Below are 144,179 nucleotides of genomic sequence, written 5' to 3' on the forward strand. Positions count from 1 at the left end.
TTGGTCAACACCCTCTACTTAAGTTGTTCAAAACACACTCAGTGTTTCTGAAAGCATTGCCATATGTTATAAAATTAATTAAATTTTAAAACGCCTTATCATCTGGCATTTTTATCTTTGAGAGGATTTCCTACTTATTTCCCCATGCTACAGATGTGTTTCTGAATTGCAACATCTGGCACTTAGTAATTGGGTCTTTGCTTCAAGCAGTAGCCGTCTTTGGTCTAAAATTACAGTAAGTCTAAATTTAGAATCCTCATACTCCTGCTATTTTGTACCTCTCTCCACTCTGTTATGACACATATTTGGATAGATTAACAGATGAGACCATATCTGTCAGTTGCTCATTCTCTCTGCCAATTACCATTTCCTTCTGGAGAGACAAAAGATTCACAAGAGGAAGTAGATCCTGTGAAATTCTGGTCTCTTCGACAAAGCAAATATGGGCTTTCTCTGCCTCACTCTTGTAATTCCTTTCCTTTTACATTTCCTTTTCATTTTTCCCATGTTCCTTTTCATGTTTTTCTTTTTTTTTCTTTCCCTCGCTCTCTTTTTTTAAATTTCATATTCTCTCTTCTCTCAGTTCTTCTTCTTTAACTCATTATATTTTTTCCTTTCCTTTCCTTTCCTTTCCTTTCCTTTCCTTTCCTTTCCTTTCCTTTCCTTTCCTTTCCTTTCCTTTCCTTTCCTTTCCTTTCCTTTCCTTTCCTTTCCTTTCCTTTCCTTTCCTTTCCTTTCCTTTCCTTTCCTTTCCTTTCCGTTCCTTTTCCCCTACTACTCTTTTCTTATGAACAGAATGCTGCAGTTAGGCTTAAATGAGTTCTTTGGAATCATACACCATAATTTTGAAAGACTAAAATAAAAATTTTCATCTTGATCCCAAAGGAAACAAAAAGAGTAAGTGCCATATGGAACTCTCCAGCAGCTGATTAAGTGGTATGATTGTGCAACCAAATATGTAAAACACCTCCACCCAGGGTGGGTCAGCCTAATCATATAAGAGTTAAAAAGTACAACAGTTATGTCTTGTAGGAAGAAATGCAAATTTTCAAATTACAGACTAGAACATGTAAAAGTTAATTCATAAGGCTATTCTAAGAAAAAGAATGAGCAATTTGAAGTATTGAGTATATGTGATCTCTGCAGATATTGTATATTTAAAATTCAACTGCTTTCATAAAGACTTCAGTAAATAAATCATTATACTCTGCCTTACTGATTCAGCTTTAGTTATTGATGTCTAGATATTAAATCAGTGGAGCACTACAGAATCCTGGCTAAATGGCACTTGATCTCCAAGCTACTAATTGTAATTTTTCCCTAACTGCTACTTGCAGGGCTTGTCACCGTAGAATGAAACCAGCTCTCCACCCAAATTCCAACCTCAGAAAAAAAAAGCATTCTGATTCCTTGTACTGTGTCCATGTTCTCTGTAGACATTACGTGCCACTTTAACACTATGAGCCTTTGAATTTTTCAAGAAAATATTCAGTTCTGTGCCTTTTCTCTGTGTTTGCTAAAGCACACACCTGTCTCACTTCTGAAAGCAGTTAAGTGCATTATAAATATTTTCCTTACTCAATTTCCACCTAAAATAGTACAAGATAAGTATTGGCTGTAGGATTTCTACACATTTTCTGCTTGTCTCATCTCCCTAATCACATTTAGAAAAAACAGGGAAAACTGAGCATCTCACCTGAGATGCCTGTGGGACACCCTGGGTATATTTGTATTTGTAAACTGAATACTGTCAGTGTGTATCCTCTGGCAAACTTAGTCTGCATCCCAGCTTTCAAACTCTTTCATCCTCCAGTGTGGAGCAATGCAATTGGCTCCTTAGGAATAGTTGCTACAGGGGTGCAAGCTGGCACATGCTGTGTGGATCTCAGTGAGTATTTGAATGGAAAAAGAATTCACCTTCAGGGCCCATGTTTATTCCTTGACTCTATTTAATTTACAGGTATAAGCCTCCTTCTTTAAAGGCATGTCTTCAGTTTGTATGACTCATGCAAATAGGATTAGCCTTCAATTGACTTCTTTTTTTCTTTATGATTGAAATGTCTAGAATTGACAGAGTAATCAGAAATAATTGTGCCTCAGCTAAAACCCCTGTGCTATTTTAATGTCTTCCAAACTTAAAACATATACAGATTTCACTGCATGTTTTACCTAGGTTGTGACATTATAAGAAAAATATTCTAGTTCCTCTTCTTATTGAATTCTTACTCTCACTGTCCTAGGGTGACTTAACCAGGACACTCACCTAATATGATTTCAATTACTTTTTGTGGGTACAGGTAAAAGGATACATATATTGAAAAGCACCTGCTTTGATGAAAAAGTTATTTCAGAATAACTGTCCCTCTACAAAATGAGTTGCATTCTTTCATCACAAAGACTTCTTTTACATAAAATGTAATTCATCTTAACACTCTTCATCATGCTATTGGATACATATTTTCATATCTGTTTGTCTGAAACAAGAATATGTTCCATGCATCTCCTAACGCTGAAGGAAGGGCAAAGGGAACTGCAATAACCTAATTGCAGTAACCTAGCAAATCGTGACTTTATCCTGTCTGAGTTTCAAATTTATCCTTGCTGAGGAAGGGCATTGTCAGAATGCAAAGCTTGGGCTGTGGGCAGTCAGCAGCTGAGATAAAGACAGTCTGTCCTCTAACACTATTTTTATTGGGTACCTGCATAGCTAGGTAAAATTAAGCTGAGATATACAGTTTCTATAAGAAGTCCTAATCAATCTGTTGTTCAGACATCCTGGTTGACTTAGGAACCTGGAGATGATTCAACTTGTTTTTGTTCCAAGTGTTCACAGATTATGTGTTCTTATCCCTCCACAAAATTTTACCAGCTTTCTCTTTGATCCTGACAGTATATCCATTTACTTTAGGGGTTATTTTTCCATCTGAATTGCTATCTTCCCTCCTTCCCTCTTTCAGTCTGATTTAGGTATCTTTTTCACAGAATCTACCAAAGACTATGGATAAATATAGAAGGAGGATAAATGTGCCTGACACTTGCAGGCTACTGCTCTTGCCAGCAGAATATAGCTGCAGAAAGGATTTAGCAGGAGAGAATAAATAATGACTAGAAAGATCCAAAAGAGGGGAAGAAAGGGAGAGGGCTCCACTACAAGTGTATTTGGACTGTTCAAAAGCATTCAAGCAGTTTCATTGCCCCCACTTTTATCAAGGCAAAGAATATATTCAGAATGTGACATTTTAAATGTGAGACAGAAAATCTATTTTATGTTTCTGATTTTCTTTTTAAATGAATGGAGAATCTATGTTGAACAGCTTTTTCCAAATGAGGAACTGAAAGGCTTAATTTACCCATCAGTGCAGATCCCAATGATCACATGATAGCATTTCGGGATCAGAAGAGGTCAAGGTAGAATGCCATGAAAAAGGGACTGTACCAAAAGGGTCAACTTAAATTCAATCTAAAAATAGCAGCAATGTGTAGTAACGGCTTAGGTACAACTCTTTACCTGTACCAAATCTGAGCTATTTTCCCTTGTTTTCAATTTCATCTGTCTCTGGAGGCCTCTTTTGCAATTCTGATACTGGTTTTTAGCTGCCACTTGAACATGTCAATTGATCTTTATTTCATATTCATGGCTGAGTCTCAGTTTCCAAATTCCATCTTCTATGGATGTACTAGTCTTCGTGATGGAAACATTACTACCTAAATTCTCAGCTTTATAGAAGAACTAGGTCAGCCTCTTAAAAGAAAGGAAAATCAACCAAATGTTTCAAATTTTGAAAATGAGAGCTCATCTGTCATAAAGTGGTACAGATTTGGTATGGATTTAAAGGCATTTTGTCGCCTTCACTCACAGGACCTTCAACTTCTTATCTAGCATCCCAAGTAGCCCTTCTTTGGTTTCAGTGGCTTTCAGTCAAGTTTTATTATTCTCAGAAGTGTAGTCAGTCAAACCATCCTTACCTCTTTTTATTCATCCCCTGAAGTTTCTGAAAGATGTAGGCTTTAGAAAGAAATATATCTTATTATTAAAGACATACAAATAAATGCAGTCCTTCCCCCAGAATTTGTGTTCCAGTGAATTTTATACCATATGCATCACTGAAAATTTTCCTTCAGTCAGGTCTCATCAGTGCACTTAGTTTATTCATCTGGATCACTCATGTCTGCCACTCAATTTTACTGTCTTTAAAAGCTGCATAGATTAAGAGACAACTGTAGTACAATATAGACCTACATGGAATGAATTTGCTTTCAGCAGCTATTTTGGTGTGCTATATTTAATCTATTAATCATTAGATACATTTTATTTTCATTCTATGTTTTATAATTGTTAGAAGCTGCAAATATCTTAGAGTCCAATGAAGTAATGAGATACTGCTTATATTTAGACAAAAATTATGTTCAAGGATGTCTATTCAAACATGTGATTCAGTGTAAATTGGATGAACTAATATATTTACATTTTTAAATATGAATGAACTAGTATTTTTTTGATCTCCTTTTCCAGCAGAATTGTGTGTGTTGTCCATCAACAATTCTCTAAATAAGCACTAAAATAACAGGCTACTGACAAATAATAAGAAACACAGTGCTAGGTACCAAAAAAAGACTAAATTTTGAAATTTTGCACAGTAGTCACACATATCTTCCTACAGTGTCATTCAAAAGCAACCATAGGGCAAAGAATAGGGACTAAAGACACCTGGTTTTGAAAAGTATAATTTGCAACCAGATTTCTTTGTTACATTAGAAAACTACTTTAATTTTAATTTACCTTTCATCATAAGACAACATAAGACAATATAAATCAGGACAAAAAATATTGTAATACAGAATAATAATTATAGTTTATAATGCTCAAGTGTCAGGATAAAGATCTTTGTAGGAGAAGGAAAACATGAACATTTTTATGTATGCTACATATAATCTTCGTATACATAAATATATACAGATTATTTCTGAGGATTTTATAGTCTAGTAAAATGCATTAGCCACAATAGAACCAAATATTACTAGGGGCTACTGTCATAATAAATAATTCATTTGTATAGATAGGTTTCTGCAAGATTACTAAAAAAAGAGAAATTTTGGGGTGTTGTGCTATTAGCATTTAAAATAGTCAGATTAGATAGAAAAATGTTACTAATAGTGACAGAGAACTTACATGATAGCTAGTTGCTGGATGTAATAACCAAAATATTTTTTACCTAAAATCATCAGAATGGATATAATTTCAGACATAATTTAGTCAGTTTTAATTCACAGAAGAGATGGAATTGTAGCCAACACCTTACATAAAAAGTTTATGGACATTAGAGAAACACTTAAATAAAATTGGGCCATAACTAAGGTGGGGTGGGGATTGTAACAAACTCTAGGCTATAAAAGAGAATTATCTGCAGATATCAATAAAGTATACATGGCTAAGGAAAATAAAGGCTGAAGTGGGATCTCTTTGTGTCATCAGAATGTTTTCAGCCTTATAAGAAAATGGAAGCAGTTAATAAGAACTCTTCAGAGACATAAAGAAAAGAAAAAATGAATGTGGAAATATGATATAGAAATGGCTGAAGAACTTACCACAAGTTTTGTCTTAGTGTTCATGGATAAGTTTGTTTCCAGACCTTGGTGCACACCACTATGGTTTTGGAAGGAGATGGACAGCAGATGAGGACTATTGACAAAAGTCATATATATATGGAGGTATCTGAGGCCACGTGGATATTACCCAAAAATGGAAACTGTCATTCTCCAAGCAGAATCATGGCCATCAGGGGGCTTTCCCCATGACCAGCAAAAGAAATCTTCTACTCATTTTTTGAAAAGGTGGAAAGAGAGGTTTGTGAAATAATAGGTGGGTTAACTTCATCTTAGCCTTTAAACAAGTAGCATATCCGATTAGAAAGCATTTTCAAGCAAGGAAGGCAATCAGAGACAAGAAAAATGGATTTATGAGTGCCATATCATGTTTGATCAGCAAGATTGCTTTTTGAGATGAAATGACTGGGATGTGAATGAGGAAAATGGGTGTATGTAATCAAACTTGTCTTTAGCAAGGATTTTAGTAACATTTTTACAGCTGGTTCATTTGAAACTGAAGGAACTAAACACTAATCCTGTTAGATGAATTAAAAATTGACTAGACTGAACAGCTTAGAGGGTTGTAGCCAATGATTTGAAATTCAGTGAACGGCCAGTAACACATGGACTATCCTGGTGGCTGAAACTGAAGCCAGAATTGCTCAGTATTTTTGTCAATAAGCTGGATGATGAGACAGAACATATATTTAGCAAATTTATAATTCATACTAATATGAGTGGGATTGACATGCAGTTTAATGAAAATAGCTCAGTTCAAGATGAAAACAAGAAGTACAAAGATCAAGACCAAATTCCTCAGAACTCAAATGCAGAAAGAACTTGCATATGAAATCATGGGGGTTTGTCTTATGACTTTAAACAAACGTACCAAGTCTGTAGGATGCAAAAATAATAAGCAGGTTGAAAAGGAATAAAAAAGTACTCTAAGCAAGTGCAGGAACATTATTCAGACACATTATTCAATAGAATGTAAGATTAGAAAAAAAAAAAGTAGATGAAGAATTAGAAAAGAAAACCGATATATAATTAGCAGTTCATACAAATTTCACCAGTGATGGATTTCATCCAACTATATCTTTCTTTCTCAAGACAACTTATTTTAAAAGTCAAGAAATGTCATAAGCTTGCCCTGTCTGGAATTCAGAAAGTACTTTGAATGGGCTCAGGGGAAATTACTGAACTGAAGATGTTGAGGAAGGTGAGATTTAAAGAACTGAAGTTAGGCTAAAGGACAGACAGGAGTGTGCAGTGTAAAAATTGGACTTTTCAGGCAAGGGTTAAATATTTATAAATTACTTATGCTGGAAATGATCTTGTTAATATTTTCATTAACATTGTGAGCACAGAAATGGACATGCTATAGAAAACCAGATGTGACTAAGAGTTAAAAAAATTGCCAACACTACGCTGTAAAGTGAATATTTTGAGGAATAGATTAGTAGCATCATGTTAAGTTTTAAAACAAGTAGAAAATAGTATACATATCGAATAGAAGATAAAATTTTGGGTTACTTATCAGACAGAAGAGGAGAAAGATATGAAAACTACAAAGTTACACTAATGAGCAATGACATGTATTTAAGAGGACAAAGGAATTTGTGATATCAGTATATTTCTAGTGAGCATAGAAAATGAAATTATAAATGTTAAGGTAAAAGATCCTGGTGAGAAATGCTTTGTAGTGCTATATAAAGATCTGAACACACATGTTTAAGAAGATAGATTCAAGTGGGATTTGTAGAGCAGTACTGAAATCAGGCCGATCGAAGAAAAACTTACTTAAATTACTCTAGAAAAGAAAGTCTCTGCTTCTGTCTCATGAAGAGATCAAGGATGGCTGTGGTGTAACAAATGCCAAGAAAGGGGATATGATGAGAATGAATTATTATTATCTAGGAATATCTAAATTTATCCCAGGTTTTCAGATTAAAGTTTACAGTTAAAAAGAAGAATAAGAATCAACAGAGGGAGTTTCACACACAATCTGTGAATTTCAATGAGAGATACTTTTATATTTTTAATTTGCTTTTCACTATAGGTCTAAGTGGAATTTAAGGGAATTGTCTGCCCACAGGGACACAAACTGTAGAAATGAACTGCTAAAGCAAATTTCTGCCATCTGCTCTAACAGTATACAAGTACAAGAAAGAAGGAAAAGGTATAGGACATCCTTTCTGCTTTGAGTTGATTGGAAAAACATATTTTTGATGTGAGATTATATTTAATTTGCCAGCAAACTTGGGCAATCAGGAAATAGAGGTGCCATATAAGCTTTTGTGGATAGAGCTCTTTTGGGACTAGGATTATCTGTAAGAGTGGGGAGGAATTCAAGAACATTCTGCAGTAGTAAAAAAAACCATCAGTACTACTAGGGAATTTTTCAGTTGCATATATTCTGTTGATGAAAGATGCTGTTTTTTCAAATAATTGTTTATGGGAATTAGACATTTTTAACTCAGTAGGGAAAAATGTCAAATGGGCAGGAAAAGTATGAAATCTTTGTTATTGGGGAAATACCAGGAGAGTCAGAACTGTGTTACTTGGAGTCCAATTAAATTTTTTTATTTCCTTTGTCTATTTGACTCATCCCAGATGTTAAACTTACCACTGCTTAGGAGTGTTCTCTGACCTACTGAATGGGATATCAGCACTTATAAGTTTATGGACCTCTGAATATCTTCCAGATCAATCTATCAAAGCAATTCCCAAACAGGCAGAGGCTTGGACTGAAATTTCTCAGAACTCAAATGTGGGCCAAATCCATTCTTTGCAGTCTTGCTCTCACATTTTTTCACATTTTTAATGTGTCATGATTCTTCTGAAGGAGCACAGAAAACTGTTTTGATTCTCAAAACTTTAAGTGGAGAATGTGTTTTCTGCTAATTCCTATGGAAGTTCCAATAAAGAGCCCCACTGATGAATCATAAACCACAAATAAAAGTCTCACTCCTTAGTTCTTCATAGATGTTTTATGCTTCAAACATTTGCTGTCAGCCTTGTAGAACACCTGGTGTGCTGCTGTATCATTGAATAAGATTAGATATTTCATTTATATTGAGGAGATTGTGAACAGTTTTCCCACTGAGCGACAAGACATTGGGTTGAAAAGATTGAACTGTGGGTAGGTATTTGAATACACCAAAGTTAGATATATAACCTAGCTGACCAGTTTTCCCAGGTTTCCTATACAATGAATGAAGAAAAGGTTTAATTCAGAGCAGGACCTTGGTCTTTTAGGGGAGAAGCCCACCAAAGTGATACTGATTATCCTGCAGCAGATGAGTCTGGATGCTTATATTGGTATGTACATTGCCACTGCAGTATCTTAATTTTGACAAATCAATGTTTTCCATCAAAATTAGATTGCTGAAAAATTCCCCATCAGTGCCAACTGGCACGTTTACAGCCAGAGTGAGTCAGCCACATACATTGTCCACTGGCACACGCAGCTGTTGCTCAGACTGACACCAGGAGATGATGAGTATTTGGCAGGTTGGTCTGAGTGCAGCAGCAGAGAGATGCCTCTCTCATCTTCTGCTCCTGCAGCCCCAGTGGTGGCCCAGTAGAATGGCCAGAGAACAGGCTCTCTCCATGTAGCAGCAACTCTGGATGCAAATGACTGAAAGAAATCCCTGAAAGAAATGTTTTTCTCCCTATTTAGGTTTTATTAGACTGGAAAGGTTGTGCAATGGCTATGTCTTAGCTAACACAGTAAAAGTGATCACTTTTTTCAAGGAGAACAAGTAAAGAAACTAAAAAATATTTAATCTATGATGAACAATTTTTTCACTTTAAGTTGAAGTTCTTCCTTAAATTAATTGTGATAGTCTACAATAATTTTTGCCACAAGAAAAAATTGATTGTTTTGTCAAAAAGACAGATTGATATTTCTAAGTTTTCAATTTTCCTTCAGCCTGAGCTATTTGCCATATTTGACTTAACATCATGAATACATAATTACTTACTACAGACCACTCCCCACCTTCATAAAAAGACACTTCTGGACACTTGCATTCAAAATGAGGAGAAAAATCCTCACTGAGAAAAGATATAAGAAATAATATTCAGTTCTGTTTTCCTCCAATTCTTCAGAATGGAGGCGCACTGACTTCTGCAAAACATACTTGCAATAAATGGTTTGGTGTTCACCTCATGTAGTGCACCACTACTCAGCAGGATATAACTGGCATTTTGCTCTCTGATGCAAAAATATTTCACACAACAATACAAATATTGCCATCACTTACCTCAAGGCATTGATTCTCTTAAATAACAACTGCTTTCTTTTTTTTTCACACTCCTGTACCTTCCCCCTTGGTGTTAGCATAACACCAGGTGGCCTGAGCTGTCTTTCCTGTCAGAAAATTTTTTCTAAAATGACTGCATTGCTACATTCTCTATCCCAATCACTACTAGTGTCAGTGCTGCTCTTCCTCAATTTGTTGAATGCATCTTTGATAATTCTCCAAATACTGCCCTTATTTTTATTGCAACATTTTCATATGCATAATTTCACTTCTAATCCATCAATCTTAGGATTTCCACTGTTGTCCTGGCTTTTGCCCCTGGTTGGTAATGCATTCTTCCTACTATACTTTCAGGAAGGGCTTTTCCTCTCACTCTTCCCATACTGTTACGCCTTCCCATACCGTAATATTTCTGACTGTATTTTTGACTAGTTGTGTTGCTTCTTTGTGGGGAAAGATTTTCAAGCACACCACTTTTCATAAAGAAGGAATTGTCTAAACACCTCCTCTGGCATGCAATTCATGTATATATAGTTGCTAATCATAAAACCACAGAATCGTGGAATAAAGTTGGGTGGAAGGGATACCTGAAGGATAGCTGGTTCAGAATTTAAACACTCCTGTTGTTTATTGAAAACAGTAGAATCTATGATACTCCTGCTCACTCTGTGTTCTGTGATTATGATAATGAATAAAAGGGCAATTAAAACTATTTTCTAAATGTCATGCAATACACGTCTTGTTCTTTGATGATAAATGCAATCAACGTGAAAGAATTAAGCGTTTTGGATGTTCTAAGCTGTTTGATCTTGTTAAAAGGAGTGATTTTAGGAAGATTTATCACAGTTAGGAACCAAGTACCCTCACAGAGTATAAAGACAGCCTATTATAACAGAATTCTTCAAAAGAGGGCAAGTGTGAGCTGCATCATTTCAGAGCTATCCTTAGTTTAGTTCATTTCCGATAATCAGGAATGGACTTTCTTTGAGAGGCTCAACTGCCTTTTCCGTTTTTAAATGCTTGTAAGGAATGTATGATGTCTGATCTGGTTAATTGAAGGTCATGCCAATCATAAGGCTAATCTGAAAAAATATATATAAAAGAAAAGCTTAGCAGTTCCTCTTAAAATGTGAAGTGTCTGCAGTATGCCTAATTGTTAGTGTTTGAAAATTGAATCTCATTCTTTTTTTGAAGCAAATTTTTTATTTCTAAACCAAAAATAATGATACTCATTGATAGTCTTTTCTCATTGACTAAATTTGAAATATGCAGACTTGTTTGATCTTTGGCAGATTGCTGTGAGTTGGAGCTGGATTTGAGATATATGAGAGTGAGAACATAGCAAAGAGAACTGCAGGCTAATTGCATCCTTGTTCAGGCTGAGGGAGTTTTACAATTGACTTCACTTAGAACAGATATATTATGGTTCAGACTGAATTAAAGTCTGAATAGTCTGAAGTCTTGTGTATGAAATTGCTGGTGCATTTAAGGCATGTAACAATTCCAAAATAAAATAACATGATTTTAAAATTAAAACTACATGTTGCTTTTGTGGAAAAAATATTAGGAAAAGAAAATTTCCTTTTATGTTTCAATGAACTGCCTGCAATTGCTTATATCCCACCAGGAAGGACAAATTCTCAAGCTAGGTAGTATGTGTTATTGAGCTGCTGTGAAGAACTATCTCATTCTTTGGTAACTCTTCTCAGGTTTTTTGTGGGTGGAGACCATTTTTTATTTTGTGTGTGCATAGCTTTGGCCATTGTTAAGTCACAAAGCCCCTATATACACTATATGCCATGTAAAATTCTTATTACTATTTAAATAACAAAGTTCTTATGATACATTTGAATTTTATTAGGTCATCTTGTCTACCTCATAGTGTGTTGGTTTTGGCTGGGACAGGGTTAATATTGGTCCCAGTAGCTGTTATAGTGCTTTTTGATTTAAAATGACAATAATATTGACAACACACTGATGTTTTAATTTTTGCTGAGCAGGGCTTGCACAGCACCAAGGTCCTGTCTGCTTCTCACACCCCCCACCAGTGAAGACTGAGGATGTACGAGTTGTTGGTAGGGGACACAGTCAGAAAAAAATGACCTCACCATATAGCCTCATGCTCAGCATCCAAAGCTGGGGGAAGAAGGAGGAATGGGAGGGACATTCAGAATGATGATGTCTGTATTTCCAAGTAACATTATATGTGATGGAGCTCTGCTGCCCTGGAGGTGGCTGAACACCTGCCCAACCATGGGAAGTGATGAATGAATTCCTTGTTTTGCTTTGCTTGCATGCACAGATTTTGCTTTACTTGCTAAACTGTCTTTATCTCAACCCACTAGTTTTGTCACTTTTACTCTTCTGTTTCTCTCTCCGATCCCACTGGGAGGGACTGGGTGAGCTGCTGGGTGAGGCTGAGTTGCCAGCCAGGGTTAAAACCACAACACGTGGTTAATGAGGAATCATTTCCCCACTGCATTTCCAATTGCTTTGACCAAACTCCATTTAAATAATTCAAACCAAATATGCTCCTATTGTTCACACTGGGAGGCTTTCATTATTCTGTATAACACTGGATGTATGTGATGTGTATTAAAACAAGGGGCTGCACGTTAACTATTGCCAAGACTATGACTTTGTTTTGATTGTTCAGCTATTCTTATTCACATAATATTCAAATTCATAAGAAAGTAAGAAACACAAAGACTGCATTTTTTGGTTTTCAGTAGTAACAGAAGATACCTAACTCTCTTTTCAGGTGAAGAAGGTACCCTGATGCTCCTGGGCTTATGGGGACCAGGTTCAGAATTTGGTAACAAGTAACAGATATTTCTAGAGTCATTAAAAAAGTCTGTGACTTCCAAGTAATCCTTTTTTAAAATCCTACCGAGGAAGAGAGGATTTATTGAAACTTGTTTATATTAATCCAAGAGCACACTGTTCAAAAACATGCTCTTGCCAAGAAGCACAAGTCGTGGCACCTATGTGGTAGCTATGTATATTGTGAAACACTGCCAGAGAGCAGCCCTTACAGCAGGAGAATCACAGAGGGATCAGGCTCAGCTCCTCCTCAGTTTGTGATGTGCCTCAGGTAGCCCTTTGTGACCAGAAACTAAAGCATCAAACCACTTGGGTCTTCAGTGAAGCTGTTGGGGAAAAGGGTAAGAGAGAAAAATAAAGTCCAGAAGAATATGTAGGAAGATCTACATGTTTAATCTTGCAGAGCTTTTCATGTCAAGGGATAATACTATTCAAAAGATGAAGAATTCTGGTCCATAGCCTTTGATCAGTCTCAAAATTACATGAAACTCTAGGTAGATGTTGAAATACATTCCTCAGTGCTAATAAATTTCTAACAAGCTAGATATCTAATGATATCAATCATACATGTAGCCTTACTCTATAATAGAATAAAACAAAGATTGAATATAATTTTTAAGACAGTCTTAAGGAAAAGATTGTTCTTTGTAAGCTCACTTAGGGAGTCTGTTATGCATGAGTTCATTACTCCAGCTGACTGGTTCTCATGACTGAGCATATCCAATGGATTCAAGTGTCAGAGTAAAACAGTCTCACACCTAATGCTTACAGAGATTTCCAAAGCAACTGACATTTGCTATTTTAAAATCATTTCACAGTAGGTGAAGACTCAGACACAACATGGCCTTAAAAGATAATGGAAAGGTGAAGTATATTTCCATCCTATCCAAAGGCACCACTGTACACCGGGAAAGGGATCCTGCACTACATCTCTTTGGTGACCTCGTTTTGTGTCCAAACATGTACCACTGAGCCCAGGAATTTCCCAGCAGGGTGTCTTGCCTCTACCTTTGTGGTTTAACAGAAGGATGATGGCACCCTGCTGTTTTCTGTTCACCTTCAGGGAGGTCTTTTTTTCCCACACTCCTGTGCATGTACATATATGCTCGTGTGTGTGTATGTGTGTGTGTGTATATATATATATATGTATATATGTGTGTGTGTGTGTACATGATCAATGTATAACCCAGAAAATGAGACAGTTATGAAGACCTACCCTTTGCAAGGACCAGCAGAGAAAGAAAGAACGTCTACAGCATTAGCAGGTACAATGTCCAATCCCACTAGGCCAAGGTAATATTATAGGTAAGCGGTTAACCCAGAAAAGGTATTATTCTTCTAAAAATAAAGAGAGCAAAAGCTAATTAAAGTAAGTTGGAAAGGACTGTCTTTAGGAAGGAAAGCATTAGCAGTCAGAAATTTCTAATTTCTAAAAGGTAAGTCCCTTAACTAAAAATACATTCAATTAACAAAAACATTTTAAAATTACAGAATGTATCATATAAAAATGTTTAGACTTTATGATTCTTTCTCTTTCCTAATGGTGACGTTATTTCTTTTGTTCCTCTTTTCATTATCAAATCAGACTTCTGCTGCAGAACTTTATTAAAATGGCAGCTCCCACTGAGAGAAAAAAACTCTACTTGGTGAATGGATACCCTGACAGAGTGACTTTGTCCAAAAACTATATGGAATATTTTTGTCCTCTATGTGCATGATGCAAATGGACATGAGTACAGGGACACATTTATAAGTATGCATGTGTTGATATTTGTCAAGAAAATGTCTGTGTTTTAGTCTGTAAAGATATTAAAAATCACAGATACTTTGTTTTTTGCATGATTCCCCTTGTCATTAAAATCCCTACAGCACAGTCACATCCAATACTGAAACTAATTTCAAAGGGCTCAGATGTGTTGCTTTGACACAGACCAGCATTAGAGGCTATTCAGCAGCACCAGCAGCAGTTCCCCTGCTCTCACTGTAACACTGGTGACTCTCTGACTTCTTCCAACAAAGGGATAGGTAGGCAGCAGCACATCATGCACGGGTCTGTCAGAAAGAAAGAGCTTCAGAGTCCAGGAGGAGGTATCATTTTTAATTTTCAGCAACAAGGTCAGCATTTTTCAGTCCCTGGAAGGTTTATCAAGACATGCATGGACTTTCCCAGTTGATAGACCAGATCCTGGTACTCCCGTCCCAGGCAATGCACTGGGATGATGCACATTGCTTTGGCTGTCCCAGCTGCACCAGCTATAAGGGCTATATCCTCTAGTAGAGGAACAGAGAGATAACAGGGAAAGATCATGCTATGGCAGTCTTCTTCAGCTGCATCCAATCAGTTTATCATTGTTCATATTATGCTGCATCTGCACCAGAGGTTGCATCCAGCCCAGTCTTCTCCAGAGTTGTTTCTGAAATCTTGAACCAGACACGGGTACTTGCTGGTTTATATTTTTGTTAGTTTTAATATATTGGGTAGTTTTTGTGCCTTCTTGAATGTCCCTTTTTATTACATGAAGAAGTCTACATCACTTTTAGAACATGGCCAAAAAAAACAGTTTTCAGGAGATTTTGCGAGATATTTTACATCATGGACTGTTCACTAAAAACTTACCTTAAACTTGGGTAAAAATAAAGCTTGTGACATGAACTGCTATATATGAGGGAAGAATATGCAGCAATTTAACAGTTAGGTATGTCAGACACAGGGATGATATTACTAGATGTTATCATTCTTTTCTGTAGCAATATCTAAGAAGGAGGTCAGAAAAAAGTATATAATACCATTTGTATTCCTTTTTATTGGTACACTTTTAAGAGCTACTTGAACCTGTCACATAGGGCTTAATTTGCTGCTCCTTGAAGTTAATGGAAAACATTGGATTGACTTAAGGCCATAGTTCAGGCCTATAATTGATCTAAATGAGATGCTAATAAGATGCGTATATTAATATCTCTACTTTGCCTCCTCCAGGTACTGGCACTACCATTTCACTGTATCTTGTCTTAAGCTACATACATAAAAGTCTCTGAGAGAAATTATTATTTTCTTCAACTGCAGGGCTAACTAGAAAATGCATGAGTGAAATATGAAATTTGAGAAAAGGGGGAAAAGACAATTTAAAAGAATTAAAATTTGGTGTGATTTTTTTGTAAGTAGCAAAAGTAAAAATATCAGTTATGAAAATTTTGAACCCATTAACAAGGAATTCTGGAGACTTCCAAATATTTTTCTTTTTTGACCTTTCAAGCAGCAGAGACAAATAACATAAAACTGAATACCCTCCCACTACCAAATCCATTTTACCTAAGGTGACCTTCAAATATTTCTGAATATTCCTGATTATCTCCAGACAAAAAATGTCACACATCATTGTTAATTTTATATACCTGATTTTTTTTTTTTGGTCAGGACTTCATAACAATGCCAGAGAAACCAAGATCTGAATGTAACTAGTGGGACTGCATGTCATTGTTCAAAACAAAATTTTGATTCTTAGACTAAGATTTTTGGAATGGGATGAAAAAAATGGAAAATGTTAGATGTCTGTATGGATTGTCTCCACTAAATCCTGGACCAGAGTGACATGCAGATTCCTATAATTAATAAAAGTAAGCAATTGTCTAGCAGCAAGTCTTGGGGAGAGGAAATGACTAAGACAGCCAGTTTTTTTGCAAAAACAGAGCTTGTTTTGGTGAAAGAGGGGCTTGCTACATCCCTAGCCTGATGGTACGTCTGGATCTATTGCACAGGTGCAGGAAATCTATCTCTTCCCAGAAGATCAGTCCCTTTGTGCATACACAGCTAATGGAGCACTTCCACAGGAACACTGGACCTGTGTGACCTGTGCAGTTGCTCTGTCACCAGCCTGCTGCCGGGCTGGCAGAAGCGCAACCCAGGAAAATGGCAGCTGGTGCAGGATTATCAGGCTGAGTGCTCTTCAGAATGTAAGGGAAAGAAGTACATGGCAGAAGAGGTGCAAGAGAAGAAAGTCTTGTTAATAAATGTTTAAACTACTGTCTGTCTTTTCCATGGTACAGGTTTTGACTGCAGGACAATCCTAACATAGTGCAGCCATAATTTTCTACAACTTTGTCAGGTTTAATATCATCACAGCCTTATCAACCAAAGCTATGAAATTAGATAATGTTTAGAAAAAGCTTATAAATAGATACAAATAAAAAAACTATTTTTAAAAATAAAGCGGAAAACAATATAGTTAATTAGGCAGTAAATGATTCAAACCTCACATAGGTGTATTAGGAGCATCTGTTGTGCCTAAAATTAATAATGTAATGTCTAATATAGTCTGACTTTTAGTTACTATCTGTCTATATATTGATAGATATTAAACATGACTGGCCCAAATCCTGGGCCCTGTGGAACACACTTTTCAGGTGGATGTAACTCCATTCACCACCACTCTCTGTGCCCAACCCATCAGCAACCTTTTACACAATGAACAGTGCACCCATCCAAGCCGTGAGCAGTTTCCCCTGGAGAATGCTCTGGGAAATGGTGTCAAAGACTTTACTAATGTCTAGACTAATAACATCCATAGATGACTTTCAATTTCTGTAATAAGTATGTAATAATATAAGTCTTGAGAGTTTCTTTCTCAAGAATTACAGATCTGTTAGAAAAACAGTCAAGCTTGATGCAGAAACACAAAGCAATGGAGAGAGTGTCTACACTATTTAGTCATAAATAGTACTTTCCAGGGACAGATACAGTATTATTGCAGTCACAGTTATCTAACAGTATTTCATTTGAGAATAGAAAACAACTTATATCAGTAGACAGTGCCAAAACTCAGTTACCTTGAGTTTAAGTTGCTTAGATAGACACGGATTCAGGAAATGTGCAGAGAAAATGTGAATCTAATGTTATGGTCAAATTAATATTTGATCTTGTATCCTACATTGAATACATAACAGACTGATAGCTCAGTCATTCTTCTGCTCTATGAGATTGCAGTCTTTGTCTGCAAATAGTTAGAAAAGTATTTGAGTCTTATATTTATAGAACCAAGGTGAATAATTTGCTGACTGACAATTTCCGAATGTCTTTTGTTGTTTGATGCTTTGCTTGATGCTTTGCTGTTGTTTTTATTATGGGAGTTTTATTTACTTTAGAAGACAAAATGTTGCACAACATCCAAAATCACAAGAATGTGGAACATGGGAAGGAGTGGTGCTGAGGAAAAAAGAGTTCTTTCAGATAGTAAGGCAAATGCAGTCATTAGAGAAACAAAAAATATTTTCATCAAAGGCTCCAGTTACAGTGAATAATTTGTCTTACTCATCCATTGGGGATGTCTAGTAAAGGCATATCAGTGCACACATATCAGTGTCTGGAGTCTTGTAATTATACTGTATTTAGTTTCCTCTTTTAATGATTAATTTTGTTTGCACATTGGGATGGTGTTAGGGTGTTCTGTCTCTAAGTGGTTGCATTTGCATTCCCTTGTCTTGCGAATCCTTGAACAGGATGAATCTGGGATTTTCCCTGTTTACTCCTTTCATGACAAATTCTGCGACTGGTGACTTGCCCATTGTTTGACATTACAACGATAATCATGCCCTTTGTTTTAATACTCTAGAGAGTAGATAAAATTTGCACTACCTAATGCTAAGCCTTCTGATGTAGCAGGTCATGGAAATAAAGACGGTGGGACGTGTGGAATTCTGGAGTGTAAAAAAGAAGTTGCAAGTTTTTTTACATCCAAAGGAAACATCAAGTTTGTTACATACATTTATTACAGAGGAGAAGAGAGACCACAGAAGTTATTTTAAAAATTCTAGGCATATGAGAGTTTGATATTTTAAAATTATTTGTTGGTGAAGCTCAAAATTGTTTGTCTTTCACACAGAGAAAAAATAGCTTGGGGTTCTCAGAATATGTATCCTCTCTGTGCAGAAAAACAATCTTCCTATATGGCAGGTTTTTTTTTTTTTTTTTTTTTTTTTTTTTTTTTCCCAGAAGAATAGTATTTATTTCCCAATTCAATATAAATCCTGCATTGTATACAAGCAAAGTCCAGTCTTCTTAGATTGTTCTCCCTGCAGATCCCTCTTTTTTTCAAGGAAACATTTAGCTACTGAAACTCATCTAAAGAGATTCCTATTTTCGACAGAGGCTGCCTCTTGGGAATTATGCTGCATGGTCTTAAAAAATACATACTGTTTTGTAGACTGGCCTTCTGTTGAAGAAAAGGTTAAACGTGCCCATAGTGACAGTGAAACTTGGCCTGGTAATAAGCCTGGAAGCTGACCTGCATAAGCCTTTGGGAGAGTGCACTGCCCCCATCTGATTCAGTGCTTGCTGCTGCTTCAGGAGTGTGGCCAAAGCAGGACACCAGTGCCAGCTCTGCAGCGGCTTTTGTTTGCGTGTGGTGTCGGCACTCATCACCTGAGACCACCAAATTGTTTTCATAGGCCAATGAGCTCTAATTAGGAGTCATTCCAGCACAACTTCATTTTCAACAGAGAAACTTAAATTACCTGGAAGTACATATTACACATGCAGAAAGAAATTAGAGAAATATTTTTTCTTAAGTTACTGACCTGGGATATTTTTCTCTTTATTAGTTCCAGAAACTTCATATTTGTGCACATATTACATGTCACATCTCCTAAGGAAAAGGCGAAAAGAGCACCTGGGATGAGTCACAACATTTGCTGCAGAGGTCTTGATAATTTCAACAACTGTTAATTATTTATAACTAACAATTTTTACTTAAAAAATGGGTAACAAAAACAAATGAACAAAACCAAACCAAACAACAACCAAACCCTTCCCCCAAACCAACCAACCAACCAAAAAAAAAACCCAAAGACCCAACTCCCCAAAACAAACAACCCCCCCGCCCCAAAAAAATCACCAAAATATCTCCCCAAAACCAAAAATAAAAATGGAAAACTACCAGAAACTCAAAAATAGAATAGATTGGATGAATAAGAGATAGTAAATCTTTAAAAAGAGAAATTTTAACAGTTAAAACCAAGTCTGCCTCTTTATTATTTGGAAGCTTGGTGGGTGTATTTCCCTATCTAAATAATTTTGTATCCTAAGCCTTGGTTAAGTTACAGACTCATGATCTGTACTGTATGTTTGGATCTTTCTCCTTTTTAATTTTTTAGGAATAGATTTTCCATCTGGTTAAATATGAATTATTACCTATGAATGGTTATTTCCCCTTCATACATGCACAATAAGATCAAAACCTTCACCGTTTACTCATAACAGACATTTTGGCTTCACAGTAAAAATTTTTACACCTGCTTACAAAGCCTACCTGCAGCCTTCTAAAATACATGTTTAGATTTGTTCCCAGCTGTTCCTGTGGCTCCTGTGTTCTTGTTGGCTTGACTTCTTCATCGGATCTAAACACCCCCATAGACTGAACAATCCACAAAAGTGAGTATCCCTTTGAAAGCAGTGATTCATTTCTGCTGTTATTGCTTCATTTGTGCTCTGCAGGAAATGACAACTGAATGTCCACAAAGGTGCCTGTCAGCTCTTCCACACAATTTCAGCAAAGGCCATGGCTTTCTTTGGGAGCAGTGTGCAGTTCTAGTATTCAAAGTCAGCATTTGTTGAGTGTTAAATTTAGTAAATGTTTTACCTACCATACACCATCTCAGAAGTGAGAATAAGGACCTTAATTATCTTGCCAAATACCCACTTGCCTCATTTATCCAAATACTTATTTCAAAGGTGCAACTTGATCCTGAAACAGAGATCTGTTACTCAGAACTGACATTCTTTAAAGAAAAGCATTACATAAAGAAATAATTTGCCCAGCTCTGGAGCATTTATTTTACAGCTGTCATAGTCGAGAAACCATTTTCAGCACTGTGCCATGGAATGTGCTAACTGGCAAAATCAAGCTTAGAGGGCTGCAAGCTTCAATCCATTTTGGATCATAAGAAATCAATGTGTTCATTTGTCATCTCAAACAGCCATGCCTCTGTCCGTGAACAACATGCAAACCAATGTGCAGAACAACTTCAAAACATAAGTATCAGATGCAAGAGTAAGGTTCAGAATACTTGAAGTTAATGCTCAGGTGCCACGTTGATAAGCGTAGGACAGATCTTTGGAGAAAGACAAAGATAAATAACAGGAAACATCAAACATCCTTTCATCCTTCACAGTTCATTAACTTCTGAAAGATGATACTACCCATTTAAGTTTGGACTATGGTATGGTGATATCAGTGCAGTATCCTAGCAAGAAAGACACAAAAAACCAATCAACCAACCAAAAAACCTGACCAAAACCCCACAAAAAAACCCCAACCAAACAAAATACTTACAGAATCTTTTGAGTTGGAAAAGACCTTTAAGATCATTGAGTCCAACTGTTAACCCAGCACTACCAAGTCCAGCACTAAACCAAGTCTGTAAATGCTACATCTACATGTCTTTTAATATCTCTAAGGGTGTTGATGCAACCACTTCCCTGGACAACTTGCTCAAGGGCTCATTTTAATTGAATGTTTTCAGTTCCATTCTGGGAAAGGCCAGAAGTTTCTCTTCTGTAGCCCTTAGATCCTCATGTGTAAGGGCTGTCAGAAACTCTAGGTATCTTATCTTTCTCTCTGTCTTCTTAAGGATTTAAAGTCTATTAGTGGGTCCAAGCAAATGCCTATTGAAAAAACATTTCAAAAAGTTTCTGCCACATCTGTTAGAGGATGACAGATCATGACCCTCACCAGTTTAGTGTTTTAAGACTCTCATCCATAGTATGAGCGACTATGGTCTCCTTTCTTGAAAGGATTCAAGTTTCATTTCCTCTGCTCTCTAGAACATACCTCTCCCAGTGCAGATACCCTCAAAACCCCACCTGTTTATTTTGGTTCAATCATTGCATGGTGTAAGAGTTATCAAGTCAAAAATCTAAGGCAAACATGACTCTGTAAGCTGGTAGGAGAGTCCATTTTCTTAAGAGAAGGAAGGGAGTGGCAGAGTGAACAAATTGAGAACAGGCGCTGCACTGCACCCTGACAATGTTTTTAGTTTCTGCAGTTGTTGCAGTGTCTCAGGACCCTTGTCCCACTTCACCTGGCTGGCCCTGACACCGGCTGCAATGAGAGGTACGGTCCAGTATCCGGGGCTGCCTTCCCCATCCTGTGGAGTCTTTGCCGCGACTGCTGTGTGAGCGATGACGAGGAAAGAAGGAAGGACTCTGATGGGTGAACAGCAGCTGGGGTTTATTGAGGAACCACCTCACCACCAGACAGTCTGCCCAACAGAGCACAGATCATCTCTGTGCAGAATCTTAAATGCAGGGGAGGAACAAGGGGAAGGGTGCAATGTGGGACCAACCAGGGGAATGGAAGGAGTGACTCTGTACATAAAGGATAGACAGTAGAACAAATCAAGAAAGCAAAGGAGGGAATAACAGAGATCCTGACCAATCAGTCAAAGCTCTTCCTGGAACTTTCCAGACACAGGGAGAGGCCCCAAAGTGACTGACAGGACCTGGAGGTTACATAACAGGTGACTGACAGATAACAATGGGGGTAAACCACAAAGGAGTAAAAATGGGGTACAAGGAACAAACCACTACAACTTACATAAAACAGCATGAAAGCATGGGAAAAATGCATACATGGAACTAATAAAACTAAAAATGCATCACTACAAGTTTCTTTGTGTAATTGGCTGCAAGCCTTATTTACTTCTCTCCTGAATCTAAAAGAATCTGTTTATTCTTTCATGGATGTATGTCCATATATTCACATTATAGTACATGCTGAAACTCTTGGGAGTAAGAGAAAGAGGTGAAAAAAATAGTGCACAGGAAGGGTTGCATTTTCTTAATTTACTGATTTTCCTGTCAGGTCAGGAAATTCCCTTCCTGAGTTCACAAGTTTCTTTCTACCATGGTTTTCCACAAGCTCCAAACCAAGGAAGACAAGAAGAAAGTTCAAGGGTTCCCAAATGTGGACTCCAGAGAATCAACCCAAAAGCTTATATTAGACAGCTGATGATTTCTAATCAGAAACATGACTCTTGAAATGAGAGAATAAGACTTTCCTCTTTTAGCTTAAGTGCCTCAGCTTAGTTCCACTGCTATAGTTTTATAGATTAAGAACTATTGCTTTTTAATGTGATTAGTGTAGAATCATCATCTCTAACTTCTAAAGGGAATAAACAGGCCTCTGGATAATGGATAAATTTATTTATTGGGATGGAAACCCAGTAACATAAAAACAAACAAACAAACAAACAAAAAAAACCCCCACCAAACCAAAACAAACTTCAAGAATATATAGCTTAAGCTTCTGTTGGAAACTAAAAGTCTCAAACAGTATCATTGGCTTTCCAGAAGCTTTAGTCCATGATATGAATATCGGAAGGAGGCACAGGGAAAACTGTCAGATATTTGGATACTGATATGCTAGTGTGTGCCATCTTTTTCTTGTCTCTCATTTTGTAGAAGAAAATCCAAGGAAAGTGACAATTGCATTTTGCTCTTGAGATTAAGGCAGCTAAATGTAAGTGTCTTTGTATAGTTATCTGAATGACTACGTGGCTAACACTATAATCAATGGATATTTGATCTCCTTTTATTCAAATTTTTTTTTATTCAATTCAATGAAGCACTTTTGGCTTCAGCTTACAGCCTAGGGCATCCAAAAATGCCCATGATGCTCATATGTGGGTAGTGAAATTGAGCTACTAGTGACTGTCTATCTGACTCGTTCTCCAGGCTTCACAACACTTAATTGATCTATGACAATACCCAACTCTTCCTTGATGGGCCAATTTAACTCTCTTCTCGGTGAAGTTCTGATCCTCCCTTGCAGTGGCCTTTCTCATACTTGTACAAGATAGTTCCTATTCTTTAAATGACCACAGGTTCATCAGCATTGCCCAGATGGTTTGATGGAATATTGGTTGTAGAATTCATGTACTTCATTGAGTTCATGAAAGGAAATTTCTTTGATCCTTTTAAATCCAACAAGATGTGATCTTATTTTACATTGTATATACATATTCTTACACTGATTCCTTTCCCAAACTCTCAAAATGACTTTGTTAAAATCACTGGAATAATGTTACAATCCCAATCCTGAAATAATATTCCAGTCTAGTTATTAAAAGATATCTCTGCCCAAAGTAAGGTGCAAATTAGACTATATGCCAAAGTCAAAAGTGCAAATATTATTTAACAGTAAATGAGAGAGATGGTGGGAGGGGTGGGATGAAGGGGGGAAGAAATATGAAGAGGGCAAGGGGGGAGAAAGAGAGAGAGAGAGAGAGAGAGAGAGGGGAGAAACAGCATCATATGAGTTCTTTCATTGTCTCCCCTGGCCCTTTTCCTTATGGTCCTCTCAGTGTTGGGATCCTCAGAGTGTTCTTCTGGAGGTAACTCGTTTATACAGTCCAAGTCCCAGGTATCCAGAGGCAACGTGCCATTGCCCCAGCTTGGGGCAATGTGTGTAAGCAGATGCTTCCTTCCCCACAGTTTGTCCAAATATGTTACCCAGATCTGCCTCATCAGGCTTGGCTTCCTGTTGTTGTGTCCATGCTTTTCCCACAGTCTCACAGTGGAATATTGTCAGGTATGCTAATACAAAACCTTTCATCTCTGTATAGGCCTGAATTTAACGCCCTTCTGTTTGCCATGTGGGCCTGTTTTGGTGGCTTATGTTGTGAGGACTTCCTCGTTTGACGATGCTTTGAAACAAATTGTGCTCTTTAAGTCCTGACAGACTTTCAACATAAGCAAGGGGACTAACATCCCAGTTGTGCCTTTTCTCTTCATCTTCTGCTCCCGATACACTGTGTGCAGCTTTCATTTTAGTGAATATTGTTTTATTGTTTCCGTTGGTTATTTATCAGTTTTTTGGTGTTTTGTTGGTTGGTTGGTTGGTTTCTTTAAATGAAAATACTGTTAGGAATTTATATTGAAAATTACTGTCAAAGGAACACACCTGGTGATTTCAACAGCAGATAATGAGGTATGATACTGTTATTAATCTCTGGAAAATGTTTGTTCTATAATCCCACAGAAAGCATCTCCCTAGCAGACATGAGCTGTGACTAACAGTAGATAATCCACTGTTCCAGTGGAATGAAACTCTTGGCCACATTTTCCAGCCCATGGTTTAATAATTATTTTAGCTCTTCTGGGCCAGAAAAAAAAATTAGGCAGGACTTTGAACTTGACTCATTCTTCTAGAAAACAGGAAGGGCAGAGAGGAGAGTGTGTGAGGAAGGGCACAGGAGTGTGTGCGCAGGAACTGAGTATCAAGGGAATTGTGTGTGAATCCACAGTCAAAAATTTTAAGGCTAGATGTGGCGGCAGGTCTTGTAGTGTAAGTTCTTTCATAACAGAGGCCACATATTGTTCTTGTTGATCTCTAGTGAGTTAAGAAAATGTTGCTTGACAAAAACTTATTTCTAAAACCTCTTGCAATGAGGTTGAGGAATTACCCTGTTTTCCAGTGAATTATATTCTATTTGCTTCACTAAGATCCATTCTTTTTCTGGGTGTCTCTGCATTTCCTCTAATAAGTGTTGAATTTACTTGCTGCTGGAAGCTGAATTTAACTGGAAGGGGAAATTCTCAAAGATTAACATTAAAATTGGCCTCTGGGTAGAGCAACTGTTAATGCTTCTGCTGAAGGAAAGGGTACAACACAGACTCATCTTTTTAGATGGTCAAGATGGGGCCTAACCAGAGCTGAGTAGAGAGGCAGGATGACTTCTCCTGATGGGCTGGCAATGTGTTTCCTAATACACACCAGGATACCACTGGCCTTCTTGGCTACAAGGGCCCACTCCCACCTCATGGATCTCACTGTTTTCTCCTGTGCAAGCCCTGGCCATTAAAGGAAGGCAGACACACGATTTGGGTGAACTGAGTGTCCCTGTGAAGGTCTCTCAGGGGACTTGTTTCCTTCTGTTACCACTATAAGGAACACAGGGGATTACAGCATCTGAATTTTCCTCCCTCTTTGCTCCACAATGTTTTCAATGAAGTAAGGTCTAAACTGGGCATGAAAAATTGATGCATTAGATTTCAAACTGAGGAATGCACTCAGGAGAATTTCAACAGGACTTGCATTTTTTTAAATATCAAATTTATCAACAATAAGAGAACTGAAAATATGGTTTCTTTCCCTGTAAATTTAGTTTAGGTGCTCCTAATTATTTTCTTTTTAAATCAGAATAATGAGAGATTTTTGTGTTGATGTTTGAGAAGTGCTACACAAAAGCATTTCTTTTGCTACTGTATCTTTCCTGACTTAATTACAATCCTAATTTATTATTCAATATCTGTTCAGTGTTTAAAAAATGTGGCTGAATATACTGGAAAAAACCCAACATTCATCCACAATTTTATTATCTAGAGTGCTAGTGCTACAAAATACCCTTTTCTGGATATCATAAGGATTATACCAGGTAGCCAGAAAAGACTGAACTGACATATGCTGAGTAGAGATTTCCATTTATTTTTTGGAGTTGCATATTCAGATCTCAATGGAACCAGCTATTTCCATGGCAGCAAAGTTGTGCCTTGAGGTTAAATCTGGTCTTCTCTACTTAAGTTTTAGCCAATGCCACCTGGTGAAGTCTTGGAGCTGTAAGGCTGAGTTCTGTCAGTTGGATATATATCTGATTTGCCTATTAAGGAATTAGAAGTAGATATGACTCGGAGAAGTCAACCTTTGTTAATGAAACTCCTTAAATTTGTCTTTCAGACTTGGTCTTCATCATGTAGCAATATCTTCCTTGGGGGAAGCAATATCTTGGGGGAAGAGGGAATTAATCTGGTAAACTGATTCCAGTACTGTTTGAATATTCCTAGGTTGTTTGATTGAAAATGGCTTAGCAGTGTGCCTTGTAACACTGTGCACTGAACTTGATAATGGACAAAGATACATGACATTTCATAAAACACTGAAAAACTCCATAGGAAGTCACATTCAAATGATACAATTCCTGTTTCTGAAAAACCTGATCAAGGCCCATAGCACCAGCCAACAAGGCTTCTATGAGTACAGCTTTGCCATAAGAACTAGAGGTACACGTGTCACCAGCAGCAAAGTTCATGAGTGAGTAAAGGCCGCAGTGACATCCGTATGTCAGTGACATTCAGACCTGTGCCATCATTCATTCTTCCCTGGGCCTTTGAGAAGCTAAGTTAGTGTTTAGCAGAAACAGGACTATCAATGATACTTAGCTTTGTTAGGCACTGCCTAAAGGACAAAAACCAGCCTCTATATCTGAAAAATCTGCAACACCTAGCAAAGAAGTAATTGCTTCCAGTTGCCATTGCAAGGCAATATCTAGAGTATCTTTACTCCTGTGGCAGTGGTTAGCATTCAGCTTTAGCCCACTATTCATAAATAATGGCTAATACCAGGTAAGGGAAGGAGAATTAAGTATGACAAATATACAGAGGTAGTCATCCATAATAGTTGCTACACATAAGTTTTACCATCTATGTGTAGCATGAGCTTTTTTTTTTTTTTTTAATGTAGTCATTCAGATAATTATACAAAGGCACTTACATTTAGCTGCCTTAATCTCAAGAGCAAAATGTAATTGTCCCTTTCCTTGGATTTTCTTCTACAAAAGGAGAGACAAGAGAAAGATGGCACACACTAGCATATCAATATCCAAATATCTGACAATCTTCCCTGTGCCTTGTTCTTGGTACCATAGTATTTTGCAAATCATGGACTAAAGCCCCTGGAAGGCTAATGATACTGTTTGAGACTTTTAGTTTCCAACAGAAGCTTAAGCTGTATCTATCCTTCTGCTTTAAGGCTATTGCACTCAAAATAGTAACAGAACATTTCAGTTATATTCAGAACACTTTTTCCAAATTCTCAAGCACCATAACATATAGTAGCTCCCTTTTATGAAAAAAAATCAGACAAAACAACAAAAACCACACCAAAATACATTTTCTATTGATAAAGTGAGAAAGATATTATCACTGTAAATAAGAGGAGAACTCTGCTAGTTTCAGTAGGCTTTTGCCAGATTGTATTAAAATTCTTTTAGAACAAATACGATCTTCATGCTTTATTTGAAGGTCCAAAATCTTTGAAAGCACACGATGATAACAATAAAGGATCTTTCAGCAACTCAACCTGGTTTATTAAATCAACTGAGACCCAAACACTACTTCTCAGAAGGATCTAATTTCCAGCTCTGTGATGACATCCAAGTTGATGATGTTAATCACCTGGTATGGTACAAATTCACTTTGTTCCTAATGTTTGGCTTGAAGTTCTGAAATTCAAAAGACACTTTCAGACTCTGGACTCCAAGGATATTAGTCAATCTGCCAATTTCTAGGATCAGAGACAGATACCAAAATTACTTGGAAGGGTATTGCAGCAAAACTCTCAGGTAAGAATAGACAATTTTATTTTTTCCCAGTTTGCATAGGCTCACCCTATAAACAGAAGTAAGATTATATATGCTAAAAATAATAAATAATATTTCCTTTTGTATTTTTTCTCTAAATATGCTGAAAAGTTAGTTGTTGCCTTATTTTTGCACTTTACAGATAACACGTACATAGGATCACTATAGTATCCTATAGCATCATTGTAGTATATAATTATATATAGTATATAACATATATAGTACCATGACAGATAATACATATAATATCATACATTCTCATGCAGATGAGGTTCTGCATTCTGATATCTATATATCTATATATATCACTGTAAGCACTTTTAAGGTTATAATTCAAACCAAAACAGCTTCTGGGAACACCAGTATTTCTATTACCCTACACAGAAGTAATAAAACAGTGGAAGAATGCCTGCATTTTCCACCAATATCAAATACTGGAGGTATTTGCAGAAACAATCAATCCGCATTTTGGGAAAAATATTCATGCTTGAAGGTCTTCAAGTATGACCAATCCCTATTTATGTAGAGAATGCAAGAACAGCAGCCAAAGGCTGTATTTTCTGCTTCAGTTTACCATATTATTGTACTTACAGAAATAAATCTTGTTATTGCTGTGTGGGCCTTATTTCTCAGAGAAACAGACTCCCACAGAAACCAGAGCTCTGGAAGCCAAAGGCTGTAGCACTCACTCCAGAAAGAAGGAGTTCTACTGTAATTTTGATACTAAATAGTTTGTTGGCAAACAAAAAATCAGCATCAGCAATAGGAACAAAATTCAGTTCACTTTCTCTGGAGTGACCAAGAGAGGCCAAATAAAAGTTGAACAAGAAGGCAATTTCTTTCTCAGAACATTACACTGGAGTAAGACCTTACAGGTACATGGAATGCAGAAATTCATCAACAAGTTGTGTCTAAGTTGTGACTAAGGCTTGCTTTTTTTTGCAGAAAGTGAAATGCAGAATAACAGAAAGTACATATGCATTTCATGTTGACAGGTAAATTGGAAATGAAGGGGTTTTGAAATGTCCTTGGAACTGTTGCCATAGCTGCCTTCTCTCTGTGCCAGTAAAAATTTCCTTTTTTTTCTCAGCAACAGGCTGAGGTACATTATTTAAAAAATGACATGTTTTTTATGAATAACTGCATCAACAGAGACTTTTGTAGTCACTTTCTCAAGCCGCCAAGAGAGAGCACTTTTGACAGTGATAGGATTCCATGTGATATAGATCAGGTAACATCAGCCTCATACCTGCTATTTTCTTCTGCATTTGTGGACAGCTCTCTGTTATTCATAGAACTGCTCAAGCTTTCAGCATATGCCATAGAGTTCCAGTGACTTAGAACCATCTGCTTAAGGTTTTATTTTGACAAGCTGATCTGCTGCTGAAGTTCTCACAGTGGTGTTCAGCCTTTTACCAAATGACTAGTAAAAACCACTAAACACACTTGTGAGCTACCTTTGGTAAATATGTTTATTTCTTCAAAGATCGATGCTGATTAAAGTGACCATGTGATGGGAAAATTACCCCAAGCAGGTCAAAGTAATATGCTTTAACTGCTTCTCAGCTGTAATTTAGTTTAATGGAAATTTTTACCTTCATTTTTCAAATAGTTTAAAAAATAGCCTTTATCTTGTAGCACACTCTATCCCTTAGTATTCCAGTTAATGTGACTTAATAGTTTAATTTCATTTTGAATAAAATTGCTTTTATCTCTGGTAAAATTTTTTACTGGTTTTGAACCTGTGTCATGTATTTATGATGTACTTATCCATCTGTGGGTATGGATAGTATATGTACTTGTATTAATTTCAAAGGCTTTCTGTGCTGATTTACATTGAAATGGTACAATTTACATTGCCAGCTAAATAATACCCAGGAAGAGCTCATTGAACTACTCAGGTTGGATCACATCATTAACAGGACTGTCCTTCAGGGAGTTCCAGGGTCATTTTCAGACAGAGATACCCATCTGTGAAGTCATCTTTTCATCAGCACTCTTCAGTAACCCAAACACCATTTTCATTCAGCATGTCCTCTGGTCTAGGATGTTGGTACTGATAATATTCCTGCATTGTCCAGTGCAGGGAGCCGGTTATTTCCTTGTCATAGCAAACCTGGGTACTATTCAGCCAGCTGGAGGAGATCCGCCAGATCACTTCAGACACAGTACAAGGGGGTAAAATATTGCCATTTCAAAATGCCATGACAGGATTGTATTCTGGCAGGTTACCCCTTGATTTTCTTTGCCAGTGCTTCTCATTTGACAGCAATGTGCAGACTGTTGTGATCACTTGATCTACAATGGATATGATTTTCTCAGATGCTGAGTCAAAGCATGTTTTCCAGAAGGATAGCTAATCTCAGAGCCAGAGTGCATCTATTGCCTTTCCTGATAAATTGTTAATTACATTTACTGTCTCTGTTTCAAGGTTGAATGTACATACCCTGTTATACTTTCGTCTGTAAGACTGAAAGTTTACCTTTATTTCCCTTGACCAGATTTAATTTTAAAGTAGAAATAAGTATCTCTATATGGCCATCAAATCACCTTTTAACTTCTGCTTTGATTAGCTGAACAAATTGAGTCCACATGTTTCTTTTCATAATTTACTCTTTGAATGTGGTCAACAGACACTGTCCCAGTAGAATCATTAAATTATATTTGATTGGAAGGCGCCTTTTAGATCATCTCCTTCCACCCCTTGTGTCATGAGAAGGGACACCTTCCACTAGAACAGATTGCTCAAAGGCTCATCCAACCTGGCCTCAAACACTTCCAGTGATGGCCCATCTGTAACTTCTCTGGGCAACCTTTCCCCTGCCTCACCACCCTTATAGTGAAGAACTTATTACAAATATCCAGTCTAAATCTACACACTTTCAGTTTCAAACCACTCTCCTTTTCCTATCACTACATGTTCTTGCAAAAAAGTCCCTCATTTTTCTTGCAGCCCCCCTCTACCAACACTTTCAGCCTGTTATCAAAGAAGATATGTTTCATCCTTCTGATCATCTTACTGGCCTCCTCCGGACTATCTCCAACTGCCCCATGTCCTTCTTATGTTGGGGACTCTGGAGGTGGGTGCAGCAATCCAAATGGGGTCTCACAAGAGTGACGTAGAGGGAGATAATAACATCCTTTGGCACGCTTCCTTTGATTTCTAGCAATAATCTCACTAGCTGAGTACAAAGGAATATTCTTTTTTTACAGTCCCCTTTTTGTTTATCCAGAAGTTGTGCTAGTAGCATGTCAAGATATTCATATATTAGGTCTTCAGTGTACCTTCTGAATGACTGTTTTCCAAAACAGTGTTTTCATTTCTTACCTGGAACATTCATTCCTCGTTCTTGGATCAATTAACTTACCTTCAGCTGTTTGAAAGCATGCTTGGTTGGAGAGTATCAATTTAACTGAACAACACTGATCACTCTGTATTGGTAACTTCTCCTGTTATTTACTGTCCTGACCATCTTAATGCTAGTTATAAATTCATAGAGACAAGGTTTTATACTGCCTGCATTCTCGATAAAATTATTGAATAGCACTTGGCAAAGCACCTATACCTTGAGATAAGTGCCCAAAACCTGATGAATTTTCATGAACAACTATGTTTGGGAGAGCCTTAGTCTTTCTAATTTACATATAATGCAGATTATCATCAAGTGTAACTAGGTCAAATATTCTAACCAAAGTCAGATTTACAGCCTTTTCTTCTCAGTGGTTTGAACAAGAAGAAGAAGGTAAACATGTATGTGCAATATATTTTTTTTTGGCATTGACATTTTCAGTTTATTGTCCCTTCACATGATGACCAAAAAGGTAGCATAATGTGGTATTAACAGTTCTCAGGTCATTTGGATTAGAGCTGACTAGGGGATCTCAAAAGATATAAAGGAAAGTGTATACTTTGCTAAATAAGTGTGTTTCTAGTTGAGTTCTGGGTTGACCAGAAATGTTAACATCAATCAATATTCATCTAAATGAGCTAGAGTTAGATATGAAAAAATCAAAATATGGTAAGATCTGTGAGGGATTGAAAGATCAAAAGTATGAAGGATGAAGATTAAGCAAGACTAGTTACAGAATGCTGTCTAGATGACATGGTCCATGGTGAAGTGGTCCATTCAAAGGTTAATTTTAATGCTATCAAATGAAAATATAGTGGTGAGCTACATAGTGGAAGAACTTGCTGACTGGAAGAGTAGCAAAGCCTTTGGACACATTAAAAGGGGGTCAGTTAGCAGCATAAGTAACAAAGTAGTTGCTGTATCAACTGGGAGACTGAGGTTGGAACAAAGTTGTTCAGCCAGTATCTATGTATTTAAATATTTCTTAAAGCTTTAGAAACTTCATGGGGTACAAGAAATAAAAATGAGATGGAGGAAGATATTGTGACTTCTTTCATATAATGTATTAATCCATCAATCCATCAGTAAAACTTAGAAGAGTAGCTTGTGAAACTGGTGTTTTGTTGCACTTTCACCATCCTAACTTCTCTCCATTCCTCTGTCTGTCTTCCCACCTTCAGACAGAAGAATCAAGCATGGACTACTAGAAGGTAAGGAACGACCAAAGGATCTCTAATGTTGAATCCTGGCTCTTACTGGTTCTTGCAGATCATCTCTAAATATCTTTCCTGAATTAAAAGTTTTAAAGCAGGTGTCTTTATATTGCCATAACTGAGATCACTGACCAATTCCTAATTAATTGGGAGACAATGCTCAGGTATACAGAATGTCTTTTGCAACTCTTGTGTGATCTGTTAATTTCCTGAACTGATACTGATAGCTACTAGAAATGAAGTCTCCTAATCCAAATTTTCTGTATGCAGGTGATCTCATAGGAAAATACATCAAGCAGAACTGAATTCTTTTGCATCTCATGGTAGATGTGAGATGTATTTAGATAATTTAACATTTCCTTTTTAGTGTGCTTACTGCACTTTCATGGATTTAGTAAATGTATCTATAGACTCTAAATCTCTCATTTCTTTTCCATGTTATATTCTTATTAATTTAATAATAAAGTGGAAGGTTGATTAATTACACTGTAATTAATGTAACAATTCCGCTTTTGAAGTACTTTTGACAATTTCCATTTTACAGTTTTGAACCAAGTGTTTTAAAGAAGACAGTCTCTTATAAAAGTCTCATCCTCTGTTAATTTAGTTTATCATAGTTTATCATTAATTTAGTTTATCATATATGCAGCTGATCAGGTACTACCTCCGTAAATCTAATTAACTGTTTAGGCCTTTTTCTGTGTCAGTGCTTTTGTATTTACCTTCAAAAATTGTCCTGCCTGTCTCCAAATAGCTTTCTCAAAAAGACTTTTCTTTAAATGCCAGAAAAAGATTAACTTGCTCAATCTTGCTAAGCATCTCAAGATTTTCTCTCACCATTCAACTCCAAAAACTCATGACTTTGGGTTTTCTATCATTACCATTATGCAAAATCCATCAGAATTTAATTTTATGTAAAGTACAGAAACTAGTGTGGAATTAAAAAAAGTTGTCTGTTTCCTGCTGCATGGTAGCCTTAATCAAGAAGTGGGGTGTACTTAAATCAAGAAGTGGGGAAAAAATGAACCCTTAAGGTACAAAGGTCATTTTTTCTAGTACAGCAATTGCCATGTTAATTCCTATCACTTAAGTTGCTGCCTAATGGCTCATTGGTAGCTGCAGTTCATGCTGTAGAATTCATTTAATTCTGAGATGTGTTATTAGCAGCCCAGAAGCATAATGGCCAACTGCTAAAGAAAAGACTGGGGGCTCTATTCACACCACCTAATTTGTTTGCAATAACATTTCTCTAGGGATTTTAAATCTGCATAATCATGTGCTTGGGTTCAAAAAACCCATCTCCACACAAAAAAACACCCAGAACCTTATCAGGGCATGATTTACCCTATCCTAGCAGTAATGTGACAAGCTGCTGATGATCCAGATACAGGGTTTATAAAAAATGAAAGCTGACCACAAACACCTGAGAAAACCTTTATATTCCTGAGGATAAATTCATGTCATCAGACATAAATAACCACAATGCACCTGCCTGTTTCAGTCCACTTTGCAGTTTGCAGACCAAAATAAGCTCTTCAAGGACATAAGGCCTTTTCTTCTGAGGTAGATATGTACGTAAGAAGGTACAACTGGTCAGGTGAATTTCTGCAGGTGGCTGAAACAAATATGAAATAAATCATACCCTGCTCATTCTATAGGTCACATAGACCTATCTTTGAAAAGCTGCAGCTGTGTTTATGACATCTGTAGAATATTCTGACATAAATTTATAGTGTTTCATCATTATGAAATACAGACAAAACCAGCATTCAGACGTCTGTTCCATGCTGGAATTCATCCTACGTCAAGGAAATTATTCAAGATAGTAGAGGCCATTGTAATTGCTATGCTTAAAAAAAAATTCTATAAGGACATGTGTAATCAGGCATTCATGTTTAAATATTGTAACAGCATATTGTATTTTTTGAACTTCACATTTGCAAAAAACCTGTTACAGCTCACACTCACTATCTAATTCCTACATATCTGCTGTAGTGCCTATTCATTCTGATACTTCCTTTTTTGATTGCTCTCTGGCAACTGTTATAGACAGGACTTAGTCCAATGCTTAGTTAATGCCACATCTCTCTTCTACCAAGTAAAAAGGATTAGGTAATACATGGGGAACGATTTGGATTTTTTTTCTGTCATGTATTTACTGAATGTGCTAAACAAACACTGTGAATTTTATGCTGGTAATTGATCACTAGAATGGTACTTGTCTGGTGAAGAAAAAGAAAAAGAGAGAAAAAAAAAGAGTGAACTTCCTATCCTTCTGAATGGCTGATTATGGTCTCATAACATAACCCCTATGTTACCTTGAAACAGCGCAACAGCTCTGAAGGAATATATTAAGCTCCATAGTTTAGATTCTGTTATATGAATTCATCTTCTAATACCACAGTGAATTATGGAACTGAGTCAGTAAAAAGTGGGGTTTTTTTAATCTTTGTATTTGTATTTTTTTAAATCTTCTTCTTCTTTTTCTTCTTCTTCTTGTAGATCACAAAATTATAACATTCTCCAGCTCTAATATCCACTGTACATATTTTATAATGAAATAATAAATTCAGTTTGTTCACATATAACTGAATATTAGGTCCCTTCTGGGACTAAACTATTCCTGATAGTGAATTCAAAAAAAAAGAAGAAAAAAAAAGGGAAAGAAAGGGATTTTCAGGCAGCTAAAACTAGCAAGAGCTAAGAAAAGAACTAATCAGCTTCCAGCTTGGCATCTCAAAACTCAGTGCCAATATTCAAAATCAACAATTCTGAAAAAAATAACAAAATTTAATCTTGCAATTCGGTTTTCCTGAGGTAATAGAGTGGCATTTTCCAGCTAAACATATATTTTTATGGAAAACAACATCAATTACGACTTGAATTAAAAGGTACTACAATAAATAGTTTAGGTCTTACCAATGGTTTCTATCTCAAAACACACAGACGTTTAAGCAAATATTCTTGCCCAATTTTTAGGCAAGATTTATTCTGCCTCAAGATCAACATTATCCTGCAAGAACAACTTTCCCCATCCCCAAGGAGGTGCCTGATGCCCAGAGCTGCACCTGCCCTGCTGCACCTGCAGCTGCTGTGCTCCTGCCACCCAGGCAACTACTGGTTCTTGCTGAACCCTGATATCTCCTTTGTAAGACCTATATCTCACTCTCCTGCTGAAAGGGATCCTTATGCTGTTCATGCACTTGCACCCTGGAGCTCTCCCTTCCCTCTGACCTTGTCTGGTCAGTTTGCTCTTCCTTCATTGCTGTCTTGTGTTCCATCTGACTTGGCAATCCCAAAGTACTGATGATTCCACTTCCAAAACAGAATTAAATGCCTTCCACTTATAGTGCTAATTGCCCAGTAATGAAATCTTTAATCATCAGGTGATTAAAATTTTAATCACTAAAAGGCCTGAGGAAATCCACTACATAATGCTGAAGATCAATTTCTAAGTTTTTTTTAAACATATGCTTCCAGTGCAAATTGCCTTATGTTGTAGAGATGAACAGTGCAGTATGTGAAATGTGAAGTTCTTCAATACATCCTGTGCTGAGAAAAAGGTTGAAAAAACTGAAGAGTACAGCTGTAACTGTGAAATATATTTAATGTGAGATTAATTTATAAGGGGATTTTCTTTTTAAGTTTTTCTTGAAGTCACTAGAAAAAAATATGTTCTTGCATTCACTTCCCAGCAACTAAAAACAGATTCACAAAATATGCTTTTCCAATCAAATGGTAGATGAGAGCTGAAAATACCAATTGAAAAATATCTAGAAGGAACTGTAACTGTTTTGCCGTATTGAATAAGAAATAGTAGCTATTGTGCACACAAATCAAATCTCTTCATCCTAAAATTTTGCAATGAAGTTTAGCACATGGATTCCAAATTAATGTGCCAGACAGTAATGACACTACTAGTTCAATGAGCCATAAATGAAGAAGGATTCACCAGACAGTGGAAACCATCTGCCACCATCTACTGTATCCACTTTAAAAAAAAAAGTCTATATTTGAAAAGTTCCCTACAGTCAAAAAGGTCTGTATGTACAAGACCTTGGCATTTCATAACCACCCATTAGCTGGCACAGAGCAGTGGGAAATCCACAGCCTGATAGAATGGATTTACAATAATGTGTTTAGGAACAAGACAGGTATCTCTGAGGACTTACAACACTTTTTCACAAAAGTATGTTTGATGATGCATTAATCATTTGTGGTTATATTTTACTGGTCGCAGGCCAATACAAAACATGCATCAGAAATGCAGCATCTGACATCAGGCAACCACAGCTGGTACAAGGCAAAGGAGGAGCTTGTCTGCATTTCTGAACCTCCCCACATTCCTTGTATTTCCTTATCGTATGGTTTCATGGGTTTTCAGGTTTAGAGACTGCCATTTCTTATGCTTGTCCTGTTTGTCCTTTGCATTTCTAGCAAAAACAAGTACTTTGTGTACTTTTGTTGCCATAGCTCCCTGGACTCACAAGCAGACCAGGCAATTCATCTAATAGGAATCCTATTTAGCATCATACATTTGAGGGTGAATATAAAGGCATGTAAGGGACATAATGGCTTTGGAGGCTTGCAAACATTTTTAATGTTTCTGCATACTGCTCTATTGCTTCTGTATTGTTTAAAGCATTTTCAGTCTTTCAGATGAAGTGCATGATGATGATTCTTTACCTTCCTGATAATAAAGAAATATCAGGAAATAGAAAGGAATTAATGGAGCTGAAAAAGATGATTATTATGGTCAATAGGCAGGTTTGTGGAGAAAAATATTCAAAACCTGCAAGGCAAAGCCTCACACATCTCAAAAATAACTCCATAGATGCAACTCTAATCGATTCTGGAAAACAATTAAAATACATACTTTTAATCAGCAAGGAACAGAGTAATTTTAAAAACAAAAGAACTAGTGAAATGAGTTACATGTATGTTTATGCTACAGTTTAGTGTATTCTTAAACCCAAATTAATTTAAATTGGAAGGAGAAAACCACTCAAATACAACCAAACCTTTTTTTTTTTTTCATTTGTAAGAGTATTGTATTGAAGGCACTATAGGTACTGCTGCTTAATTTACAACTGCTTTTATATTTGCCTTCAGATTATCTTCATATATAAATGGTTTATCAGTGATTGGAGACATCTCCTGAATGAAAGACATTATAGAACTAAATTCCATTCTATTCTGATCCATTTATAAAGGTCAGCTGAGCAATGAATCAATGCAGTGCTAGAAGGGGAAGTTCTCTTGATACTGGAGATATCAAAGGGGCTGACAAACTGGAGTTTTGCAAAATCAGTTTAATACCAGGGACACGTGGCAAATCCAGGCCTCCTATGTAAAGCTGGTCATATTGCACTGATACCGAGGGAGTTGGAGCTGCTTACATCAGGTTTGAGTTAGACTCAACTCAACAGTTGTCTGGGATACAAATTCCTCCAAATAAATGGAGCTATACCGAGTATCAGTCTGGCCACATTGCTTAGAAATTCAGGCTACATGCCTGATTGTTTGTGTCACAATTGCTGTGAGTCATAGACTGCAATATAATAGAACTTCATTCTTTGTGGGTCTGACCATAGAATTTTCACCTCCGGGACCTTCTATGTTTCTTTTATAGAAATCCCTGGGGTTAATTTCTTTGAAGAATAGGCCAGTATTCTAAATTGTTGTCTCACTTAAGACCTGCTTACTTTCGCTAGATCAGGTTCAAAGCAATATGCTGACAAATCAAGATAAATATATTCTTTGCTGAAACACACTGTTTAAAAAGATACAGTTACATGATTGTTCTATAAAACAATATGTGTTGGAGGCTAAGGACTGGTTTAGATACAGTATTTGACATTCAGTTCCTTGAAACATTAGGTATGAAAAGTGTATCTGGTACTTAAGTCTGAGTGCTCAATAAGTAGCTTTATTTATTGTTTTCTTTTCCAAATCTTTTCAGCTTGATTGTGAAGCCAAGTTCTAACTGTTCTGCTGTTCTAACTATGCAGCTAACACTTTAGTCCCTCTTTTCCATTTTTAATAAAATTTCCTATATGGCTTTTTGGCATTCTAATATCTCATTATGAATGCAATGAAGGTGCAAATACCCTGCTGCCTCTGAAACATTTGAAAATATTACATACAGACATCTCTATTATTGGAATAGCCTCCTTCATCCTCTAGCAGCATCCTCTAAAGAGCTTTTTACTACATTTTGCATTATACTTTATTTTTATTATGGTGTAGATTAGCCTTGGCTGATTTCTGGCTTTGCTTTTATTAAGGATTGAAGTTGTATTTGATGTCTGCCTCTTTTAGTTCCAGATTTTTGCTTTGCAGGCCAAATATTCTTTCTGGTTTTCATCTGCTTTAGCATGCCCTTGATTCTCTCAACCACTCTTGTTTGGTGCTCTGACCTAATTTCTGCTTAAGCCCTTCCCTGTTTAAGAAAACGGTTTTGTTTGCAAATTCTTTATTTTTTTTTTTTTTTTTTTTTGCATCACATGACTGTCACAGATTTATCTAAGACTGTGTGTATATCACTGTTTGTGAAGTAATTTCACTTGTTCATGGAATTTTAATATAAATGTAACATCCTGCCTTTTTTTTTTTTTTTTTTTTTTTTTTTTTTTTCTGAAGTTGTGACATTCTCCTTCATCTTTTTCTGTCTCCCTTGCTCTTTACACTGCTTTAGATTGTCTCTCTTGAGGATCTTGTTTATTAGTGGCAGCTATGTTATCTTGATTTTAATCACACTACACTTATCTAGTAGTTCCTGATTTCTGACTGAACCAGCAGCTCCCATCAGTAATTTCATTCCTCTCCCCCAATGCCCACTTCCTTTTGCTTTATGGGCATTGATGAAATTCTGGGCAATCAGACCTTTTACCAGCCAGACTTCAAACTGAAAATACCTAATCTAACTTTAATGGTTGAAGTGTGTGTACGCGTAGGGGGTGACTGAAATGGTTTTGTTTTTCCAACCCATCACTATCTTAGTTACTCAGCAAGGCTCTTAAGGTACTACCAGACTGTCACCTGAGAGAAAGCGGGGTCAATACTCTGGTTTACAAAAGGTGCAAGCTGACAATGTTAAGTATATTTAGTATTGTGTGATTTTTTGCAGAAAAATGAGTGTTCAAAAGAATGCCCTATTGTGTTGCTGGTATAAATAAACATCAGTAGAAACTAGGGGTCCAGACAGAACAGACATTGTACAAAAATCAAATTCTCATTTCTGGATCATTCCTCAGAAATATGAGCAAAGCCCTCTACCCCAAAAAATCTGGAAAATGTTTTTGGTTACTAACATGATTTTAGTAGCAGCTACCTGTAATGATGTGCAAATCACCTTCCATTTCAGCCCCAACCAAAGATGCAGCCTGACCATGGCTTAAATAATGAAGGGATTTATTGCTTTTGTGTATGCTGCTACCATTCTAGTGTCATTTGAACTGACATAGACCACAACAAATTAGACATACATAAAAGAGTGTCTAAAATTCTGTTCTTATTCTGGAAAAAAGGGAAGGGTCTTCTTAGTTTTAAATCAGGGTTTCCTTATTTATTTGAACAAGCTATTCTACTTCACAGTAGTCAATTTCAGCAATGATCATCATAAAATGTAAGCACAAATAGATATCACAGTTGTATGCTATCATAAGTATAGGAAATAATATAGGAAGTTTGCAACTGCATAGCTTTTTACATGAGATACTGTACTGCAGCAAATATTATTATCTTTTTCAACTTCACAATGCATTTCTGTCTATTATGCATCTGTCAAACAACACCGCAATTCTGCATTAGGAAGCTGAATGTACTAGGGAATATAAAGCAAAACTCTACGTCCTTAAAAAGAAAGAAGATTTTGAATATAGGGAAGAACTTCCTATACCTGAGGGAAGCTGAAGAGCTGGCATGTTCATCTTTAAGCTTAACAATAAATGAAAAGGCAGAAAAAGAAACTGTAATTTCTGTAGTGAAAGCTATGTGTGTACAGAAGCCATTCAGAGCACAGGCAGAGCAATGTGATGGTGATCTGCAGTTGTGGTGAGAGCTTTTGGCCCTCTGAGCATTCTGCCAGCTGCTTATGCAAATTATCAGGCATTTTTTTCATACCTGTGGGTATCCTCCCTTATGATCTGTCTGTACCGACTAAAACCATATTCTCCAGGTACCCTGATGCACAGCACTGTGTGAAGTGTACATATGCTTCTATCATCCAAGTTAGCAGAGAAATATTCATGCATATGCATCAACTGTTCACTGCGAATTCAGGTGCAAATCAAAATTAAAATACAATTAATTAGACTTGGAGGAAGACTTTGTTTTGATCTTAGTCCAATACATATCAGAAATAATTCAGCTGAAGCCAGCAGAGCCAGCCTTATACTGAGTCAGTGTGAGATCAGGCCCAGGTTCATGGTGTCTTAGACAAACGTTTTTGGGTTTTTTTTCTAACTGAGTTTATGGAAGCACTCAATGTTCTTGGTTTCCTTGGCCAGAGAATAGGGATTTCATTACCTTAAAATGGCAACTGTAAAGACTTTAAAAGCTATCACCAGGTATTTTTAGAAGAATACATTTTTCTCCTTTACATTATCTTAGCTACTGATTAATACATATCATGTTATATAATGCAGCCAAACAGACAAAAAGGGAGCTCTGAATGGAGTTTTGCTGTGCCAGCACCTCTGCTGAAGTCAGTATGATTGCATTTGCAGAAAATACAGCCTTTTCTTCTTCTTTTTTTTTTTTTTTTTTTTTTTTTTTTCCTTGTACTGAAACAAATACCCTACTTATTCAATATCAAGCACCAAATCCTTTGTAGTCGTCTTGTTTGGAGACTTCAAGTTTGGTTTCCTGCCCAGAGATGCAAATGTGAATTGAAGAGCACAAAACTGCAAAACATTTACCACTAGCTCATACAACAATGGGAATATATGTTTCCTCTCTTGAGCATAATTACAGGCCATTGTAGGTGTAACAGTGCAATCCCATTCAGTCCCACTCACCAGTTTGCAACTCCTGTAAGTTTTGAATTTGTATTCAGTCTGAGGCAGCATGCGGTCATCTTTTAGTATGTGTCAAGGTTTTGCTACTCGGTTACCACCAGGTGGTAGCATTTTAAAACATTGCTCTTATTTTTATAACAGCTGCCCTGTATTATTTGGCATTTTTTCTGTGGTTTCTTGAAGAGGTTATAATTAAGAAGGTTGGCATGGTTACCTAGTTTAGATCAAATTGTCACGTGAAGAGTCCAAGAGTGAACTAAGATAGAGCCATGGATAGGCTTCCATCTGAGGAGAGACCAAGAAGACTGGGATTTTACGAATGTCCCACTTCATATTCTCATTATACAAGAAAAAAAGATTTCAGCATGAGGAAACGCAGAAGAAGCAAGTTGAGTAAAAATAATAGTTTTTCTTGCTTTTAATATGATATTAATTGACAGAAGTGATTTTATTCAACTTGGTAAACCTAGTTTTTAATGTTACTGAGTATATCTACATGGTATATAAAATACATTGCAATAGAGACATACTTCGATAATTCAAAGCAGAATTCCATCCATTAAACCCCTTCATGAGTAAATTTGAAAAATTCCTTGCATATTTCCTTGAAATCTTGGAGGTTCTTTTGTTTGTTTGGGGTTTTTTTTACATGAATTGAGAGAAACCATGGGATTTGCTGAATCTCTTACAAAATATTTTATATCCACTGGAAGGGTTTTGCATTGGTGGCTGATGAGAAGACATAGAAAGTTATTTTCAACCACTACACTGCTGACTCTTCAGCTTATGTTTTAGGCTTTGTTTGATGTTTTTTCCTCCTGCCTATACTATGATCCCAGAGAATAATAAAGCTTTCAGTAATGAAAGAATAATGAACCAGAAATGTGACTAGAAATTTTGCTGCTTAGAACACCTTTCCCATCAGTTCTTTCTTGCTTTTCTCTGATTGCATTTTATCAGTTCTGGCACTCCAACCCCTTTTTTTGCTGCTGCTTAGGTACCCTTTCCTTCTGTTTTTTTGCTCTCGTTCTTGACATATTCCCATGGTAGTATAGCCATGCTGAGACAGAAGCCATTTCGATAACAAAGAATGAAAAGCCAGCCTCAAGTAAAGAAGTAGAATTCTGATAGTGATATAAAATCAAAATATATAATTTACACAGGATGTGCAGCAGGCAGTAGTTGTGCAGGGATAACTACAGATTACAGATTTGGAGAGTAGAAGATCATGTTATGACTTGCTGGAGCATTTCAGATAAGTGCTTTGCAACTTGAGCAATGATTATTTTTATTGGTAGACTCAGTGGTATTGTTTTCTGAGAGGATATACTCAAACACAAATAAGTAATTACATTTAGTGAAATCTAGCTTATTATTATTGAATGTTGCTTGTTTTGGCAAAGAAATAGGACAGAAACTTTGCGTGCTTTGGAAATTTTTTTTGCATTCTTTCTGTTAAAACTATTTCTTCCAGTTTTAAAGGCAGCTATCTACTTAATTCCATGAATTAGCAGGGGAAGAATAAAATACTGTTGAAAGAGAAGTAACTGTATTTCCCAGGCTCATCAGAGATGCAGAGCACCACCTCTTAAGAATTTGGTCCCCATATTTGAACTGTTATGTAAGCTAGCAAGTATTTTGCTCCCACAGCAGAATTTTTCCTTCTTAAAAATAAAATAGGGATTTTACATGTATGCCTGTACTGCAAAGTGTTACATCTTTCTTTCTCTCGCTATCAGCTAAATTAACTCCAATGTTAGCAAATTTAAAACTTATTTCATGTATTAATTAAAAAAAAGTGTAGTTCTTAGTCTGCGTTAGGATAAAATGGGTTTTGCCCTCTTTTACTATTTTCTTTCAGTTAGGATGCTGAATCTTTTATCTAGTGCCGTGAAAATCCTGCCTTTTATGTTGCTCCTCCTGGATTTATGGGAATGCGAAAATACTATCCTATTTTATTTATCGTATTTTATTTTCAAGCTTGTGGAATCCTTATCCATTGCTATAAAGAATCAAAAATTAGTAATTGAAATGCATTCAACATGTGCATACACATTAAGCCTAATTTAAACTAATGTCCTAAGAGCAAAACCAGTATTGTAAACTCAATATTGTTTTTATTTCCAAAGACTCATAGAATGGTTTGTGTTGGAAGGAACCTTAATGACCATCAGGTTCCAACCACTCTGTCATGGGCAGGGGCAATTTTCACTAGGCTGGGTTGCTGAGAGAGCTCCATCCAAGCTGACCTTGAACACTGCTAGGGATGGGGGCACTTACAACTTCTCTGGACAGTTTAAAATTTCTGTTTTAAGCAAGAGAAAATGGTCACTTACACATTTGACTTGGAGTCCAGCATCACCTTTATTCATCACCGGACTTTCATATTAATTCATCACTGGATATTGAATGATCCTGACAGGTGTGAAAAATTATTTTCTAACCAATAATTATCATCCATATTGAGTGGCCTTAAGAGTTTCCAGAAGTCACTTTGAGACAGGAGATGTGTCTCATTATTTAGCAGATGGTATTTAGAAAAAAATCAGAATTAAAATTAAGATTCAACCCCAAAAATGCTGACTTGTTCATATTTGCAGTCTGGTATAGGTATCTTGTTTTTTCTTTTGGAGTAGATACAGATTTGTTATGTAAAATAAGCATCAAAATTTTCCTTTGGTATTTCCACCCATGTATTAGAGGTAGGTGGCCTTGGCAATTTGTGCTACTCTTGCTATAAAAGAGATTTCTGCTTACAGATTCTCTCTGAGAGTATTTATTCAGAGAGTTTTGTTGATGTTTTCATGGTTTTTAACTTGCTCCTTGAAAACCAATTAATCAAGTATAATCATCTGGTTGTGTGAAATATTTATAAGCTGTAATTTCCATTGCTGGAAATGTTTTCAGTATCTCAGTATTGTCTCTTAATGACAAGAATAAGGAGAGAGAGGATGAGAGAGACATATGTATGGGGATCATTTAACCTTCTCCTCAAATTTTTCCTATTAATATTATATTTCTATAGGGGCTACTTTTGAGATGTTGCTGTTTGAGGTTTACACCACACTTAGCCTAATTCTGTAGCTTATGCTGCTGGTTTTTTTCTTGCATCCTGAAAGAGGGGGTATAATACACAAAACTGAAAATTCCACAGGAAACATTGAATCCAGGAAGATTTTAATTGATTTTGACCATAAAATAAAGTTCTTATTCTTGTCAGCTAATGTTGGTTCTCAAAATTGTGTTGATGGTGTTTGAAATCATTAGAAAACTAAAGTTTGGAGGTTACTATTTAGATTTTTACAGTGTCTGCTTGGAAATTTAGAATAACTGGAATAACCCTGGGATTAAGATAGGCCTCCTTTGCCCTGGAAAACTGTTTAGGAAAACAGGTTAGCTTTTGTGCAAGTTCCAGAAATTTGTTGGAGGTAAAAAGTCTTGTTTTGACACCTCTCTGTTGGTGTGAATAAATTTTAGATAAGTAGAGAGACAAGACTGTGAACAGTAAACAATATTGCTTTCGTTGGTTCAGGCTAATAGAAGTTGGCCTGTAATGAGAAAATCAGGAAAACAAACATGAAAATGGCAAAATTGAGGAAAACACTGTACAGATCTGCATTGTTCTCAAACGCCCGACAGCATAAGAAAATGGTGATACTTGAGGTACGGTGCAGAGCAAATACATCCAGGAGTGTTCGACATGTGGAGAGCAGGTTTTTCAGTGATGACTATTTATTTACATTTACTAGGTGGTCTGATTTATCAGCTGCAAAATGTCAAAATATGTGTAAGGAGTGTACTGAAACAAATTAGGTTGTGCAAGAAACCTAGGTGAAAGAGAACTTGCAGAGTTAAAAGAACAATTCTGTTAAGGTCAGACAAAAGCAAAATTGAAAATCTTGTTTTTACTGAGTAACAAACAAGAAGTAGTTGATAGAGATGTAATTACAGTTTTAAGACTATTTTTGCTCACCTATAAAGGAGTAGAGGTTTTGTTATTACCAAAGGAAAAAGCTGATGTGTTAATAAATAGTGAAAGAAACTAACAAGCAATGGATTAATAAATTTACTTTAGTTTTCCAGGCTCAGCTGCACACATCAGTTACACTGACTTATTGAATGACTTTTTGTCCCTAATGACAATTTAATAAATCAGACAAAGCAAAATGTCAAGATTTTAGTGCTATCTAACTATTTTTTAAATGTCCCTGGATTTTCTTTTTCTTGTGCAGGACATAATATTTAATGTCAGTACCCTATACTTTTATATTAACTTTCAATCATCTTTGTATGCAAGCTTCACTAATTGTGATCCAATACAAATATCTGTGCAGGACAACCAGGAGTTCCTTAGGATTGGATTGCTTGTGGCAAAAGCTGAATCCCCAAACACAAGTAAGGGTGAATGATGCATTTAGTATAGCTAATTAAGCAGGCAGCAATTGAAGTCATTGTTACCACACGTTCCTCAGAGCCAAGGGACAGTGGTGTCCCACTAGTGGATGCGGATCAGTCAGTGGTAACAGTACAAGTTACTGTCCTGGTGTAATTGGAATCTTTTCTCAAAAAACAGCTCTGCCAGCCAACAGATGAGCAGTTACTGTCAGACTCAGCCCACTGTGTAAAACTTGTGCCTAATAAAAAATCAAATTAAAAATATTCTGGTTATGGCATTTATTCTCTATGAATGCTTTGATGTTTTGTTATAAGACTGGAAGAAAGCTCACTGAATCATAGGAAAAATTCCTAAAGGTTTTAGTGGGCATTTGATAAGGCTTTTTATGAAATAATTTTTTTTTTTTTTTTTTTTTTTTTTTTTTTTGCAAACCTCACCTACAAATACAACTGCATAAGCTTCTCATATTAGTTAATTACCTTTATCTAAGAGATTAATGTCTCAATTTCAATCATTAGATGACAAAAGGGTTCCCAAGTAATGTTGCTATAGATTCATGTATCTTTTATGTGGAAACCATTTGTTTGTCTAAATCAAACTCTTAATGTCACACTTGTTTTAAGGTAATATTTTCAACTCTGTCTGAGAGTTTAACTTTTCTTGTTATCTGGTAATTTTGTTAGTATTGATTTGAAGGTGTACACTAATTTGTCCTACAACTGAAGGCAAAATCAGGTAATTTTTTTCATTCTTCTGTGCAAGACCTCAATTCAGGAAAAAATATAAGCATATATTATTGGTTTCTAAAAATTCAACATATGTAATTTCTAAAAAATGACATGAAATAGCTTTGAATTTTTGTCAGGTAGAAGGCAAATGAAGTTGCTTTAAAATAATAAAGCTACACCAATACATATGCATTATATCAAAATGTAGACATTATATCAAGATCTGTTTGTAGTTGGAGCTTTATATTCTGGGGAAAAATTACAAAACAAAGCATGGGAAAAAGTGATCTTCTATGTGTACCTGTCTGAGATAGATAAAACTAGTTTTATTTTACATTAAGTTTTAAAAATTGTTCACTTTCTGAATCTTAAAGCTATTTCAGATGAACAAATACCAAAATATTAATACTTCACAACAAATACACTTTCAACATGACTTTCTAAGCACGTTATTTTTTTTTTTTCTATGACAATGTGGATAATTCAATGAGGATTTTACAATTTTAAAAATATCCTTTAATTCTACAACAAAATACTTACAAAATATTTCACTCTATGTGCATGAATTAAAAGAGGTAGGAAAATGGTTCTTGTGAATTTGATATGAAGATCAGTATCAACCAACCTTAATGGCTGCAGAGAAAAATACTCAAATATAAATTAATGTCTATGTAAAAATTGCCTTTTCAATCATTAGTCTGGTGCATATTGATTTAGTATTTATTCTGTGTTCTCTATATCTGTATTTCTATCTGTGGTACCTTTTCATTGGACCTTAGTGAAAGCAGCGAAAGGGGCAGTGATGAATTGTTTACTCATCCCTCAGTGAGGAAATCTTGGCTGCATTTACACATCACTGGTCTTATCCTCAATATGTATAAACACTGAACAATTATAAATGTGATAGAAACTCATCTCACATGTTCCAATTTGTAACTTGCTCTTTCAGATATTTTTTGCCTTCTATTTGTTACCTGAAATGGGATTGCGGCAAAGTAAGATATGTCAGACTATGATCCTGCAATTATATTCTTCCCCAGTACACTGGTTCCATGAGCAAGTTTTGTTTTGAGAAAGCTCCTTATCTTTGGAATACCTTAAGAACTAGCTGGAAAGCTTTCAGAATTTGTGGGAAATTTACAAGAAAAACATCAAGAGAAGACATCATATTGTGTAGAATATTCTAGTCCAATAGATCTGCTGGAGATGTACTCTGAGTAAGACAACAGAAAAGAGATGGCTGGTGGGACATAATCTGTAAGCATATTTAGGTTTTGTCAGCAGTGTAATATGCATTAGCAAAATTTAACTGAGTCAGGTTCTCCACCTCAAAAAATAAGCAAACAAAAATCCCAAACCAAAACATACAAAAAAACCCACAATAAAAATACTGAATGGATTATCTGGAAAAAAAAAATTTGTGAAGGTAGGCAGGAGAGGAGTGTATGTTTACCTTGGTGTGACAGATGCATACCTACTTTTAAGGAAAACCTTAGAGGAAGGGGTGGGATGGATTGGCTCATACAGGAACAACTCAGCTTATTCAGTAGAAGCTGCAGAGGAGTAGCAGGAGGAAAGGCAGCATCTCAACAGGATGGCTCTGGAAGGATGCAGAGGTGTAAGGGCTAAGGGGAGCAAAATCAAAGCTGATACTCAGAGAAAAAGGAAAGAAAGCCATAATCCATAAGTGTGAGGAGTTGGGTTGGTATCTGTGCCGTGCAGGAGGCTGCAAGAGCTGCTTTACTGGAAAACAGTGCTGCTGAGAAGGTACAACCTGGTAAGGACAGTGGGCAGAAGTAAGATATGCTTTCAAGTCTACTATTTAGTCTGTCAGTCATACCAGGAAGAAGCTTTGTCTGTGTCAAGAGGCCTCTAATAGCCTGTTCTTTGTATGATGGAGGAAGACACAGCCTTAGATGTTGGAATCACTTGGAGCCCTCTCTTCAAAGAAATAGCTATTTGAACAGATGCTTTGGCATAACTATTGGTATCAGGCAGCCTCATGAGAAAAATGTTTGTATCCTTGGCCAGCTGTGAAATCTGAGGAAAGAGCTTTTCCTGCCAGGACAGGATGCAGATGAAGTCAGAGAAGAGACAGGTGTCTATTTCTCTCTTTGGTGGGTAGAAAAGGAAAGTAATATAATAGCCTTCTCTTTTGTTCAAGAAGGAAAAAACAACAACCAAAACTTTATTTTCTCTTGGGAGAAAACATGCAAGACAAAATTGGGATCCTTGGCTGCATATAATCATGTTATTTTTATTAGTATTTTGTTATAACTTGCAAAATTTCACTTGGGTTGTAGCCACTTTTACTGTCAGGTAAGAATGCATTTATGCGCACATTTTTTGGTTTTTTTTTGAAGTCTGTTTCATTAACTCTTAATATTGTTGATAATAAACATACCTAATTTTTAAATGTTGGCCTATATACCACCTTGCACAGCAGCATGTATGTTTCCTTTCCTACGCAGTCCAATAGGATAATAAAAAGTGCATTTATTAATCTCTGGAAGGTAAAAGGTGTAAAGACAATGTTCTGAAGCAAGAGGGGCATACACAGTGATGAAAAGATGTCAGATGTGTGATCAGTGCTAATGACCTTGATTATGTGATGGCATGGCCTTGGCCATGCTCTCAGGATCAGTTGCCAGCCACCTTTAGAGCATCAGATGTCATTTCATGCATTCTTATCAATGACCATTCTTTGTACATGAAGCAATTGAATTGGACAAGAAAATAAACCATGAACATTCAGAAATCAAAATAATTATGGCAACTGAATGTAAAAATTCACAGTAAAGATTCGTATTTTATAATGCAGACTGAAATGCAAAATGAACTTCAATAAGTCAATGAGAGGTGTCAGTGACATAGACTAACTTTAAAACAATGATTCAGAAGCTTATTTTGCCCTTCACCTGAAAAAAGGGGGTTCTATCCAATTAACTTAATCCATAAAAGCTTGAGATACAGGTGTATAACGGGCATTTCCAACTTAAGTCACCTAAGCTCCAGGGAAAGATGAATCTCAAACTCAGCAGTTAATCTCAGATCTTTCTTGATGTATATTTGTGAAATTTTTCATAAGTTCCTCAGTCTCCACATTGTCAACAGAACTAGTCTAAATTTCCTCTTTTTTCTATTTGAACCATCCTATTTATGCCAGGTCCTTAATTTCAAGTTGTTACCATCTGGAAGTTAGGTGAGTCTGAATGGCTTTCAGATCTTACATCTTTTCCCTCTAAATCTTTAGGCCCTTAATGATCCAAGAGAGAACACTGTGGTTGGTTCCTGAAGGAAGAGATAATTTTTTTTCTGTCTAAATATCTATTCTAAAGATTCTGAGATTCTAAAGATACTCAAATAGTCCTCTAGCATGTAAATGTTCAGGCAGCTTTAGAAAAAAAATTAATATAGAAAATAAATAAATTTTCAGAATTACAAAAGGATTGGTCAAGCTACTCCAGTGAGGTAGAGACTCAGATGGCTAAAATTGTATTTGGAGCAGAGCAATGTGCTGCCCATGCCCCCTTCATCACAGCCAATATTTTTATTCTAAAAATGGAAAAGCCACATGTGTTGACTTTGTATTTGTCCCTGGAATTCCTGCCTGAAGCATTCCCACATGCCCATTGGCTTTGCAGGCCCTTTGCTCTGATATGCCAACATGAAACCCTGTCAGCATTTTTCTCAGCTGGAGCAAGCAGATAGAGGAGAACAAAAATTCTGATTCATGCCGTTCTGAATTTTGATGTGACATCAGAAGTGTGGAACACCAGGTATGAAATCTGGAATTTAGAAAGACTGTCAAAAAGTTTCATTAGTAGAATTTATCTTAAGATTAATACACTTAGACTTAGGAGTCAATTTCTCTGATGATGTACCACCAGGCTGGTAGCTCAACACCTCCTTACAGCCAATGGGAGTCAACATAATAGATTGAGAAGAGGCTTGTAAGCAGTTCAGCTGATCACATCCAGCCTCACATCTGATTTGTGAACCAGAAGGTCACAGCCCTCCCAGAAAGCTGCTGTTGTAGCCCCTGCAGATGTGTCTGATGATACTCGTCATGCTGGTGGATGCTTGTACCAGAGAGAGCTGAATTACAGTTTAGGTTCCACTGACTACATTAACTAGTGGTTTAATTTAACTTCATGGACACCTACAGCAATCTGGGACACCATGTGAAATGGGAAAAATGTGACTCATCCCCTTTAAGGAAGGTAAGAAGAGCCTGCACAGGAGACTCTAGGTTAAGTAAAATCTCACTGAACAAACACAGTGATCCTCAGATCTCACTTGTGGGAGGCACCTATGCAGACACCAATGTGTACACACCCAAATTTGTATGGAATCTTTCCTCTAGTCTCACCTTTATAACATGAATACATCTGGCATGATTGGGAACCCAGCTTCATAACTTTTCTCCACACTGTAATGTTTTCTCTAGAAAGACATGAACCTGTTCACAATGTTCAGGTTGTAGAACAGTTATTCTTTCATGGGTAACATGACATTCTTGGGTTTGGTTTTTCTTTTCACCCGAGATTTAGGTGGTGGTTTGAGAGAGTCTTTTTTGCTCTCTGAAGGCTCTGAGCCAGACATGAGAATGAAATGGAATCTTCAAGGTCTTGTTTTTTCTGGGTTTCTCGCATTGTTTATTAATTCTTATAAGTTTCTCTGTGCTCGGCTGAGATGTTCACAGCTGCTTGGACACAGGATGACTCCCCCCATGATGGGAGGTTGCTACCTTCTTATACAGATAGTTATGTGTATCTTATTTACAATTCTGTACCAATGTCTATTACCTATACTAAAAGGGTCATCTCTACTCTGACCCAATCTCCTTAAACTACTTTGTGCCATCATCACTGCCGAAAATGGAGGACAAGGAAGAAGGCGAAGAACCTAGGGCACCACCCTAAATCCTCCATTTTGTCCCCCCACTCACCTCTATTCTAAGAACCCCAAAACTACAAAATTTTCCACCCAGTGATAAACTACACTACTGTCTGTCAAACCTTTGTGACTTGTAATTATTTTCTGTGTTGGAAGTTTTTCTCATGGACTGAAATCAAAGCCTGTGTCTTCCTAGGCTCTGTGCCAGGGTCTACTAAAACCCCCCTGGACAGACCCCCCCGTCCAGATTTCAAACTCCCTTCCTTGGGTCTCAGACCTCTCTGCTGAGGTCTGTGACCTTCCAGGGCAACCAAAGGAATGCCTTGGACTCCAACATGACATTAGGAGAAACATTTTGTGAGCTCTTTTTGAAGCAATATTTTCGAGATATTTGGGGATAAGAATTATGTACATAGAATATATTTAGATTTCTAAGACTAAGTAAGCTATCCTGGCCTCCTTGCTAGTAAATGTGAAGAAATAAATGCAGAAAGAGAATCATTTCACTTTTAAAGGAGCTTATGGAATAGGCAAAATTAATTACTTTCTGGAGGGACTGATATTTCTCTCTTGATTGAAAAAGGACAGAAACTTCACTAGTTTACAGTTAACCTTAATTCTACATGTCAAAGTTAGGTAAAATAAATTCCAACTTTGCTTTTTCTTCATTGAGAGGACACAATGAGAGGGAAATCTGTGAAGACGGCTTTTCACAGATAGGGAACTCTGTGCCTAGCTCTATTTAACATCATTTCAAAGATATATTCAAGAAGAAATAGGCTCAAAGACCACTTTCAGTCATGTAAAGATAAAATTAATTGTTTTTAGCAGAAAAAGAAATAAAATGCAGTGTTCAAGTTCATTGCTCGCATCACTGTATCAATTCTAAGTTGGATTGAAACTCTGAGGGGGTCTCTCCCCAGATGCCAACAGGAGGTTGTGCTTAATTTTATTTTGATTTTTTATTAGTACTTCATGGCTGGTATGTAAGTATGTATTTAAACAAAACAGCAGAGGAAAAACTTCCAAACACATTTTTGTGTGATCATTATTTCTTTTCAAAATACATTCTGAAACAATCTTTTCCAACCGCTATTCAAAAGGCCACATAATAACTTGCCAGAGTGGTATCTTTGATAGCTTAATAAAAATCTGTTTTGAACATTTTGTGTAAGATAGAAAGGGAAAATTCATACAATCATCAACCATCAATATAATGTAGCAGTCTCATGCAGGAAGACTATATTTGAATGTACCTTTAAATATTTTCCCAAATATATCAATAATTAATTGCTAACACCTGGCAGGATCCATCTGGAAATATTCCTTCATTATTGGTTGACTGAATACTGAATTTGTTCAGCCTTCAGATGCAAGATCATATGCTGATGGTTTTTACCAAATATATAAATCCATGAATGTCTGTATATCAACATCAAAAGCCAGGTGTTGCTCAGATATATATAAAAATATACAAAACCCCCAATAAACCAACACTGCAAACAGTACCCCATATTTGCTCTCTATTAAATTTGAAATAAATATATATTTACTATTACATTCTATGAGTTAGTTGTGTTCTTTATTATAAATAATTTTCTTATGAATATATTTTATGTAAAGGACGTCCAATTTATACTGAAATATCCATTTCCTACTACACACCACACAATACTATCATGTAGTCTATCGTAAATAACAGACTACTGTTTTTGTAGACCAGAGGAAGACAATTTCATTTTTTAGTAAACAGCATTATTTCCAGATTGTGAGAACTTTCCTTGGATAATGACTTTCTGTTAATGATATATTTTCCAATTAAAGGATGATTAATTGTACATACTCAATATTCCAGGGAACTGCCTTCTAAACTCACTAACTGCCACAATTCTGGCAGCATTTTGGTAATAATGTTGGGTTTAGTTCCAGCATCTTTTTTCTTGAAAAATAGTCTGATTGTAATGATGATGCAATTCTTCATTTAAATCGGAAGAAATTCTTTACTTTGAGGGTTATGAGATATGGAAACAAGTTGTCCAGGGAAGTTGTCGGTGCCCCAAACCTGCCAGTGTTCAAAGCCAGGTCGAATAAAGTCTTTAGCAACCTGGCCTCCTGGGATGTGTCCCTGCACATTGCAGGGGATTGGGACCAGATGATCTTTAAGGTCCATTTAAACCCCTTCACATACTATGATTCTGTGAAAATATAATTAATAGAATTAATAAAGAATTAAGTTATGATAATATCATTAGTGTCAATTAATGTTTTTTACTGAAAACAGATCTTAGAAGAAAGAGTATACTGTATTTTGCAGTCATAGTAATGGTTATAATTTCAGTTACACAGATGTAAAGTGCTTTTGGAAGGTGTTTGACTTGATACCTGATGACATTATAGTACTAAATTAGTACTTGAAAAGTGTAACAGAACACACAATAAATGGATTAAAGCCAATTCTCTGACAATTCCCAACCACCTGCACTTGAGGTTTCTCAGGAGTGCTACAGAATTGAATGCTTAGTGAGTAAGCTGGAAGTAAATATAAAATTGATGAAAATAAGATCTATTTTATTGTTGAAAATAAGATGTATATTAAAATGATACTGATGGAATGAAATTTAATAAACTGACAAATAGGGATGAATCTATATGGCCATAATGAACCAAGCTAGATTTTTTAAATCCCTGGGAGCCTTCAAACTAAATGTGTTTTAAACAGTCAAACTATATATCTAAGTCCAGTGACTGCAGACTTCTGTGGGTTATGGGTTATGTACTTTGGACAACAATGACTCAACTACTATATGACAATCTAAACGACCACAAAACACAACAAATGCAGCTAGGGTGACATAAAGGCAAAAAGAAGGATGCAGACAGGAAGGATGCAGGTAGTTCAGTGGTTTAGCAAAATCTACTGCAGTGATGATGCAAGAAATAGTGTTCAGTGACCAGAATTTTTTTAACAAGTTCTTGAGAAATCAGACAAAGTGTAAAAAGTAATCTGAAACATTACTTCAGAGTCAGAGACGATGTCTTAAGAGGAGGAAGTTGAAGAACTTTCACTCTTGCAGTAGATGAAATTCCACAACAGTTACAGCAAAATACTTACACTGCAAAGTGTGAGCAATCATTGAAATAGGCTGCCAGGAGAGGTTGTGAAATCTTTGTCTTTCATGGTTTTCAAAACTTGGTTGTACCAATCTGATCAGCATTCATGAAGATACCTCTCTATAGAGCAGGTGCTTGGACTAAGTAAGTTGCAGTGTTTCCTTTCAAACTAAATTCTCATATAATTCAGACATTATATAAAGTCATTCTTTATCTTTTGTGACTAAAAAACTGAGAGGTGATCTGGTTATTCTTTAAATATCTTTACATGCAGAAAATCCTGTGTATTAAGTGTATCTTTAATTTAACATACAAAGATAAAAGGGAGACTCAGGCTAGGGAATTAAAATGAAAAATGTTAGACTTCTTAAATTGTGAAGATGATCAGTAGTCACAAAAAACATAATGGAAAATATTGGATCCTAAGTGTCTTCATATTTTCACAGAAGGAATGGATTTTCTTTGATTCACAGTATACTCATGCTGCAAACATCAGTTATTAGGTTTCAAAGGGAAATTACTGGATGCAATTCATAAAATTCTATTATTCTCAAGCTGCAAGATATGTTGGGTGACATAAGGTCTCCTCTGTCTTCAGAGTTCACAGAACTAAAGGCTTTTTATTAAACAGAGTGTGAAGCAGAATCTAAGGACTAGAATAGCATGGAAACCAATAATCAATGTTCAAAGGGCCATTCAAGCATAGAGAATCCTCAGAATTTAAAGAGGTACACACTCATATTACTATGACACCAGAGAAGAAAATCAGAAGTCTCTGTACAAAACCCACAAAAACTTCACTTACAAAACAGAAGTCTTTTAGCGGTAGGGCCTGTTTCACCGTCCCTCAGTGAAAGCGTATGAATTTGAGCCATGCTATGAAATTCTGTACTGATGGGTGTGAGGACCCAAAGAATGCAGTTAAATTATCTCAAAACACTCTCAAAGAGGGAAGTTCCCATAAGACAAGATACTACGACAGGCACAGATGGAAAACAGGAGGGCATTAACTTCAGGCCTAAATGGAGGTAAGAGGATAGAGGTCAGAATCAGACAAGATTCCACTGTGCACACTGTGGGAGAAGGACAGACACGACAAGAGGAAGAGGTGATGAAGCCTGGTGATGATGCAGAGCTGGAGAAACCCCAGCTAGCTCACACACCCTGGCACTGTGTCAAGAGTGGCTGTTTCCACACCACTTCTGGCTTGCTGGTAGCGGTGGAGCAGCGCTGCCGATGCCGCAGCAGGCGGCTGCTCTCGAGGGCCACTGGCTGTGATGTGCCTTGGGTCGAGGTAAAGGACAGGGAGGGGTTTCTCATGTGTTTCTCAAAGGATTTATCCCCCCAAGGGGTGCAGCATTGAAAAAACCGAAAAGCCCGAGCTTACACAGTCATTTTAAATGGGGAGGTACGGGGAGAAGATAGAATTCTTCAACCAATCAGGGATACAACTGGGAGGGGAGTGAGGAGAGGTTCACAGTCTGAAGGCCTATAGGGAAGGCAAGGGGAGTGGAAAAGGTCACATGGACCAATGGGACATGGAAGAATAGGGGAATTCCCAGGCAGAGTTTAGGCAGGGGGGTAGGGATAACAGGGATTGACAGGGAACTCTCTGGAACTAAGGAAGGGACTAGGGAAGATTGATACTAGGTGAATAAGGCAACACGTGTGTCTGGGGGGTGAATGACGGCTAGAAAACGGAAGGGAAAACTTGGGATAAAACCAAACATATCGGGGGGTAACAGGAAAAAAAACATTGGGAGAATAACTTAACAATAATTTAACAAAAGCACACCACCTCATGGTGAGGCAGATGGGGTTAGCTTATCCAGACAAAAGTTTCTGCCATAGCAAGCTGTGAGAAAAGGAAGCAGCTGCTCACACACATGCCATCCCAAGTTGTGGGAACAGCACTTATGCCTGGGACTTGGACTGTATAAAAGTGGTACCTCCAGAAGAATATGTGGGGGACCCCAACCATCAAGTGGGCCGGAAGAAAGGACCCATGTGCTGGTGATATCTTTTGCTTAATCTCTCTCTCACTCTCTTTCTCCTCTTCCCCTCCCCCCTTCTCTGTCTCTCTCTCATTTACTGCTAAATACAATCTGTACTCTTGACTTTGGTATATGGTCTCATTTGCACCCTAATTCAGGCAGAGGCATCTCTTAATAATGAGACACTAGCACTATTTCAGTGTATCATAACATCATTTTGCTGTCAGAAGTGAGATCCAAACAATGAGCCCGATATAAACATATAAGGGGCTTATCATAAAGAATAAACGTTACCAGACCAGCAGCATTTTCAAATCTTCACCCTTTATACCCTCCATAGTGCTAGACTTCCAAATATTGTCTTTTTTCTTTCCAGACTCAAAATTGCACTACGTTTTAATGTAGCTTCTGGGAACTTTTCTCATTAATCAACAGGAAGTTTTTTTCCCTGAAGACTTTTGCAAACAAAATTTCATTTTTGACTTGTGTTTGTTGACTTTGTGTTCCCCAAATAAGAGGGAATAGATGATGTGATTCAATGTCTTTCGAAGATGTTTGAAGTTTTACTTGTTTGGCACATCTTGAATTTTTTCTGTAGGAAACAACATTTTTGTTTGTAAACAGAAAACACTGACATGACTTCTGAAGAGCGTAACATAATTTTGTCAAATTACAGTAGCAAAACATACACTTTCTGAGGGTATAGTCTTTGCATGTATTTAGAGTTATCTCTGTGAAATGCTATTATAAATAATTAAGTTACTAGTTTTGCTCTTCTTAGGGACTGGCACCAATTAGTTTGACTAGTAACCTCATCCAAAAAAGGGAATTAAACTTATGTCAATTTTTTCTAAAGTATGATTATTAACCTCTGCACTAATTCATTTGGCAAACCAATAGAATATATGCTATACTTCAAATATTAATTTTCTTTGAACTCTTTTTTAACCAAGTGCTGCCTTTGAGGCTGTGTTTAAAGTTGCAAGGATTGTATTTGGCTATCTTAATTAAAAGTATTCAATTAACCCAAACAAAGCTGACTCTGAAGAGTAGCATTTCCAAAACTGATAAATGATCATAAAGTAAATAATGATTGAATGAAGAATAATTGATTTTTTCCTTTGAAATCTTAAATAAAATTATTTTTTAAATTTTCTTATTAAATAAATATGCAATTAAGGAAATATTTTACTGCTAGAGTGATATTTGATAATTGAACAGAACAAGACTATAACACCATTGCAATAGAAGTAATGAGTATTTGTGAAATCTTTCTGAACATTTTATTTGTAAGGTCTTAAATCTCTTAAAGCTTTTGTACTACTACAAGGTCAGATGGTTTATTTGTCATTAAATGGTACTTCTTAGACCACTGTCCTGTGTTAAGTTACGTTCTCTTCAGCACAGCCAGTCCAGTTGTCTGCCCTTCAACACTCAGAATCACAGAGGATTCTGAGTTGGAAGGGATCCCCAAGGACCATTGAGTCCAGCTGCTGACTGTGCACAGGACAGCCCTAAGAATCGCACCGTGTGCTGAAGAGCACTGTTCAAGTGCTCACTCACAGCATGGGCAACTCCCAGAATGCACTGAAACCTCCTTTCCCACCTTGGAGGCCCAGATGCAAAGATCCCTCTCTCGTCTTCTACTTCTCACTCTCTTTACACCAGTTTTCCAATCTCATGTTGTTGTAAGGCTTTAGTGTGCCTTACAATATGTATGTGCATATTCACATTTGCAAATTCTTAAGGATTTTTTCCTGATTCAGTAGGAAAGTTAATTGTGCTGAGGAGTAAACTCATTGGGAATGGTTTATCTGAGGGAACAACAAGTTCAGTAGACCATAAGAATGAGATATTTACATAAAAGACAATGAATGTTCCTTCTTCCTGAATGTTAAATTCTTCCTCAACTCCTTGACAGAACTAGAAAACTTTGTTTGGGAAATGCTTCCATGTAGAAGAAACAAAACACAGAAACCCAGTAGGCAGATGACAGGGAAGAACAGAAAGAGCAGAAGCAGACTTTTCCTCATTTCTCAAGTGATGTTTTCCTAATCATAGTTTCACAGTCTCATTTTTCTGACTTAAGTTTTAACTGTCCAACAGTCCACACAAGAGTGCAGCTGGTGACACATAGCTGTACTGGAGTGAGAAATTAGCTGATGATTTGAGGAAATGTTGTGGGCTAATTCTTGTGTGGAGAGAACCGAATAGTGAACTGATTAAGGGGATTAACTCTGTGAGATTAATTAAAACAAAGAGCCATAAATCTAAGAATATATTGGGATGTGTGTTGGTGCCTAAAGCTTGGCATTTATAGGATGAGAGTAAATGGGGAAAAGGAACTCTGAAAAATAGGAACGAAAAGAAAGTAGTTGAAAAATAATGCTTAATTTTTTTCCCTCAGCAAAAGGATTGATTTTGCATAAAATTATGTATCTAAAATTCTACTGTTCCCAAGAGACTTCCTGAGTTGAATTAGTACTATGTTTTCATTTTAGTATCGCAGAATCACAGAATCACTAGGTTGGAAGAGACCTTCAAGATCATCGAGTCCAACCCAGCCTCAACTAGACCACAGCACTGAGTGCCACATCCAATCTTTTTTTAAACACATCCAGGGATGGCCACTCCACCACCTCCCTGGGCAGATTATTCCAGTACTTTATCACCCTTTCTGTAAAAATCTTTTTCCTAATATCCAACCTGTGTTTCTCTTGGTGCAGCTTAAGACTGTGTCCTCTTGTTCTGTCAGTTGCTGCCTGGAGAAAGAGACCAACCCCCACCTGACTACAGCCACCTTTCAGGAAGTTGTAGAGTGATAAGGTCACCTCTGAGTCTCTTTTACTCCAGGATAAACAATCCCAGCTCCTTCAGCTGTTCCTCACAGGGTTTGTGCTCCAAGCCCCTCACCAGGGGCCTCCTCTGGGTGCACTCAAGCATCTCAATGTCCTTCCTAAACTGAGGGCCCAGAACTGGACACAGCACTCAAGGTGTGGCCTCACCAGTGCCCAATACAGGGGAGAATGACCTCCCTGCTCCTGCTGGCCACACTGTTCCTGATACAGGCCAGGATACCTTGGCCTTCTTGGCCACCTGGGCACATTGCTGGCTCATGTTCAGCCGGCTGCTGACCAGAACCCCCAGGTCCCTTTCTGCCTGGGCACTGTCCAGCCACACCATCCCCAGCCTATAACGCTGCAGGGGGTAATTGTGGCCAAAGTGCAGGACTCAGCACTTGGACTTATTAAATGTCATCTTACTGGACTCTGCCCATCCATCCAACCATTCCAGGTCTCTCTGCAGAGCCCTCCTACCTTCCAATAGATTGAGACATGCTCCCAGCTTAGTGTCATCTGCAAATTTACTAATGAAAGACTCAATACCCTCATCCATGTCATCAATAAAATTATTAAACAAAACTGGCCCCAGCACAGACCCCTGAGGGACACCACTGATGACTGTCCCTAGCTGGATGCAGCACCATTCACCACCACTCTCTGGGCCCGGCCATCCAGCCAGTTCCTAACCCAGCAAAGAGTGCTCCTGTCCAAGCCCCGGGCTGCCAGCTTTTCCAGGAGTGTGCTGTGGGAGACAGTGTCAAAAGCCTTGCCGAAGTCCAAATAAACAACATCCACAGCCTTTCCCTCACCCACCAGGTGGGTCACCTGGTCATAAAAGGACATCAGGTTGGTCAAACATGACCAACCCCTCCTAAACCTGTTCTGGCTGGGCCTGAGACCCTGGCCATCCTGTAGGTGCTGCATGATGACACTCAATATAAACTACTCCATTACCTTACCAGGTACTGAGGTCAGGCTGACTGGCCTATAATTACTAGGATCCTCCTTCCCACCCTTTTTGTGAATGGGTGTCACACTGGCCAGCTTCCAGTCATCTGGAACCTCACCAATGAGCCAGATGCATTGGTAAAGGGTGGAGAGCAGCTTTGCAAGCTCATCTGCCAGCTCCTTCATCACCTTGGGATGGAGCCCATCTGGGCCCATATATTTATGAACATCCAAGTGGCTCAGCAGTTCTCTCACTGCCTCCTCCTGGATAACAGGGGGCCATTCTGCTCCCTGACACCGTCTACCAGTCCAGGAGGACAGTTCTCCTGAGAACAAGCTGTCTTCCCACTAAAGACCAAGGCGTTAAACACTTCTGCCTTCTACTCATCTGCAGTTATAAGTTCCCTCCTGCATCCAATAGAGAACAAAAGTTGGTCTTACCTTCCTTTTACTATTGACATATTGTTAAAAGCATTTTTTATTATCCTTTACAAAAGTTGCCAAATTAAGTTTGAACTGAGCTTTGACCTCCCTTATTTTTTTCCTACATGCCCTAGCAACATCCTTGAATACTTCTTGAGAAACTTCCTTCTAAAGATGATGCATCCTCTTTTTATTCCTAAGTTCCATTGTAACCTCATTGCCTCATACTAGGTTAGACTGAGAAAATTTATCTCAGATTTGAACTCAAAGTTCAGATCTTTATGCTGCATTAATGTAACTCCACATTGGCATGGCTAAATCCATATTTTTAAAAAAAGTGAAGTATACATTCAATTCATTTGATTTTTCCCATGGCCTTCTTAAAAGAACTACTCTTAATTTTCAGAAATGAGACAAATGCCCAAGATTTAATTGGTGTCTACAGGGAAGCTGGAATTTGGGTTGCAAAAACACACCAAGAAGTGAAAATAAAAAAAAGTATGACAGTACTGGGCTATTTGCTGACCACCTTGTGCCAGAATGAGCCAGTAAAGGCCCGAATTGCTTTGATATAAGTCCTTTCCAAGGACAGTAATGAGAATATACTGTGTTGAACTCAGTTCTTTTTCCTTAATATTTTAAAATGTGCTTTCCAATTGTAATGTTTTTTACAGACAGCTGTCTGAAAACTAAATCCCATTTACTATGACATATTGTCTTTCAAAGTACTTCTCCATCGAAGTACTGATTTATTGACTCTGAACTGATATTTTCTTGCACTCTACACAGTGGCTCAGAAATGGTCATGAAGGCTGTCTTTTCATTAGGCCCCATGCTCTGAAGGCATTCAAAAGAGGCCTTTTTGTCCTGTTATGAGACTACTTGCCCAGAAAAAAACCTTTAGGTTTTTTCCATGCAAGTAGTCTCATAACAACATTATGCCTTTAAAATAATGGTTTATTTAAAGGTTTACATAACTGGGGGTGAGAATGTACAAAATTTTGTGCAGCTGCAGAAATCAATTATAAGAAAGTATCTAGTAAGTCTGATTCTGCTTTGTGCTTTGAAAAATCATTCCCTTCTGTATACTGGGAATTATTTTCCTGCGATCTATGTGCTGCTGTAAAGAGCAGAATATATTTAGCTACCTTTTCTCTTGAAGAAAAAAATATGTATTCAGTAAAAGCAGGTCAAAAAGAGGTTAGAAGTTACAGCTTTGGGAGGAACATTATGCTAATTCAGACAGTAGCCTGAAATTTAATTCTTTCATATAAAAAAAAGGTGCTTCTTAATTTCTCAGTAACACAGAGCTATCCAGAGAGGGAACAATATTCTGTTCTCTGTTAAAGATGTTGTCTTAGAAGAAACAGAGGGTTGATGCTAACATCTTGGAATTATTGCATAGAAAAAACTGCAAGGTAAAGGCTCCAACTGGTACTATATGTAATTTTAACTCTTCCAGGAGAAATTTCTTTACACTTTGAAATCTCTGCCTTTACATATTTCCAGCTCTCTGCCAGGTGCTGATAGTGAGGCTCAAAGTTTTCTGGTGACAGAAACTGAACACTATAGGTATCATGCTGGAGTCTGAAATCAGGTTTAAAATAAAAATAGTAAATGTGGGTTTAACTAGATTTCATTATGTTTTGTTGTGTTTTGAACTTCAATAATCTTTCATAGACCACTCCTCAGTTGAATATAAGCCTTAAATCCATCAGGCATTGGGATGCAATTAGCACTCTTAGAAGAATGGAGAAAATAATACTATTAGGCCTAGAGGATTAGCTTGCACCTAATGCCTTGCCTACTCTAAATCTTTCTGGGGTGTCATCAAGCTTGCAATTATAGAGCATGGTTATTTATGCAAAGTTTCATTCCTGTATTACATTCCAGTCATAAGCAATCATACTAAAAAATTTTGCTATTGTGCAATTCATGCTCCACTACCCCAAAGCACATACAAATTTACTTTCTGTTCTGTTTAGGTAGGAAGACCAAAACAAAAGTATTGTCTTCTAAGATGTGTCTTTCTGCCCCACAGATTTAACACATTAGATTGTCATGACTTGGGGCATTTCTGAAAAACAAAAATAGCTTTATGGTTTTGGTATAGTCTATAGAAAATAAAATTGCAAAAAAGAGAATTTGGTCCTGCTGTAGCTTCAGGTTTGCTGAAAAAAAATAATATATTATAAGCCCTTAGTGTTCATTATGAAAATTGTACAAGTTTGGTGAATTCTATAGAAAAATGCCTACTATCCCTTTGGTACATATAACAAAACCAGACTGAAGTCAGGTGCTGATAAATTCTCACACCATATTAATGTAGAATATCCTAAGTACAGAGTTATAGAACCACAGAATAACTGAATGGTTTGGGTTGGAAGGGACCACTCTAGTCCAACTCCCCTGCTCAAGCAGCTCTGCCTTGGGCAGAATGCACAGGATATATCTAGGCAGGTTTTAAGTATTTCCAGAGAAGGGGACTCCCTGGCCCCTCTGGGCAGTCTTTCAGGGCTCTGTCACTTTCAAAGTAAGCAATTTTTTCCTCATATTCAGATGGAACTTCCTGTATTCCAGTTTGTTCTCATTGCCACTTGATCAGTTGCCGGGCACTGCTGAAGAGAGTCTGGCTCATTTTCTTGGCACCTAGCCTTACATTTGTATGAAACATTGGGATAAGAAGATAGAAGGTGGATCCAGGTACAGAAGTCCCAGCTAAAGGAAGCTGGGTGCATGGTGAAGATAATGCCCTTTGTCAGAGAAACAACTTTTCTAAAAAGTAAAATGAAATTACATCAAGAACCATTAATTGGATGAAATTGGCCTTTGGTAATCCCAAGAAACAGAGGTTCTTTTGTATATTTCCAGTCTTAACTGAGTTATATTCAAGATACACCATTCAAGTCCTCAGCCCCAAATTTATTGAGAAGAACATATTACTGACACATCACCACTGCCATCCTGTGAGGAAAATTTTGCAAAAACTAATGCTGTGTAATTTTTTTCCTTTTTCATTTCCTTCGTATAAAAACTTTGCATCACACAGATGCAGTGGAATGGACTGGGTAACCATGTAAGGTCCAAACCCTGTGTTTCTATGTTTATTAGAAGTATTTAGGTAAGCATTGTTATAAGTTAAAAAAACAGTTTACAAAAAAAGAAAAAAAAAAATTCAGCTACTGTTGCAGTATGTTAAGTATGTTATTATTCTCCATGGCTTTTCTGTTCCCTGCCTGTATTCTTGGATCAGTCCAAGTTGTACCCCCCCACCTAGTTGTCCATTTTGCTCTAGACCTGCCCCTGATACAGAATGTTCTCTATTCTTCCTCCTATAGAGCTGTCAATCCCACCTTGTACCAGCCCCTTGCTTTAGGAAATTTCCTGGAAATCCTCTGTTCCGGGAAGCCCCATTGGTTTGATTGAACTGTTCCCCTCCCCCTGTGCCTCCTCATTGGTTGAAGCATTGTAAACCCTGCCTTGTGCTCCTCCCCAGTCCTTTTCCTATTGGACAATAATTTACCCTCCCCTAGAACTTCCCTGTATAAAAGTCCCTGCACACCAGGGTTCCGTGTCTTTCATCCCTGGACATTCCGTGGAAATAAATCTCCTTGGAAACCACAGGAAAGACCTGCCCCTTGTCTTTGCTGCTGCCTGCACCTCAGCACATCTCGTGCCACAGAGATCAAGCCCTGCTGTTTCTCAGATCACTCCTCAGAACAACCAGCCTCGACGTGCTGTTGGGAGCTAGCGGGTGAATCCGGCACCGTGTCAAGCTACATGTCACTAGCTGTCCAGTTGTTAATCAGTATTGATAAATGAGTGACATTTATCACAAGGGATTGTCCTGGTTTAGAGCAAATTTGAGAAAAAACTTCCAAAGGGGGTCCCTCTAGAAAGCAGAATCTAGCAGCTCCTCCCCCAGTTTGTTCAGAAAGAGATTTCCATGGGGAAATATGGAAGAAACACTGTTTATTTAACAAGCAAAGTACTCACAAGCATAAAAAATTAATAATACTAAACAATAAAACCTCTTGCTGTTCTGAAGAGATGGTAAATTCAGAAAGTCCTTGCCGTGTGGTGCTGATCAGCTCGCTCAGTCTCTTGTCAGTCCCTCCTACACTGGAAAATGCCGTTTCCTGGGCCCAGTGGGCCACAGGTGTGAGCTCCTGGTGTTTTTCTGGATTTTCAGTTCAGAGCAGGCTGTTCAGTTCCAAGGAAAAGGAAAGCTGCAGTCCAAGGAACTTCTTGGCTTCAGTTAGCTAAAAACTAACTAGAAACAGAAGAGAGCTTTCTCCCGCTGTCCGCTGGAGACAACACAGTAAATGAGAAGGAAAGTTGAAGCTCTTGTCTCTGTGTTTTGAATACAACTGCCTCACACATTCTACTGCTTCTCCTTCTCCCCCCCCCTTCACTCTCAGATCTAGTTTTAAAGGTGCAGAACTTATTTCTGGGTTAAACAGATGATCGGGGATACAAGCATCATAAAGTCACCCTAGGACAGTGATAATTTCTTTTTTAAATAAAAGATATTGCAGCTTGTAACTGTAATAATTCATACTGGTTGTTCAGCAAAGTATTTTGCTTCATCTCTAAATCACTACTCTACCACTGTCTATCTCAATAGCTCTGAGTAAAAATCAATAAAGAATTATCTTATTAATTACTGTTAGCTAACAAAAGAATGGGAATGGCAGTATAAACAGAGATTGAATATGTTTTTCTCTGTCTGACAATGGCAAGTGGTAGATATCTGAGAAGAGCTGGGTAAGCCGGTGGTGGTTCATACCATTCCTGTACTATTACTTAGTTTTCATATTGCTTATACATTCTCTCATCTGTAAGGGAACACATTTATGAAAGACATGTGGTTCCTCAAACCTTAACCAACAGGGAAAAACTTGTTCCTAATAAAGACATTAAATCATTAAGCATTTGCACAGAGGAGTTCTGAAGCTATGCAGTCTTCAAAGGTTTCTTTCTTATGTTAATGATCTTTAGAAAGGAAGACAAGCTAGAACAGAAATCAGTTATATTCCACACAGGCATCCTTAGTACAGGTATCCTTCTGATTCATGACACAAACTATATTTTTAGTTAGAAATAAACCACATGATCAAAAATGACACAGCCTGTCCTTTATACCCAAGATTAATACCTTATCAGAAGTTCTACAGTGAACAGCTCACCAACAATTTATTTTTACATTACTGATGAAAATTGAAAGGACCAAAAGTTGCAGTGTTATTAAGCCTTTCGCAATAAAACTAGGAATTAGAAAAAGCTCCTGGATTTAGTAAGTTAATCTAATTAATGATGCAATGCATCACTACAGATGTTGGCCAAATACCTGCTAGAGTTTTCTACTGTCTCTACAAGTAGAGACTTTCCTGGAATGAGAAATATTATGTGGGTGAGTCTTTATTACTTGCGTGAACTATTTTAGTATGGTCATTAAAAAAACCCAAAAAACCCCAAAAAACAAAACCAAAAAAAACCAAAAGCAAGCAAACAAACAAACAAGCAAAAACGATTAGTTCTTGTTGAAGTACAGATACATTTTAAAAGTCAATTTATGATTGCAACTCTATAAGTAATTAGTAAGAAATATTGTAGAGAAAATGGGATCAACTCTTTTCTACACAGAGATAAATCTGGTTCAAGAAAGAGAAGGAACTACCAGAGAGGGTCCAGAGGAGGGTTTTAAGGATGACTAAGGGACTGGACCACCTCTCTTTTGAGGAAAGGCTGAGGGAGCTGAGCCTGTTTAGCCTGGAGAAGAGACAATTGAGAGGGTGTCTTACCAAGGTATAGAGTGTATTTATCAGTGGCTTCCAAGACGATAGGCTGGAGTCTCTGCAACAGTGCCCAGTGACAGAACAAGGGGCAACAGACGCAAGTTTGGAAGTTCCATCTGAATATGAGCAAAAACTTGTTTACTGTGAGAGTGACAGAGCACTGGAACAGGCTGTCAAGAGAGATTTTGGAGTCTCCTCTGGAGATACTGAAAACCTGCTTGGGTGCAAACCTGTGCTATCTGCTCTAGGTGAACCTGCATGAGCAGGTAGGTTGGACTAGGTGACCTCCAGAGATCCCTTCCAACCACAGCCACTCTGATTCTCTGTGGATGACCTATTATCTTATACATATAAACATGTTTAAAGAATGTGCATTTTCTGGTTTTTTGGGGTTTTTTTATTGCCATGGATTCAACAAATTTTAGACACAGCCTGGTGTTCATAGTATCATGAACTGCTGTGATTTCTCTGTCCCTCTCCCTCACATCAAACATTAGGTGTATATTCTAATATAACGGATGGTTATAACTGTAAAAGGAACATTCTTATTCAGTGTAAATAATTTGTTTTAATAGGGAAGTTTTTAGATTTTGAGAGTAGGCTACTTTAACACTATGCCAAACAGTTCTTAAAGAGTGATCATGGATTCATAAAAGCCAACATTTGTTCCAAGAAGGGAGTCTAGAGGTGGCTGCCCTCATTTTGCATGTAAGAAAGTTTAATAGTGAAAACAAGATCCATTAAATGTATTTTGATGTTTATGTCAGAAAGTGATTGTAGGCTCATTTGATTTGCCAGTATAAAGGTGGTCTAGAGACAAACAATTTCTCCCTGGAGGTTTCCTGTATCATGTCAGCATTTTCTTAAAGTTTTTGATTTAGTTGTGCAGAAATATCCTTTTGCATAAAATTTTTCACTGTAGTTCCTGTTACCCTTCTAGTTAATATCCAAATATAGTTACTGATTTGAAGTTAATTTAGAAAGTTTCTTTCCAAATAATATTTTCCGTCACTCTGGTTTACTCATATACTTTCTGTGGAAGAAACATTTCCCCGTATTTTTTAAAAACCATGATATAACAACTTAGAACCATGTTTATTAATGGTTACTTGATTTTCAGCTTATGCTGATGTAATAAAAACTTATCTGTACTAGAGTAGTCCAAAAAATTGAGGCAAATAGCTAAAGGTGGGATGTTATTGTGTATAAGTTCATTCACATGAAACCATGTGAATGATAATCAGAGAGTTAAAGTAGACTACTATAAGCAAGATTTCTGAGGCCAGCAGGTTAAAAACAATAATTTTCTTATCTGAGATTTTTTTGATGTAGTTTGTATCAGTTGTGTTTGGGTAAAGGGGCTGGCATGACACAAGTCACAGAGCTGGCATGACAAAGAGGCTCCATGATGTGGAGTCACCAGTTTCACTAACTCTTGCTTTGTGCAGAGCCAAATCTGATCCAGAGAGACAAGGCTTTGTGCATACTGTAATGTTGTCTCACGGTCACTGGTAGAGTTCAAACTCTCTTGGCCTGCAGATCCTGAGTCTCTGCTGTCATAGAGTGCATGGAGGAGTTTTTCAGGAAGGGCAACTAGCTCATACCAGAACTCTGTCTCTCCAGACAGAGGCACCTTTCTTCTGGTTGAGAAAATTGAATTTTGAGCTTGAATGTGCTCTGTCTGTCAGTACAATCAGGACAGAGGAGGTGAGGGACAGGAAGAGGCTTTTCTTCAAGCAAATTGAGCTTGAGAGAAGTGGGTGCTGAAACTGCAGGAGAGGCATGATGCAAAGACAGAATCCCTTCATTCAATCTCTGCAGTGTTCCAGGAAAGTGGGGTTATACTTGTGTAGGAAATGAGCACAAAGGAAGAAACCCATACTTCCATCACCAGTTTCTCTTCGTCATGAGAAACCTGAATCTGACTAACTTGACAGATGCAAAAAAAGGCCAACAAGAATTTTTTCAATAGGAAACCACTCTGTACTGCATTACTTTTGTCTGGTAAATTTATCTTATGGTTTTTCATATGTAACATATTGCAGAATGCATATTTTGGTATACAGACAAAAGCACAGCCAAATTGCAGATGTTGTTTTTACATGCAGTGCATAATACTGTGTTTCTGCAAGCTTAATGGTAGCCTAAAATTTAATTTAACATGTAATTACTGAGAGTATCATAGAAAGAAGATAGTAATTCTTAAAAATATACCAAGTTTAATGCATAAAAGTATATTGAAAAGCTGAGAAAAGGTTAATGGTTGAGAAAATGAACAGGTACACAATAATATTAGCATTAGGTTTTACAGAGCAGAAACACTGTCTTATAGCAGGCAGAGGAAACACTCGAGGGAAAAAAAGTAATGTTTAATATGAGAACAAGAAGCAGAGAAGAGAATCTTAAAAGCAATTCAAGCTTGTAAGGTAACTGAATTTATCAGGAAGTAAGGAAAAAGTAATATCTATTTCAGTTGCCTGCAACAGAAGCTGGTATAAAATGGAAAATGACACTGTCATAAGCCATTGTTTCAAAAATCAGATATACCTGAAATAAATGGATGTCCCAGATTATAGCATGAGAACTTCGGGTATTAACTTCAAAACTTCTGTCATATTCTCTTTCTCTGGTGTTTCGAACACTTTATAAAGAACAGTCAGACACAGGAGCTAAGTTGATTAAAAAAAGTGTGTGAAAGACATAAAAAACCAAAAATTTATGAAACTTGCAGAATAATTGTGGAAAAGATCTTTGTATATTACCTATGATGGTTTACTCAACTTGGTGTGAATACCAAGGCAAATAATTTAAATAGCATTAATATGCTCTCTCAAACTCCTAACCAACTGAATTAAGTTTAATGTCTAATATGATGAAAACTCAGATAAATTTTTCTTCAGACAAATATTATAAACACTACTTATTTTATCCTAATATTCTATACATCAATATATATGTTTATTTTTTACTCTTTTTGAAATCATGCTAAATTCAAAATTCATCTGACATTTATTATTACTGAAGAAATACCCATGTGTTGTGACATTTTTCTTTTTCACTATAGAGGCACTACTGTATGCATACAAAGTTGTGACTAAAAAAAACCATATAGCAAGTCTTAATATATATATTTTGTATAGAAATATCTGTGTATTTTACCAGTTTGTTTGCTTTCTTTTAAAGCTCTGAAGATTCTGTGGTTACTTTAAAAACTTTATAGTGTTTTTCTCAAGTGTGAATTCATTTGAAAATCCCCTGGCAAGGATTTGGGAGACAAACTGTGAATGCTGCAGGTCTGTGAATGGGATGGGCTGTATTAAATTTCTTATGTTGCGTGGGTTGTTTCTACTTCATACAATATTTTGCCCTTAAATATCAGTTCATTATTGATGACTCAGATGTCTCAGACGTCTATCTTCTTGCCCTTGACTGAACCTGTAAGCAGATTATTCAAATAGATATGAAAATTCTGGGTCTGGAAAATATGGCCAGGCTAGTGAGTTCCTTGTTGCAGTGCTGAGAAGCATCAATGACTGCCTAGAAATTTGGAATATGATTGGGTGGTTGTCCACAGATTTCAGAGAGCCAACCTGGCTTTTTCTTTTCTCTGTTATTTTGGTAGATTGAGTGCATTTCAAGATCAGTCTATGCAATGAATGGGTGTTATTGCTTTCCTTCTTGTAGTGTTGAACTGAAGGCAGATTTTGAACAGAACAGATCAGGACAGATGAAATCTTTGACAGGCAGATCTGGAATAGAGAGTTTTTGCTTTGCTGGGCTGGACGGTACAATTTGGAAGAGTAACTCATCAAGCTCCTGTTACAAACTGATTTAAACACAGAAGAGCAAAAAAAACTAAGTCTCTGTGAATAAAAAAGATCAAACCCAGAAAGGTTCAAAATATAGCCCAAAACGTGATTAAAACCAAATGAGATTAGATGTTCAAGTAAAAACAATTAATATATTTTATTTAATAGTAAAAGAAGTGGAGAAGAAGAAAGATAAAAAGAGAAAGAAAGAAATAGAAAAAGAGGTGTGGGGGAGAACAGAGACAGTGATAGGGCTTACGTAGAAAGATTTCACTCATCCGCAGGTCCCAAAAAATGTCTTGTTGCTCCCCTCCATCTGTTCTTCTTGGTGATGAGGGTCCCCTGCCACCAAAAAGTATGGAATCCAATGGATATATATATGCTTTCAGCAGGTGGGAACACCCAGGTGCCTCCCCTAAGGGGACTGACTAGGTTTGACACTGTCCTTGCAAGACTGAATCTGTTGCAACCTTTTTCATTACATGTAGTGCTCTGGTGCAGAGCCTGGGGATCCCTGAGGGGAGGGCCTTTGATGAGCCATGAGACCTCCTGTGCTGTCCCTCACGTGTATGTCCTGTAGATGTGGCTTTCCCGGTGTGGAAGACACCCACGTCGGGGCTGGTCTGCACAGTGGAGGATGGGTAGACCAGAGGCTTTTTTCACCACACCCCCAAAACCTCTCCTCTTCCCCTCCTTTGGTGTAAGGGTCTGTGTGAGCCTGACAGAAGGTAAGCCTGGTCTTCCATATAGCTTTTTTTGTACAGTTTTGCTATAATAGCCAGAAGTCTTTCATAAAAATGTGCAAGCCATAAACCATAACATTTCAGTCTGTGCCAGCCCCAGACATGGAATAGCTTACACTGAGAAACTGGTGTTATGGTGTCCCTAGTCTAGTCACTAGCACAAGCCTCAGAGACAGGACTGCCTTTCTGGTTTGGCTCTGCACTTTTCTGTGGCCTTGGAGTAAGTTGCTTCGTTCCTTTCACAATTTCTCTACTTGCAATAATGAGGGACATTAGGGGTCATGGAGTTTCCTGCTTTGGCAACCTACAGCTCTGGGGCTGTTAGCTCCACAAACCCACAGACCTTTCTAGATTTAACACCCTCAATCTCCTGACTTGGGTCCAAGCCTGGCTCCCTGCAACCTCACATTCAGCCTGAAGCTGTGGTGCAGGGCTATCTTTCTTTTCCAGGGAAGCTATTCTAGAGCTGAAGGCCCACAAAAGTGGAAGGTACACAACAATAGCAGGTACGCAACAATCACTGATTACAAATTTCATGTTCTCATTCATATGACAGGTCATAACTGCTGTTATATGAGGAAGAGACAAGTTTGATTTTACAGATGAAAAGGTTTTGGAGTCTGCTTAATTTTTATGTGTTGCCAGTCATTGGATTCGGTTTTAAATAGCCATCACATAATAAACTTGGAAAAGATGGATTTTAGTCTGATTTCGTTAGAAACCGCATGGATATATTTCTCCAATTTTCATATATTGGCCACTCCTACCTACTAGTTCTCTCTATTTATAGTGATAAAAATATCTAGACCAACTCAACATTTACCCGTCTCCTTTTTCTTAAACTAAGCTTCCATGATCTGCAAGTAAGCCGATTTTTTTTTTTTTTTTTTTTAAAGTAGAATTAGACAAACAGTTATTGGTTTTAGTAGAATTAGACAAACAGTTATTGAAGTGGTTCTCTAAGGCTATTTTGCAGTCTTTTCACTTCCTCGATCTTTTTAAGAGCTCTTGGTCTCTTAATGGCTTTATTTTGTTTAGTAGTGGTGGAAAAGGAAAAAGACAGAGGAGATTGAGCTTTGGTACCATATTCGGTACCCTAACTGTGTCTTGTATCTGGCAGTCAGCAAGTGACATTCCTCAGTTATTTAAAGGAAATGGGTTTTTGACAAATGGTGCCACTATAACAGTGCAGAGATCTCCAGTTGCTGAAGTGTTAGTGTACATTTCTAATCAGATTAAGCTGATGAACACAAAAAATCTATGGAGCCTGCACTTTTGCAGTTTTAAGAGCTAGCTATGTCAAGATTTTCCTCTGGCATTTTTCCATTTATTTGTACAATTTGTTGCTGAAACTGACCTGCAGTATATGACTGTGTGTCAGGTAGATGAGTCTTCAGCAATATTTAGAAAGAATCAACACAAAGCAAAAATAAAAAGTTTTGGGAGGTGAATAATTTTTTAAAAATTTAGTTAGTTAGTTTAATTAGTTTTAAATTTTAATATTTATTACTGTAGGATTATCTAATCCTAGCACATATAACCATAAAAATACACCAAACAAACCCAATCCTTTTAACTCAAATATTTTTTTTTTCTTAAAGAGAAATGTTTGGCTTATTCAATTCAATGTATTTTTAAATGAATATATTATATATATATATTTTGTAATTAATTTGTTTGTCTTGGCAATCTAACTTGTAGAAATGTAGTCCTGAGACAATTATAGAATCATAGAATGGTTTGAGTTGCAAGAGACCTTAATCATCTGGCTTCAACTCATTTATATCTCATAGAAAAAGAACATTTGAATTCAAATCTCAAATATTTAGACATTATTAGTGTTGATTAGCTAATCTGTGTTCATAAATTAATGTAAGTGTTGCTTAGATAACCAGATTGTCTACTGATATGTGCAACCACTAAATAATATGGTGGTAAGATCTAAAATGTGTGAGTCTTTGCATTAAATACACTCCTACAGTGTGCAACTGAAAAATTCTTGCTTCATATATATCAGTCATAGGTTCATGTGACAAAAAGTTAATGCATGAAGAGGGTCCCATCAGTACATGTCATATTTCTATGAAAAACTCTGCAGTCTGAACTAGCCAGCCTAGAACTAGATGGTCATCAGAGTACTTCACATTGTCCCTACATTAGATTTTAACATATTCTGAAGAAAATTAAGCTGTTTCAGATGAGTGGGGGTTATAACAATTTTACTATTTTACCTACCTCTAAGCAGATCTGAGTTGATTTTGTTGCATTGTGGGCAAATATATACCAAGAAGCCACTACAATTTTTTATTTCATGTTCCCTTTTCTTCTGGGAAAAAAAATCACATTTCATGCTAACTTACACAAGCAGTTGGTTCACCTTTAGGATCTTGGTGACAAGCAGAGATTATGTACTAACTGATGTATTATTTTTCTGTTGTTTTTACTACTTTTAAAGAGGTCATTTTTCTTAGTCTCAAATATAGTGTGATTTTTCAAAGAACTGTACAGCTTTTGATATGACAAAATTGAATCCATGCCTCTGTACAGCAGATGGGAGAACTTTCATGAAACAACAAAAAAAGCAATTCTTCTGTTCTTATTAACTTTTTATTCTGTATATACCATGGATTTACCCAGACAGGTTGTGATACTCTAGTACAGTGATCATGAAATGCATGGCAATGTGTCTGATATTTTACAAAGGAAGACCATGGGGTGATTTGGATTGTTTGGGATTTTTTTAAGTCTTCACAATAAACATATTAACTGAAATAATGAATTATTTTTATGAATAATGAATTAAAAAGAGAAAACTTTAACCAGAAAATGTCTTTGGTAAAGTTTACTTTTTCTATGTACAATAAATCATAGACTATCTACTTGCCAAAAGGCCTTTTCAGTGGTCTCCTGGAAAAGAAATTGAGCAAATATGTTAATGTGTTAATATGTTTGCCTACATATTTCATATTTTACACAATTTTAAAATAGCAGTTTATTTAAATGCACAACAATAAAACAAATGCAGTGCCACAGTATCTACTCAGAAAAACACTTGAGTGAATGTTGAAAGTAAAATGTATTTCTGGTAATTTTTTTCATGCCAGAGGTAATTTCTTTTACTGGGATTACTGATATCTGGCTTTTTAGTACCTCATTTTTCATTCGATACCAGAAATCTGTACAAACATGAACTAAATTCTCATACAGAAAAATCTGTGAATAATGTTATATTAGAAACAGGAGAATAGTATCATTTAAGGTGAGGGACTTGCCTGAGTTCACATAGTGTTTTAGAAGCAAAGCAGGAACATTTCCTAGGAACTGTCATTCCTATTCAACATTTTTGAGATATAACTGAATACATGTCAAAATTTGAAATGGCATCTTTTTTTTGTGCTTTATACATATATGGAAGATATTCTGCATAAATTTGTGTGCACTTGGGAGCTTTTATGATTACTTATAAAGTCATAGCCATAAATAGATGATTTATTCTCATCTGTTTTCTTTAATTAAATTTTTGTAAGTTTCTCTTCCTTCACCTTTGAAGTGAGACATTTTCTGTTGTCTTATCTCCTAATAAATCCTGTTTCTGAAAGTCTTTTCAGATTTGGAAGAGGTGTAGGGTTGGAAGGTGTGTTAATTCCTAATTTTTGTGTATTGTTTACCTAATGATAAATCAAACCAGATTTTTTAAAAGCCAGCATTAAGAGATCTTGTAATTTTTACTGTTTTGATCTGCACCATAGTATCATGGAATAGCATGTTCATTGCCCTCCTCAGCCCGTCTGAGTCAAGTGGATTATTGCCAAAGTATGTGGAATGTGAGAAGCACATCCTTAAACCCAGTGGATTCAGCAACTGACAAGAGTGAAATATTTAAAATGAAGAAGGTTGTAAAGCTTTGCTTTTAATTATTACTTTACCAATTACCTATTGATTCTGTCCTCTCTTGGATTTGTTGTATGCTAATTGATCATGACAAAAAAGGAAATATTTAATTGATTGAGATACAGATTTTCTGAAAACTCCGGAGATTTTAGAGTATTTTCTATTTATTTTTCCCATTAATTCCTCTCAGTTTCATGTGACTCTGTTAAGTCTATAAAGCTTTTATGATTGTCTGCTCAGCCCCCCAGCTTTGTTGAAACCAATCCAGATGGGTATTTGCCCAGAATTTCATCAAATAATAAGATCTGTTAGCTAAAATTTCATGTAGCTATGTCCATATTTCGAATCCAGTTCAATAGCAGAACTGCTTCCCTAGCTATAATATTCACTGGTTTAACTGATGGTGTAAGAAGATGCTTGTATTTTGTCAATTCCATCTGCCAGAGTACATCCTCTCTTCCCTTACGCTTGGATTACAAACTCTCTGGGACAGAGAACACTTTTCTCCCTCTGGATTCTTACCATGCTTTGCACATGGGCATACTGGTTTACTTCTAGCATTTAAACATGAGTGTGTTGGTTTTGCATGGCCTAGTTTTTGGTAGAGGACGGGGGGGCACAGAGGTGGCTTCTGTGAGAAGCTGCTGGAAGCTTCCAGCACATCCAGCAGAGCCAATACCTGGTGGCTCTGACAATGGACATGCTGCTTGTTGGCCCAAAACTGGGCCAATTAGAGATGATGGCAAACACCTCTGTGATGACATATTTAAGAAGAAAATCAAAACAAAGTGGGGCACAGATTTTTCCAGCCAGAGAAGAGGAGGAGGTGAGAACATGTGAGGGAAAAAAAAACATGGAGACACCAAGGGAAGTGGGGAAGGAGGGGCAGGAGGTGCTCCAGGCACCAGAGCTGAGATTCCTCTGCAGGCCATGGTGAGACCATGGTGAGGCAGCTGTGCCCCTGCAGCCCCTGGGGATCCACGGGGCATGGAGAGATCTACCCACAGCCCGTGGGGATCCATGAGGGATGCAGAGATCCACCCACAGCCCATGGGGGTCCTCAGGGGATGCAGAGATCCACTCACACCTGTGGGGATCCACAGGAGAAGCAGAGATCCACCCACAGCATGTGGGGGAAGTGCCCATGCCAGAGCAGGTGGATGCCTGGAGGAAGCTGTGATTCCACTGGCAGAGAGAGAGGGTCCCAGGCTGGAGCAGCCTGTCATTGGAGGACCATACCCCGTGGAAAGGGAGAGCCACACCGCAGCAGTTTTGGAAGGACTGTGTGCCCGTGGGACTCACATTGCAGCAGTTTTGGGAGGACTGTTTGCTCATGAGTGTGGACCCACGCTGGAGAAGTTCACAGAGAACTGTCTCCCTTGGGAAGTCTCACAGGGGAAGGACTCCTCTCCCAGAGTAGCAGAAGAAAACCTCAGGTGACAAACTGACCAAACCCCCATGCCCTGTCTTCCTGCACTGTGGGAAGGTAGGAGGGGTTGGGGGGAAGGAAAAGTGTTTTTAAGGACTTATTTTACTTCTCACTATCCTCCTCCTGATTTTGTTAGTACTAAATTCACTTTGTACCTCTAAGCAGAGCCTGTTTTGCCCTTGGAGTGTTTTCTCCTAGTCCTTAATGTCAACATGTGAACCCTTCATGAAATTTTCCTCTCCCAGCTGTGGCAGGGGAGAGTGAGTGAGCAGCTTTCATGGGTGCCTGATGTTTGGCCAGGGTCAAACCACAACATGCTTATGTAAAGTTATCATCGTTGAGCATAGAAAGCAAAAAAAGTATTGTTGTATAAGTTCTTATTTAATGGTAAGCTTTCTATAGGCCAACCACCTAAGCTCAGCTTGAAAAAATGGAAGGCAACTAAACTCCTTGTTTCATAGCAAATACTTTATATTTTAGAGTGCTCAGTAGAGCAGGATTTATTTCCTACTATTGCATTCAACAGCAGAAGTGGAGTAACCCAGGTTTAGCCACAGGTCAGCACTGAAGAGTTAAATTCCTAAACAGAGAAAAACAGGATCACAGAATCAATTAGTCTGGAAAAGATCTCTGAGATCATTGAGTCCAGCCTATGACCTGGCACTACTTTGCCAACCAGACCATGTCACTAAGTGCTGTGTCCGGTCTTTCCTTAAACACCTCCAGGGACGGTGACTCCAACAACCTCTCTGGGCAGCCCATTCCAATGTCTAATCACCCCTTTTGTGGAGAAATTCTTCCTAATGTCCTACCTAAATCTCCCTTGGCACAACCTTTTGGATACATGCAGGCCTGAAGGATTTGCAGGCAGCACTCTTCCTCTGCAGTCCAAGACTTGTCTCTGCTAAAGCATCTAGGTTTCATCTAACTGTGCTTTTGTTACAGTCCCAAATCACAGAGTAGTAAAGAAAACTAACTCTCTGTAAATAAAACAGAAAGAACTTTGAAGGTTTGAAATATTCCCCTCCCCCCAAAAAATCTCAACTAAATGAGATTAAATGTAGATACTAAAAAACTGATTTTTTTTTAATAGTAAAGGAAGCAAAGAGAAAGAAAGAGAAAAGTAGAGAAAAATAGAGAAAAGTTAGAAAAAGCTAGGGTTACTTTATTCCATGTTCTGCCTTGATTCCACAAGAATCTCAAAAATGCATACTTGGAGCAGAACTAGCAACTAACAGGAATCATTTAAAGCAGGTATGTTTCCTTGTGATTTTCCTTTTAATACAGGTCTGCTAGAAAAGTATCCTGATGACTCAAGCACATGCCCAGGAAACTGGAAGTTTCAGCTGGGATTTTGAAGGTTTAAGGTGTATTTCTCCCAAGAGCTTCCTGGTGGTGTGAGTGCAGATTAGACAGTAGAGTAAGGTCTAGAGTAAGGGAAGAGAGTGTCCTACTCCCTATCTATTTTCCCCTCACCAATACCAAGTAAAGGAAAACTTAATGTATAGTCCTGGAACTAGGAACAAAAACTTGAAGACTTCTTCCTCCCCTCTCTGGAGTGTGATGTCATCCTTTCATTTATTCCAGATTTTTCTATCTCACAGTCTCTTGTCTGTATGAATCTTTTACAGCTGTACAGTTTCAAGAGAAGGAAGGAAGAAGCAATCATCCTTTCAGCTTGCTCTAGACCCTAGCAAATAGGCTGCTTTCCATGTCAGAGAAGTTTTCCACTTATTTTTAGGATAAGGTATATTTAAGTTAAAGAATGCATTAAATAAAAGTAACTGTTTTCTGTGATTGCTGCTTAAAACAAGCAGCAGTTTTTTGTCCCAACCGTGTTCTTAAAAACTAAGAGTCAAAACAGTGATTCCCTTTGTTTGAGAATAGGATGTAAAGAATGAAAAGTATGGAATTTGCCAGATGGACCTACCAAATTTCTGGACTTCATTGCAAGAGAGGAGTGGGATTTCACACATCCTGTTTCTTACTTAGAAATACCAGAGTATTTTCTTTGGTCTAGCTCTTCTGGAAATTACAAACTGTCTGAAAATCATTGGCATGGAATTGGAGGATATTTTAAACAACTGACAGTGGATGAAGAGGACAACAAAATGAAACACTTGTATCTTGAAAAATACATATTTTATTCCTGATGTTGAAATTTTAAAGCAATTTGTTAATAATCAATTATATAGTTTCTAATTTAAGCACATAAAAGATTTATTTAAAATGAAGACAAAAATCTGCCAGAAAAATTTAGCCATTCACAGAAAATGGCAAAATGTTTATTAACATGGAGTTCATGGACAATTATGGGTATGGATAGTTTTCCACTCCACCCACACCCAAGCTGCCCAGCTTTTAGCAGACTTGTCTGACAGCTAGTGAGAGAGTTAGCTCTGCCTGCTCTGAGGGTAGGATAAGCCTTCCCCAAGAGTAAATATATTAGCTTGTGCTTTGCATTTGGCTTATTGTTCATAATACATCTTTAGGAGTACAGCTGGCTCATCATGAAGGTAGAGCAAAGCATGGCAGAGTGGGAACCTTGCCTGAGACAGGTTTATCATGAAACTACACCCTTAGTGACTCTATTACAATGTGACATGTCTTTTCATATTCTGGATATTTTTTTATAATAGCTTGCAAATTGACAAACATTCATGAGTCACATGAAATAGATTAGCTCAAATTGTATTTTAGTGAGTCTTGATTTACACAAGACAACAGTAATTAATCATGGTGTAGCAATAATGAGCTACCTGTAAAATCTGTCTTCAATAGGTAATGTTACAATTATTATCTGAACTTAGTGTGTCTTCTCAGAGAGAAAGCCCAGTATCTTGCAATTTAATTTATTTTCTGTTTCACAGAGAATAATATATAAAAAAATGAGGTATTTGCTTTGATCTCACAGAAGCCTAAACAATGGAAAAAACTGCTATGCATTCTGCGCTCTCCCCTACTATCTTTATCCATTGTAAATTTAGGTTCATCTTACTCGTGCTTTTCTACATCCTACATTGGAGGCATCTAATACTGATTTTTCTTCATTTGAGTTATACAACTTCATCTTGATTTGAATTATTTGCCTTGATGCATTTTTTTTTCCCCACAGGAAAGAAGGTTTTTGCTGTGTTTTAACATTACTACTCCATGAAAGAAGCACAGCATACTCCAGTCCAAAAAAACCCAGACAGCCTGGGATTTACAATATGTATTCCGTACATCGCTTCCTGCCGTGAACATAAACGTTTTGTTATATTTCAAGCTTATGCCATTTGAATGAAAATCAATGACGAGGGAAAAGACAAGACCTCCATAGAGAACTTATAGAGAACTCTAGCACCTCAACACAAACTGTGTCTTGTAGCAACGCAACACAAGTCTGTGTTCCTCATACACTTTCCAGATTGTTCTTTTGCTGTTTGTGTAATAGTTCATTCCATGCATCCCTTTGGTTAGTTTCCTTTTGGTTTGCCCCGTTACAGTTATCTGTCAATTATCTGTTATGTAACCCCTGGGTCCTGTCTGTCACTTTGGGGCCTCTCCCTGTGTCTGGAAAGTTCCAGGGAGAGCTTCAAGTGATTGGACAGGATCTCAGTTTCCCCCTCCTCCTCTCTTGGGATTTATCATTGTGTATGCCCATTATGTTCAGAGCCACTGCCATGTTGTTCCCAATTGGTCCATAGCAGAACCCATCCCCCTGTTCCACCCTCACATAAAAGTTACAGTAGGTGGGTGCTCCTGGTCTCTGTTGAGGCAGGCACCCTGAGGTGAGGTGTCCCTGTTCGGTAGTTCTAGTAAACTCAGTTGGCTGTACCCTCTTCAGAGTCCCATCTTTATTTCTTGCTGTAGTCGCACTCCTCTTCCTGATGAGCCAAGACCCACAGGATTGTGCAGGTGTCCCAGGAAACTGAATCATACCTTGCTTGCTGTGGTGCCAGGGCTCGCTGGGGTAAGCAGATGCTGATACTGTGACAGTGTCTGATCTTTCCCACTGGATGATTAGAGCAGGAAAGGATCAGCAGCAGGTCAAAAGCACTATGTGTGCTCTGATTGATGCAGCTGAGGAGATTGTTGTGCCCAAGCAGCAAAGCCTGCAGGTGACTGGGATATAGCATCTCTTGGAGGGAAAGACAGTGTGAACCACTGAGCAGAATTTGGTTACGATCAGAGCTGATGACTCCAGTAAATTCTCTGAAGTGGAAGGAGAGGTTAATGAACAGAGTCAGAGATTGTAAGGAGGAGAGAGATGAGGATTTGTTCTGACTAGTAACAGGAAGCTGCTCTTCTTCCAGCACTTGCTCAAAGTAGGACATAGGAAATGACCAGCAGGTATTTTCTAATGTGGTCCCTGAACACTGCTGCAAGCATCTGATTAACTGCTTAATTGTAGAAAACAAACCAGTAAAATCTAGAGTCCATTAATATTTAGGTGTAATGTGTGTAATTCTGAGAATCGCTGCAGCTTACACATTTACTCTACAGCCAGAAAAGTAGTTGTTTCTTAAATACCTAAAAAGACTGCATCTTGCCCTTCTGCCACAGCTTCATGTTAAAAAATTTATAAAACATTGCTGTCCTCAGAAGATAATCCTGCCAGCACAGTGAAACTTGTAGGATAAACTGAAGTTCATAATAACTGGAGCTATTTATGCAACTATTTCTGTCAGAAATGCTGATCTGTCTTAGGCTGAGGGGATGACGTGCATATTTTTCAAAAACTCTGTGTCATTCTCAGAATACTGATGAACAGTGGTGGTATTTCCCTTGATATGTAATTTGAATGAAGAGCTTTTTGCTGTATGGTGTTGTTGACTCCTCAAAGTCAGAGTTCAAGCAGCTGCTGGAGATAACTGTACAGCAGAGTCAGCAGAAACAAGCATGGTCTGGGTATCAGGTTCACAGACAGGCACACAAGCTGGCATAACCAATGAAGATGAATATGCATTAGGACAATCTTAGTAATCTTAGAAGAGTACAGACACACAACCCTTCTGCCAGCCCTGCTGCAGAGGCAGCAATCTGTGTCACCAGGGTGACAAGGAAGAGCTGAAAAGGTGATTCAAAGCCCATAGTGGAGTCTGCTTGTACAGGAGCCACACAATGATCCTTTTGTTTGTGATTTAAGCAGATGTCTAGCTATTAGGAATTCAAACAAGGTCTTCAAGAGATCTTTAATGAACAGTGTTTAATACCACATTTAGCTTCTGTGAAATCTGGACATTTATAGGGATGCAGGAAAAGACTAAATGAGACTTAATCCTGATTTTTTAGAATGTTATATTATTGACCCAATTATTTATCATGCTGGAAGTCATATCAGCCCAAACCAATTTGTGAGTATACTATGCTTACATCGTTTGGAGGACTTTGGTGTGTTGTTGTTGTTTTGTTGTTGTTGTTGTGGGTGTTTTTTTTTTTTTTTTTTTTTTTTTTTTTAATATTAGTAACACCAGATACAACAAATTTAAAAACTGAAAATTATACTTCAAGCACAATTGTAGTGGTTGTTAAGGCTCTTGCAGTGGAAGTACAGTATCATATTTGCACAATACTGCAAAATCTTCATTCAGAGGGAAACAGCCCAATTTTCTACCTCTGCTGATTTCATAGTTAATGCAATCAGAACTACAGTAGTCAGAATTTGCATGCATGTGATGGTCCAAAGAAGGTTAATATCTTTTTACAAATATACACGATAATCTAAACCATTTGCAATAATTTAAATTTGGCTTAGGATTTCATGGGTGAAATGATATGACTACATGATATGCCTACAATCATACCTGCATGTGTTTTTTAATGGTATCTGCATTTTGCCAGGAGAGCCATTGTGTGTAGCATCTAACTTTAAGACTGTAAATCTACTTGGATCTAAACCTGGCATCTCTCAGCTGTGATCAAATCATCAATTTCCATGCAGCAACTGTGAATTATCTTTGGTGTCTTGACAAAGAAGGTTAATATTTCAGTTTGGGCATAAAGACAATAAGAATGGACCTAGATATCCCTTTCAGAGTGATGAAAAGAGCAATGAATTTAGTAAAGTTTAAACATATAATCTTATACATTTTAATTTTATTTTATATTATTTCATTTTATTTTACTTTTAATAAAAATGACAGTTTACAATATTAGTGCAATCCAAATAATAAACTGATGATTTTTTAAAGTGCTTGGTGGTTAAAACCTCTCTAAAAAGATATTTCAACACCTTTCTAAAAGCAGTTGCATTAAAAATTACATTACCTCTAATGAAGAGTTATAACCTTATGAATTTCCTCCAAAGGAAATATTGATGTCAAGGTAAGAAGAGATCATTTATAGATGGAAGTCAGTGGAGTGCTATGAAAATTAGAAGTATGAAGTTGAATTATGCCTTCTAATTTAGTTTAAAACTCTTTAAAATGTTAATTTTCCCATATTTTTTTTTCCTACATCTTCAACTTTGTTCTGCTAATCTGCGTTAATTACTGGAGGGCAAATAGAACTGTTAGTATATATACTGCAGATTAGGAAAGTTAAAATTAATTTCCTATTAGATAAATATGAAAAGAGTTAACCAGAATGAGAATTTAGCAAATAAATTTAGCAAAACAAGACAACATGTTTACAAGTTAGTGGCTTTTGTCATAATAGTTGCAGGTCTTTCTTTAAAATACTAGAAACTTGTACTTTCAGTTCAAAATATGTTTATTTCTAATACTCCTGTGCCTCCTGGACCTGGAGACTCAGTAGAAACATCAAATTTCATGAGACTAAGGAGTGATAGTCCTGTCGTGCATGAATAAACCTGCAGCTGCTCTGGGTCATTTAAATGCAATTTCCAGTTTCCCCCACATTTCTCCATCAAAAAGAGTCTTCTCTAATAGAGCTATAAATTCTATTTCCTACATTACCAAAGCTCACTTCAAACATTAATATATGTTGAATTTCTTTGTTAAAAAAACCTGTTTGTATTGTACATCAAATACATGAACAAACTTCTCTATATACTGTAGGAATATGGGCTCATGCATATGCTGCAGAGATGGTGCTATAGCTGTAAAAGATAGATTCTATGGAAAATCTCTGACTACTGAAGAGAGAGAATATTTACTCTGTACTTCTTGTTTTACTGCTGTCAGGTTTATTGTTAAGGAAAGAAAAAAAGGAAAATTCAGGCAAGTCCAGAAGTCTTAGAGAAAAAAAACAAGCAAAGATCCAAACTGTTGTGCCTGAATTAGATTTTGCTCTTCCATCTCCTTTGATTTATTTTAAACTTTCGTATGTTGAATTTTGAGGGTAGTATATTCTCTGAAATAGGAGAAACAAAAATATTTTAACATTCTAAAAGGTATACCACAAGTGTAAGATGACCTTTTCTTTTTTCTCTTTCTCCTTTTCTATTCCATTTTGATAGCCACCAGTGTTCTCTACTTTTCTGGCAAGGCTGAAGTGATTAACTGTACATAGAGCTCCTTTCTGGGTCCCATTACAGAGGAATACATTTTAGAGGCAACAGGAGATGTTTACAAAGTTGTTCATTGTATGATTCCACAGGGACATTTCATTCAGATAGTAAAATATCCTCAACAGGTTATCAACATACGCCATTTTAAAAGCAGCAGGAAGTGATCAAAATGGAGGAAGAGAAGGCAAGAAATTTCATGGACTCAGGTTTCCAGTTTCTCTGCTCAAATCTAGGTATGTACTCTTCTTCTAAGGCTGCTAACAAACACCAATTCCATAGGTGCCTTTCAGTAAAATTCTCCGTCAGTCCCTATATTCCTATTCCTAGTTTCCTGGAAAAAGACCAGTTCCTTCAACACATACACTTTGATGAGGCTGCTGAATTTATATTAGTCCATCTAAATTTTTGTCAGACAGGCTCTGCTCTCACAAATCCTGGAGGAATCTCTGAGAACTCTCAGGGCTCACTCATTTTAAGTCCCCACTAAACATGGTTTGTGGCAGCCAAGTGTCAATTACAGTAAAAGTGATCTCTTACAGATGTAGGAAGAACAATGAGGCACAGGAAATATTGAGAATGTAGCTACCAATTTTTAGCAGATCTTCAATTAGCATGAGTGCAAATTTCTTCTTCAGGGAACTAGAGCTAGATCAGACCTTTCTGGGTATTAGCAGAACAGGCAAAAAATATCCAGCTGAAGATTCCTTTCACTACTCTGCTGCTGCCCAAGTTCAACTTCAAACTAGGGCTTCTTGAAGAAAATTCTGTTTGAAGGTTTTAACCCAGAGCAACATTTTATTCCCTATCACGCTCCTGAATGTGGCTGAAAAAAGTTCAGCTAAGGTAACAATCCTCCACAGGTATCTTCTGCATTGTTTGATGTATGAAAATGTAATCAGATTCATTGAAACAATAAATCAGACAGATAGGAGGAAAACTGCTGGATGAGGTATTGAAAGAAATACGAAAATTGCAATGGCCTGTGTAGGACACACTGTTGTCCTGCAGAACGAATAGACAAACCTCAGAATTTTGGCTGCTAGAGTTAATTAGACATCAGCATACTTTTTTATTAACTATATTGAATCATGGAGTCATAGAATCGTTTGGGTTGAAAGAGACCTTAAAGATCATCTTGCTCCAATCCCCTGCCATGTGGAGGGACATGTTTTACAGACCAGGTTGTGCAGAGTTTCATCCAGCTTCCAGAATCACCTCCTTCACTGCCAGGAATGGGGCATCCACGACTTTCTGAGCAACCCTTTGCAGTGTCTCATCATACTCAGAGCAAAGAATGTCTTCTTAGTATGTAACCTAAACCTGTACTCTTTTGGTTTGAATCCATTCCCTCTTGTCCTGTCACTACATGCTCTTGTTAAAACTTCCCCTCCATCTTTCTTGCAGGCTGCCTTCAGCTACTGGAAGGACATAATGAGGTCATCCTCAAGCCCTCTCTTTGCAGGCTGAACAGTCTGAATTCTCTTAGCCTTTAATTATAGGAAAGGTCCTCTCTCCCTTTAATCTATTTGGTCACCCTCTGTAGGATTTGCTCCAACAGGTCCTTGTCCTTCCAGTGTTGGGGACACCAAGCTGGATGCAGCAGTCCAGATGGTATCTCACTAGAGTGGATCAGAGGGGCAGGACCCCATCCCTCACCCTGCTGGCCACACTGCTTTGGATGCAGCCCAGGATACCATTTGCTTTCTGGGCTGCAAGCACACATTGCCAGGGCATGTCCAATCTCTCTCCACCAGCATCCCCAAGTCCTTCTTGGCAGGGCTGCTCTCGATCTGTCCCCCAGCCTTGCTTGATAGTGGGGGCTTCCCTAACCCAGCTGCAGGACCTTAGACTTGGTCTTATTAAACCTCATGAGATTCCCATGGGCCCACTTCTTGAGCCTGTCCGCATCCCTCTGGATGACATCCTGTCATCCACATGTATCAGCCATACCATTCAGCTGCTGGCATATAAATCAATCTTACTAGCATCCTACCCTAATATCATTCTCTTCTAAGAGACTTAAGCACACAGAGTTAATTACCATTTCTTTTTCATTAGGCTTCTCAAATCTTTTAAAAATCTGTGAAACTGCCAAAACAAGATACTCATTACCTGCAATCAAAAGCAACTGGCTATCTATAGCTTTATGTAAATAAAGAAAAAAAAAATAATTAGATGGTCAAGTGTAATTTATTTCTGGATAATGGAAGCAATGGAGCCTAGGGATGGTTGCATTGAGCTTGACATCTAGGCAGGATTAGCCACATTTACATTAGCTACATTCTCACCAGATCTTTCTCCAGTCTGTTCTCAAAGACCTCCAATATCAGAAACACTTATCCTTTCTCCCTGTTCCAGTATTTCAATACTGATATTGTTAAAGGTTTAGTCTCAAATTTAATCCCAGCCTCTTTTACAGAAAATTAAGCCATTGCACCACCAATGTGCAAAAGATAACACTTCTTTCCCCAGTACATCAGTCCTCGAGTATGTGAAAAGCTGTGTGTCTATAGCTTTGTGTAAATATAAAAGAAATTAAATGGCTTTTTTTTTTTTTTTTTAAATAAGGTCTAAATAACTCCCATTTGTTCTTTACAGGTTTTATTTTCTAGCCCTCTAGTTATACTCAATGCTCTATTCAAGACTTTTCAGAAGGTCCAGCTCCTTTGAAATACATTCCAGCTGGAGTGTTTCCATTTCTGGGTAGAGCAGATTTCACAGGTCTGACAAGCTGTAGTTCTTTTTTGTGTTATCCCACATGGTCTGTGTCTTTTTTGCAGCAGTGGAAAATATTTCACAGCAAGGCAAAAGTTTAAATATTATTGTTCATCTTTATGACATGCAGTAATCTTTAGTTCCACCAAACAGCCACTTGCCCACCTCCCTGTGTGTCACTGACAATTCTTGCCCTTATTCCTAGGTTCATCTAAGCCTGACTCCCAATGTTCCTCAGGCTGCACCAGTCTGAGTACAACAGGCTACTCTACAAAAACACATTTTCGGAATTCCTTTCAGGTGCCCTAGATTTCTTCTGTCCCTGAGCTCCTGCCTTATCATTTAAACCTATTTCATGTGTGAATCCAAATACCTTGGAAAGCTACTTGTCCTTTTGATCTCAATATGTTAATAATCATATCCAGAATTATTCTAAAATGAAATTTAGACACATAATTTCACTTTATCAGTACCTAAAACTGCCCAGTTGCTTAAGCAAAGGGCAGTATACACACCTAAAAGAAGATTATAATCTAACAAAATCTTCTCTAAACTGGGATTTAGATGTCTAGTAGCTACATGACAATTCAATCTACTTGTTTTCCTAACACCTTATACAAAATTAATTAGGCGTCTTCTTAATTAGTTGACACCAGTATATAGGACTAAACTTAATTACACATGCTTGTTCAGAAGTACTTATTCTGGAACACATCTCCTGTTTTGAGTTTCCTATTAATCCAGAGTTAGGTGCCCTTAATCCTTAGTTTTTATGAAGGTCTCTGGAGAAGCCTGATTACTGTTAGGAGTGATCCTTTAGTCTGACTGTAAACTAACTCCTAAACGTACTTAGGAATTAGTGGCAGTTCCTGTTTGTGTGCTAATAAAAGTCTAATTGGTCTAATTAAAAAAAATGCATTTAATGTGAATAAAAGGCTCAAAGGACCAATACAGCACTAGTGTAAGGATGTCTTCAGACCCGCTCTGCTGCACTAGAATCCACCCCTCCTCACAGTCTCTAATTTTCCAATTAAAGCCCTATATTTAGGAGAAAATTGAATCTTTAAAGATATTTTCATGTCTCCAAGTAGAGACTCTAGGTACTTAGATTAGGAGGGATGAACCATTGTTCATGCTCCTTGACAAAGAAATGCCTAAACTAGGTGGATTGAGCTCCATCCTAAATACTAAGAAAGTATTAAAAGTCCTGCTAGAATATATATCTAGCAAAGATGCCATCTTCACCTAAGGAGATAATCTCAGTGCCTGGTTTATACAAACTCTTATGCTGCAGGACTCTTGTAGATTAAAATTGAAGACCCTGGTTAAATACAGATATTACTGATCAAAGTAGCATTCTTCATTTTCACCACTCTTGAGAAACCGGAACTAAGTCAGGCACCTTTCACAGTACACAGAAATCCGAAGTAACAGACAAAAGTTTTAACTACTTTTCAGTGAAAAGTAGTTAAAAAGCATGTGGTCATACATGCCAAATAGAAAAGAAAGGGAGAAATTCGTGTCTGAACACGAGAATATAGTGCTATTATTAGTGACTGTGTCAGCATAATGCATCTTAAAAATAGAAGTCACTATTTCTGGTACAATAAATTCCAGACAAGACCTCAAAATTGTCAAAGGAATGGTCAAATCTGTCACGTTAGATAGTATTTTACTTCTCTTACTAACACATCTCAAAATGCTTAGAAAATTTCCATTTCACGAACTTTATGAAACATGGAATTAAATTAATTAACTCTTGCCCTGAGTAAATGGACTTAACTGTCCATAACACCATTTTTTTTGCATCAAAACACACTAAATATGCAAAATTTTTATGTCTCATTTGTGACCTGAGATCTTCCTTTGGAAATTGCTTCAACCCTTCCCCCCAGCCTCCAGCTGGTACTTCTGTAACAATAGTATTTGACATTAAGTAACAAGAAGTAAACTGAAGAGAGGATGTTAGTTCAGCCAATGTCATATCCAGCTACAAGTGAAATCTGATGCAGACAGGTGTAAAAGCAATGAGCTATGAACTGAAGCTGTATTTTCTTCAATCAGAAGTAGATAGAGACATTGATATGACTTCAGCTCTGCTTCAGGAGACCTCGTTCAGACTCATACAAAACTTTGATTGGTTTTAAGAGACCAAAAAAAAAAAAAAAAAAAGGGTTGCTAGAAAGAAAAAAAAAAAACAGTCTAAAACTTAGTGCCAAGGATGTTATAAATTCAGGATATTTAAGTATGCTGCATTTTGTTTCCTTGCTAGGAAACAGTATTTTTAACTTGTTGTTACCTAAGAGCTGTGTGGAATCTGTGGCATCTACAATTAAATGTTGATTGAAAATTTATTTGACAGTTGTAAGGATAATATTAAAAAGGAGGAAAAAAGAAAAAGTATTAACAAAATCAAAATAAATTCAATAACTATTTGAACATTGCCTATGAAACTTCTGAACATGAAAAGAAATCTACAGAGGGGAAAAATATTTATGGGATGAAATGTATTTTTAAAATTAGGCAACTCTAGAGAGAGGCCTTTGAAATATTGAAGGGATTTAATTGCTTGTTTTCAGCTCTTTAGGAGCTATGGCAACTCAGAATCAATTGTCAAAGTGGTCATTTTAAAAAGTACTTTTAAGTAAAGTTGATGTACTATTCTTAATTTATTTTTATTGTTATTCTCAGCTTATTTATTTTCTGGTTTTTTTAAAAAGCTTTTATCTTCTCAATATATTTATATAATATGTAAGAAAAAAAGAGTGTCTCATTATCAAAAACTATAATAAAACTACAAAGTAGAAACAGCTCTGCTGCATAAAATCAGTAACCAGACAAAACTGGGGCCTGTACAGATGTGTAAAGAAAGGTACAAGAAAGCACAACATGCATATGGTGGGATTTCTTTGGAATCAAACTACTGAATTGGTGGTTATAAGTTTGAGTTGAATATCCTTTGTGAGTTTTACTTTTGTGAATTTGTACAATTACTTTTTGAATGCTGAAAAAATTTTGGCATTTACAACAACTGATAGAAATTATTTCTGAAGTTCATTAATACCTGTCATGGAAATGCCCCTCTTTCTGATTGTTTCAAACCTGCCACTTAATAATTTCTATTAATTACCTCTAATTCTCATAATATAAGATTCAAGAACCAACTTTCTATCTGCTTTCTCCAGGTTATTCCATGGTCTTAAAGACCTCTTTAATGTCTTTTCCAGGCTGAAGACTCTTTGTCTATTGATTTGTTCCTCTCATAAAAATTCATTCACTCTTCTCTGCATCTGCTGCAGGTGAGTCATATAGATTTTGAAATTGTCTAACCAGAATAGTAATGAAGAAATGGGCATGCTGTGGATTGTTTGAATGTATGAATATGTTCTTTTTTTTCTGTCAGGCATTACATTATTTCATTCCTCATATTTATAACATTTTACCTGCTTCATTGATAATTACTGAGTAATGGACGGATGTTTGCATAAAAATTATTGATGTCATATCCAAAACCATTTTCATTGCTCAGATCGTATCCTTGTATATCTGAAATTAGGATAGGTTGTCCTCATAAAAAACATTTCCTTTTAATAAACATGGAATTATGTTTGCCATTTTGTTTCTCAGACATTTGGCATATGATGATCAATTTCTGAATTTTTTTGGTGAGTATTCCTCATTCTGACCCCAAATAACTCAATATTGTTAGAAACCTTGGTCATCTCATTCAATTTTTTTTAACAATCATGGATAAATAAATCGAATAGCACATCTTAGCATTAATTCCTATAGGATGCTAATAACGTCCTCAGCCATTTACACTTACAAACAACTTATTCCTACTTTTTAATTCTAATCTTTTAAGTGGTTGTTTACACTTTTAATGAACTTCCCATTTATCCTATGCCAACTGAGATTTTCTTCAGGGTTTTTAGTAAAAGCTTTTTCAAAAGCTTTATGGAGATTTTAATAGCCTGTAGCAATTTGATGACTCTCGTTCTTGGGTATGAGCTCTTTAAAGAATTCTAGTAGATTAGCAAGATTTGACTCTTTGCTTGGAAAGTCAGTGTTTGGCTCTTTTCCAGAATAGCACATACTTTTGTGATTGTGTGTGTGTGTATGCCTCCTATTAAACTTTTCACCATTTCACAGAAATCAGATTTTCTCATTTGTAGGTTTGTGGGATTTATTTTAGATTATTTTCTTTAAAGTTGCCTTTATGTTTGTCACCCTCTGTCCCAAATCTGCTGGAGCAATTTTCACAGATAGCTCACATACCACAGTTAAATAGGTCAGCTCTTTCATACTTCGAAGAATACCATCTTGGTCTGTCAAGTTCGTTCTTCGTTTCACTAGTTTATACTACAATCTTTTCTAGTGGCACTTCGGTTTAGGTATATCCTCCAGTACCTTGTTCACAAACAGGGCCTCTCTGGCCTGGGTACCTCTTTTATGTCTCCCACTGTGAATGTAGAAAAAAGCAAAAAATTGCTATGCTTTGCTAGGAAAGCTTGATTGGTTTAAACCACCATGCTGAAGAAAAATTATAAAAGAGGAAGGTTGGACATGAATAGAAAAAATTGCCAGATTGCCTGGAGAACTTTAATGTTTCATTCTGGGGTTTTCATAAAGTTTACTTTGTTTCATACCAAAGCATAAATAAAACTGATTTCAGATTTAGTTGCTCTAAGAAATTGTTGTTCTTTGGACATACAGCTATAGCTTTGGACTACATAGCTGAATAATAGAAAAAATATAAACATTTCTAAACAATATTTATATTTTTAAATCACAAAAATATCTGCATTTTTAGACCTTGTTCACAGCTGCTTAGTCAAAACTATGTGTTTAGCTTACTCCAGATGAAGCCAGTTGAAATAAGCAGAGCTGAGAACTCCCGTGCTGCACATTAAGCATGGCAATCAAGTGATAGAGGCAACTTTGTAAATGGTGTAAGTGGTGTCTGTTACCTATTTTCAACCAGTGTCTTTTGAGCAGCTAGTACTTCAGCTGAACTCCAAGTAAATAGTTACTATTTCTTAGCATTTTTTCTATATTGTGGAAGGGGAAATAAATTTCAATGGATACTGTTAGGTCAGAGCAGGAGTGTTACTTTATTTTCTTTTTACAAGTTAACCTATGTTTTCACATCAAAGCTTACAAATGGCAGTACTTCAAACGGGCACAGCACATTCTGCATCTATTCCCCTCATGCTCATCTCACTTGCACTGTGCAGGCCACCAAGTTATTTTCACATCTAAGTGTTTGTTTTTAACAGTTATATCTGTGGTGAATTAAGCTTCTGTTGTGGTTCCTTAAATAAACACTTAGGTCACAGTATGGTATCTAGACACTGAGCAATGGTGAGATAGGCTCCAGTGGCAGAAAAACATACTCTAATCCAACATGTAGAAAACACATGCAACCTTTGTGTATGTGTACAGAGCTCTACTTCAGAGCATAGATTTAGAATGTAGTGGTCAAAAATAGGCTTCCAGTGTAGCTCACAGCCTGTAATTGCAAAATGAACTTATATAATAACCTAAGTATTTTTGAAACCAGATTTCTTCCTATATTTCACCTAGTTTCCCTAAGAACTCTACCTTTTTCAGAGCAACCCACAGTATCAGAACAGGCTGGGGGATGAACAGATCGAGAGCATACCTGACAAGAAGGACTTTGGGGTGCTAGTGGATGAGAGGCTGGAAATGACACCCTGATTTGTTCTTGCAGCCCTGAAATTGTATCCTGGGCTGCATCCAAAGCATCATGGCCAGCAGAGCAAGGGAGGGGGTTTTGTGCCTCTACCGTGCTCTGGTGAGACCCCACCTGCAGTGCTGCACACAACTCTGAGGTCCTCAGCAAAGGAAGGACATGGAGCTGTTGGAGCAAGTCCAGAGGAGACCATCAAGATGATCGGAGGGATGGAGCACTTAAGAGTAAAGACTGAGAGAGTTGGGGTTGTTCAGCCTGGAAGAGAGAAGGCTTAGGAGTGACCAAACTGCAGCCTTCCAGTACCTGAAGGGTGCCTACAATAAAAATGTAGTGACAAGACAAGAGGGAATGACTCCAAAATAAAAGAGAGTAAGTTTAGGTTACATGTTAGGAAGAAATTGTTTACTAAATTCTTTACTGTGAGGGTGATGAGGCACTGGCACAGGCCGTCCAGGGAAGTTGTGGATGACTAAAACAAGGAAAAAATTTTCAAGATCTTGATGCAACAAATTTTTTCATTATACACTTATCTCCTTAATTTTAGAAATATTAATAGATATGGAGAAATCAGTCTTTTGTTGAACTGGGTCATAGATACATAGAACTTATAACTATCAACTTAATATCTTTTCAGGATTTCAACTGTTGATAAAATGTTGATGCTATAGTCACAGTTAGATATTAATTTTTTCTCTAGATAATGCACATGTTACTTACAAGGACACATCTTGTATAGTTTGCATTGTCCACTGACACAGATTTATTCCTCTTCATTAACAGAAGGAATCCATCTGCTTATCTCAGATCAAAAATCTAATGGTTAGCAGGGAAAAGTTATATGAGTACGTCTCTGAACAGCAAGTACACATTTTATAGGCTTAGAGGAGTATTATTTGCAAAGTCTGATATCTAGAAACATGTTGTAATACTGATGTCTCAGTTATTCTTCTTCTCTCAGCAGCAGAGGTTCTTTATCCTGAATATTTCCTGTTTCTTTGTAAGTATTTTACTATCAAAAGTTGTATGAGTATCATGCAAGTTGCTCAGAAGAACAGAACTGCAAAGAAGTGTTGCAGTGGTGATTGCTTCTTACTAGGGCAGCTTTCTCCTATTTTGCTTTTCCTTTGTTCTTTATCTCCCTGAATTTTAAGGTAGCTGGAGGGTGCACTTGATGCATTTGGCTGTAACTATGGCCAATTTGAGTTCATCGTGATAGAACTAGAATTACTGATAGTAATACAGGTTTAATTCAATTCATACTCCAGTCTGATGCAAGCTTTTATTAGTGCAATGAGAGAGGAATAGTCACTATATATGTAGGCTTGTAAAATGCACTATATCACTCTGTACTATAGAGACATTTTTATTTCATGAATGTTTTTAATGTTATTCTTATCCAGATTACTTAATATAATTTCTTTTATGTAACTTCCAGACAGAAAATTGTATTTTGACAATAAAAACAAACAAAAAAATACCCTTTCAATTTCAAATGTCAACTTTAACCTCATTTTAACCTGGCTTGTAAGCCTACAAATTTTAATATGAAGGTTAAGATTTTTCCCCTTTTTATTTCCCCCTTTACCAAAGAACAAGAAAGGTTAAAAAAGAAAGAGGAGGAATTATCCTTGAACTTCTAATTAGATCATTGAAAGATGAGTTTTTCCTTTTTTTCATATTACGCTACTATAATCTGAATGAGAAATATTAGGAAGCAGTTGCAAAGCACAGAAAAGCAAAAGAGAACATCAAATTGATTTTTCATGCTGAAGGCAGAACAAGGGCAAAAATCAAAATGATGTAAACTAGAAATTTTCAATTGAATATGTACGCATTAGCAAAGAATATTTTCAAAGGAATTTGGACAAATTGCAATTTAATATTAATCGGTGTAACATAACTGCAATTAGTAAAGGCAAAACATTCATGAGTAATTTAGAGACCAACATAAGGTTTGAAATCCAGGCATACATTTGTAAGAATCCAACAATTATTTCAGTTAGTATTTTATTTTTCTGGAAGTTCTGGAAATACTATTACATAAAGCTCTGACACAACTTTTGGGGTCTTTTTAAATCATATTCAGAGACAGAAATGCAGAATGCTTTTTGTGAAAGTAACTTTAAACTAAATTATTCGAAATAGATATCTTATGTCTGATAAAACAGAGGTACTTGGTTGTTTGGGGCTTTCTGTCCTTGTCAAGAGATTAAATATTTTATCATCAATATGAAAACTTACAGGACTGTTTTTTCCTTAAAAGCTGTAACAAAGGTTATACATGATAATGATTCTTTTTGTGCTGTTGGGTTCTTTGAATTCACTGGAATTTAATCATATGCTTCAAGTTAAGCTCATGATAACCTGCAGCTATGTGATAATGGCCTTTTAAACTCAATAATCTTATTAATGAAAATATAGATGAGCTACAGATGCAGAGTGTTCAGCTTCTCTTAGCTTTCATTCAACAGAAATCTGAATGGAATCCAATTTTTGTTTTCTGAAATAGTCCCTCACCTTGCATATTTTGTATAGCAATCTGCAGTAGAGTGATAACAGACTTATGGTTCTAGACAAAAGACCTTACTTTTATGTAGAAGGAATGAAAACCAATCAAATGCTTTAAAGTATGACTATACTACTTGTTAGGATGAGCCTTTTGGTAAGAAAGACTAACCTATCACTTGTGATAGGTTATTGAAGCCTAGTAGATGTCATGAAGAATGTGCAGATCCCAGCTTTGGATAAAAAGTAGGAGCCGGTCATGTTTTGCTGCTGACTTTAAAACATAAAACTGGCAGGGTTACTGTAATTAAATGATGGTTAATTTTTAAAAATACTTTACTAGAAGTGCTATGAAAACTTTATATGATCCATTACGCATTATGCAAAAAACTGTTAAATTTCTTATCTTAAAACTACATAGTTCAGCACTTTATTTTATGTAAGAAATGTGATTGGCTGCTTCTGGCAATGGTAAAGTAATTACTGCTGGCTTAATTTGTACCATGAAGATCTGCAAGACTCAGTCCTGTTATATTTGCCATGTTGTTTTACGTCTGTTAAATTGCAACTATTGCTTTGGAAAACTATATATTTGGGGACATTAACAGTGACAATAGAATCTTGTCAAAATCCTAGTTGCCTAGCTACAACTAGATGGAAAAAACTACTAGTAGTAATTTTTTAAAAAATAAAAACATTTGCTTTTCAGAGTATATTTAAATGACATAACAACTGTGTTGTGACTGTTACTGTTGGTTTTTCTATAGTTACAACAGGCTGTCAAGAGAAATGTTACAAAACTCAACTGGAGTTGCAAGAAGGCACTGTCAGGAAAACAGACTTCCAGGAAGTCTTTGATCGTAATCCGACTTTGTGGCAGTAGTTACTCAAATTTCTCCTTTTCCAGAGAATAAAAAATCTGCAGATAATACAAGCTTGTCTTCAGGTTAGAAAATGTGGAAGATGTTATCAATTTACAGCAAGAGATTTTCCTTTACATTTTATTTGAAATTGAAATGCTGAAAAGTGATGTTATAATCCCTTTCAAAATTAGGTCATCCCTTATTTGAAAACTTCCTCTGGTTTGTTCTTTTAATGTTAAAAACCCAAACAAATCTTACCTAATATTTTTTAATTAACTTAATCTTATCAGTAAATTGAAAGATATTTTCCCTGTTATAGGGCTCGCCTAACACTCAAGAAGTTTGCATGCAAACTCAACTTTAATCTTTAAATTTCAATTGGCTACAAATAACTTTTTTTCATTTCAGGTCAATGCAGAAATATGAAAGAAGTGGCAATAACAAAAAGACTTAGACAGTCTGTAAGTTCTGATCCAATGCATCCGTGCTGGGAGTGACTTTCTATCTCACACTGGATTTTAGCAAAACACCAATAAATATTGAATTAATGCAAGAAAATTAATTTGATGCTTACAGACTTAATTCTTTTAGCATAAATAACATGCAATTTTTTGATTAATCAGGCTCTGCTGCTTCTGCTTTCAATGAATTGTTCAAGCCAAACATCCAGTTTCAAATTTTGCTTTTAATGTTCTCCTCTCTTGGTAATATTATTATTAAACTGTAATGAAAATTAAATTGAGACAAGACAATATTTTAAATGAGGCCAATTAATAAAACTTTCAGTCTGCCATTGTAAATGTTTATAGAATTTGCTTATAACTTGAACACTAGCAGTTCATTCCTTCTTTATGTAAAACTGAGTGCTAATTTCTTTCATCAGACCGATTTCAAGATATGAAAACAATTTAATATTGTCTTATTATACCATTAGTCTCAAATTCTACAGCTGTATATCAGTGCAATTCTAGGAAGTTAATATACAGGAATATTCAAATATTTATCAGTGTAATAACATTTTCATGATCATGTACATATTTTCTTTAGCCATTTAATTTTAAATGTGTTTTGTGGACCATTTCTCAGAAATGCTTCTTAACTTCTCTTCTGAAAAGCTACAAATATGATTTGCTCTATGTCTTATACTATGGTAGGTTTACAACATAGCCTAATATTAGGAATAGTATTTCCAGTATGTTGATATTTTCCTTTTGGTAATGATTATAGCACTTGGGTTTTTGAGTGGAGAGTGACACCATGTTTGTTAGGAAGATCATGCAAATATTTCTGCTTTAATTCAGCAGATTTAGTTTTCAAGTTCAAAATGTCAGAAACTTGTCTCAGGGTCCAATAGCTCCTATATAAATAATCTTTGCTTATATGATATATTATCAGATTTTAATAATTAAGGATGTGTCATAGGAGCAAATGTTTCTGTACTAAGCAGAAGGCTTGAATCTTTTCCATAGTTTGACTAGCATAGTCCCTATAAAAAAAAACCAAAACTGTACACCTAAACAAAAGAGGAAGCAATGGTAAATTTTTCTCCCTTCTCACATGAATGTCCTAATCAAAGCTTCATTCTCTTAAATGTGTCTTCTAGGAATACTCTTTATAACCAATGAAAATTTATATGCCTGTGAAAACAGAAATATTACAAAACATGCTTGATGTACAGACCTCTGTGGAAGAAAGAGTAGCTGAGCAAAGCTGATAACAGAAGTACTGTCATTTCTATTTATAGTTTGACAGTTGTCCATCAGATCATTGACTGGTAAGAGCCTCAGTTGTCAAAGAGTCTATTTAACTTCTTCTATGCTGCCAAGTGATAGGATCTCATGTTCGTCTGAGCTTAATGATGTCATTGATCAAAATGTAAATATATGTAGATTTATCAGGACATGATGATTATGCTGATAAAGACCTGACAATTGGAACTTTCAGAGTAAATGTTCTGAAATGATAAACGTTTATTTCCCAGCCTAAGGAAATGGATTCAATATTGTAGTTAATGTTTCATACAGCCCAACTTCATTAGGCACAACTCAGCTAATGACATCATGAATTTGTTCATTTTATCAAATTGCATTAATTAGGGAAATGTATCGAAAGCTGTGAATAAATTTGCTTTTCCTAAGAATAACAAAAAGGGGGTAATTGAATTAATTTGTCCCTTTAACCCCCTATTAAGTTAGAGCATGATGATGCTTTCTCAACTTCATGGCATTTGTGTTTAACATGATTCTCACTAACCCCTGTAACTGTGGGGGTTTAAAGCAGGAATACTTACAGGGTAGATCAATGCCAGCTCATTCCTTTTCAGTCATACTAAGTGCCATCTCTCTAGGGATACAGGCTTTTAACAAAGGCCTGTGTAACCATTATTCTTTAAAATGTTATGAGAAGCAATCAAAAAGGTCTTGTCATGGTTCCTTAAATTGATCACACCTGATCAAATTACAATGTTTACCACAAAATTGTTGTCCTCTGAGTTCTGATTATGGTGATGTGCCCCTGCAGATATATTAGGTTTGCATGGTTTTGGTAGCAGGGATTCTACAAGGGTGGCCTCTGTGAGATGCTGCTGGAAGTTTCCCCCATGTTCAACAGAGCCAATGCCAGACAGCTCCAAGGTGTACCTGCTACTGGCCAAAGCTGGGCCAGTCAGTGACAGTGTGAGAACCTCTGGGAGAACACAGTTAAGGAGGGGGAAAAACCCTGTGCAACTGCAGCCAGAGAGAAGAGTGAGACTATGTGAGAGGAATAATCCTGCAAACACCAAACGAAGCAGGGGAAAGATGTGCTCCAGGCATCAGAGCAGGGATTCCCCTGCAGCTCATGGTGAAGACCATGGTGGGGGCATGCTGTCCCTCTGCAGCCCATGGAGGTCCATGGGGAAGCAAAGATCCACCTGCAGCCAGTGAAGGACCCTATGCTGGAGCAGGCTGCTGACAGGACCTGTGGCCCCACGGAGAGAGGAGCCCATGTGGGATCAGTTTTACCAGCAGGACTTATGACCCTGTAGGGAACCCACAATGGAGCAGGCTGTTCCTGAAGGAACACCTTGTGGAAGTAACCTGAATGGGAGAAGTTTATGAAGAACTGTAGCCCATGGGAAGGAACTGTATGAAGAACAGTATGTAGCCCATGGAGAACTTCATGAAGGACTATCTCCCATGGCACAGACTCCAAACTGGAGCACGAAAAGAGTGTAAAGATTCCTTCATCTGAGGAGGAAGAAGAGGTCAAAACAACATGTGATGAACTGACCACAGCTCCCATTCCTTGTTCCTCTGTGTTGCTAGGGGAAAAAGCTTAAAATTTCAGGAGTAACTTAAAGCATGAGAAGAAGAGAGGGATGAGGTGAAGGTGTTTGAATATTTTGGTTTGCTTCTCATTATCCTATTCTGTTTAAAATTAGTAATACATTAAATTTTCTCTCTTTCTTCTGTCCAGTTGAGGAGGGATAGGGATAGACCAGCTTTGATGGGAGCCTGGCATGATATGTATGATTCGTAGTGATGTCTTTGAGCTCTTAAAAACGTTGGGTTGATGTTTTTAATTACAGTAACAGATTCTACAAACAACTGAAAATCACATAATTTGCATGTAGTTATGGATATTAGGTAGACTGGAAAGGGACAGGTGGCTTAAATTATGCAGAATGACTAGGTCTTTCTAGTTTTAACCTTATGTTGTCCAGGATTCCTAGAAATTCTAAGTATAAATTCACATTAAAAATCAGCATTAAAGTCATGTTAAGAAACAACTGCTATTTTAATTTTCTGTGTTCTGTGTCAAAGAATTTATCTCTTTTGGGGGAATGGTTTCCAGTGGGTTAATGGTAAAGATATTGCACTAAAGATACAAAAAAATTAATACTACATAATAATCCCTGCCATTGAATGTCATTTTTATTTCATTAAAAACAAAATAGTGGTATCTTCTTCAAATATCGGTACTTTCAAGAAATATTAATCTTTACCTAACTGAAGTATTGGTCCATATCTGAATTAGAAAAGATAGTTTTCAATGGTGTGTACTCCAAGTGAGCTTCCAAATAGGCATATAAGTCTGTGTACAGCACAGACACAGAGGCATCTGACCCAGGGCTGGTAATGATAACCAGCACCAGAAGCAGCGGCTGCATGGTGCCAAGCTCCATGAGCTGTCTGGACTTGAGTCAGCTTGGGTCTGACTGCAGGCTAAGCCACATTTGTGCAGCAGTGCATTCAAGCTAATAAGGAGAGCTGCAAAGCAGGGCTTGTTAGGTCACCCATAGAGCTGATCTGCACCATGTGGATTTACTGAGTTACATCTCTGCTAGCTCAGGGATCTATACACTGTACTATGCAAGACAGACACAGGCTGATAAATAGGCTATTCCATCTGGAGACATGGGGTGAACATGTAGAATTAACTTGGTTTTGTAAATTCTTCAGCTGATGAGAGCAAACACACACCCCGGTGACCTGGGAAAAAGCCTGTGCTATGGTAAATGTGGAAGGGCTGCTGACAAACAAAAGGAATCCACAGTGACAGTCTCTTCTGGAAATTTCTGTTGTTTCTGGAGCATTAGATAGATCAAAGATTAGGTACTTGTTGCAAGGAAAGTTATGTAGCCCCAGGACACTTCTTATATGCCCAGGAAACTCTTCCAGCAACACAGTGGTAACTGTGATTAAACCAGCTGTGCTGGTGCAGATGAGTGGAGGCTCCTATTCTGAAACAAGTGAGCTTTGAACTAGAGTAGGAATTTTTGAAACTACACACAGAAGAAGAAGGCCTAGCTTCACGTATTTCTGATTAACGTGTACAAGACATAAAAATCAGAACTTTCCTTTTCTTATAGTGGTGGGCACAGGAATATCATAATTCCTAGTAAAAATTGTCATGAATGAAAAGATTGCTTCAGGGTTTAAAAAAGTCCTTTAGAGAAAAGAGACAAACAAATTCCCCCCCAACCTGCCCCCTGCCCCGCCCCCCCCCCCCCTTCGCTCTTTGTAAGCTTTTTTCTTTAGCCAGAATCAGTGAAGTTAGTTACTAACAGCTTTAGAAGTTATTGACTTGTAACTAGCCATTATCAGTATGAAAACTTATTGAGTTCTGACATTTCTTAAAGTGCAGATAGCACATATGACTTCTGATACACTGTAATGTCAGCCTATTTCTCCAAGCTGCTTAAAAGCAGGAGAACTAAACTTGTTAGAATATGCATATGGGTGCATGTACTGCTAGGGATTTTTCTTTAATGTTATTTGCATTTTAATGTTTTAATAGAAAGTATTCAAATTCCCCCAACCCCTGTAATATTTGTAAAAGTGTATTTTCTGGGAGCTTCTAATTATTTTTCCAAAATAGACAATGTGTCGTCCACCAACTTGTCTGTCAACCCAAGATTAGCCATAAGCTAGTGCCTACTGTCTTTTTTAGCAGTTGCACTAATTTGTGGTTAAAATAGACCATATTTCTACATAGTCATTCTACTTATATTATCTTCAGACAACTTTTTTCAGTGTTAAGTATCCTTACTGTAAAAAAATTGCATTTTTATTTCCATTTTTACTTCATATGACTGTTATGACATACTCCAAAATGCAAGGGTAACCCAGGTTCTTGCTTAATAGATCCCTTAGGACAGATTAAAGCAAAACTACACTGAATGACTAGTGTTTGTAAATATACACATGCTAAGTTTATTTTTAAAAAAGTTGAGTGCAATGTAAAACAGGTATGTAGACCCTTCAGTTATTATCTACAGTAGGATAATATAAAACCATAAAAATATCACTTGATAAAATGTATAAGGGAAGAGAAAGGAAAAAAGAGAAAGAGTAAGAGTAGAAAAGATAGATAATCACAACACACAGGCCTACAAGTCTTTCTTGCTGTAGCTTAGATGTCTATTGGAAAGCATATTCCTCTCTTGATACATTAGGGTGGAGAAAAAGCCCACCAAATGCAAAGTTCAGTGGCTTAATATATGCTTCGGTTCAGATGAGAATGCCCAGGTACCTCCCCTGGGGGCAGGGGGAGTTTGACACTGTCATTGGATCACATGCAGCTGGAAGATCTTAGAAATAAGTCTGGGGGCACTGTGGGGGTCATTGTTTATGACATCTTCTAAAACATGACATCTGCCTCTCAAGTCAGCACAGGTGAGCCAGTTATGCCCCATCAGAAAGAATGAAACACTCTCAAGACCGTCCGTGGGGGAAGGGGAGTTTTCAGTTGAGGAAATTGACCCTGAGCTTAGTTCAGTTGGACAGAGCATGGTACTAAAACCACCAAGGTTTCAATCCCTGTAGAGAACCTTCACACAGAGTTGAACTTGCTGATGCCTGTGGGTCCCCTCAAGCTCAGAACATTCTGTGATTCTGAGTTATGTATCATGGCATGATATTGTATTAGCATGATAAAAAGCACCATCCAATCTCTACAGGGTTTGCCTCTTATCAGCTCAAAGCCCATCTTGTGTCCTCCTGCTCTGTTTTATGCAGACCAGAGGTTTGCAATTGCACTCACTAAACCTCACCTCCTCTCCTCAAGGGATGTTGCCATCAAATCACTAGGCTCATCAAATCACTCTGGTGCCTCCACAAACGCGTAAGCATTTTGAGTCATTAATTGTTAATTGTCCAGTCCCTCACAATGACTTCTGTGAAATCTAATTAAACAAAGATGTAAAAAAGTAGCAGCAATCATTTCTAACCCTAGAGAAAACTTAGGTAGAGAAAAACTTGTTATATCTCTGTGGTCCAATTATCTCTATGTCTTTGAATGAAATTCAAACATGAATTTTCATGAGAATGAGGACCACATGAATTCTCAGTTCTGTACTCTTTTGAGTAGAGAGTACTCTTCAGAAAGCATGCAAATTTTTAAAAAATATTCTGGAAATACCAAGGAGGAGAACAAACTGGATTACAGACTATTTAAAGTAGTCAGAAAAACCTGGCCAGAAAAAAAGATGTAACAACAAAACAGAAAACAAATGGAACAGAAAAAATAAAATATCTGCATAAATAGTAATATTCTCTTGTGCCAAGTACCTCAGAGATAATTTTGTTACCATGATGCAGACAGCTCTGTCAAATGCTTTTGTAAAATGATATGAAATCTTCTAAGAAGATCCATAATCCCAGAAACTATACCGGTTGATATCAGCTGTAATTGTCATACTTCTTCATGTTAGAAATATGTATGATTTTAATGAGAATTGTGTGGTACAGGGTTCTGTGATATGGAGGTGTGTGTTAAGTTATGCAATTAATTATGTTCTTAACCCTGGGAAACAGTACCATCAGTTCTCACTGATGTTGCTCATACCTTGAATTCCTAGACAGTAAGGCACAAAAAAGAATGAAAAACTTTAACATTGTGCTGAATTTTCTTTTTTTTTTTCTTAGATGTAACCATATTTGAGCAAAAAGGTTTTCACCTTGCACCTGACATTCAAAACCCTGAAGTGCTGATTCAAACTTTTCTAAAAGAGCATCTTCAAGTAGAGATACTTCCAGTTACATTTAATCCATCTGTCATGGGATAAAAATAAAATGACAAAAAAGAAAATATATCCCTTAAATGTTCAGGTATTTATTATTCATAAGACTGAAAACAAATAGGCTAATAAGGGAATAGTGGAGGGAAGGATAGGAAAAGGTCTTCCTAGTGATTTAGATTCAGAACTCTAAATCAGGTGCCACCTAGCTGAGCACTCAGATTTTATCACCTTGATTTCTACTAGTGAAATGCCATTGCTGAGCAGTGCCACCAATGTCCAGGCAGCCTTCAATCAATATCTGTCTCATACAACCTTTCACTCAATGGAAAACAGATATATCATTCTTCTGATAAAATTCTTGGAATTTTGTTTTTTATCTAATTTCCATCCAGAGTTGCTTGTGCACTGTAGACAAAAATAAAGGGTAAGAACTGTTATTAAACCCACCCTACTCAATTAATTTCTTGAACTTAGTTCTTTGTTTCTCTCAGACAGCTAGCAAAAGGAAAAGATGGAATAATGTTGAGTTGCACCAGGGGAGGTTCAGGCTGGATATTTGGAAAACTTCCTTCACTGAAAGGGAGGTTAACATTAGGACATACTGCCCAGGGAAATGGTGAAATCACCATTGCAAGAAATGTTCTAAAAACTAATAGGAGTGGCACTTCGTTATATGGTTTAGCAAACATGGTAGTGTTCAGTAAAATATTTGACTTGATGACCTGGAGGTCTTTTCAAACCTTATTGATTCTATGGTTTGTGCTCTGTCAGAGTACTCAGTACACTGGGACTAGCTGTACTCATCCTTATGTTGTAGGGATTCCTTTTTTCATACATTAATGAAGCTGCAGAAAACTATCAAATTCAGTGGTGCTTCATCCCATGTCAGTTGATGGTGATAACCACTCAAACTTTTCATTGCTTACTCATTCAAATACTTCCTACTTATCTGTAGGAAGGGGAATAACTTCCACTCAGGAATCTAAGAGCCATCCCTCACCAAAAGTAGAGCAACTGTGTCACTCTTCTATAAGATATGAAAGCATCCTCTTTCATATGAGACTAGACAAAGGAAGAAGCCAGGACTTTCATATTCTCAATGAATGATTTGGTCTTGGGGTAAGTGATAACTTAGTGCTAAGGGAAAAGAATAACTTTGATCTTTACCGTGTCTGCAGCTTGTATGGGAAAAGACTGACTTCATGAGATATCCAGCACAAGGAGGCCTCTGGCTAGGAGTACTGTGGCGGTGGGTTGATGAGCACTGATGGTTATCCTTTGCTGATATGTTATGTGTTTAAGTTGAATAGTTCATGCCTTGTTACCCCTTATTCTTCCTATTCTTAAGACCAAATGGCAGTTACCTGTCAATCTTATTGTTTACATGGCACCTGCTCCTGCCAGTCAACCAGAGACCTCTCCCAGTGTCTGGAAGCTTCTAAGAAAAGTCCTGGGTGATTGGCTGGAGCCAGGGTTTCCCCCTCCTACAAGTTCAATTATGTACCCTGAATTCCTGTCATTGGTCCCCATGCTCTGCTGTCCCACATGTTCTTTTCCCCCTTTAAAATCTGAACCCTTCAGGTGCTCGAGGTCTCTCCATGTCTCCGTCTCTCCTGTTTTCCATCTTGGAGCCTCGGCCCTGGGGTTGGAATAAAACCTCAGTTGCTGTTTCATCGGAGAGTCCCATCTCTCATTTCATCTGCACCTTAGCAGTGGCTCTGTTTCACTGACTCAAAGACCCCCAAGTTGCGGTGGTGCCAGGGCTGGCCGGAGCCAGCAACACCGGGTTACCACAGCAGAGTGCCATATAGGTAGTTTTTTGCTGTCTAAAGCACTTCAATCTCCTTCACTTCTCTCCTTGTGATATTTGGAACAGTCTAGATTACAGTAAACTCTGTCAGGTTTGCTAAGGTTGTGGATCTCAACTGTGCCTTATTTGGGAACTCTGATTGCCATCTAAGAGTAATTTTTTTTTAATCCAAAATAAATCCCTTGTAAGCCCACATCTCTTCACAAATTTATCCTTGGAAGTTTTTCAATGTTCATGTCTAAATGATGTAACACACAGTTCACAACAGATTATTTTGGGCACCTCATGCCTCACCCATGGCCAAAATCATAATGAAGGAAGGCAAATGGATGATGTGAAGAAAGAAGTGGCTCTCTTCTAAACATTTCAAAGGAGGTAAGCAGAGGAACGAGGTAAAAAAACAACTGTCTTAATCAGTTCTAGTTGAGATTACTCCTTTATTGGTCCGAGTTTCACCTAAGGCTCATCATAGTTTGCTCAGCTATCTGAGCTTTCAACTCAGTGCCACACATGTAAGAGAAGCATCAAAATCCTCAAATGAAAGTAGGTACAGCTTACTCTGTAGGGATGATTTCTATTGAAAGAAACAAGAGATTCAGCAGTGAACTAGAAATGAGTTTACCTCAACATATCATGTTACAGTCCTTTATTCACAGACATTAAAAGCTGTAAAGCATATTTTCCATAGTAAACAGACATGTTTGAAGTACTATTTCACTGGTTAGTACTAAATATAAAACAGTATTTTATTGCCTAGTCTGGAGACTCTCCCTCACCAGAGTGGTTGCAGTGCTTCTCTTTTGCATGTGGAAGAATCTCTCCAAGATATTAGAAGTCTGGAAAGGTTCACTTGTAAAACATGGGAGTGCCTGTCTCCCTCCAGATCATATTCAAGGATGTTGCCTCCTAGTTCCTAAGGTGAAAGCAATTATGATTAAGGCTTTTAGCAGCTTTCAGTAAGCAATTTTATTCTTATCTGTAATTACTCTAACCTGAGGTTTATTTCAACACGAATGCCTGAACATTTTTAGTAGCATCAGTGGGCTGGTACAGTTCAATTAGTCTGGTTCTGCCTCTCATTTTTTTCAGGATTTAAAACACAGTAACAAGTTCTAATAGCCAGTAGTCACACAGCTCATAAATTTGTGTGATAGGGGAAGAAGGGCACTGATTAAAAGTGCCTAAGTAGCAAATTAAAAAAGGAGACCAGCTGTCATGCCAGTTGTATCATATTTTTATGCTCTGCCATACAAAAAATACAGATTAAATATTCTGTGTATTTCTACAGTATGTTAGTCTTCTCTGTTTTTTTTTTACTATTAAATATGAACCTGTCTTTTTTTGGAATTGAAATGATGTTTCACTTCCAGGTATTCTCCATTTTTCCAAAGCCCTGTTACTTCCACCACATAAATTTTACAAGATCTGTTGTGGAAGTCCCAGACGTCTTTAAAAAAAAAAAAATCTTAAATTGTTTGAAAGGTTAATATATGCAGATACATTCCATTTATTTCAGAAAAAACTCCCAAACAAACATAAGAAAATCAACAACCCCCAAAACACACCAAAATACCTAAACCAGTTGTTTTTTTTTTTTTTTTTTCAAGAAAATGGCTCGAAAGTTAGAAGCATAGAGTCATCAAGGGTAGAAGAGACCTTCAAGATCATCCAGTCCAAAATTCCACCTAACATTACCACTGTAAAAATTCACATTTCATATCTTTCTGATACACAGTAGAAGAGCCTAAAGCAAAATTTTTAGGTAATTATGGTTTTGAATTTCTGTCCTCAGTTTCCTCTCTTTTTTTCCTCACAGTGTTTCTAATCATCCTAATAAAAAGATAACAAAATTCTTTGATACTATATATGGAGGATTATCATCAGGAGGATTAGATCCCTCATAAATTTGGAGAGGAGTCTGCATAAAATCTTGAAAAATATGATCATCCTTGTGATACAGAGGAGTCTGAAACATTTGGTTGAACACCTCACTGTCTTTGGAAAGAAGTGGGGTAATTTATTCATATCTTCCAGAGAAAATTGAATATGTTCTCTTCTCTTAGCAGCTCAAAGGGATGATTAACAGCAACCATTAAATAAGTTAAACATTTTTAAATCACAGGACTGGATCATTGGAATAGATTTGGCTGCGAACTACTGATCTGGAGTCAGAGCTACTTACTGGCCTCATTCATTTGAAATAACACAGAAAAAGAGAGAGATGGATGTATTACTCAGTCACAAAATGTCTACAAGACAGTGATCCAGTGTGTCTTAGGAAGAAAAAAGAAGTATGAGCTTCAGCTTGTGTCATATATTTCCAATTAAAATAGAAAAAATAATACAGTTCTTGCTAAATACTGAGTATAGTTTGGTCACACACAAGAAAATATATTTCAGAGTAGGATAGGTGTAGAGAAAAGCTAATACTATGATCAGCAGAATGATTAGACTATCATATGGCACCTTGGTGAGGCTTGCAACAGAAAAGATGAAGGGCATAAAACTGTGGCATTTAGAACTTTATAAATAACTCTTAGGAGAAGAGCAAGGTAAATTCTTTGGGAAAGAGTTTGACCATTGACAGTAAATGATAAATTGACCTAAAGGTAAATATATTTAATTGGGATATGCAAAAAAGTTGGCACAAAATTCTAATAATATCAGTGAGGGCAGAAACCTCAGATTGATTTTAATTTGGAAATCAGTATGAATACAGAAGCACTGCACAGTTTGACTGACTGTGACAGCTGGAATGGGCCGTGGGCATTCCTTCCAGTTCTTTGCTACTTATCTTTTTCATTAGAACAATCATGTTCTTTTTGTTGCACCAAAATTTAAGGAAAGTTGAGTGTGAACTCTCAAAGCACTGATAAGCTGGTACGGCTTTCATCTTCAGAAGCAGTTGAGAATCATATGGGATAAAATCAATAAAGATAGTAGCTTAATTAATGACAATTAGTAGAGTTTCATAATAAACAGCTCTTATCAAATGAATGCTGTATTTCTGATGATATTACATTTGGCTTAGGATAGTAAATAAGATATTACAATATAGCTAGAGATTGAAAAGAGAGATATTTGTCTTAAGATGCCAGAACAAGAACATTCACAAACCGTATATTAATTACATTAAATACACATTAGTCAAGTGTTCATAGTTTACTGTACTTACACAATGCTTATAGTTTACAGACTCTCCTGCTATCCATCAAGGACCAGTGTTATTAGTGTTCTAGAAGAAAATATAAAATCAATACAGATAAATATATGGGTGACACAAACATTGGTAGAGCAATAAATAATGACAGAGGCAGTTTAGTAATAAAGTTCACTATGTATCATTTGGTAAAGATATGGTAAGGCTAATCTGAACATATACAAGGTCATAGAGTAAGAAAAAGGGAATTTATATCATATTTATGGAGTAGGGAATAGTTATGTTAAAAGCCTTGACTTGGACAAGGCTTTAGAATCAAACTAAATGAGAATGTATTTTTTTTTTTAAATATACCAAACCTATATATTAAAAAAAAAATAATTTCGTTTTAAAATTTTTAAATTTTAATTCCATCCCAATTTTGAAATAGAAGGGTTTTTTAGTTGATTAGAATGTTTGGTTTGGAGGAAATAAAAAAATATTAAAAATGTCAAAGGAAAGTTTGGAATTAAACATTATTTTTAAACTAAAAAATCATCTTTTTTAAATTCAGCAAGTCTTGTTGCTTCGCGTATCTGTCTCTCAGGTCAGCTCAGCGTCAGCTGAGCCACCCTGCTAGCTGTGATACGCCCAACAGTACTTTTGCGTGGGTTTTTGGCTCCGCAGCCCCTTTGCCTTAGCTGTCTCGGCCGTGGTTTAAAAGAGGGGACACTCCGGAGGCTCAGGGAGAAAAGGTTTTATTCGGGTAACTCAGGGGGCAGCCCCTGGTTCCAGGCCTGTGCCTCTGGGGAGTGACCCCGGGCCTCGGTTACAGGGGGTTTTTGTTCCCCCAAAATCTCAGGGGTGGACACAAGTTACAGAGACCAATCACACAAAGCCAGGTGGGTAAGGTCAAAATGCAATACACAACATTAACAAATCGGGTGGATTTGGGATGTGGCCCTGGGAGACTCACCAATCCCTGTCAGACACCTCTCCTGAAGGTCTGGGGTCTGGGGGATGGTGGACATGTGGGGGAGAAGTACAATGGGATGGGGGAAAACACAATAGGACGATCGAAACCCAGGGCAGAGGATTAGAGTTGTCTTGGCAACTCTTATCAACCTCTGATAAGCACATTCCAAGACAGTAACTTTACCTGGCTAGGGTTAAAGTCCAATTCACATCAAACCTACAACTAAGAAACTTATGATACTATTCCAGCACCCCCACAAAGTCTGAAACTTGTGAAGCTAAAATTTAGACATTTTACTGTTCTTTTAGCTGCTCTTGAAAGCTTCTCAGAATTGGACATATTAGCACTATGAATATACTTGTGCTTTAAACCTTGGTTTATGATATTCCAGTATCATCTGGATGTCTCTCTATAATTCAAGTTACACTGCATGTATGAGAACATAATGCCCTGAGTGTTAGGCCCTGACTGAGATACATCAGCTGACTTTGTAAATAACTGTCTCCATGAGAGGCCCTTTACCTTCCAGGAGATACCTCCAGGAGACTGAATGTAGGATACCTTTCTTACTGTGCTGGGCTGATGCTGAATGAATGCCAGTTGCCCCATCAAGCTGCTCTATCACTCCTCTCCTCATCTGTACAGAGCAGAGAAAATGTAGTGAAAAGCTCAAGGCTCCATTTTAAGGGCAGGTAGAGATCACTCACCAGCCACTGTCATGGGCTAAACAGACTTGACTGGGAAAATTCGTTAATCTCTTTACAATGAACTCAGAGTCACAAAATGAGAAATAAAACCCAAGTTTCATTTAAAACCCTTCCCCCCAAAACACCTTCCTCCTACTCTTCTCTTATGCCCTCCACCCCTCCCTTTGTCCCAGGCTCAACTTCAGTCCAAAATTATCTACCTCCTCTGCTGCAGCAATGCAGGGAGACGGGGAATGAACTTCTAATCAGTTCATCATGTTGTCTCTGCTGCTCCTTCCTCCTCACACTCTTCCTCTGCTCTAGTATGTGGTCTGTCCCATGGGAGGCAATCCTCCACCCCTTCTCCAATGTGCATCTTTCCTACAGGCTGCATCTTTCCCGGGCTGCAGTCCTTCAGGAACAGGCTGCTCCAGGGTGTGTCTCTCATGGGGTCACAAGTCCTACCAGCAAAGGTGTTCCAGCGTGGACTCCTCTCTCCTCAAGGGTCTCAGGTCCAGCCAGGAGTCTGTTCCAGCACAGATTTCATCACAGACAACCATTCACATGATTTAGCATGGAGTACTCCATGGGCTGCAGAGGCACAGCTGCCTCACCATGGTCTTTACCACAGACTGCAGGGGAATCTCTGCTCCTGAAGCACTTTCCTCCTTAGTCCTTCAATGACCTTGGTGCCTACAGAGTTTTCCTCTCACATAGTCTCACTCCTCTCTCTGGCTGCAGTTGCACAGGGTTTTTTTTTTTCCCTTCCTCACTGTATTCTCCCCCAGGCACTACCACTCTTGCTGATGGGCTTGGCCATGGCCAGCAACGGGTCCATCTTGGAGCTGTCTGGCATTGGCTCTATTAGACATAGTGGGAAGCTTCCAGCAGTTTCTCACAGAAGCCACCCCTGTAATTGTGCATTACCAAAACCTGGCAGCAAAAACACAATACACATACCCCTCATTGACTTAGATTAGCCTGTATTCTAAGCCAGGAAGATTAAGAGTGAGCCAGTAACTACGGTCAGGCCACGCAGCAGAGCTTATAGATCCTGCGGTTGGATGAAATCAGTTGGCAGTATCTGGAACTAGGCATTGGTTAACCTAATAACAGCTGCCTTTTTTCACAGTATGACTCTTCTTGCATCTTTCATGCAGTTCTCTCATGGGACCACCTACCTCCCAATTTAATAACTTCTGGTTATTTTACATTTGGAATTATTTATGAATCTGTATAATATAATGCAAATTTATGATAATAATGGCCAAATAAAGCTGATGGTTAAAAAGGGAAAATAGTGAGTATTCTGTATTTTTAAAATGGACCTTTTTATTGTTAAATGTGTCACAGCCCTGCAGTGTTTACAAAGTTCCACCACTGATCCTGGCACAGAATGGTGATTATATTGCAACAATGTCAAAGAAATGCATAAAAGCAAAATAATGCATTTTAAAATATTTCATCTATATTTAATTGAAATTTGAGATAACCAGTTTGCAAATAAACTTTTAGGAGTAAAGCTAGAAACTGAATCTAATTTCTCCTGAGTGACAATGGACTTTGCCAAGTGTTTAATCCCACAGCTGCAGTGGGTGACTGTTCCCCTTTCTTAGCCTGCTTGACCTCTATATTTTTCAGTGCCTTTCCAATGACCAGGCTTCTGGACTGTCTCAAGAAAGGTAAGATATTTTTTTAGTTCTTTCCCTATTTTAATTGCTATTTCATGTTGTACTGGTAGCAACTTTCTATTCTTTCCTCATTCTCATTCTTAAAGAGTACTTTAGTTCTTTGGCTTTATTGCTTTTTTTCTGTTCTTATTGTTTCTAATGTCTCACTACAGATATCAAACTGAGATATCAATGTAAAGAGTAGTTCACTTAAAGCAAGCTCTCCCTCATTTCACCTGCCTGAGTCTTGTATCTCGTTTCCTTATGTGAGCTCTTCTCTAAGCCATATGTTAGGACCATGTTATAGAAATCTATTTTCAGCTTTAAAATTTATGGTCTTTGTTTCTTGTCTTACCAGGCCTAAAGAAAGAGGGTTTTACTTCCCATCAACCACTTTTATTTAGTTTGGCTTGTGCAGCAACCATCTTTAGACACTCTAATTTTGAGTGCTACTAAAGCCTTTATTAATGTTTCAGTTATGCTAGGGCATTCTGAAAATTAAGCATGTAATTAAGTGTGATTTAGCATCAACATCTAAAATAATTTCCAGAGGATTTATAATAATTTTTCTTTTGACAAAGTGGAAAACAAAAAATTAATATCTAATTGTGTTAAGGGATAAAACTATAAAGTGTAATAAAACCCCCCAAAACTTGCTAATGCAATGAGCATAATTACGAGACGACGTTTTATTCCCTTTTTTATTGTGTCCATAGTTAGAGTACACAGGTTGCTACATCTTGCAGTAGAGTTAGTTCACTACTCACTCAGTAGAGTTAGCTAGGAGATTTGTACAAATATCTATTTCAATGTGTCCCTCTCTTGTTTTTCTCCTCTGTGCTTGCTCTCTTTAGAGACTCTGTGGTCTTTGGGAAATGGCTGTTTGGTCTTGTGTATCCAAAAATGCTCCATACATTGCTACCAGATATAAATAATAAGATTTGTGAAAGGTCTCAGAGACTTTCAACCTGCTCAATAATGAATGATGATCACAGTTACAGACAGGGACAGAACATATATTAGATGCTATGTAAATCTCAGCTGAACTCCAAATGCAGGGCATGAGCAGAATTTAGACCTTTGTTGAGAAGCACATACATAAAAGATTAAATATGTGACAGAGCAGTTTGAAAAGATTAAGAATCATTAGAAGTTACATGGAAACAAAATGTCAAGGCTTAACCTGGCAGGCAGCAAAACACCACCCAGGTCTTTTCTCACTCTCCCCACAGTGGGATGGGAGAGAGAATTAGAAAATAAAGGTAAAACCTATTGTTTGAGATAAATTCAGTTTGAAAGGACAGAAAAGGAAAGAAAAAATGATAATAATTATGATGATAAAAAGCATACAAATCTAATAATTCCCAATGCAATTGCTCACCACCCACTGAGTGATGCCAGCCTGTCCCCAAACAGCAGGCTCCTCGTATTTATTGTTCAGCATGGTGCTGAGCATGGTGCTGGTTTGAGATATCCCACTGGTCAGTTGGGGCTGGCTGTCTCAGCTCCAACCCCTCCCTGCTTCTTGTGCACTCCCAGCTTCCCTACTGGTGCAGTGGGGTGAGGAGCAGGAAAGGCCTTGACTTTGTGCAGCCCCTGCTCAGCAAAAACTAAAACATCAATGTGTTACCAACAGTCTTCTCATCCTCAATCCAAACCACAGCACTGCACCAGCTACCAGGAGAAAACATTAACTCTACCACACCACAAACCAGGACCAAAAAAAAAAGCGTACTAAGGTATTTAAGAAACACAGATAAGAAATTAATTGACTCATACATTCTGTGATAGATGGCAGAATTTAATTATTGATAAAACAGATTAGCAACTGAGTATAAAAATAGGAGAAGGGTTTGATTTAAAAATGAAAAACTTAGAAAAAGAAAGATTGTTCCTAAAACGACACAGAACCCTTAAATTTCAGCCTTTCTGAGATCTAATATTAAAATCCTGTTCTGTAGGCATTTTTAGTTTTCATTTTTCTGTTCATTTGGTGTTTCTGACTTGTTGTTGTTTTTTGCCTTTCATCTCTGGCCACTTGCAGGTTTTATCTCCCTGAAACATCTGCAGGAAAAACCATAGTGCTACTACACACGTGGCCCAGGGAACCTGGTCCAGGCTCACTGAGGTTCTCCAGGTGAGGGTGAGAGCCAGGGTGAGAGAGGGCCATGGCTGGCCATAGGGAAGGCAGGATACCCCACCAGCTTTTTCCAGTTCCTTTGGTGTTTGTTTGTGCAGTGGGAGTGATGGCAAGTCCTTTACTTTAGACCTGTTAGAATTTGGTTAATAGATTAAAGTTGGGAGACAATAAACTGGAACAGAACTTTCTTCTAAAGGTTTTGTTGTGGTTTTTTTTCTTAAATTAAATTTTGTTTCCTATTCCAGCATTACACTTGAGACCATCATAAAAACCCTCCTCTTTACACAGTTTTTGCTGCTCTAATTAATTCTCTTCTTTTCTTCTGTAGTCTCCCATCTCTCCTCCCTTATGAAACTAGATCAAATAATAGAGGCAGGCTTCCAACTTTGTTGTTTGATGTGCTTTTATCACAAAATGAAGCAAAAATAAAAAGTGTGACTTTCTTATTATGATACTGTTGGTTGCTAAAATGAGGTCTCTGTAAAAAAAAATAAAAATGAGCTTTTAAGGTAACAGTCCCCCATGTGATAAAACGTCTCACTCTCCAAAACGTGCCAAATCTTAGAAACACACCTGCTGTTGTTATATTAGTTTTAAGAACTCAGAGAGGAAGGGTATAAAGTATCTCAGTCACCAAGCAGACTGCAGGATAATCCACTAATCCAGTGAGATGAAAGGAAATGCAGATTTTATGCCCTCTTGAGAGTGGCAGCCTGTCAAAAAATAGATCCTTCTGCTCAGTTTGCCAGAAAAAAAGAGAAAAGAGAGAGAAAAGGTCTCCATCTCAGAGACACAAACACACATACATGGACACAATGAGAATGTCTGTGCTACAGCAGTACATAAATCAACACCCCTGGTAGAAATCACTGCCAAAACATTTATTGATATGTACACCTATTTATTTTCTGATGAGGAAGAAAGTATATTTGGGGGAGGAAGTAATTTTCTTTGCACTTTAAAATATGAGAACAAAAAAATCCAGGATATCTAACAGTTAAAAAGCAGAAGAGGAATATATTGTTATGCAAAATAAACATTTTCTTCACAACATGCACTACAAATTAAAATTGCAGAACACAATTGTTCTAAAAGAGTTTTAAAGTATCTTATTCAAATAAAAATCATGGCCAATACACAAAACTTGCATGTTCCAGGGGTTTTGGAAGTCGGATTCTGCTGCCTTTATGCATGATAGATGCTACATTTATTTGCAATTAGTGTCAATAATAAGAAACTAAGACAAATTTGGATTTGCATATTGTAATGTAGTCATACATTTTCACGTGAATCTCACATGTATAAAGGAGACGTTTTTACTGCAGAAAGTGACAATATAACTTTGAACACAGGATAGAAAACCTGTATGATCATCCCCATTTCTTTAGGTGCTTTGTATTTAATCTATTTTTTATCTTTTATGTTCACAGGGTGCAGAAGGTGAAGGTGAGGATGGAAAAGCATATCAGGCAAAATGTGGATAGAGCCAGCAGTAAAAGGAAAAAAATGCATGCCGTCCTCTACTGTGCAAAGCAAGCATAATCACTGACAGGAAGAAGTTTGCACTTCTGGAAGGGAAAAAAAAAACAAGGAAAAGTCTTCACAAAACAATAGCAAAAAATCTGAAAAAGAATAGATTTTGTTTTTTATTTCATGGCATAAATTATGATTAACTTTGATTTAAACAAATTATGTAAATACATTTGTCTGGTCTGTAATTTGCATTCTGTAGTTCTTCATTATATATTTTAAACTGAGTACTGTCCCTTCTCTGAGACAATATATGTCATGATCACAACTAAATGATGAAAAATATTTAAATATACAAGTATTACTTTAGTTCAAAAAGCGCATTAAATAAAACAAATTCCTTTGAACTTTTGATGATAAATTAGTGAATACACATATATAGTACTGCTAGTGTTCCTGCATTCAATAGATGCAACTGTGTAAATATATATAACTGTAAATACTGTTTGCAAGACTTTTTTTATGAAATACATTGAAAATCTCACCCATTTAGCTTTAGTGGGAACTCTGATCTGCTGGGGAAGAATCAAGATTCACAATATGGGTACTGCCTTTAGAAGATGAGATGCTAGAAACAAGGTGTTAGAAATCAGCTTCACTGTGTGTTAGGAATCAAGGAACAGAAAAGCATTTACCTGCACTTGAGAGAAGGAGGGGCTTATTGCTGCCACAGGGACACATGGGAGGCAGCCAGTGTACAGGTTATGGCCATATAGAAGGACACAGGAACCCCTTCTTAGGCTGCCTTGCAATAGAATTTGTGCTTCCGAATTGTCAAAGAAGCACCACAACTTCTTCCTGGCTCCTTATCCTGGATGTAGCTTGGTTGACCTTCAGCTTTTGTTGCTCTTGGGAGCAGCAGAGGACTTGACCAGGTAAGGATAGACAGGGAGGATCTCTGGCTTCCTGCAAGGAAATAAGTGTGTGTAGCCACAGCTGCATTACTTGCCTGCTGGTCACTGTGGGGCTGGATAGCAATGACTGTGTAGTACTGAAAGAGATTTCATGCTCTGCAAACCCTCTAGGCAAAACCTGTTTCCTTAAATGCTGTGTTAAATGAGAAGGTTTGATATGGCATGAAAACCCCCCTTTAAGGAATAATTATGAGAGTCCCATGAAAAAGAGGGGTCACAGAACACATCCCTTGGTCTTTTCCATGGATTTTTAACTCATTTCAGAAGAACAAAGTGTTAAGAAGAGATTTCAAACAAAGCAGTGAGATGGCTTTTTGTATATTTATGAAGAGAGAAAGGCACAAGGCAGGGAAAGTAGGAAGGTTCTACAATCCCAGAGTATTAGTATTTGATGTTAATATTCATCCTATTATGCAGGAATGCAAAATTAGACTTAAATTCTTAGTTAAGAATGCTCTGAGGCTTCTACAAAGACAGTGAAATTAAAATCATTAAGATAAAGATGATACATAGCTGCGACACATTTTAATGATTATTTATTAAAACAGTAGTACTGGTACAATAATAATTGAACTGAATACAATTTCAGAAAACAGCAGTTAGGCCACCCATAATGCATATGGACACAATAATTAATCTGGCTGTTGTATACATCGCTTACATCCCTCTTGTCAGTGAGGTGGGTAAAAATATTCAGTTCCTCTTCATGCGATCTTTGCCTTGAAATTGATGGTAATTATAATGAAAAAAGGTTTCTGAGCCTGTTTCATAAGGACACAGTATAGGTACAAAATCACTCTCACTTCAGGTTTTTCTTTTTTACCATAGCATTTCTGTTATATCTATTACATAGAAAAACGTGCAAAGCCAAAAGAGACAGAGCACTAGGTGTTGGCAGATGCTAAGGAGTTGGAAGCACCTTCCTTTTTTGAAAGTGTCTGGAGGGGACTTGGATGTCAATGCTTTTTTGCTTAAGGAAATTTGAGTCCACCTCTCTTCCGGCAATAAAGTGGTCAAGTCATTAAATTATAGTTTGTACCTGTATCTGGGAATACAATTCTCTCCTATTGCTGGTGCTGTAGATTAAGTCTGAGGAGTCAAAATACCATTTTCCAGGTGTTTTGTGGTGAGTTGTTCTCAGTCTATCCTGTTGAAGAAAATTCACCTTGTGTAGTATGCTGAAATATTTATTGCGAGTAATCCTATGACCTGGTTAGGACATTGAAAAAAAAAAAAAAAAGGAGACCTACTTTCTGCTGGGTTTGTATGAACAAAGAATGTCCTAGCATAATTAATACTTAATTTACCACCCTCACCTAAGAAGTGAATGATCCTAAATCTCACCCCTAGTTCAGTCATGTTTAATTAGGAATGCAAAGTGAAATCGCCTGGTAAACAAGAATTGAAGCTCCTTCTCTTTGAACCAGTGGTTTGGACTATCTTTTTAAAGAGGTCTACCAATTCAGATGGGTCAAAGGTGCAAACCAAACCAAGATGTCTGACTTTTGGTGGGCTCTATTTTCTTCAGCATTAAGAGATTATTTGCACTAGGATTTTGTCATTAGATCAGAAGTCCATTTTCTAAGTGACTCTCCCAGTCACCACTAGGTCTTATTTCGGTTCACACCAAAATACAAAGCCTGTGATCCAACTGCACACAGCAAATTAGTTCAGAGGGGCAGAACTAGATTAGTCTGAAGTAGCAACTCCTGAAAGTCATATAGCATAAATGCAAAGCCTTAATTGCTTTTTCTCTATATAAATTTGCAGTGACTGGACTGCACTTCTTCCTAATGCAGACAATAACCTTCACCTTTGCTGCAAGTGTGATTTTCTTTTTCTGTGATTTCAACCTACATATGAATCATTTAGAAGGGGCCAAACCCACAATTTCTGACATTTTCACTGGTTGTAAGAATGAAGAGAATGGATTTGTTTAAATTTTATTGTGCTTTTGCTACATAAAAAGTTCCCATGTGTATTTGCAGCTGAATTGCAATTCTATGCACAAACATTTGCACCTGTACTATATTTTAGGAATAAAAATCAAGAAACTATGTGGATTGACATTAATTGTCAGTATAAAAGAGCATAATGTGCAGGACCAACCAGCTTTTTATGGTAAGGGGATAGGAAGGCTGGCAATACAGGGTTTAAACTTGTTTAGGGAATGCAAAGTCTTTTCTTAACAAATTCCTAGATATTATCTTCTGGGGTATGCTTAATGATCATGAGCTGTTGACAAATCATAGACTGACAAATATATAGTTCAGAATTGTTTGTGCAATGCAATTTCTCTTCTAATGTGGAGGCATTTCCTGTCTTGATTATTGATCATAGGCACTATCTGCTGGGGTTTCTGTTAGTGATATTCCCATACATGATATCACTTTTATTAACCATACCACCACTACTGTGTTTTGGGGTTCAATCCATGGACTGCAGCCATCCCCAGAAAGATGTGAGACTAAGCAAGTGAAGAATGAATGATTTACATCAGCTACAAATGCACCGTTCACCCAAATGCTGCAAGCAATTAATTTCAAAAGCTATTCTAATGAATGGTATTCATGCTTCTAAAATGCACTAATGTGAAACCTGCCAACTTCTTTCCAGAACAATCGTTGATATGAGACAACATTGAACATTCAGAGGCTTTGAACAAGCAAATTCGGAAAAGCATTGGGAGTATTAGAAGTAATTTGAAATATGAGCGCGCAGATATGTCTTTATGGAAAATTCATGCAAATTATTTCTGGATTCCTTGACTTCATTTTTTTCCCTCTAAGATATTAACTATTTTAATATAGCCTTCTTGCTGAATTACAAAAAGGACTCATTTTTGCTGATTATTTATTTCTTTGGCTCCTACTCCATAGCACAGCTGAGCTTTATTTTAAGCAATCTTTTTTACTTCTTCAAATCTCGCACACAGTGCACTCTTCTGCATGATCTGAATAGATTTAATTGTACTTTATTGGGGCTGGTATTGAGTAAATGTAAATTTAAATGAAAAAAGAGGAAAGACTAGAGTAAAAGGTTCACGAAATTGCACCCTAAAGGATAACCATATACTTGGTTAACAGAATGTATTTTCAATTTTCACTTTCATCCATTCACTCTTGTGAAACTCTTGGATATTCCCTGAAGCTTCCTTCTTGCCAAATAGTGTACTTTCAGAGACTGATACACTAGCCATTTGATTCTGGTAACACAGATTGCGTTTTCAATGCACATTAAAAAATACATTTTTAGTTGCTTATTCATAAGGTTGAATATTGTGATTGATGTTCACAATATAAGAATATCTCCCGATAGCATAAAATACTTCTTTATGCTGCTGCATTTAAGTCCTTTGTAATCTTTACAGATAAACATCACACCTAACAAAGTTCAGGTGATACTAAAATCCTTCCTACTCATCCCAGCAACTGTTTCTGTGTTATATTGAAGGAGCTCTGTCAGTTTTTATGTGAATTAAGTGACAATATTGTTAAAAAATGCAATGGTCCAGTTCTCAGTGGGCAGTGAAAGTGAAGTCATGGGCCATTGAAACCAGGGAACCAGATTACAGCCCCTTAAAATTATTTATAGGAAAGGAAGACTTGGAAACAAACACTTAAGACATTCAATACCTTGTAAAATCTAAGATGTGCATATAAAAAAAAAAACACCTTAAAATTTTGGGATATGTGCGTGCAACTATGACATAATCAAACTTGTCCCCTGTGAGTGAAACTCATCTCTTATCCTCTTGTTGATCTTGTATTTATACATTTTTCACAAATGCCTCTATATTTTACCCTTAATAATTAATGAACTTGTAAATCCTTTTATTCATGTGTGCTTGGATGACAGTGTGTGTACAACTCTTTTGTTAGAAAAGAGCAGGCAGAGAACACAAAATACTTGCCAGATTTCTATGTCAGTGCACCCAAAAACAGAGATTCTCCTACTAGAAACATCCATGCTGTTTCATGAAGAGATGAAACATCTCCAGGAGGTTATTTAGCATTTCTGTTAGCAGTTAAAGTTGTTGGTTCTGAAAGCATTTTTAGTATCAGTTTCAGATAAAGAAATATATCTGAATTTAGCTGTCCTCAGTATCCATTTCTGTGAAGGTAAAAAAAAAAGTCTGATGGAAAAAACAAGATCTACAAATAAAAGGACAATGCCAAACAACAAAAATGAGACAGAAATATAATAGTGCCCCCCACCCTCATTTTGTGTGAAGTCTTACAACAGTTCAGAAAATTATTGTTGTGCATTTCAAAATGTCATCATAAGATTGATAGCAGGTTATAAGATGGCAATGAAAATAAACAAGATCCAAAGAGTTCATCATCAGGGAATAGGGATGTACTACCTGATGTTGGCCACAAAGGAAAAGTACATCAAGGATAGAAGGAAGTTTAGACAGAGAAGGCTGTTGAAGATTGTATTATTCTGGCTTCCCTGAAGAGCTCTCCAGAGAATCTCAGTAGATTTACTGGGTTCAGTAACATGGCTTCTTGGTGGCTGATAGGGAAAAATTATTGTCAAAGAGATTCCGGTTTTATTGTATGAGAATGTTTGCAGCTAGCTGGACACTTGGTGTTTGCCCTCCAGAGTTTTCATTGTGAGTGAAAAATCACATCTAAAAAAGTTATGGATGCCTTTGAAAATCGTTCCTTGTCTTTATGACTGCCCTCTGTATGGATTTTACCTTTCACAAAAGCTTTGGGGGTGATGTGTGGCCACAGCAGTGCATCAGGCACAAACAAGTTTTCCTACAGTTCAGGTGTTTTAAAGGGCTCTTACAATGTTATAGCCCACTGTCTGCAGCCAGATGCTGGATTAATTTTAGGCACTTTAGTTGACATCCTTAAAATTAATAGGAATTTTCCCTAATTCTCATCTTTGAACCGTGCTGTCAAAACATCTTTTAAAAATTGTCAGAGCCTCAGGGACACACAGTTTCTGAAAGAAGTGGCATTAGTAATAAAGCAACAGAGAAAACATTTAAGAGTGTAGAGAACTGATTAAAACAGATTCTCTGGTTTGGATCTCAGTAGGCACAATTCAGTACATTTTATGACTGAAGATAATTATAGAATATTTGTGTGATTAAGTTTGCAATTTTCATATAAAATCAAAAAGAAATATCTTGTATTGTTTCTTCTTCAGGCTGACTTGCCTTTGAAGTTGTGTTTTCTTTAGCGTTAGTAAAAAAGACATTGAATGAAAAAGGCTTGTGCTAAGTTGCATTTCTGCAAAATATTTAGTTTCCCAAAATAATATTTATTTTAACTAGAAGTTTTAAATATCAAATATTGTGTTATATCGTGTCATATGGTGTAAAAACTTATCTAAACATTTGCAAAGGAGTACAGAGACAATAACAGATGGAGCAGCTCAGACATCACTGTGCCCCAACTCCCCACCCCAGGGAGGCATCAGCCCATCACAGCCCTGTCTCTGCAAGCCCAGAGGAGCACAGGAGAGGTGGGAACAACAAATTGAGAGCTGTCTCGTGAAAGGCTCAGCCACAGTGTCCAGGTATGACCCTCATCATGATAAGCCAACAGCAGCAGCTCCATATTCCCCTTCCAGACCATGGGCATGGCTGCCTAGAGCTGTTGAATGTGGATGCTGGGGTAGAGCATTTTGTGATTGCCTAAGTCTTACCATGGGATGTTAAGGGAAGAAACCAGAGGTGGGGAAATGGCATGGATTCAGATGATTTGGGGAGGAACACCTGTGAGAAAATAAAGGTGTGAGGGGACAAACAGAGTATGTAAGTGTGTAAATAGCAGCTTGTCTGGCCATGCCCCCACAAGGGTTGTAAGGGCCAGTGGGTGGGTGGTATCAGCCTGGGCCAAGGGTGGATTGTTGTGCCAGCAGCTGGGCTGGACTGTATGTTTGGAGGCCAGTGACCAGAGAGACCCAGTGAGTGATACCCCACGCCAGCCCCAGGTGGGACCAGAGCCAGAACCTGTCTGGCTGCAGTGCAGCACTGGGAACCAGTGCAGGTGCGCAAGTGAGGGTGTGGGTGCTGCTAGGGCCTCCTGGGGAGAGAGTGTCAGTCAGGTCTGTACATGTTTTTATGTGTGTGTGTGCAGCACCAGCAGAGTAGGGCTGTGGTTCCACTGTTTCACATGACCAGGAACCAGCAAATGGGATGGCTGGGATCCAGGAGCAGTTATTGGGCAGATTTGGTGTCTGAGCCCAGCTGCAGGTGGGAGCCACATTGCACCTGTGTGTAGGTGTGTACTCACTCACCTGTGAGCATGTGTATTGCTAGCTATAAACCTCCATCCGGCTCAGACAGAGAGAGGAAGCAGGATGGTGCTGGTGGTGCTGCCTGTTGCTGTGCAAGTGCTGTGCAAGTGCTGTGCAAGTGCTGTGCAAGTGCTGTGCAAGTGCTGTGCAAGTGCTGTGCAAGTGCTGTGCAAGTGCTGTGCAAGTGCTGTGTGTCTGTTGGGATTAATCAATGTGGGCAAGTATACATGCATCCTAAAACCATAAAATATGTGTATGAGTTCTCATTTTGTATGATGAGGAAATGGTTATCTCCTCAAGGTAACATCCATGCTTGGCAAGATACACCAAAAGGACTTTTGCATCTCCAGCCATTGAGTTTTCAGGAATAAATTTTGAAATTATCAGAATAATGTCTGCTGTGCTTCTTCTAGGACATGTGACTAACCCCAGAGATATTTTTTTGTCAGAGGCCTTCATTGGTAAAACTTAGCTGCCTGAATAAATATAAAGCTGAATAAAGCTAGGCTGGGCTGCAAAGTATGCAACTGCAGCTATGGGATACCCCACCTGAACTAGCAGTTATGTTTGGCATGGACAGTGCCATAAGCAGTTAAATCAGTGGTGGCAGGAGTTCCTTAGAATCCTAGATGCCAAACTACTGTTTAATTTCATTTGGGATCCTTGAGATTTAATGCATATTATACCTTATTTTGATTTATTTCTTAATTTTCCAGTGTTTGCTTTCAGTCTTGGGTAGTTTAAGAAAAACTCAAATTAAAATGCATAGCAAAAGCTGTCTATGACTTTGCAAGCTGAAATCTTTCTGATGGAGACTGCCTTGACTTTAAACAAAGTACTCTTCAAATTCCAGTCATTCAGACTAAATGGGCTGTCTTTGACAGCTGATTAAAATACGTAAGTATTATAATTTTTACTGTTCACTATTGTGATAGGTGATGTTAATGGACTTCTTTCCTTTCTTAGTAAGTTTTCATGGCAGTTTTGCAAAGCAAATGTAATTTAAAAGCCTAATTAAATTACAGCAGCAAATACCTTTAATTCTGTAAAGTAAAATAATAATTATAAATTTTAAAATAATGAAATATATAATAGTACATAATATAAATAAAACATTTAATAAACAATAATTTAATAAAGGTAATTATAAATACATATTTTATGTATTTATAATAATTTTAGTAATTAAAAACCCTTTTCATACAACAGCATAACCTTTTACTTACTTATCTTTGGCTAATAACAGTGATAATTTTCTTAATTTATAAAATTTACACTATCTAAATAGATGCCTTAAGGCATATCAAATCACATGCCTAGTGAGCCTATCTTTGATGATCTGATAATACATACTTCCTGTCCTTTAGGGAAATATATGCTAATACATATTTATCACATTTTATCATTAGAGTAAATAGAACTCTATTGTCATTAAAAAGACACCAAGTCTGATGTGTTACCTGAAACACCAGAACAAAGCAAATTTGGAGACACTGTGGTGAAATGATTTTTGGTAGAGACACTTCCAATCTCCAGTCACAGATATCTGCAGATAAACAAGGCGACAGAAAATCTGGTAAGTGATTGTCACTGCTTACCTTCCCTCCTGTTGATCAGATTTGGGTTTTTCAGACTTTCCCAGTTCCTACACTCTGATGTGAGGAGCACAGTTGGCTCAGAAAAGAGCTGTTCCATGTGGGCCTCCAAGGAGTGGAGTACAAGGGAAAGGACAAACTAACAATAAGGTGCCATGAAGCCCAGTGGCTGGACACACAGAGGGATTATTCCTCTGAAGCAAAACTGTTATTGCCTCAGGCTCAAAATAAAACAGAGCCATTGAAGTCAGTTGGCATGACAGGCTGCAACTGTAATTTATTTTAAAAATATGTATTAACTGAAATTACACCTTTGTCTTTATCTAGTGCATAACCATATAACCTCATTAATTCTGAAATTCTGAAGTCTTTTGATACATTTTTTACCTCATGATGAATAAAGAAGAGTGTTTTTATTAAGATGCAGGGAATTTCTCCTTCCTTTTCTGTTACATAGAGGCCACTAGTGAAGGACTTCATACTTCAGTGAAAGATACATAAATATAGCTATAGATATGCATATATGTATCCTTACATTTTATCTGTAAGCATGCACATATGCAAATCCTTCAAATCCTATCCCAGGCCTTGGGTCCATCCAGAATGCAGGCACAGTCCCCAAGTCTCCTGTCCCAACTCTACCTCAGGACTTCACAGACTCAGCTTTCCTCCTTGCTGGCTAGTGAGCTTGAAGATAAAACAGACTGCAATGATCAGGTGCAAGAATAAGGCAAACAAGAGCAGTGATCAGCTTATATGCACACAAATGGACTCTTCTAAGAGAGTAAGAGTCTTTATAAAAGACTTTGTAAAAGTCATTGTCTTTTCCCACTAATTTCCTGCATTTGTTGCTCCCTGATCTGCTCTAAGGCTCCCCTTTCCCTTCATTGCCCTTTACAGTGTGTAATAAGCTTTGCACATTCTCACAATTCTTTTGAAATATCCCAGGACAAGATTTACAAACTCCTCTTCCAGTATCCTGTGGTAAGTTTGTTCTTTCCCATCAGAGCCTGTTTCCTTCCCATGAGGTATTAAGTTCTGAGTGACACTCACTTGTGTGCTCAGTTTCTTCAGTGCCTCATCAGCCAGAAACATGAACCTTAGATCTTTGCCACTGTCTCCATTATCTGCTGCTTATTACAGCTTGTGTGTATGTTTGTATGTATCACAGCTTGTGTTTGAGTAGTTTATTTTCCTGTTTCTATTTGCCTTTTACACTGAATAGCACTTAAACAGATACTGTTATAAATAACATGTCCTTCTAATCTAGGTATCCTTACAGGTATCCTGAGGCTGTTCCTAACATTTCCTGCTCTACCAATCCAGGGCTACTAAGATTTATTATGGATCAGGATTTTTCTGTCTACGCTCTCCTTTTCTTTTGCCAACTCATCCTTGGCCATCCACCTGCACTGATTCCTTTTGCTAGCATAAAACACATAGAACAGGTAGGTCTTATCAAAGACATTGTGTTGGACCATCAATCAGTAGATTCATCTTTAGGTTAGCTAAGTGATCTGATGAACAAACATCACCATACCGCTCTGCTGTTTCAACTACATTTTGCTTTTCAGTATAAAGCAATTTTCTATCACCTGCTATATCTGTGACATGGTAATCAGGTTTTCAGTCTGCCTTAATAATGCCTGGTGCTGTGTAGCCACTCTCACCCCAACAGTCTGAGTGAAAAGCAATATGGGGCAAGACAGTTAAGGACAACCCTTTGAAACCATCCCTGTTATGCATTGTGTGACTATTTATCACTCTGACATTCCTGTAAGTTGAGACATGACTGAAGTCGAGACCTTCCTTCTCCTGTTTAGTTAGGACATTATTATGGTTCCAGCCATTAGAAATTCCCAGAGAACCTTGAGCTGGCAGCAACACCTATTACCTCAGGGAAGTATTTGAGGTCCACACTTGACTGCCCATGGAAAATATTGGTAAATATATATCTGCTATTCTACTGCCAACATTCAGTGTGTTTGATGGCAGTCAGTTCTTTCCTCCTAAAGACTCCATAAATTGGTGTCAGGAATAATTTGCAGAACAAAATAGTTCCCAACTTGCATTGCAAGTATTTGGTAGCACTACCAGCATCTGTGAAAAAGCCCTGTCTAAAGTCCTGTGTCCCATCCCACGTTGCCCATGCCCAATCTTTCAGGATTATCTTCTGATACCTGACAAGTAAATATGGTTTTAGCCAAAAAACTCCATCCCCAGGTGAGTGCAATGTCTTGCCTGAGAAAATGCTGCCACTGCTCTGTCCCTTGACATGATTCCAGCCAAACCTCCATTGGAAAACTAAGTGGGATTGACTTTAGCAAAATCAACATCTGTACTTACATAACTCTTCTGTCTGTTTACTGACTGCTTATTTCTTCTTTTCTATGGAAATGGAGGAGCTAAGAAAAGGATTTTGATTTTTTCTGTGAAGAGTTCTGATGATTTATTCCAATATATAATTAGGAATAGTAACCTCTAGAAAGTACTTTTAGGACAAAATAAATGCCAAAGTTGTAAATGCATATATAATATTGCAAAACCCCCACATTATATATCTAGAAGAGCACAGTATCATTGCTGTCTCTGTTATCTGTCTTCCTATCATACAGTATTTACTTTTTTACTATCCTTAGCTGTATAATTCCCTTGACTGAAAAGAATGAGATTTGCTTTTACAATGACACACAGCACCTCAGTATAGTACACAAGACAAATGAGTAAGACACACTAACACACTCACTTAACAAAAGAAATAATAATATTTTGCACAACACACATAAAGTGACATGGAAACAGAGGAGAATAGAAATAAAGAACGTCAATAATTTACATATAAACAGAGAATCTGAAAGATCACACAAAATGTACGACTGACCGAAGGAGAAACAGTTTGTGGTGAAGGTTTTTTTTAGGAAGTGATTGATTTGAGTGGAAAAAAAAGTTAGAAGACCAAGACATTTCAGATTTCATAAAAATGTTTTGTAATTAGATAAATTGGTCTTTTTTTTTCTTTTTTAAAGTTATTTAAAACTTTCTTACCTCTATGGACCACTAAATTGTCAAGTATGCTGTGCTCATGACATTCACTTGGGGGAAGATTTAAATTCTTGTTAAGAATAGGATCAGATGATTTAATTTTGGGCATCTTTTACAAATTTTAACCCCCTAATCCTTTCTGGGTTAGCGCTCTCTCATTCTCTTCCCCCACTTCCTCATTTTCAGTACTTTTGTCAAGTAAAAGTAAAAAAACCCGACAACATCTGTCTACATATCAAGATATTCTTGATGTAGAATGGTACTAGAAGGAATATTTGTCTGTAATTCTTCCTCTGTAATCCATGTTTGCCAAGGCAGGAAAAGGGTACCTAGTCAGGGAGAGACTGAAAGTAGCCCTTTCCTGCCTAAGTTTCATTGCCTAATTTCCCTTTGCACCCCTACATCTAGAGAGAAAAAAATGATTAATTTTTTACCTGATTTCCAGTTATCAGGTTCTTATCTGTTTGTCTGCTGGTTTACATTTTGCCTGGGAGAAAGTGATGAATATATCACCAGATATGTGTTTTACATACTACTGCAAAAGGTCATAAAAGCCTGAACCTAGCATGAACTAAACAGAAAGAGGATCATTATTCGTAATTTCAAGGCTTTTTTTCTTTCCAGGAAATTGCCTAGTATTTTTTATTTCCTAGCTTCTTATGAGCCCAAAGTATCTTCTGAGAGGTTTCTGTGAATCTTTCTCCTGATGCCTGGTTTGCACATGCCTGCAGCTTTCTTTAAAAAGCAGATATTGTCATTTACATTCAGGTCATTTCCCATGTAGACCTGATGAAACTTCTCTTCATAACCTAGGTGTATGAAAGACAAAGAAGCTCAGGAACTTTCACTCCTTTCACAGCTCAGGAACTGCATCACAGAATCTCTATTATTTTAGCTTTCTGTTCCATAAGGAACTTTTACATTTTTTATTTAATATTTTCTGTGAATTAAGGTTAGTGTATATTCCACTATCCTATCTAACTATGAAAATCACCATACTGTGAAAATGGTGAACAGATTTGGGTCAGGAACAGCTGTAAAAATTCAAATACCCTCTCCCATGTCAGCTGTGCATAAACATGTCTCTTACTACAGTCCAAGAGAATGGACTTTATGCTTACACAAATTTATTAGATTATTGAGGCCTATCAGTTTATTATTTTCAATTCAAGAAAAAAAAAAACTTAAGGTAAAAGAGAGAATGTCTGGGTTTTTTCCTCACTCTCTGTAAGGCAGTGAACATGTGAACATCATCCACCACACTTTTGACTCCTTCACTCTTTTCAAGTACATACTGTGTCAGTCATTGGCTTACGCTCTGCAGGTTGGATGTGAGCTACCTTGATGACTCTCTACAGGCTCCCTTTCAGATCCTCAGTCAGTTTCATTGATTTCCTTACTGTGTAGTGTATTGCCACCATCACTTTATTCATGGAGCGTTGCTTAACTATTCTTTTTACTCAGTTTCTCATCACTGATCTTTCGAAACTGGTGGTGAAAGTGTTTAAACTTTTTCACTGAAAGGTAGTTTCTTTCTTTTCACAGTGCATATATTGATTTTTTTCCTCATGCTACCTTTATGGTCTATTTACCATAAAAGAAAAATAACTTAAAATTGGAAATAGGCTCATACTTACAGAAATTAAAAGGAAGCTGAAATAATAATATTTCTGAAACTTCATACAAATAACAAGCTCCGTAGCCTCTGTGTCATGAACCAGGACATACTAAAATTGAATTAATCTGCTTTTAAACCAAGTGTTTGGTCAAGTAATTCAAAAATATGTTAACTGGGTTGGGCCCAGAATTTAATAGAATGTGAAATATTTTTTGAACAGCAAATATCTGTGGCTTTATTTCTTCTCTTAGTGAAAACACAGCCTGGCACTTCTGGAAGTTTCTTCCCAGTCTGCCTTAGGTATTTCCTACTGAATAAAAGGGGATAAGAGCAGACAACAGAAGATCGCAGAGGTCACCCATACACCATGTGATATTGTAGCTCATATTCCAAATGAGGTTTTTCTGATAGAGAGTGTCTGTTATCGCTAAAGACTTCTCTGTCTCTATAGCACACCTAGACATAATTCATAGTGCCCCAGGACTCATACAAAAGCTGTTAGGAGGCATGAGTCAAACTGAGACTCACGACTTTTTGCACTGCTTTATCCCTAAATTGGTTCTGATCAAAGTGAAAACTGAAAAGTTGAGAACCAATTTTGTCAAGGAAAAGAAGATACTTGTTCTAAATTCCCTTTATTGGCCTCTACTACCAATGGCAGTTTATTTCAATTTACTTTCTGAAGCTTCCTATATGTTTTTTTAATTATTTGTATATATTTTTATAATATTGCCCTTTAAGGAACTATGAAGTCTGCTGAATTGTCATAGAGTAGGTGAGATTTTAATTGCTGTAGCACATTCTTATGATCATGGTGAAAGTGTTTATGGTTGAGGGCCAGCTGTGGACAAATGTTTAAGGAAAAATGTTATCAAGATTTCTTATTAATAATCTATAGAGGTGTCATTGTCTCTCTGCCTCAGCCAGCCCTGGCACCACAACAGTAAAGGGCATGGCTTAGTAGCTGGACGAACCTCACGATCCCTTTGGTTCTTGTTTGCTTGAAGGAGTCAAGCGACGACAACAGGGAAGAAAGAGGGAGTCTGCTCAGGGTTAACTGCTGGCTTTATTCATCACCCAGTGGGGATTACCTCAGTTCAGGGTATCTGCCCCAGCAGACACCCCTCAGCAGAAGTGACCCCTTGGCAGAAGCAGCGGGGAAAAAAAGAGCGGGAAACTCCCCCAAGTAACATATTTTATTGGGGGAAGGAACTCAGGGATGGGTTTAACTGGGGACAAATCAGGGATCATGTGGGTATGGCTCTGCAGGTAAATGACGCACATTATAACAAATCAATAACTCAGGTGGGGAGACAGCTGCAGTCTTATCCAATCACTTGGGGCCCTTACTGGAACTTTCCAGACTTTTGGGGGAGACCCCAAAGTGACAGACAAGACCCAGGGGCTGTATAACTTATGACTGACGTATAACTGGGGTTGGGGTAAAACCAAGAAGGGTTGAACATGGGTGACATGAGGCAAACCATTACAACTTATTAAAAATAATATAAAACAAGGAACAAATACATGCATAAAACTGATAAAACTAAAAACACACTACTACAATAATCTGATTTATTTTTAAGCAATTTATTGCAGTAAATTTGAGGAAGTGGTTTCCTCAAAGAGACAGAACGCTCAAGAACAACAATAGCTCTTCAAGTGAATTTGTCCACTAGTTCTCCCAAGCTGGCCTTGTCAGAAGTATTATTGAAAGAGGCCATAAAATCCCTCAAATATAATATCTGGTAACAAGCCTCCCAGAAGCCATGAATAATCTTCACTGTCTCTGTGATATTAAATAAACCAGCTGGGATTAATTAAAAATTGTTCATAGCATACAATGCTGTTAGTAGATGTTTTCAGTTAGCAATAGTTTGTCACAAAACTGCTCCGTACTCTGCTACAGTCACTAAATCTTCAAAAACATTATATTTTTATCAATACAGTAATCAATGCTTACATAAAACCCATGTGTGCCAAAAATTTGACATCCTAATCTATCCTTAAAATTACTGGCAGCCAAATTCATAATGTTTAGAATTTAAAATTTCTGCGATAATTTTACTCATGGTATCAGAGTATTAGGAATTTGTTTGTTTTCATTTGTGTGCAAAACTCCTGTATTCTCTTCTGAAAATGACTAGGTAATTCATTTGCAGCAAAAAAAGATTTGAGCACATGCTTAATTCTGAACAAGTAACATCAAGGTATTTAGTTGCATGCATATCTTAAGCAAATACATTCTCTAAGCCCATATGTAAGCATTTTTGCTGTCTCGGGATCAGAATGCAAACAAAGTCTGTGTGCAAATCCATTAAAATAAAAGTCAAATATCTGCTTAACTGCCGTGTTGAATTATTGCCATTCAGTCTGGTTAACTACTTTTTACCAGCCATCTTTAGAATTCACCTCTCATAACTTCATTGAGCCATATACCCTGCTTATATTTTGATTATCCTACCACTAAAAGGATCTGATTTTTTTCAACATATGTGGTGGAACATAAGTTATTTACCAAAACAACCCCAAATAATTGATACTTTGGGTTTTTTATTTTTTTAAAAAGTTACCTAAAATAATAATTATTAGGATGCAATTCTCTACTTCACTCTTTGCAGAGAAAATGTAGGTGTGTATATTTGGGGCTTAATTAGGGTTGTAAAGAGAGCGCTGAACTTCAAAACGTGACCATTAGAGTCAATTTAAGGGTACAGCCTAATCTCCAGGTGAAAGAATCATTCAATGGTTTTGTGATACAACTTTCATCATATTTAGAAGTTAAGAAGAAGTTCTTTTGGAAAACATTATTAACATGAACAATGCATAATATCAGGTCAGTTACAGATATATATCTACCATATATATCAATATCAGGTCAGTTACAGATATATATCTACCATATAGATCTTACCATTCAGTGTCAAAATTTTGTAGATAGTACAGGAATATTACATGCAGAAACTCAAATTTTAAAACAAAAGATCTTAACTCATTGGAAAATTACCTGCCCATAAGAATGTTTGTCACATCCTTCTCATTTCCCTTAAATTCTTCAGTCATAAAGACAATCCTCTAGCAGCTTTCATGTAGAAGCCGACGTTTTGAATATACAAAAACTGTTTAGGTTATACAAGTAACATGGTAACTTGTCTAGAAGGCACAGGGACTGCTGAAATTTGAAGTTTTTAGAGAGTTTATTCCACAGTCTTATCAGTCAGTGTAAAATTCTATTTTCCACACAAATAATCCTCTTCACTGTATGAATTTCCACTGTACCAGAGAAATGGTGTTTATCTCATAGATTCTGCTTACTGTGTTATATAGCCTTGTCCAGGTCATAAAGACCTCTTATGGTAAGAACAAAGACCTTGAATTGATTTGATAATCTGTGAGGAGACAAAATAACACAGAAAGGATAAACTTGATAATGTTTGTGATACCTTATGTTGTGGAGAAAAGGTGCTGGAGTAATTTACACTGGCTGGAATTCCCTAAGGGTTAAAGATGTTATGTGCACATACAGGGGGCTACAACACTCCGGATGAAAAATGGAATGTGTGAGTCAGCGAAGTCAGGCTATTTTCTGGTCAGATCATCTACAATAATCAAACTAAAGGCAGTTCTGCAACCAAAGGTTAGCATAGCTGTCTTGCTGGTTCTAGGATCGATGAAGGTTGCTAGTTACCTAGTTTAGGATTAACCTTAGAGGTTGTGGTTGACTGTGGCTGGCCATCAGTTACCCACCAAGTTGCTCTACTACTCCCCTTCTAAATAGGATGGATGAAAATACAATGAAAAAATTGTGGATTGAGATAAGGACAGAGAGATCACCCTCCAAATATCATAACAGGCATAACAGACACAGTTTAAGGGAATCAGTTTAATTTATTAACAGTTAATAACTGAATAGGATAATGGGGAAAAAAAAGAACAAGTATAGAAACACCTTTTTCCCACCCCTCCCTTCTTCCTGAGCTCAACTTCATCCCCAAATTATCTAGATCCTCCCTGCCAGCAATGCAGGGGGATGGGAAATGGGGGTTGCAGTCAGTTTATAATTCTTTGCTGTTTCTTTCTCCTCATCTTCTTTGCCTACTCCAGCATAGGGTCTCGCCCATGGGATATGGCTCTTCATTAACTTCTCCATGGGTATTTTCTTCAAGAAAGGTTCCAGCATGGGTCCCTCCTTGAGGATGCAGTCCTTCAGGAACAGAATTCCCCGGAGCGTTGCAAGTCCTGTCACCTTTCTGCAGGCTGATGTTTCTTGTGAGGACCCTACTCCAGCACTGGCTTTCCAAGGGCTGCAGTGTCAGGGTGGTTATCTACTTCACTGTGGATCTCCATGGGACGGTCTTCATCATGGGTTGCAGAGGAATCTCTACTCTACTGTCTGGATCACCTCCTTTCTCTTCTTCACCTTGGACCTTGGTGTCTGTAGACTATTTCTCATATATAACACTCACTCTTCCCTCCCAGCTGCTGTTGCACAGAAGTTTGTGGCCTTATTGTTTAAATAAGAAACATACTGCATTTTGTACAACTCTTCAAAATGTCCTCTTCTATGTTTTTCCTCATCCTAACCTCTCTTCAGCTTCAACCAATAGACTGTTCTCATTCCCGTACTAGACATCCTGATTGCAGGTATTTGGTCATATGTCATAAGTATAATCCTGGTATTTCCATATATTCATGTCAAAGAGTTTGCCCCTTTTTTTTTTTTTTTTTTTTTTTTTTTTTTTTTTTTTTTTTTTTTTTTTTCCACGTAAGTACCCTGTGAGAAAATCCAGTATTACTTACTCTGTATTACATTTTTTGTTTTTCCCAACACATATAATTTCTTCCGTTGTTTCCATAGTTTCAGGAAAGCTCTTCCTGGGTGCTAATGTTCAACTTTGTAATATCCTCTTTGTGAGCAGGCTGTTATTTACCAGTTGTGTAGACTGCACCTAGCACAACAGGGAGCCCCATGTTTGAAACATTCAGACATTTCAGTAATAAAAATTATAAATAACAAAAAAGCAGGGTGAACAGTATGGAGTTTGACAGATTTATGAGGGAACAGGTGAAAAATGCACAAATGAAATCAGAACTGGATGTTCATGAAATAGTACCCAGGATCACTTCATGGTACTATGGCATGAATATTGCACAATTGTTTTTTAATGATTAATGGGCTTGTCATATGGAGGTGATGAGATGACCTATATTTAAGACTTCATTTCTTATTAGGAAAAAGATGGCATATTTGGATTTGCTAAAGAATTCCAGAAAGATTTTTTCTGTCTTCAGTATTCTCCTTTTTATGCTGTATTTTCCCCAAACCACAGAAGTCAAATATTCAAGGAAAGATGTTTCAGCATGGTAAAAGGTAAGAGCGAAATGATGGCTCTGTACTCACCATGCCTTTCACAGTCTAATAAATTTTGTTCCAGAAGTTTTCTAATCCTTTCATTTCTTCAGCAAAAAACATGGTGTAGAGCTGTGCACTTTTGCCTGAGATGGTAATAAAGGTATGTAACAAAGTGCAAATGTCATGTTTCTTCTCAGTGGAGCTCATAGAGTGGCTCAGAATACACCTTTGAATTTATCTTTCTAGTTAACTTAAAAACCCAGTTGGTCAAGTTGCCACACAAATATTGTCAAAGGCCCAGAACTCAATCCCATGAACTCCAGGCATTATATGGTGACTGATCACAAATTCCTATGGAGAACAAGGACTTTTTTGCGCCTTCATGATATAAAAGATTTTATCATTCCAAGCATGTCTGCTACTTCTAGGTTGTTAATGCAAGTTCAGATTACTTAGATAAGGATCTGGCTTTTGTCATGTAGAATGAGCAACTCCAGTTAAAAACAAAGCAAACTGGAACTTTGAAGTGAGGAAAATTCTTGTTGCAGCAATAGATGTGTAAACATCGGGGGCAACAAAAGGTTAATGTTCACTGCTGTTTCAGTAAGTGACTTTTAGCACAGTGAGATTTCACTGCATAGAAGTTGATCCAGTTTGCTGTTCTGAAGGCAAGGAAAAGCTGGCTGAATTAGGTACCAACAATTAGGAGGGTTGGCTAAGCTTATGTCTTTAAAACAGGTAAAAAGGAAGAAAAAAGTACAATGTGCACACTGTTCCTGCTGTCAGAATAAGTAGTATTATTGCACATGTGTGCACCTTTTGTAATATTTCTATTTTTAAGCAATTTTGAAAGTGCCAGATCCATCTGTTTTCTGGCTCCACTTGTGCAACTCTGAAGCCAAAGAACTTGGCATCCTGAATGTTTAGAAAGCCTCAGCTTTTGCAGAAATATGTACTTTGACCCTGACAAATGACAAGGAGAATAAATACATTCTGTACAGTTTTGGCATAGAAGTTTCATTAAAAATTTGTGAATAAGTCCCTCAGAACATAAATGAACTCCACAACTAACTTCAGTCACAAGATCCAATAGCTGGATGGCTGCCAAAACTCAAATTCATCTGGAGAGTTTTTCAGGTTGACAGCACAGCACTGGCAAATGTAATTGTGATTGAAATTAAGGATAGAATCCTTTCTAAAAATTGTATATTAGCAATAGTTAAATAAAGTACTGTGGGTATTTTATATTCTTATTTTATTTTTCTATTTAAAAATCAGACTTTAATATTTCGGGAACTTAATAAGCAGCAAAAAGAGACTGAGGTATTAAAATTTACTAATACTCTTGTTTTTTCCTAATTTATCCACAAAGGAGTCATTATCTAAATTATGTTACAGTTAACCAAGGTGAATCACATATTTAAAAATCTCTGACCCAGTCTCTTTATGGCATTTAAACACGTGTGTCTTTTACGTCCTTGAATAGTCCCAGTAACCCACAAATGTGCTTACTTTCTGTGCTGAATCATTGCTTTGTTTGATATTCTTCTGCTGCATTCAGCATTCTGCTTAATAATAGACAACGGTGAGCTGACTATTGTAGGTTGCTCTATTAGGTTTGTGTGGGAATGTTTTGGTGGTGGGGGGAGGGCTGCAGGTGTGGCTTCTGGGAAAAGATGCCAGAAGCTGGTATGTTCTTAGAAACTAGGAAAATTTTGCAAAGTTGGTGCAAGCATTACTTGTATTAATTAAGAATTAATTTTAAAAAAGAGTCCTAAAGAGCTATGTCTCCATAAACCAACTGCCATTTTGTTGGTGTTCTGAAAACACTGGTCTGCACACTTTATATTACAGAATGCTTAAGTATAAATTATTGAAAAATCTCTCCTGATATAAATCAGAAACCAATTGTACATGCGTATCTCTCATTCACGTAATAGAGGTAAGGCACAAAGGACTCTTATCTTTTATTTTTAGTTACAGATGGAAGGTAATCTGCTGTAGCTATCTTATCTATTGTTTTTCTGTATCATTTGATGTCTTCAATAATTTTGCATTCATTTCCTTAATTTGATTTCCCTATTCTGATCGATTTGGGAAAAGTAACTTTTTTCCCCTTTTCTGGAAAGGGAGAATTATTCTTCATTTATTGAAAATGTATTACATGCACCACTAAGATAACTAGAAATATAACTCAAATTGTAAAATGCAATGCTTAGAAGCATACCAGACATTCTCAAATATGTGGGAAACTCCCAAAGTGCAGAGACATCAGCAGCAGTCAAACTAACCCAATATTTTAAGTCTAGAGGGCCAAGATATCCTTTTAAAATATTTTTCTATTTCCTGGTTTCTTTCAGTTACTCTTTTTTCTCCATGCATATTGTTCTTGCCCAGAAAATCTGGCTTTATCTTGTGGCAGTCAGTTTGTGACTATAACTAAAGCTGAAATACTGCTACCTGTCTCAACCAAATAGTTTTCTCTTTAAATCTTGACTTTGATTGCAAATAATGCAGAGTAAAGTCAGAGACTGGCTGGAACTGTGTGATGGATGGAAAATATGTGGCTTCTGCACACAAGAAAGGATTCCTGTCTCATTCCTTCAATGCAGTGCTCCACATACGGGAGGAACACTTTACAACTTGAAGAAGCCATCAAACTCACAACAGCACTCTATGCAAAATGGTAAGCACCTGTCTATCATATGAGAGGAACTGAAAGGGAAAGGATATTTTCTTTTTCATTTTACTTTTTAAGCCATGCAGTTGCTTTTTGTCTTATCTTTGATTCTTTAAAAGAAGGCATCTGTTTGATTAGCCTATATCCAAACAACTATAATTTGCATATTCTTTCTTATTTCAGTAGTTTGTGGGTGGAATCAAAATGGGAAAAGAGATGTTTATCCTGTTATGACACTCATAAGGAAATATCCTTTGCCCATGGGAGTACTTTGATAAGTAGGGTTGCAAGAGATGTCAAGCCTTACTGAGTGTGATATAGAAGCAATGCTTTCCTATTGTGCCATAGTAGTTTATGAATGGACTGTGCACATAAACTACATCCTTCCTGTTCTATTTTGCTGTTCCTACCTCTTAGTTAGTGAAAGATAGCAGAGTTGACTTCCTTTCCTTTTGATAAACAACTTTTTAAAACAGAAGTGGAAGGCAGCAAATCACTAAGATGCATTTTAGTGTACTGTGGGTACAGGACTCTGAGAAAAAGAGATGTCATCTAATATTTTAAGAGAGCATTAAATTAAATATTTCTGAGAGCATTAAATCACTGGATTTTCCTCCATGCCTATTTGCTTCTCCTGGTTTCTACAAATTCTGCTTAATGAACAATGTAGTTTCACTGAATTTATCAGAAGGAAAATCTCCAGCAGAATCCAATAAATGTGAGGGTTTTTTGCTAGCTTAGGCTAATCAGATCCTCAGAAGGAACATCCTCTTATATTTACATGAATAGGCAAACATCTACCAGCTCAGGTAAGAGGGGACAATTTTGTGATGACAGTTTGATAAAACACTGGCTGTTACAGTTCGCTCTTCCTTTTTTGTGTTATTTTACAGTGTTTGCCAAGAGTAAATATCAACTGGCTGTGGAAACTCAGTTATCTGAGAAGTGGTTCACCCAGAACACAGCTAAGATGTATTGTTGGGCTGTCTGGAGAAATCATCATTAGCTGGTTTATTGACTAAATACAAACTCATAACACCCAGCCAAGACTTCAGTCCTGTTCCTTAGAGATCAGCAGTTGGTGCTACATAACCCAAGGTTTCTTGAGACATTTGCAGGGTACATCAGAGGGCTAGGACCTTTAATCCTTCCTCTGAGCTTGGCTCTTGCTATCAGATCAATTCTCCTGACAAGAGACAACAGATACCACGAAGTAACAGGATCTCTACTGAAGCTGAAATTGCCTAGTGCGCCTCTGAAATATCCATCATTCTAAGTGACGCATTTATCTTCATACTAAAGTAGCATTTTTCATTTGAACTGGGTAAACTCTCTATTACTGGAAATTATTTGCATTAGAAATAGCAACTTGAAGCAGCAGTTGAAAAAAGATCTAGACATTAAAGATGTCTAAAAAATCCTGAATCTTTTACCATTGTAAGTATTTTAGGTCTTTGTTACAAAACCATGCTTATCAATTAGCTTATGTCTCGTTGATGCTAACTACTCAGCGAGGGAATACCTCACAACTAAAGTCACTTCAGCATGGCAAATTAGCCAATGTCTTGTTTTCTACCCTTCTCAATCCTCTAAGCTGAAACCTGGGAAACTACCAGTTGAAAAACCCTACAAAAAAAAAAACAACAAAACAACAACCTACAAAACCCAAGTTGATTCCCACTGCCCCATCAGGCTGGCTTGAACAGCTGTGAGAAAAAGCATTCAAAGGATTCCTTGAGGGAGGTACTGCTGGCTTTATATCACCTTTACCTGCTGTCTTTCAGAGCAGAGGAGAGCTGTTGAAGGAGGGAAGACAAGACAGAGAACTGTCTCATTCTTGCCAACACAATTGAGAGCAAAAGAAAGAGAGATGTACATTAAAGGCCTCCCAGACAGTAGAGCAGGAGGACAGCAAAGTAATTGTCACTGTGTGAGTGGTGAGTGAGGGAGAAAAAACCAGCAAAAGCTGAGAAAAATCCACCTGCCAGAGGAGAGGGACTACAGTGACAAACAGTCCATCTACATCCAGCTCAGGTTCAGTGCTAAGGAAAGGGAGGCAATGGAAATGGACAACAAACACAGAAGGATATGTCAACAACATATCTGAAATCAGAAAGGATAGATTCAGGTAGTGAGCAGGAATCAGAATTGCAAAAAAAAAAAAAAAAAAAAAATCATGGAATTTGTACATAAAAAAAAACAATTTAGGAGAGCCTATGTGTAATGGACCACACCAGTGGCTCTACATGGCCCAAAAAAGTGAGGTGAAACAAATCAAATACTTAATTTCAAAGAGGTGGTAGACATAATAATATTTCAGTGAAAGCAAGCAAGTAGAAGAAAGAAAATAAAAAAGATCATGAAAGATTATAAAATTTAGTGAAAAAGAAATTCTGATATTATGGGAAAGAAATGGAGTCGAGATTTGTATATGAAGGTGGACTCTGTGGGTGTTGCACTTGAGAGTAAGAGATTATTGAGGTATTATCACTGAAATGGAGCATAAGTAATCATAGGAAAATTTTAGGATACATTATTTCCTGACAGGAGGAAAATCCAGAGTGACTGCACAGAGAGACAAAACCAGAATAACCTGAGAGAAGAAAAAATATAAAAGCCGAATGGATTGTGGGAAAAGTAAAAAGTGTACAGCAGTTAGAGAATAGAGGAAAATTTTAAGAATGGGTAGACACACTGGGATGTAATTTTAATTATATAGTTAAATGAACTGTAAAGCTCCATCAGAGTAAATGGTCAAAACTTTGAAGCATTAAAAGTGAGATGCAATGCCCAATTTATCTGAGATCACTCTGGTCTGGTATCTATCTCTTCCCATGCTATCTGTAGAAAAGATGCAGTGATAGGAGTCTAGAACTGACAAGGTCTCATAACTTTGAGGTTTTAATATATTTGTCATTTGATATCTCTCCTGTATGGATTTAGCTAGCCTGGAAGATAGAGCACCAGTGGTCAGCCAACACCAGAAATCTCATCATTGCTAGAAGTGTCAAAACTGCATCAGGAGGAGAAATAATTGGGATTTTTAGTGAAAAAACCTGTAGAGAAACTTCCCTAGTGTGCATTCACAGCTTAGAATAAATCACTAGCTTCAAAAAATCTTGGCTGAATGCTAGGGTTTAAGTAGAGAAGAGTACTAAAGATTTTTCTGGAAATCTCCAAACTTCAAATGTTAAAATAGCTATTTAATTTTGTTGGATTAAAAAAAATTATAAAAGCCTAATATCTGCACTGTAGGTAGAAGCTAGGCAGTGTAGATAGTTTTCCTTCAAATAACTATAGAACAAGATACTGTTTTCAAATGAATAGGATATTGTTAAATTAATTCTAAAGTTGATAGAGTAGCCCAGAGGTGAAAATTTTATTTAAAAATTACTTAAAACTTATTTGCTTTGTGTGTATTGCTAACATTTTACACCAATGATACTATCAGGTAGGTGGAAAATAGAAGGTTAGTATTGTATTTGATAGAAAATAGGTGTCTTTTTTATTATTGCTGTATTAGTCATAAAACGGTATACAAATTACTTCAATCTTTTTAAGAAGAAAATAGTTCGATAATTTTCAGTCAAATTTTTTTTGTGATATACTTTCTCTTAAAATAACTCTATTTGTTGAATCAGCATCTTGAATTCCTTTCTGAGGAGGAATTTCAAGAGCTTGTTTCTAATAATCTTTATATTTCTCCTACACAGATATGAAGAGCTTTCTTGGAAAATATTACTCACTGATGCCAGATGGATGTAAACCAGTGGGATATCACAAAGAGATGTGTATTACAAGCCTCTGGTGGTCTTTCAATATAAATGAGCTCTTCTTTGAAAATCTTCAACTGAGGGTCTTAGCTCTTGAGGATAACTATTTCAAATCCCTGCCAGTAGGTCCTTGCCAAAGACCTTCATCTCTTCATTGATTGCACAGGAAAAGTAGGTCTCTCTAATTTGGCTTCTATCACAGACCCTGCTAAAGTCAGACATTTACAGTTTTTTAGTTGTTGAGTGGAAAAGGTCACTGACCTTCAAAATTTATTTTAAAATTCACATTCTTCCTTACATCTTTTCTGGAGTTACTCCATATTAAAAAAAAAATCTTTTGGTATGCCTGTCTTATTCCTCTTCTAGTATTCCATTTGAAGAACTTTCAGTTTTCTCAGTAATTTTCAATATTGAGAATTAAAGTAAAAGATAATTCTTGTCTTATGGAAAAAACAGTATTCAGTAATATGTCCCAAAGTTTGTACAGAGGGTTTTCTATCACTATTTTAGTAGAGTTTTTTAAAATTAAAAGTTTCTCTGAACTTTCATTCTAGTAAACTAGATTTCTCTTTAAAAACCACCCCACAAGAAACATATCAGAAACTAATTTAAACCAGGAAGCATTCCTAACAGAAATTTCTTAGAAATATTTACTCAATGATAATTTTTACATTTATTTCCTTCCAACTGTGTCTTAAGGTCATATTTAATTATGAATGAACTTTAAACAGAACAGAGAATCAGGAATAATTTTGTATTTTCTTTAAACATAACCAAGGCACAAGTTCTTGAAGCTCTTGTTTCTGCTTCCAGCCTTTTGAGAGTTCCTCTAATGAAGTGCAGAAAGGAAGGGATGCTATTCCCTTAGTGTTGTTCATTAATACTAGAAACTAAGTTGGCATTGGGGACTAACATGCTTCCCTGTTTTCCATGGAGCTCTTTCACTGTTCAACTCTGCAGAGATATTAACCATAACAGGAAAGATACTTTTTAGGCCTTTTAGTAAGTGCTGATGGAGTATCCTGTGGTGAGGTTACACATCAGTCACGTCAGCAGTCACGCAGCTGTCTGACAAGGGCCTCTGGATCCTACTGAAAACTGTAGTAAACACTCCTATGTTGTTATGAATATTTGTTCAATCGTTATGAAACAAAATCTGAGGGATAACTGGGTCAGAAAAGGGTTGATAAGAGTAGGTTGGAAAGAACCAGGGAATGCTGGAGGAACATTCCTTTGTTGTTTTGAATTACACACTGCAGTTTCAAATGATTCTCCAGTCTATTTTGCTGATACCATTGACAATAGAGTACAAAACTGTCATAAGAAATCTTGAGCAATTACATCACTGCATTGCATCAATCTTGGGATTTTTTTTTTTCCAAAGAATCTATATGTGCCTATCAGCATCTCATTGCTCAACATGACTATGAGCATCTCATTGCTCAACTTTTTCTTTTGTTGTTTCTCTAAGTATGAATTGGAAGACATATCCAAAAGTATGAAATTGTTCTATCTTAATTCAGGTTTATAATATGTTTATACCAGAGGGAAAGGGTGACTCTTATATGTAGGTTCCTACAAGGAGTCAGACATTTACCTGCGTCTTATTTCTCAAACGTCCTTGGATGGCATTTCAGATGCAAGGAATAATATAATATACATTACTTATCATATTGGAGACTATCAAATGAAGTTATTTGAAATCCTAGAACTGATAATAGAAGTTGTCAATCACATCTACCATTCAGCTTTAGTTTTAATGAAAATTGACATCTAAAATTGACTTTTACTGGGGCTATTCCTGCTGACATTTATTGCTACTCATAATTCTGCCATGGTTTTTATACTTCCTTGCATCATTTGGTATTCTCTATCTATAAGTCTAGCTGAAAATATTGTGAAGAAAAATTATTGATGTTTAATTACAGTTTTATTACTTATTTGCATAATTCAGCCTCAAAATAAAGTTGTAAGGCTTGTAGAACCACAAATTATTTATGAAAATAAATAGTGGAATTTACCAATTCTTTGCTGAAATCAGTTTTATCAGACACCTGTTTCTGCAATGACACGATCCATTACTTTTGTAATTTGCCCCACATTCTTTATTGAACTAAACAAAATAGAGATGTTCAGGTTCAAGGTAAAATTTATATTTTGCCTAGATTTTTTCTAAATGAAACTAAATGAGTATGCAATGCTTAATGGTGTAGGAGGCATAGATCAGGCATACAATACAAGACTGGTAAGTTTTGAAAATGGTTGATGTTTATTTTTTCTGTAGTGAATGACTTCTGCTTTCCACACCTTTTGTTGTGTAGAGATGTATTTTCATGAGCAGTTTGTGTGAAATGTCAAATCTTTGTCAAATCTTTGACATCTAAATTTTCTCTCACACCAGCATTTTTCACTTCAAGACAGAAACCCATCTCCATACAGATTTGTTGAAATATTTTTAGGTCTACTTATATCAGATTTGTTTCCAAAGCTGAGAAGAAATGATTCATCTCTACTATGTTTCTTAAATAACACTGCCTTTACAGATACCTCAGCATCAGAAAAACAGTTATTTGCATCCATATTTCTACCTGCTTTGCTTGAGATGTTCTCTTTTGCTTTGCAGGTCAGGGGAATTGCTTCAACTTTTTTTTTTTTTTTTTTTTTTTTTTTTTTTTTTTTTTTTTTTTTTCCTGAATAATACACACTTTCTCCAGAGCTGAAAGTACAAAACAAGGTGTTGGATTGATTTCCCTTTGATTTTTCCATCTGTGAGCAGGTTTCCTCATGCTTCAGATGTGTCAGTTGAAGCTTCTGAAGCAAGGGAATTGGCAGTGTTTCCCAGTCATTGTGCATGTGTCATGCTGACACAAGCCAGCATGAAAACTCCTGTGTCAGGATCTGTCATGGGGGACTATGCAAATACTTTTCAGCAACTCCATTCTCTGCATGTAACACTCAAATAGAGGCTTTCCTTCTTTTTTCATTAGATTTGAACCTATAGGAGTCATAAACAAAAAATAGTTTGAGAATATAATCAAAAAATCATTTCATTTGGAAAAGACCTCAAAAATCATAGAGGCCAATGCTTGACTGGACATCACCTTGTCCACTAAACTATAGCACTAAAAGCCACATCCTGTCACTTGAACGTTTCCAGGGATGGTGTTCCCACCAACCTTGCTGGAAAGCCTGTTCCAATGCCTGACTGCCTCTTTGAGCAAAGAAATTCTTCCTGATGTCCAGCCTGAACCTCCCTTGGCACAGCTTGAGCCTATTTCCTCTTGTCCTCGCACTGGTTGCTTAGGAGAAGAGGCTGACCCCTAGCTGGCTATAACCTCCTTTTAGGCAGTTCTAGGGAGTGATCAGGTATGATAAGGTCTCCCTTGAGCCTCCTTTTCTCCAGGCTAAACACTCCTAGCTCCCTCAGCTGCTCCTCACAAGACTTGTGCTCCAGACCCTTCACCAGCTCCACTGCCCTTCCCTGGACTCACTCCAGCCCCTCAATGTATATCTTGCGGTGAGGGGCCCAGAATTGGACACAGGATTTGAGTT

At 37.1% G+C, this 144,179-nt stretch overlaps 1 protein-coding gene across 6 annotated transcripts; it reads left to right on the forward strand.

Moving 5' to 3' along the window:
- Window positions 1-14,026: 14,026 nt before the first annotated feature.
- On the forward strand, window positions 14,027-95,930 carry LOC310907955 (uncharacterized protein). Of its 6 annotated transcripts, none has more exons than XR_014589746.1 (7): window positions 14,027-14,113; window positions 16,434-16,628; window positions 84,263-84,370; window positions 90,080-90,151; window positions 90,480-90,517; window positions 92,587-92,937; window positions 95,841-95,930. XR_014589746.1 is itself a non-coding variant. In XM_083858539.1 (6 exons), coding segments are annotated over exons 2-6 (477 nt in total). In that variant the 5' UTR covers window positions 14,027-14,113; window positions 16,434-16,626; the 3' UTR covers window positions 92,844-93,264. The 6 variants fall into 6 exon arrangements, 1 of the variants encoding a protein (XP_083714665.1); XR_014589748.1 differs by lacking the exons at window positions 84,263-84,370; window positions 90,080-90,151; window positions 90,480-90,517; window positions 92,587-92,937; window positions 95,841-95,930 and adding exons at window positions 19,278-19,369; window positions 19,947-20,100; window positions 32,617-32,646; window positions 77,877-77,935; window positions 79,797-80,470; XR_014589747.1 differs by lacking the exons at window positions 84,263-84,370; window positions 90,080-90,151; window positions 90,480-90,517; window positions 92,587-92,937; window positions 95,841-95,930 and adding exons at window positions 19,278-20,100; window positions 32,617-32,646; window positions 77,877-77,935; window positions 79,797-80,470.
- Window positions 95,931-144,179: the final 48,249 nt, after the last annotated feature.

The sequence above is a fragment of the Zosterops lateralis genome (assembly GCF_965231275.1).
Source record: "Zosterops lateralis genome assembly, chromosome: 3".
Taxonomy (NCBI): domain Eukaryota; kingdom Metazoa; phylum Chordata; class Aves; order Passeriformes; family Zosteropidae; genus Zosterops; species Zosterops lateralis.

What these genes read in the sequence shown, in the direction of transcription:
- LOC310907955 (XM_083858539.1), top strand. An exon ending in CTTCTCTGCATCTGCTGCAG is followed by an intron (nt 90,152 to 90,479) that starts GTGAGTCATATA and finishes TTTGTTTCTCAG; the next exon opens with ACATTTGGCATATGATGATC. An exon ending in TCAATTTCTGAATTTTTTTG is followed by an intron (nt 90,518 to 92,586) that starts GTGAGTATTCCT and finishes TTGTTCTTGCAG; the next exon opens with CCCTGAAATTGTATCCTGGG.